Source organism: Nesoenas mayeri (assembly GCF_963082525.1).
Source record: "Nesoenas mayeri genome assembly, chromosome: 3".
NCBI lineage: Eukaryota > Metazoa > Chordata > Aves > Columbiformes > Columbidae > Nesoenas > Nesoenas mayeri.
In genome coordinates, this window is record NC_137544.1 from 22339986 (window position 1) to 22484164 (window position 144179).

The 144179-nt window shown below is 38.5% G+C and overlaps 1 protein-coding gene across 1 annotated transcript; it reads left to right on the forward strand.

Annotated features, from left to right (window-relative positions):
* Positions 1–43791: 43791 nt before the first annotated feature.
* Positions 43792–117837, forward strand: MYOM2 (myomesin 2; the record flags this gene model as incomplete). The annotated part of the gene is made up of 37 exons (XM_080342966.1): positions 43792–43898; positions 44914–45033; positions 46572–46710; positions 46883–47040; positions 47926–48018; positions 57457–57545; positions 57626–57676; positions 57957–58121; positions 62294–62455; positions 64345–64486; positions 66052–66251; positions 67433–67486; positions 70084–70211; positions 73225–73408; positions 76603–76777; positions 78208–78329; positions 79128–79148; positions 80327–80518; positions 83026–83148; positions 87418–87596; positions 87766–87880; positions 88467–88623; positions 88727–88833; positions 90870–90914; positions 91375–91511; positions 96044–96188; positions 96295–96354; positions 99210–99277; positions 103051–103164; positions 104502–104589; positions 107453–107491; positions 108195–108300; positions 112121–112284; positions 112608–112644; positions 112760–112782; positions 113639–113694; positions 117502–117837. The coding sequence occupies 37 exons, from the start codon at positions 43792–43794 to the stop codon at positions 117835–117837; spliced, it is 4401 nt and encodes a 1466-aa protein (XP_080199092.1).
* Between the last annotated feature and the right edge of the window lie 26342 nt (positions 117838–144179).

Consider the following 144179-nt stretch of genomic DNA (forward strand, 5'->3'; position numbering starts at 1 on the left):
GAGCAGTTGGCACCTACCCAGCTACTGCCTGAACTCCTTTGAAACTAGATGATGTGATACCCAGAAGCCACTGGTGTAATATGTTTTTATGGTACAAACTAAAGGGCCAGGTCGCTGTCAGATTGTGTTTGCATATGTTTTGCTTTTAAAACAGAGCTATTTTATCTAATAGCCTGAAGGCTACCGCATTTGCATGAGAACATGAAGATATGTGTTCACTTTCTTAGCCTGCAAGGATTCAATCCACATCTCTCACCACCTGATTAGCAGTGGATTGAAGGACATCTTGGAGCTAATCTCTGATCTCTAAGTATTTATTCATTTTGTATTATATACTAATTGGCTAAAAATCTCAGAAGTTATCCAGGTAGGTAAATTCAAACCCTCATAGTCACTGAGTGATCTGAAGCTAGCTGGAGAGACATAGACCTTGCTGCTGTTTTTCTTCTCCATGATTCACAGTTCTCTTCTCCCACTTTTCATAGAATATGCAGGAGATGATAATTTTTGTGCTTCCTTCTCTGTAAAGTACTCCCATTTTCAGGGTCATCTGCTGGATGACATAGGCTTGAATTCCCTTAAGCTGAGGAAGGACTCCCATTTCATGTGTATGTTTCTTCTCAAATCTAGGTGATTATTTAGGAGAAGAGTATCGGGACCACCACTTACAGCTCTTTTTCTGGGATGAACCTCATGCAGATCCTCGGAAAACGCACACAGGCTCCTGCACACTGAGTTCTGGGTAGATTCCAGCCTCCAGCTCCTGGATAAGTAATTCAGGACACATTTAGTACATGTTGGTGCACCTGGGCGAGTTTTCTTCTGTGGAAAGCTTTTCCAGACAGGCTCTGTATTTGGGGTTGCCAGTCTGAGGTGAGGGACTCCACGTGCTGTACTGGGAGGCCAAGCACAGAATTTGGATTCTCAGGGCGATGCCTTGGTGAAGAGGCATTGCAGTGCCTAACATGGAAATGCCTAAAGCCTTCATTGCATCTAAAACTAAACCCTTGCTTGAATAAAGAAACAAGCCTTCTTAGCAAAAACTAATAACAGATGTAAATTTGCTATTTCCATCTATTGACTGGTTCTGTAAAAAGAAATCTTAATTGCAGCAAAGGCATTTGTACAAATTCTGTTTACACTTGGAAACTGAATCAAAGGAAAATTTGGCAAAAGAAATAACCCTGTTTGATCAAAACAGGCACTGTTAAGCAACATGGGAAGGATGCTAATCACCCCCTATTAATGAATAAAATCGTGCATAGCTGATGTAAATTCTGTCCACCAAAAAAAGTGTAAATAAAACCTGCTAAAATTTAAAGTGGTGAAAGAATAAATGATTCACATGAAAACTGTAACTCTCCTGTGCTGATTGATTGGTTCTCAGAGTGTTGTATCCTGAATATCGTTATTCATGAGTGGCCTGTTGCTTTTCCTGCTTTGCGGTATCCATTCCATTGACCGCTCCATAGATGTGTTACCCTTCATTATCACAAAGCTTAACAGTGGTACTGGGGTGATTTGCTTTGTGTCTGGACTGACATGTAGTGCTTTCTACTTGAACAAGCTCAGAAGATTTAGACAGAATAGTATCCCAGTGGCACTGCTTCTGGGAAACTTCAGAAAGCACATGAAGGGGAAATGGTAGTACCATTCAGCAGTTGTAGGAACAAGCATTTCATTAATTTCTTTTTTTGTCTGCCATTATTGTATGCACCAGATTCGCACTGGATTTAAGAGAACATCTTTGTGTAGCTGTTACCAGTATGAGCCTGAGTACTATTGTAGCAAAGTATATTTTTATTTAAGTATATTGACTGCCTCAGCTCCTACTCTGAGGTAATTTAAGTTTATAATAGATCCACACATTTAGTAGATTACTGGAACTATTCCGACTTTAGCGTTACTGCTACTAATAGCAGAGATCGATGCACAAGGTCAGTAAAATTGTACGCTCAGAATCTGGAATCACACACTTTTCCTTCTTTTTGACCTACTGAATGCTGTAGTAAGATGTGCTGGAATGAACCCATCGCTGTTAGGAATCAGCCGGCTGTTCTGGAGCCTCTCTGACTTTTAGAAATTACTCCATGGGAAGAAATGGGAATGTGGGGCAGAGGGATAGAAGAGAGGAGTTAGAAGTCAAAAATACCTACTTAGTATCCAGTTGAAACAAAAAAATAGTGGGGAAGGGAAACCAGAGTTGGTACTTGAGCCAGTGATAGCTACAGGACCAATTTTTTTCAAACATTTCTCAAGCAGCCCGAGTTTTTACCAGTTATGTTGTTAGTCTTATCATTTTGTACCTGCAATGCATCTCAAACAACCACGGTGTTTAATAAGCTACTTTTTGGATGGATCTTGTGCTTTGCTTTTAAGTCTTAGTGGATAAACCTTGGACAAATTTGTGAAATCATGAAATAACAATGTCGATGCCGTCACTTACAACAGATTAACTAATGCCAATGCTTTAGACACTGTTCACAATTCAGGTGAATTATATGTGTAACTGATGTATTAACAGTTTCATTTTTGAAGTATATATAAGTAAAGCTTTTTATGTACTCCAATTTATGCTGTATTGAAATAAATACATACAAAAAGCTTATGTTCCCCCTTAGTGATCTCTGGCTAATTGGTGTTTTTTCTTTGTCATCCATCTAACCAGTAAACAGTATTACGTTTGTTCTTATCATAAAGCAAAGACAGAATTATATGGATTATCACCAAGGGAAAATGTTTCTAAGCCTAAGCAAAAGGGGATATTTTCATTTCACAGTGCCCTGGGTATTTGGAACATGAAATATTCTGCAGTGAAAGCACTTTCCTAAATGCAGATTAGCATATGATCCCGGTCAGTTAATTTTTATTTCTTTTTTGTTTTTTTTTTCTTGTCAGTATGTTAGTGTACATTATTTATTGCTGGTGATACCAAACTGGGAGGTGCTGTTGATGTTCTTTGAGAGACAAATGGCCTTGCAGAGGGATCTAGACAGATGGGAGCATTGAGCTGTGATTAATGGGATGAAATTGAACAAATCCAAATTGCTGGATTCTGCACCTGGGATGGAGTAATGCTGGGCACCAGCAGAAACAGGCAGAGGAGTGACTGGAGAACAGCCTTGCAGAAAGGGATCTGGGGATGCTGGCTGACAGCAGCTCAATGTGAGTCAGCAGCGTGTCCCGGCAGCCAACAGGGCAAACCCCATGCTGGGGTGCATCAAACCCAGCATCACCAGCTGGTGAGAAGAGGCGATTGTCCTGCTGTATTCAGCATAGGTGAGGCCTTGCCTCGAGGTTGCTGTGATAGCACTTATCTACGTTATCATACACCTCAACTGTGCGCAGTTCTGGGCCCCATGATTTAAGAAGGATGTGAAGGTCCTTGAGTGCATCCAGAGGAAGGTAACAAAGCTGGTGGAAGGGCTGGATAGAATGTCCTATGAGGAGCAGCTGAGGACTTTGGGCTTGTCTAGTTCAGAGAAGAGGAGGCTGAGGGGCCACTTGCTCTTTCCAGCTTCCTGAGGAGGGAACATGGAGCGGGAGGTGCTGAGCTCTCCTCCCTGGTATCCAGTGACAGGACACATGGGAATGGTTCAAAGCTGCACCAGGGGAGGTTCAGACTGCACATGAGGAAGCATTTCTTTACTGAGAGGGTGGTCAAACAGTGGAACAGGCTTCCTAGAGAGGTGGTCAATGCCCCAAGCCTGTCAATGCTTAAGAGGCATTTGGAGAATGTCCTTAACAACATGCTTTAACTTCTGGTCAGCCCTGAATTGTTCAGGGTGGTCAGGCAATTGGACTAGATGATCATTGTATGTACCTTGCAGCTGAAAATTCTATTCTATTCTATTCTATTCTATTCTATTCTATTCTATTCTATTCTAGGTTTTCCCAGGATACTCTCCTGTCTTACGTCACACATGCCAGATTTTTTGCTGGAGTAGATTTACAGCAGTGTAAGTAGAAGCAGAATCAAACACAGCTTGAATTTTGTACTTTGTCTCCTACTTATTTTCTCATCAGATAGTTTGATTGAAATAAAGTCATATAACCTGTTTGAAAAATCCAGAGTTCATAGAGAGAATAGGTGGAGTCGGACTTGATGTCGTTTCCATTATTTCATTAGCTGCCCCAATGTGCAAGCTCTACCTTTTTTTAGCTTTCTTATGTTTTCTTCAGAACGGCTGAATTCTGCTGCTGGTTAAACCAGGGAAAATCTGTGTCATGGTTTAACCCGAGCTAGCAATACAACCACAATAGCCGCTCACTCACCCCACTTCCCACCCCCACAAATAGGGAAGAGAGTCGAAAGGGAAGGGAGAAACCTGGATTGAGATAAACACAGTTTAATGAAACAACAGGATACTAATACACTACTAGTAAATATATATATATATATATGTAAATATAATATAAACCAAAAGATGCTCAAGGCAATTCCTCACAAACTCCATCCACACTGAGCAGCCAGTCCCAGGAAGCAGCACGTGGTCCCAACAGCTGATCCCGTTAGAGAGAAAAAAGGAAAAAGGCAGAAAGGCCCAGAGGCCTCTGCAAAATTGCAGGATAGCAAAAGGCCAAATTAAACGTCCCAAACAGAACTTCCCTGAATAGGTCTCCCAAAGTGAAGAGAACCCAAGAGATCAACCAGAAGATCCCAACTCTCCTTAAATATGAAGCATGACGCTAATGGGATGGAATACCCTTATTGATCAGTCAAGCTCTGCCCCATCCATGCCCACCTTCCTCGATGCCTCACACCTGTGGACAGAGCACTCAGAATGTCCTTGGCTCTCAGACCAGAGCAGCTAAAAACATTAACTCGGTTCTAGGGTATTATCTCTTGTTCTCAAACTAAGTCCAAATAATGACCGTGCTAGCTATGAAAAAGAAACTAACTGCATGAAGAAAATTAACTCATTTTCAGTCAAACCAGCACAATCTGGAATTGCTCAGCCAAACCTCTTAGTTTGCCAGAAAACTTGTTCCCTTCAGTCCCAGAGTCTTGAGTCTGTTGTGATTTAATAGGCACCTTCATTGGAAAAGAGAAAGAAAAGCTCTCGTAGAGTAAGACTCAGGCAATCACTGACTTGAATTACTATTTTTTTAACTTCATTAGAACTGAAATTCCTTGTCTCTGCTGTTTTTCTCTGTGCTGTGAACTAGCCATCAGGAAGTTTAGTGCCAATGAAATTTATCTCAAATATATACATCTGGCTGGTTCATTGAACATTATGCACCTACACCTCTCAGGATGCCAAGGCCACAGGCTCAAGCTTCAGGTGTATCCACAGTATGGTAAATGATGCAACTTGCTCCAATAACTTGTGTCATGTGTTAAGATTAATTTTCCAGTTCTGAAACACTGAAGCCACTAGTGGTAGCGCAAAAGATTCAGGTCTTAAAGTCTTCTTGATCTGGGTGTGGCAGATCCTCTGTTATCATCATGTATTGGATTTCAGAAATCACAAAGGATTTCATATGAGAACATCTAGGGGCAGGTGGTGTTCACTTGTGTTCCCCTGAAGGCAGAGAAGTCTTATCTGGAAACACAAATCTGCTTCAGTTCCTAAACTGCGCAGGCAGGGAAGTCACGTACACCTGGCAGCTCCCATGACCTAAAGAGTAATTTTCAAGTGTATAAAACAACAGTGTCATTGAGCATAAGCTTACAGCCTATGGACACATGTATCTGTTGTGAGTGGTGATAAAGGCAGCTCAAATCACTAACTATTAATACTGGGACCATGCCTAGAAACAAACCTCAGTCCTGGCTCGGGATTGTGTTGTCAGGGCACTTGTAACCAGAAGAGAAAGAATTCATAGTCTTAGTAATACATGGCTAAAAGTAGGCCAGGGGAGCAGTAAGCATTTATTACTGGGATATGGCAGCACCTGCAGACTTCATTTCAAAATGTCTGTGAAGAGAATCTGCATCTCATGAATACCACCAGGAGCAACTACTAGTGAACAAGTTCAGCTGTGGAGTGAAGGGAGCATGGCCTGACCAAAAGGACACCTGCTTGGCAGGTCACTCCAGCAGCAAGTAATGACAGAAAGGAGCTGAATGAGGATCCTCTGAGCAACAGCTGTTGTGATGTGAAGTCCTTGGGAAGGAGAGAAAAAACAATGTGCATGGTGGTCTTACCCCTGTGCTGGCAGTGCCCGTTCTTGGTGAATTCCCCAGGGAGCAAGTGAGGAGCTTATGCACGGAGAGTTTTGAAGGTGATGTCTTTTTCTTCTCTCTCCCTTTTGTCTTTTTCTTCTCCCTCCCCTTTTTTCCCCTTTGTCCTTTTCTTTCTTTTTCCTTTTCTCTTTTTTTTTTTTCCTCTCATGTCATCTTCTCTTTTTCCCCTCTATTTTTCCCCCTCTATTTTCCTTCTCTTCTCTTGTTTTTGTTCTTTGTAGCTACTATGTATTTCTCTCTCTGCCTGAATATTCCAATAGGTCCTGTAGGGCATCTGTGAATATTGCAAAAATTACCTGTTGGAAACCAATTAAACTCTCTTTCCTTCTCTCAGGAGGCAGACTACCCTTCCCTAGACTGCTATTTTTTTTTCCCTTAATAGAACCCTAATTTTCTAGATGAGATGGGGAGGACTTAATCCATCTGCTGCTTGGCAGAATGGTACAATAAACCATGAGCTGTTTGCTTCCTAAGGATATAAAGGAAGTCGTGAGCAATTAAATTGGTCATAATGCAGAGTTAAGGCAAGAGTTATGCACCTGTTGTTAAGCTCACCTGTACTTTCAGTCACCACAGACTGCGGCTACAAGAAAAAGTAACTGCAGTGTCAAAGTATTGAACAGGCAGAAGGTCTCTGAGGAAGAAAGAACACAAACTGCTGCACGATTAAGTTAATTCTGACACCATTTAGAAACCTTTATCTCAGTGGCCAGGGCCTATTTTGCTGACAGCTTGTTAGTGCATTACAGATGAAAGTGGTGTGGTTGGTTTGTTTTCCCTCTACTGCTTTGCAGTTCTTTGCACATGTGAAAAATCATTGCAGAGTGCGTGAGTAGAAAACTTGTAGCAACTTTCACACAGTCTGCATGGGTGAATGAATCTGTCATTCACAATGATGGATTATACATCTCTCACATATTTTTCTAATTAAAGAAAATGCCAAATCTTGATTAGAATCAAAGAAATAAAGGCTGAGAGAGATTAATAATAACTTCAGGAAATGCAAATAAGACAATCAATTTTTGCCATAATTTCCAGTTTCTTTTTAGATCACAATGAAATTCTAGGCAGGCAGAAAGCCTTCTTAAAAATGTTTTTTAAACCATTAAGAAAACACAAAATCATACAGGTCCATGAGAGGTCTCCTGCACTGGGAGCAGTGCTGTGTGGGAACTTCCATTGACTAATTAAGAGAAGTGGAACCTCTTTTGTTTGTGTTCTTACTCTAGCTCTGTGCTCCTGTGTATCTTCTGAAAGCAAATACTGATTCCAACTGTGTGATTTGATAACAAACCTTGGAGGTGCAGTACTCTATTAGCCTATCCTAAAACAAAATGAAGTGTCAAAATACTAATGGAAAAAAATCAAAAGAAACCCTGTAATTCATCAGCAACTTCTTTCATACCTCCTTGTTAAGCACTACTTCAATTAATCTAGTATTATTTAAATGTAGGTTCTGGCTGTATCCAACTCTGGTTTGCCTTTGACAGAGTTGGAGTCATAAAGGTGTGACAACAGTGTGTATGGATATATGTAATATTTGTTTGAAAAGCCCAGTCCATACAAGCGAATTATGCCTCTTCTTCAGCTGACTGATGCGCTAATGGCAAGGAGCACAACTTGCCATTTAACACACTTGCTGTCATTGCTACGTTAAACTTCTCAAGCAGGCTCTCAGTGTATAGGCGTATATCAGTATACATGTTTTATATGCCTATAACTTCCTTTTATCCCAATCCAGAAAGGGGCTTTGTGCCTCCAGCCATGAAGAGGAAGGAGAGGAGGCTGCTCACCTGATAGTCCCTGTTGTAAGCAAGGACTGGAAGGCCACAGGGAGCATAAGTCATTCTGGCTCCTGCTGCTTTCCTGCCCAGACGGCCTGGCTGGGTGCCCGTGGAGAGTAGCAAAGCCATACATTCCCTCTCCCGAGAACCAGAGAGGTCCAGCGGCTCAGTTGTTACTTCTTTGTAGGTCTTCAGGGAGAGCGCAGTTCCAGGCTTCCTCTTACTCAAATTACAAGGTTGCCCTTCATTCCCAAGAGCCAGGAAAATGGCTCAGCTTACATGTGGTAAAAGAGAACTTGTAAAATAAGTTATTTTTGAAGGGGCACTGAAAAAAAAAAAAAAAATCAGTGTTTGCATTGGCTATTTTTGATGTTGCTACTGTACTTGAAGCAGCTGGAACATACTGTAGGTTTCCTCAGCAGTCCCAGGGCTTCCTCATGCGCAGTTCAAATGCAATGGGATCCAGGCAACAGGTTCACTTTTTATGAGCTTGCCCTGCTCTCCAAGGGCACTAAAAACGGGCAAATTTGCCCAGCCAGCTGGGTGACTGCAGCAGTGCATCTTCCACAGAGCTACACGGGGACTCTTGACACAGCTGTGCCATGGCCAGTGGCAGCACATGGGGGACAGTGCAGGGAATGAAGGGAGGCTTGAGCCAAGTGTTCTCAGCAAGAAGAAATTGTAGCTGCAGATTACCTGGGAAACAGTTCCCAGCAAAAGTTTTTCTGACTCCTACATATGCTGGAACACGTTCAGTCTAGAAGAAGAAATTGCATGAGCAATTGCTGAACAATGGTATTACAGTTAGCTTCTGCTGCACTTGCAGTAGGAAATACAGGCACTAGGAAGACCTAGTTTTATTTCTGGTTCTGCCATAAACTTATATTTATTCCTGAGGAAAAGCTGTTTACGTGTCAGATTTCTCTGAAAAGTGGGGACAAAGGGGGAGAGAAAGATAATTCATCCCATCAGGTATTGGAAGTAAATTCATTTTTTGCATCAATAAAGCACTAAAGGAATATTGGCTCACACTGCAGAATGCATTTTTTTACTGTTTCATTTTTTTTACTGCATTTGCTCCATGTCAACAGAATATTTTTCTTCCTGTGGAGCTGAACAGAATTAAAAAATGGGAGTGAAACTGTTCCTACTTTGTTTGCTATTTGTGGCCTTTTGCAGCACCCTTTGCCCCTGAAGCCAGGATGCTCCTGGACTCTGAAAAGGCAGTGGGACATCTGCCTTTCTGTTGAAGCACAGATGTCTGTGGCAGGGGAACCAGGGGGGTTTATACATGGACATACGCACTTCAGGAATGGTGTAATAATACTGCTGCTGTGGCTATTCCTCTACCTTCGCCTCCTGTCCATTTATTTTATACTTATAGAAGGAAAAACAGTCTGGAGAGAAGTGGGATGAAAAAGTAGACATGTTCCTCTCAGTGTCTTCTCTGCTTACCTTGTCTGAAATGAAGCTAAGTACTTCACACTCATCATGTAATTAAGGTTACAAATGTTCAAATTTTAGCTTCTTTTAACTTTTAAGATTTTGAGGCTGATTATGTCTTTGTCTTAACTCTGACAGTCAAAAGCACTGAAAATGTCATTGGAGCCCTTTGTGTGAATTTAAGCAGGTGAGACCTCAATTTCTTTTCTTTTCCAGATGAAGTCCTGGAATGGTAAAATCTTGTTATAGTGTTGAAGTGTTTCTTTTTTGTAGACTGCAGAGCATTTAGGATTCTATAAGGTTTGGGTTTTTTTTTGGTGTGTGTGTGTGTTTTTGTTTTTTAAAGAAAAAAAAAAGAAAATAAATGTAATCAAGCTAATCCCTAGTATTTGGAAAAAAGAAAAAAACAAATGTATTCCCTTGAAAGGGCTGCATTTTTATTAGATTTCATAGGTTTTGTCAAAGGCTGCAAACTTGGATACATGAAGTCAACAGAACACTGATTTGTGGTTCCTGAAGATCTGCTTGCTGGGTCCCTTTTGCCAGTGCATGTGCAGATGTAAGGATCTGACGTTGTAAGGGTATCTAAAATGCACTACCCATCCCTGGGTCAAAGGATGGCCTTTTGAATGCTTTTGGTGGTGTAGTTCACTGAACAGTCAGTTCTTGCTTCTGCCAGCCAGCTGGTGATTGCCCCAGCATCTCTGGTTTAAAATTTCCAAATAAAGTATGGGGCAACCCTCACCGGTTCCCCTCAGCAGTGCAGCAAGTCCATCTTTATCAAGACTAGTGAGCAAGGGTGCTTTGCTCCAGGTCAAGAGCACAGCCTGCTTACCAAAGCAGCTGCTTCCTGCAGTCTTTCTGCATATAGCTTCCCCTTCCTTTCAAAACCAGAAACTTGGAGGTCCCTAACCTGGAAATCCTCCACAGATACGGGGTTTTTTTAGCAAACAGGGCCCATTGTTACTTGTGGGTGCTCAAGCATTCTGTGTAGCCTCTTGCGTTCACCACTGCAAGCTGTCTGGGAGGAGAGACAACCCACAAAGAGGTGTTATAGAAAGAATATTTCTTATCAGTTTCCTCTTATGTCCACTTGCCAGTTTTCTCCTGGGCTACTGGCCTACATCTAAATTAAAGTCAAATACATCCGAGCTCATCTGTGTTCTTTTGATAGTAAAGAAGGCATTTTCCTGCAGGCAGGATGGGGCTGCTGGAGCATGGCCTGTTGATCCAAGGCAGCATTTGTGGATGTTATTTACTTTAGACTGATTATGGTTTCAGCAGAAACCCCACTTAGGAAACCACACAGCATGCAGGTAATTGGAAACAGAACCTGGCACAAGCATCTTCGAAAGTTTAGCACTGGGTTTTGAATTTGTAAATAGAAAAGGCCTGTGGCTCTGCAGTAAAACGGCGGTTCTCCCAGTAAAGTTCATGAAGTAAACAGAGACCTTATTGTTTTCTCTCTCCCCATAGTTTTCTTTTCCTTTGTTTCTCTCTTTGATCTAAGAAAACTCCAGGACAGCTCCTTTAATTAAGGGGCAGTAGACAAAGATTTGTCTGCAGGGCAATGTTTGTGTTGACACACAAAGCTAAGCCTGCAGGATCTGTTTTTCTCCACCTTTTTATTCTATTTGGAAAAGCAAGACACTTTTCATATGACCCTTTTTAAGGTTATTATATCCCTTGCGTTAAAGGAGAACTTTTTTTTCTTTTTCCCTTCAAGTGTTTGTGTCTAGGCAGACTATACACACAAGACACTTTTATTTATGTTTTATTCATTGGTGTTTTTATGGGCGCAGCACCAATGGCAATAACTTACATAATTATATACAAGAAGCATAGATTTCACTTCTGTGTCTGTTGTTAAGTAACTTGGATTTCAGTAATTTCCTTAGCCTCTGTGTTGCTTCTCCCTCTTACATTGTTCTTCTCTTTTCTGTTTCTACCAGCTCCTTTTACTACTATTTTTAAAGTGCCAGATGTCAGCACAGTTGTAAGCAACTACATTTTCAGGAGAAATTATTTCTAATGTTTTATTTTACAATAGTCACATGGGCAGCTTGCCAGCTAAAGAAAGGATCAGTTGATTCACCCTGCAAAATATGACTTTTCAAAATTATCTGTGGCTAAACTCCTACTCACTCAGCATCTCCTAGGTGACAGAGACTGCATGTACTCCAAGACATTTTAAAATAAAATATCCCATAGTTACAATCGCTGGTTGAATTATGATGATAGTGGGGTTTAGTATGCAACCCAGAGAGCTCCCAGAGGTGGCTGGGATTGTGTGTACTGTGCTTGCTAACCCAGCTCCAAGAGGAGATCCATGAGAGACAGAATTTAAAGCACTGGTGACAATATTTTAAGTTAGGTTGTCTATCTGCCCATTGCAAGCATCAGTGGAACTGGATTGGAGACAGGAAAAAGAGTGGAAAAATCAGCCCAAAATATCCCAGGATAAAGAAACAGCATTTTGAGTCTTTTGATGAACGTTCCCCCAACTGTTAAAAAATCAAGTTCTTCCAGAACTAAATTACTTGTTATGGAGGAAAACAAACTTTTGCCTTACTGCTAGTAGGTGGCATATAAATCTAAATGAAGCAAGCAACAGTAAAGCAAAAAGCAGCTGAAATGTGCACAAACATGTAAACCTGTGGGTTGTCTGACAGCTAATGGAGTGATGCTGGTAGTGCAGCAGTGCTGGAACGGACAGGGGGATAATGATCTCTTGTGGGAGAGGAGACATGACATAAGCATTGAGAGAAGATAAAGATGTTCAGACAGAAGGTCTGTTCCCACACCCAGCCTTCAATTTCCCTCACCAGTACTGCTAACTGCTACTCTAATAATTCCTTGCATAAATAAAGCAGCAGCTCAAGAGTGATGAATGAGGGGATCATAGCCTGAGTGTTTGGGAGTTCTGCTCAGTTCCTGCTCGAATGCCTCCTCTGCATCACGTGTTTGGTTTGCTGTTACCTACTGTGCTTCCTTGAAATCAGTTGTTGCATCAAGAGAAGACACACCATTTGTATTTTGTGGTTTCAGATCATGGTGTGGAGGAAAGACTGAAATGCTTGCAAAAATGTAAATGGTTTGTTTTCCACCGTTTTTAAGATTTGAAAGTGTTTGTCATTTTGGATACCTGGGCAAAACAGCATTGAATGTTATGTATTTCAGGTTTAATCTAAAGTTAAAAACACTGGTGGTATAACTTGCAGTCAGTTAGAAGCTGTGCAGGAGGAGCGTCAGACCTGTCCTGTCTACCTTCTGTCTATCCAGAGTGCTTAAATCCAGAGCTGAAGTGTGTTACCAGAGACCCTTGCTGCCACCAAGGCCATCTCTCCAGCAGCCTACGATTAGCAGGGAATGGGGCTGGAAGCTGTGTCTGCTCCTACTCCCTCATGTTCCTCATGGCTTCATTTAACTACCCAGAGTGCTGCTCCTATCAGCTCTGCGGCAGCAGCGGGCAGGGGAGGCTGAGGGGAGCAGGCAGGGAGAAGAGCAGGTTGTAGTAGTGGTAGAGACATTGGCTGTGAGGCCTTCTTGTGTTGGACGGTACAACAGGGACTCGTGAGCCTTTTTACAGCTCTGCATCCTGTTTACAGGATGGAGGAAACCTCTGATGCCAAGACTACCGACTCTTTGTGCTGTTTCCACTCTCTGGGCTGTATCTGAAGCACATGAGCTTTTGTAGTCATGCCAAGAGTACCCCATTCTGTAGAAGGCGCTCATTCTCTGCTAAGTAGGCAGCACCTGACACCCTGAACCCCTTCCAGCCACCTCAATCTCTCCCATTTTTCTCCATGGCAAAGTCAGAGACCCTTATTAAGCACACACTAGATGGTGGTGTCCTTCCTAGGAGAACTCTGATGGTACGCATCTATATGGCTCAGGGGCACACAGGTTGTGTTTTAGCTTGACTGAACTCGTGGTTCTTGTAGAGGCAATGTGGATGTGGTGTGGGGGTCTCTGAAGCACTGTCGTCTTCGTTTGTAAGACAGCTGATTGCAGGAATGTCCTGGTGAATGGAGTGAATTAAACTGGCAGAAGGTGTTTCTGCCTGTATGATTAGTTCTGGACCAGGAAAAGGTGCAATGCTATAATTAAAACCATGTTTTCTGTGAGGGTTGGCTGCATTTCATTTAAGGAGGCCTCATGGTAGAGATAACTAGGAAAGTAAAACTAGGTATGGATGAAACCTCAGAGCTAAACTAATGAAAAGGCTTGGATACATGAACAGTTCAGATTATTTTTGAAAAGTTCTGGAAAGATTGACTGAACAGCTGACAGGAATGAATGCCCCTTCTCTCCCAGTGGCTACTCTCCAAACTAGGCTATAGTGTTATTTCCCTGTTACAGTCCATGAGCTATTTCATTATTCAGTGCCATATGTAGCAGTTTTTGGAGAAAAGACTGGCAAAGGCATCTAGAAAACCTTCTAGAGTGGTGGTTGTATCACGGAGTTGTGGTGGTAAGAGTTCACGTTTCCCTGGGCCGAGAAAAAGGATGAAACTGTTTTTCCCTCTTTTACATTCATGTTCTGACAATTTACCACTGATACACAGGATTAATCTCTTTCCTCGCATTTTGTGCAGATCCTGACCCAAAGAGGAGGTTCTGAGATGTCTGGTTTAATGAATCTTGGTGTGATAGCTCTAGTGCATGGACTTGGATGTCATGTGGAGGTAATGTAAATGTGGAGCTGTATGATAGTGCTGTACTTTTTCAGTTGTGCTCAAGGGAGCATTTAGGTTCTTAGGGAACTTAGACTCAATTTACAGTGTGGTGACAATACGTGGTTTGAGTCTGTCTGGAGGAAAGCCTGATGCTGATGAATTAGTTTCATAGAATCATTTAGGTTGGAAAAGACCCTTAAGATCATCACAGTGATTGGTACACCTGCAGGAGTGGCAGTGAATGAAAAAGTAGGGTTTGTTTCAAATCTTGTCTTTCTGTGGAACAGAAGCACTCTAGCTCCCTGGGATTCTAAGTACACATTCATCCCTTCTTTAGCTGCTCAAAAGGACTATTTTCCATGAGAGAATGCCTCCATTCCTTTAAAATTGGTGGTAATTTTGTTGTCATACCCTTTCTTAATAGTGTTGTCACTAAGACCTCTCCTAGTGCCTTTGATACTTTAAGAAATTTTAAACCACATTGTCCTAGACCCTCCAGGCTGAAGGTAATCTCATCCCCTCTTGTCACAGGGCATGAGAGATGTGACACAAGAAGGTGTTGGACACTGCAGCTTGCTGCAGACAGGTTCAGAATCTGGTCCCTGTTCTCAGTGTTGTTCAGTTGTTTATGCAGCAGAGTTCTAATGCAAAAGGCTCTAGGATCAGGGGTAAAACCGAACACAGTTGGCCCTTGCTCAGCTTTGGGTCACCATCACTGCAGGCAGTGATATCTTTTGTGGTCTTTCCGATCTCCCACAGCTTGCATTCCTCTCAGCAGAGAAGGCCATTTGCCTCTGTGTATCTGTCTTGCCTAACAAGTGAGGTCAAAATGCAGCAGCAGGATTAGACTTACATTTAACTTTACTATGCTAGTCTTACTTCAGCTTTGATTCACCCCAACTTCTCCACTGGCTACCGTGGAGTTCCTCTGGCATCCCGTATCAGTTCAGCAGCATGGCGAATCGAGCTCATTGTTGGAAACGTGGTGCAATGATTAAAGTACTAGCCGTATTTATTGTTTGCTCACACAGGCAGTTCTCAGACTCTCCTCTGCTTTGTCTCTTCACAGCAGCTTCTCTTGCTGTGTTGGGTTTGCAGTAGGCAATATCGCTAATCTCCCAGGCCGGGCCTCTGATTGCAGGATGCTTCCTCCTTGCTAACAACTTGCCTGGAAGGGATTTTGTGCTGCAGACCTTGGAAAAAAAATCCAAAAAACCTGAAGAGATAAGTGTTCTCCTTCTGCCTTTGTCTGCATGTGAAAGTGAGCGTGTGGGATTCTGCCTCTGCCACTGCACAAAAGGGCCTTTCTCTCTGCCCGTCCACAGGCTCGTTTCCTCACTGTTACCACTGTTCTTCCCTCTGGATGCCATTCAAGGGACAAATTGAGGTAAATAAGTGTCCTCTGCTGTTCAAATGGGTCGTCGCAGCTTACATAAAATACACCGTCTCTTTGAAATTGTAACCAGTTCAGCAAAGTGATCGTTATTCTGTGTCAAATTGGTATTTTCTTCTGCATTTTAATAGCTTTAGCAACATTTAAAGTATCATATACCACCATACACATGCATTGCTTTTCTTCCTAAATATATGTAATACATCCTCAAACTTTAACTAGAATAACCTCTGTATTTGCAAACTGTTATGCTTAGCCTTAGCTTAACTGTTTGTGCTAATATAGTCTTATTGGTGAAATACTGTACCCAAGTGAGTCAATGGAGTCTTTTTATTTTTTTTTTATTTTTTTTTTACCATAGTGGGATTGAATTTCACCCGTGGGGTTCAGTGGGATTATTTTATGTGGAAACTAAGCATATGTCAATGTCACATTGGTGCCATGTTTGCAAACAAGTACAGAAAGATAAATATGTCAGGGAGAAAATCTCATTTAATGACTAGTAGAGATGTTAAAATGTGTCTTTTCTGGTCGACTTTGCTGTAACTTCGAAGACTTTGTGTTAGGGGTTGACCTGCTGGAAAGAAGCTCTGCAGAGAAGGACCTGCAATGTGCCCTTGTGGCCAAGAAGGCCAATGGTGTCCTGGGGTGCATTAGGAAGAGTGTGACCATCAGGTCTAGGGAGTTTATCCTTCCCCTCTGCTCTGCCCTGGTGAGGCCACAACTGGAGTACTGTGTCCAGCTCTGGGCTCCCCACATCAAGAAAGACAAGGAACTACTGGAGTGAGACCAGTGGAGGACTACACAGGTTATTGGCGGCTGGAGCATCTTTCTTAGAAGGAAAGGCTGAGAGCTGCATCTGTTTAGCCTGGAGAAGACTGAGAGTGGATCTTATCAATGTTTATAAATGTCTCAAGGGTGTGTGTCAAGAGGATGGGACCAGACTCTTTTCAGTGGTGCCCAATGACAGGATGAGTGGTAACGGGCATGGACTGGAGCACAGAAGGTTCCACCTGAATATGAGGAGAAACTTCTTTACTTTGAGGGTGCCAGAGCACTGGAACAGGCTGCCCAGAGAGGTTGTGGAGTCTCTTTCTCTGGATATATTCAAAACCCGCTTGGACATGATCCTGCACAACCTGCTCTAGGTGAATCTGCTTTAGCAGGTGTGTTGGACTAGATGATCTCCAGAGGTCTCTTCCAATCCCAGCCATTCTGTGATTCAGTAACAGCTTAGGACTGAATGAAAAGCCTTGTCTTTACCTTTTTTCACTTTCAGAACAGTTTTGAGAACGTGTAGGAAATTGCAAGATAGATTTGGACAAGCTGACTGCAATGCTGTCAGGAGGAGGTAGCACAAAGGTAATAAAGAGTAAATGTAGAATAACCAGAATATTCACCAACATGAGGACATAAAGTGTCTTAAACAGAGAGCCTAGTATGTTCAAAACTGTACCTAATAACGTTAACATTTTGGTAGATGCAGAGCTTGCTTTTGCTACCTCAAGTTGTGACTACAGTGATGCAGTTTTCAGGGAGACGCAGCTGAGACTGTCTTGCCTTGTACATGACATTCCAGGCGGGCAGCAAGTAACTCATGTGCCCCATGATTATTTGCTTTTGCAGATGCCCAAAATGAGCTCAGGCTGTTGATCTGAACACGCTATTCCTCTGAAAGCCTTTGAATTTTGAGTTTTCTTCCCTGAGATCACCAGAACAATATTGTTAATCTCCTGGACATAATGAAAGTCCATTTTTCTTCCATCCCATTCCCAGACTCTTTAGGCAAAGTAATACTTGAAGTAAGATTTATTTTTTATTTTTTTAATAGAATATAATCTGTTTCATGTTAACTTCTTGGACAAGAACCTGGACACCTTATATATGCCTACTTTAATTTTTTGATCTGTCTCATGTTTATCTGTGTCTTGTAGTAGCAAGTGTTCCATTTTTCTCCTGTTTCCTTTTCAGATTTTACCTTCTGTGTCACCCACACAGAGGCTGAGTGTTTATTTTTTTTCCCATATGCTATGGCTGGCAATAAAAATTAACTTTATGACAGCAAAGAGGAGTTTGCTCTTCAGAACTATTCTATCATAGAAGGTATAATGGCATATATCTTCTTCTGGGAATGGAGTCATGCAGTGAATTAATATTGCAAAAAGCAAGGGGCCTGAATTACAGCATGAAAACTGCAGGCTATTCCTAAGTGGATTGAAAAGCAGGGTGCTTCCCTCACACCTTAAGAAAAAGTAATGAATGGCACAGATGCTGCTCTTGTGGATGAGAAACTAAATGTGAAATGGAGGTAGGGAGCAGCTGGCCAAGTGGCAGAATCCCACCAAGTCCCTTGGGTGATACTGGAAAGCAAAGGATATTGGTTTACAGTGTGTTTCTGTTATGTACCAAAGAGAAATTCACCATTTAGGAAAAAATTCTAAACAGCAGCATTATTTGTAAAATGGGGATTAATTACATTTCTCCTCTTGGCAGGGGTGAGATTGGCTGAAATACTGCACCTACTTTCAGGCATTGTCCTTGACTAGAAATGTGGATTCACTGGAGAGAATTCAGAGAGTAACAAAAGGAACATGAGGTTTAGGAAATGAAGAAAGTTTCAGAGCACTGGCTACATTTAATCTAGGAAATGAAACTCTGAGTGAGGAAAATGAGAAGTCTTTCATTATGTAAAAGGATACTATTAAAGATAATGATCAGTTGTTCTCTTTGTTCATTTAGAAAGTGCAAGAAGAAATCAGATTAATTTTTGTTTACTCTGCAGTTAAAAGGATTCAGGCTGGATACCGTGTAAATTTTGTTAAGATAATAATATTCCTATTAGTCTACTGAAGGGTGCACAGCATCCTCATTTCTTTATTAGTTTATTACTAAAAATCTCAGTGTCTGAAATGTGCGCTAGGTACGCTTAGTCTGTATTTTGTAAGTTGTTGAAGTGTGTTCAGGCTGCTCAGACTTCTGAGTAATTTCTGGATAAATTGAACGAAGATGCCATGTTTCTAACTTCTTATGCTTCCAGTTATCTTGAGAGCTCTGTCTGATAGCTTATGAGCTCACTTATTCACATTTCATTCTCATGCTGAGCTTTGGAGAGAGCTAAGCATGCTACAGTCTAATAAAGCACAAGAGAAAAGTAACTTGGAAAATCAAAACAAACATGGAAAATGATTGATTGATTAAATGCTTGATAAAAAATATCTGAAGATGCTGTAGGGAGAAGGAAGAGTTGCAGGAGTGTGAGAAAGTGACCATGGCAAAGTAAGGCACACAGGGGATGAAGGAATATCTTCCTGACACAGAGCTGTAAAAGAGTCGTGTGAAAGTGGGAGAGTGGGCAGATTAAAGCAGTGGCAGATGAAGCGTAGGAGGCAGCAAAGAAAAGCTGCAACATACATGTGGATGAAGTAATAGATCTCCTTCCCCCTTCCTTAAATTACTGGATGGGAGGTGGGGCTGGTTTGAGAGAGCTGTATAGGAGAGAGAAAGCACTTGTCAGTCTGGACCTGCCCTGCACAGCTCCTGGGGAAGACTTGGTGTCATCAGAAACCTCTGGCTCTCCCCATGCTTGCCTGGACAGAAGCACTTTCCTACTTTGGACACCACAAATACTCAGTGGTATCTGAAACTCGTGTTCCTTCTCCTGTGGCAGCCTGTCTGGACATAGAAAAAAGTTTTGTCTGTTTTGCTTTCTTTGCTCTGGTTGAATCCTGAATTTGTATGTTAAGGATTCCATTCCTTTGTTTCAATTTTGTCAATTCTGTCACGGCATGTCCTTCTCACCTGCTCCAGTTACAGGTTTTCAGGATTGGTGGTGACCTTCCATTAATTTGCACAAGCTGCTTCACCTCCCTGATACGCCTGTGGTGCAGACGTCTTGCCTTGATCTCATTTCAACTGCCAATATTGCTTAGAGTTTTTCACAAGTGCTCCTTTTTTACATCTGCCTGGTTTGGGGTTTACCAGCTATATATATGTACTAATAAAATGAACAGGGTCATGGCTGTCCTGGCTGATCCCTAAAACTGCTGGCATGGCCATGTCTCTGCTATAAAGTTCTCTTAGCTAGCAAAACAGTATGATCACATCCAAACCTTCATGGGCAATGATGCCTTGCTCCGGCTGAATCCTGCCTGTACTCAGGAATTATTTGGGAAGGGATCACGTGTACTAATTCAAAACCATGTCAAGGAACACTTTGACGTTGTAACAATATTGATGACTGAATTACTATGCCTGCAAATCTCCTGTTCAGTTCATGACTTGCCACTGGGTCCTTCCTCCAGAAGTTGCTCTTGAAGAAGGCTGGCGCTCTGGGGTCTGATCCAGCCAGACATAAACAGATTAACAATTCAGCCAGCCTTGGCTTGGCTGCTGAGCATTCTGGCTTGAGCAAGTCTAAGATGTCTGGCCTGTCCCAGTTTTTTTCACCCAGCACAACTGATGCCCCTCATTACACTTGCTGCTGTTGTACTGCTGGTATGGAAAATTGATTTCCCTGCAAACTGGTAAACAACAGAGGCCTGATTTTTCACAGGAACAGAAACAGACCAGAGAGTTGACAAAAGTTTGTGTGGGGAGGTTTATGGCATTGTCTAACCATAACTTGACTTACCTTTCCTGGAATAATTAATCTGTATGGTCAACATTTATGTTTCTCTCTCCTACGTGAAATTTACCATGTTATTAACTTCTCACCCTACATTTTCCAAACTTTCAAACAAATTTTCTAAGCTTTTGTCATTTACACTTTCTGGCTTATCTTTGTAACCCTAAGTTCATAAATTTAAGTTAAAAGATGAAAATTTGCTGAACACAAAGCTAAGAAAACGTGTCTCTTCTGAGAAGTAAATGCAGGGGCCATTTTTCTCACCATTAAGACCTCTGCAGCTTTGACATCCAAATCTGAACTACGTATCCTAGGGGGAACCAATTTGAGACATTTACGTTTGAGTGGGATGAATTGCATTTGTGAAGTGGCGTTCTCCACTGGCAGTAAAGGTAGCCCATGGTAATGAGTTCTGGTACAAACGTGGGGATAAGCTAAGTAATAATGGCAGTCTACATTCATATTGTAGGACAATTTTTCTACAAGATGGTAAATCGTCAGCAGAGGATCAGCGTTGAACAGATTAAATGAAGAACAGTTGTAGATCAAAGTGAATCCAAATCAGAATCATGTCCTAGTTGTAGCTTTGGCTGTGAGGTGCAGACTTTTTTTGTTTCTTGAACATTTCTCTAATTTTATATGTCAAGATGAACAGTTTCTGTAGGCATGGATCTATGAAGCAGAAACGGGGCAGGAAAGCTGATACATTTCTGTCAGAGGCTGGATGCCTAGCAGACCAAGCCATAGCTGAAAGTTCTCCAAGGACTATTTCTTGTTGGAAACATGTTTTCTTGAGGGATGCCGGCATTGCTGTTGCCTGGACTAACAGGGAGGAAATACATGGTAATGTTTGTATCACATAATTTTGTCAATGTCTTCCCCTGTAGGTAGGTGAAGTCACGGTTCTATGTAGTCACAAACAGATATGTAAAAATATTCTGAATTTTATTGGTAAAATACAGGGACTTTTTAAAAAACAAAAACAAAAACACAATTGGGTTTTAAGGTTTAGATAGCCAAGAATTTTTGGGTTAGAGGGTCTATGCTTTCCTTGTGGTGTAGGTGCTAGTATAATTCAAATCCCCTTCTGAAGTAAATTCCAAATTCAGGTCGAGCTCTTTAATTTCTTTGTGATTCTGATATTTCAAATCACTTTTTGCCCTTAAATTTCTTCTCTGGAAATGCAGCTTCTCAGGGTGGACCTGGCTGTGTTGGCTGGGAACTTCTTGCCTTGGGACCCCATCTAGTGGGCAGAAGCTTGCACTGAGCAGCACAAACAGCAATTTTATTTGTGCTGCCTTGAGAAACAGAAAGCAGTAAAAGGACCCGATATGGAGATTCCCTACAGAGGTTACTAATCACAAATGAAACCACTATGTCTTCATTCTTCTCCTGCTGGCATTTTTCATCTGTGTTTGTCTATATAGACAATGTTACTTTGCATTATGTGCAGAAGCATTTTCATAACATAGCAGAAGCATATCCCAAGCCTATAAAAAGAAAAAAAAAGAGAGAGAGAAGAGAAGGAGAAAGAGAAGAAGAAAAGAAAAGAAAAGAAAAGAAAAGAAAAGAAAAGAAAAGAAAAGAAAAGAAAGAAGAAAAGAGAAGAAAAGAAAAAAGAGGAGAAAAGGGAAAAGAAAAGAGAAAGGAAAGGGACAAAAGAAGATAAAAGAGGAAAAGAAAAGAGAAATGAAAACGGGGAAAGTCCTTTCCTTCTGTACACCCATCTTTCTTGTACTGTTTTAAGGGAATGGCTGCATTATTTCACTGAGAACTCTGCACTCGTTGGTAAATGATTCAAGACATCAGTATTACTCTATGAAGCTATCCATAAGTTAAGAGGCTTGTTAGGTAACCTTGAAAATAGGAAACATTCCAGCAACACTAGGAGGTCTGTCAGAGCTAAACATTTAAAAATCTGTGTTTTGTCCTGACACAACTGCTTATATGCTAGATTGCTAAAATTATAACCATGCTCAGACATGAACTGGTTGTTCTACATACGTATTAGGAAAATAAAAGAAAGCGGCCTGAGAAATGGCGAAAGGTTTTATGGTTATATCCTAGTTACTTTTGCAAATGGCATCTTTCTAGTCTATCTGGCAGATTGGTTTAGCAAGCCAAATTTGGATTTCAATTGCACTTAAGTCATTCAGTGCAGCCCAAGGAAATAAGATGGATAACTAGGCAGAACATATGGCCCTAGCTGTCTAAAAATTTGCCTTTTTAAAATAAAAAAGAAAATAAATAAGGAAATAGCTAAACTATCTGGTAAGGATAAAGTTGTTTTCTCTGGCAAATGTGTTTTCAAGAACTAGCTATGTTCAAGAAAGCATCAGTAACTGTACATAGCTCAGTCTCTCAATTTAAAATAAACTCCAATGAAAGCACTTTCGTAAGAGTTTCTGTGCTATCTCTATTTTCAGAGAAGATCATAAGGGATGGAGACTGAGTGCTCCTGATTTTGTGTAAAACAGGGTTATTTTGCAAAAAGTTATTTCGTAAAGGATAAGCTGATTATTTTTATTAAACTGCATAGACAGGTTATTTAAAAACACCGCAAGTAGCTCCCAAGGTAGAGATACTGGAAGACAAATGAGGGTCTGACTAACATAAAAAGAGCATTGTTGGGAAAGAAACCTTTTCTAACTTTGGCTGTTGAACCATCATCCTGTGCTGCACTTAACCTTCTATTTTTTTTTTTTTTTCTTAAATTTAATAAGGGAAAAATGATTGAGTGTCTGGAAGGCTTTTCATGTCTCGAAAATGTGAAACTTCAATTTATTGTTTGTGAAAGAGGTAGAGTTTTAAAGGAGGAAAGGAGTGTGTGTGTATGAAAGAGTGACTGACAAGTGATTTATCCTTTTATTCTTGGTAGTATTTTTCTATTGGTTTTCAGCCTTTCTTATTTTGTTCTTTGGCTTCTACAACTGACATGGCTTTTGCAGCACATTTACAGCTCTGTTTTACACTGTCACAGGACTGATGTAGAGAGAGGGCCAGATCTTTAGCTGAGCAGATCCTGGAGAAGCTCTGAATTCTCTCCTGGCACGGGGAAGATCCGATTTAAAAAAAATAATTTCTTTATTTATTGATCTATTTATCTGGTTTGTTTGTTTGTTTGTTTTTTCTTTCTTTTCTTTTCTTTTTTTCCCACTGTGTTTCTCAGTCTGCAGGAGCTAAAATAGTTTCCAAAATAAATGATCCTGGAAAAAATGACTTTCAGAATAAATGAACTGAAGCACAGTGCTGGAGTTATAGCAGCTGGAATGGTCCCATAAGACCCATTACACTGACCAGCAATTGTCCTACCTCAGCTCCCAAGGAAAGGCGTGAAGGACTGACAGAGGTGAACACTGGTAATGTTTTTAGGAAATAGATCTTCTTATTTGCAAGAAAACCTTTATATCACAGCTATATTCAACTCTATATTAGACAGAAAACGTGTTTTTCACTATGATTTCTGAGTTCCAGAAAAAGTTCTTGAACTGAAGCAGTACTCAAAATAAATGGAAGCCCTTCTCTTGACCGTATTGAGGTGCAAGTCTCTGGCTTGGGTGCCAGTATGTTCCACTAGTTAAGCTGTTTCTGATATTTGACTATTCACATTTTAGAGAGACTGGACTCAGTGTCAAAAACAGTCATTCAGAGAGGGAAGATTTTATCCCTTTTTAGTTAACACTGAAGAGGAGGAGCTGCATAGGAGGAGCAGGGGTGTTCCCAAGCAGGCAGGGGCTGGGAGGAGGGGATGGACAGATGTTGGACAGAGTGCTCAGCCGCGTGCTGCATGGCCGAGGGCTGTGGCTGCCTCCTCTCACAGCTCAGAACGCAGCCTGTCTCTGAGGGTACCTTCTCAAGATGTTCTCATGCTTCCTTCATGCTGAGGAAGGTCTTCTGACCCTGGGCTCAGGTTCAGTGAGCCAGTAGCAGGTTCAAGGCTGGTGGGAGCAGCCTCATATCCAGCTGTTTACCTGGTATGAGCCTGGCCTCTCATCTCTCCTCAAACTGCATGGTACCTGTGAAGCCCTGCACCCAGGGCTAGTCTGCTGACCTGGGCTTTCCCAGTGTGAAAGGGAAGGCAGAAGCATAGCCTAAGAATTCACAAAAAATGTAAATACATCTTCAATATGGCCTGAAACTCCTCCTTGAACCTGAGAAGCCTTTCCTAGAAATTCCATATCCACAGATATACTTACATGGATTTAAAGGTAAGTCGCTTTGGTACAGCTTTTTTTTTTTTACTCCAAGAAACAAAATTTTATATATATAAAAAATCCTAAACAGATCTATTCAGTTCCCTAAAACACAACTTACATCAAAATATTTTCACACTGAACATGGCTGATGGATCGTGCTTTAGAAGCATGTAAACTGGCACTGAGCTGAGCTGTGGTGTCCACATGGTAGCATCCTTCTTTATGGGAGTGTAGCTATGTTACTCTGTGTTCAGGAGAAAACTAATACCTCTTCCTGTCTTATTAACTTGGGTTTAGCTCCATGTTGATATGGCTAATAGGTATTTGAGTCCTAAAGAGGTTCTACTGGTGCTATCCAGAGTTTTCTAAATTATTCATCAGTCCCTGATGTAGATACATCCTGATGGTCTGCTGGCATTGGCTTACATTTCTTACACAGGAAAAATGTTAGGTCCCTTTCTGTTGAATGCAAGCTAATATTCATATACTATAAATATGTTATTTAATATGAACTTTGACATCTATCAAGTATATTTCAGCATGAAGTTTGAATAATTGGCAATACTGAAATAATAGCTCATTGAAACTGGAACTTATGAGTCATAATATATTGCAGAAGTGAAATGAAGCTTTAAAATAAAATTGACCAGTTTAATGGGCCAATTGTCTACGTGCAAATATGCTAATGTAGAAATTCTGCTCTGTTATTTTGGATTCCTTACAAAATGCTGTATTATGTGTTATAAGTAAGACAATAGACATTCCTGATCGATGCAGTTTCACTGATGGCCAGCACTATGCAGTGTGTTTGAAGAGAAGTCAGAGACATGAAGGAGGTTTTTACCAACTTTCCTTCCCAAAATGTAATTTTGGAATAAATAAGGGCCTCCCTCTACCCTATCCATGGCCCAATTTCAATCCTCGAGGGCCATCAGTCCCTTCCCCTGTGGTGCTGCAGCAGTGCTGGTCTCCAGCTCACTACAGCCCTGGGCACCACTGAAGAGAGGCTGACTCTGTCTTCTTTACTCCCTCGCTTCAGGTATTTATGCACATTCATATGATCCCCTGAAGTTTCTCTTCTCGAGGCTGAACAGTCAAGTTCTCTTATCCTCTCCTGGCATGTCAGTTGCTCTAATCCCTTAATCATCAGCATGGCATTTCCATGGAAATGCTTATGTATGCAAATGTTAATAACGTACATAACAATTAATTCAAGAATGGTAAAAGAAATGCTAGTTGGTAGTCTTGTAAGTGGTGGCCAAAATGATCAAGTAATGAAAATATTTTGATTGTTTAAAGAAACCTGAGGTGATTCTGAATATTATTAAATTTAAACACCTTGTACAGACAGTCCCATATTTGGACAGCTACTATTTAAATTATTTCCTGGAGGGAGTTGCTGGTCTTTGGTGTTGATCTTTATCTGTACTGTATCTACCTAGAAAGACGTTGTACATGAATTGTCTTCTGATCTCTTTTATACACACTCTGATTTATCTTACCTCCTTACTTGGTTGCTGTTCCTTAGTCTTTTCTTCCAGCAGATTACATTCAGCAAGCAAATGTTCATTAGCTTCTGGAATGCAAATCAGTTCTTTGACCTTTTCAGGATTCCTGGTGCATATTTTATAAGTGTTGTCTTAACATAAGAATGACTTTATTAGACCAGGTTAGAGGTACATTTAGTGTCTTCTTCCTGTCTATGGCAAATATCAGGTCCCTAGGAAGGATTTAAAGAACACAGCAAATGTATGTGTCGTGCTGCGCCCCAGAGCAGTTTCCATCCTTTTACCAAATTTCAGGTCAAGGGCTCTATGAGAGGAATATAGTATCTCTGCAGCTGTGAATTCAGAAGGGCTGGATGTAGAGAGCTGCTTTCAGGACCAGCAACAGCCCACCATGTCCCAGGTGCTTCTGAGGTCCATCAGCAGGAATTGCAACAGCCTGTAGAGAGGCCCATCAGAAGACTGATGGATGGTGTGACTGGTTCTGCTGGTGAGTATCCCTGCTTGTTCTGTGGCTCTATGAGTGGTGAGAGACGGTGGCATTGTCTTCCTGGTCCTCCTCTCATCCCCTGGGCTTACACTAGTAGTGGGATGTCTGGATATCTCCCTTTTCTTCTTGAGAATTAATAGAGGAGAGGGCTGTGGGAGGGGGTAGTTGAGTGGGAGGAGGAGTAGTAGCAAAAAGTAATAATGAACAAGGCATACAGCAAATCAGAAGTCCAAATATTGAGACAGCTGCACTATATTACTTGACACTGGAGCTTTAATAGACTATTTCCACGTGGTTCTCATGAGGCACAATTGTATCCCAGGGCACATGACCCACTAGGAAATTGCTGGCATACTTCTGTCAAGAAGGGAGTGACACTGCACATGTGTGTCCTTTCTGCTAGTAAGGAGGTACATGTGTAATGGTCTGTTTTCGGTGACTTTTTTTTTTTTTTTTTAAACTGGAAATGGAGACAGTATTTCTGTTCCAGATGTACCGTGCATGAGTTTAAAATGTGTGATTGATCAGAGATCCACAGAAAACCAGCCACCCTTTTCTGTTGCCCACCTAAACTCACCGAGACCAGAAGAGAGCGCTTGCTTTCCCTTCCTCATGCCTCTGTTTGGTGCCTCCTTTCACAATTCCTGTGAAGACATGACCTTCCAAGCTGTCAGGCAGCCTCTCAACCAGCAGCTATCACAATCAGTGTTACACTTTTTACACATTTATACTAATTCTATCTAGGATTAAACAGGAAAAAACATCTGAAAAGTATAGTGTACTGTCTTTCTGTATGCACACAGCTGAAGTTCAAGTTGAAGCTTTTATATTACAGGGAAGGAATGCAATGTGGGTTGCTCAGTTAGTATTTCCCAGAAAGCTTCTGAAAAGATCATAATCCTAAGGTGTCCTTTTGACAAGGTTCCTCTTTTTACAAGATTCCTCTTCCTAGAAGATTCATTTTTTGTAATGTACCACTGCAAACTATTTTTCCCATTGCTTAATGTTTATCATGACCTATGTGTATCTCTCATCTCTGATTTTCCAAAGGTCAACACATAATGCCAAATTCCTTGCTACTTCATTGCCTGCTTCTAGTGTTTTCTAAGCAATCACTATTTTTTCCCGTATATGTAAAATGTACAACTATAAACATGCCAAAATCAAACTTGTTTTGATTCTTTGGTCTTTCCTGCCTTATTGTTCATAGAATTCCTGACTGCTCTGTGCTAGCAGGCTGCACTAGCATCATATGGTCAGAAACAGATATTCTGTCTAGCAACTACAGTGGGAAGGTGAAGTGGGAGGGTTAGTGTGTAGGCACCTTTGGGGTGTTTATCTATCTATCTATCTAATTATAAATCTGAGAAGCCAGCAAGAACTACTGGATGGAAGGTGATTCTAGGCAAATTTCAACTCAAGAAAGAAAGGCACACTTTTTTTACACTTATGATTAAGAGTTGGAGGAAAGTACAAACAATAGGGAATAATTAATCCGTATATATGTCCACATTACCACATTCTTCCTTTTATAGAACAAGTACTTCATCCAGCTGATGTTTTGACCACACATTTTCTCAATTGCATAGTGTCACTGCACGAAAGTAGCAAACGTAACTGAATAGACTCTGAGGTATAAATAAGATGATCATGATGATTCTTCTGGCTTCAAACTTTATCTCTCCATTCAAGGGTTCCCATGCGTTGGAAACTCCGAGCAGCTGATTTCAGTTCACTTGTCAGGGACGAAGCAACGATCTGTCACTCCCTGTGGTATCCTAAGCTATCCCAATGGTTACTGTGATGTTATGTTGTTGTTGTCTGGTCGTAAATGCCCAGACATCTTGACGACCACACTCAGCTCAAGATTTTTTCCTCCCCTGCAATGCTGTAGTATTTGTTTCACTTGGGGAACACTGCCAGTGGATGGGATTGCCTACAACTAGACAGGCCACCGAGGCAGGGAGGGAAGACAGCTGTCCTCAGCATTCAAAGCTTTACATTCTGTGCTGCTCTGATGTGACCTGGGCCTCAAAGTATTTATTAAGCTGGAAGAACGCCTTGTTTGGTCTTGCAGCTCTCTGAATCTGCCTACCTGTTCTTTAGGATATGTTACAGTAGAATCCAGAGCAGTATCTAATGCTTCCTTATTGCAATACAAATTCTGCTCATGGAGAAAAAAATCTTCTGCCATCTCTAGCTATCTTTGTATATGGAACCCATAACTTCCTCAGATTAAAATTAAGAATAATGGGAATAGTGTTTGATTTGGATAACAGTGAAGTAGGAATAAAAATATATATACTTCTATATATCTAACATATAAAATCTGTAAAATGTTATAGCCATTTAAATATTATCTTGTGATAAAAATATAGTTGCAGAGGAACACTCAGCATGCCCAGGAAGACACAGGCTAGATGACATATGAAGAAAAATAAAAAGAACAAAATATTAATAACTTGTCTAATCTGTGTTTAAATGTGAAGAGTGTTTGTGTAGGGAGTACTAAAGTCTTTGCTTGGGTAAAAGCACCCTTTGAAATCATATGAGTCTTTAACCTGAGGATCAAGGATGCTAGTGCATGACTGATTTAGTGACAACTGAATGCCAAAGAGTGAGAAGAGTAAATAATCAGATAAGTGGACTAGGCAAAGAATTGAGCGAAACCTGCCTGTCAGGAACACCGCAGCTGTACAGTAACTGAGGAGCAGTAGTGGTAATGGTGAGAACTGGTGACCTCCAAATGTAGCTTCATCTGAAGCACCGCAGTATGAACCATGGAGAGAAACACTAATTAGAGGCTGAGATAGAATAATCAAGTATGGCTTTTCAGTCTGTTTTCTGTAATGAAATTTTGCTTTGTTTTTTATGCTACAGCATTGCCCTGGAAGACCTGGAGAAGAAGCTATAGAGCAGTTGGAGAAGCATCAGTGTGACTCATTGTCGCTTCTGCAAAACAGTGTTTTCTTCCTTTATTGTTACTAAAAATGTCAAATGCTATCTGTTAAAACAGTGTAAATTTGGGGCCTGCCTGGGACCAACAGTCTTAGCACATTCCTCATTGTGCCTTCCTGTGCTGAACTCAATCCTTTTCATTATAACAACCAAAGAATCAAAGACACTCTGCAGTAGTGAGGAACAGGAATTAGGGGGTTCATCTGCTATCATTCCTAAAGAAAGCCACACCTCGGCTGCATTTCCATCAGTTTTGGATTATATCTCCACTGTGTCATTCCTCCAAGCTGTTGTAATTTAGCTCTGAAATGAAACAGTATCATTTTTTCTAATGGGAGTTACCTCTTTCCAGGAATATATCAAAGGTTCATTACTCCAGAGTACATTCATGTTCATATATAAGTCAGACAGTATATCATGCGTGGCACAGGCCATACCTAGCATAGCTACATGCTTCAGTGACATGAACTGATGGATATGTCACACAAAGCTCAATAATCTTGAGTAGTGGGATATGCCTGAACTTGACACTCTTGGATGTTTTCACATCAACTCTCATGTTGAACTCACCATGCAACCCACCTGCCATGTGATCTGTTATGTGCTCCTTTCCTTCTTCTTTTCCCCTGTGAAACAGAAGCAGATAATTTCCATGTTATCTGTATGAGGATATGAGAAATGTGAGGATTTTATTTATTTGTTTGTTTGTTTGTTTGTTTCTGTAAGATTACTTGATGAAGCACCTTGTCAAATGGGATGATCAGGAAAAGGGGAGAGCCAAACATAGATATAAAAAGCCTGATCAAGTAGTGGTAACAATGTCAATAACCAGAAGCATACCTGGTTAGTGATACTAATTGATAAGGAGCGTGGAGTGTCAGAATGTTTGTTCCAGCAAGATGATCTGGTAGATGAGCACTTAAAGTCAAATTTATATAAAAAAAGGTGAAGGCAACAAACACAGACCTGACAAACAACGATGGAGACTATGAGAAGAAATAAACCTCGTTAGTCACACAAACTGATGAGCTATTCCAGGGAAACTAATCTGAACATTGCAACTGATAAGACTGGAAAGTAGAAGGGTTGGGATAAGTTGGGTGGAGATGAGAGGAGTAGGAATTGGTAGAACCCTGCAAAGACATGAAGAAATATCTGAGGGAAGGGAATTAGGGAGGAACAAAGAGAGGAACAGACAGAAAGGAGTATAAAAGGGGCTGGTTGTGTGTAAAACAGGGCCAGTTGTCTGGCTGAAGCCCGCACCCAGTCACCAGAGCCTGTCCTGTCTTCAAATCCTTTCTTAACTCTCTCTCTGTAATCTCACTTTCCATCCTGTGTGAGGGTCGCATTGACTGAGCGTCAGCTACTGGTCAGGCTGGTATGAGTGGACTAGGTGACAGCTATTGGAGTGGCTGCACTAGTGACCTTCAGATCCTGCCATCCCAAGCAGAGGAGGGGACCAGATCGGGGATGTTAGACACAGACTGAAACACAGGAGGTTCTGAACATCAGGAACCCCTTTTTTTTACAGTGAGAGTGACCAAGCACTGGCACAGGTTGCCCAGAGGTGTTGTGCAGGGTCTATCCTTGGAGATATTCAAAACCATCCGGAGATGGTCCTGGTCAGCTGGCTCTGGGTGGCCCTGCTTGAGCAGGTGGGCTGGACAAGGTGGCCTTCAAGTGTTCCTTCCAAACTCAACCGTTCTGTGATTCTGTGCTTGGGCTGTCTGTGCTTATCTCTGGTGTAAGTCCTGTGTGTAGGTGCTGTTAACATAGCTCTATACCCCATAGCTGGCAGCTTCTAAAGCCTGAAGGCATTAAAATAGACTGCATGGTGATATCCAGTGGTGGATTTGGGACTGTAACTGTCTCACCTTCACTCTCCTAGGTGGTGAAGCCTCTGGACCACATGACTGCCGTGTAACTTGTTCGTATCTCTGCCCTCTTACAACCTGTGGCTGTGTCTAGATTTCATCTGTTGCTGACATTGAGATTAGCTGATAGAAATAACTGTTGCTACAGTCGATATATGCAGAGCGTATTGTGTGACACGTGGCTAATTATACCAGCGTAAGATGAAAATCATTACGGTCCATATCTGTGCACTTTGTTGAAAAATAGATCTCATTATAATGGTAAATGAGGAGGTGCCACTGAGCTTATACGCTTTTAGTGGGGTCTCCTACAGTATGTTTTGTCTAACTACAGTTAGTAAATTGTACTAAATGCTGTTTTCATTAAGCTTTATCAGAAACACTTCCAAAATATCTGATTATATTGAAAAGAACAACAGCATTTGAAACCTAAGCTGTAACTTCACGTCCCTGATGAGAGACTGTAATTTGCTTGGCTAACCCTAAAATTTAGCAAAACATATTTAGCTAAACAATCCCATTGGCTGAAGTTCCAGTTAAGCCTGTTACCAGCTCTAGAGTATTTTATGCTGTCCAAAGCAGTAGCAAATATACTCTTGTTGCCACTTGCAATAACTCACAAAATAAGTAGCTGAAACATTCTGCTGCACCAGGCAACCCTATATTTTCTGTTTGTGGCTGAGCTAACCCTCCGTCAACTTTTTAAAGAGGCATTAAATCAAGAAGCATATGAATCAGAGCTTCCCTGAGTCAGTAAAACCTTACCGCTGACTCTGATGGGCTCCAGAGTGGGTCCTGGAACAGGAGGGTGACACATCACTGTTTAAATATCTTAGAAATGATTGACTCACTATACTAAGTGGTGTGTTTGTCTTCTTAGATATAAATGAGGAGACTTACTAAGAGACTCACTTTATTTTATGTTGCAGGGAAACAAACTCCAGCATTTTGTATACTGAGGTATTTTAGCATTTGTTCAAAGGCTGGTATTAGAAGTTTGTGATGTTCTGGCTGCAGTTCAGTCTAGCTCTACTGAATAGCTGCTTAACAGTCCCCATCTGGTTGTTTAAAACAGCTTCTAGCATGTATGGGGTTTTTTGCAGCTGCCATTGTCCTCTTTCCCAGGAGCTGTGCAGTCTCTTGGGACATCTTGGTTGCACTTTTTTCCTCCTCCAAATGTCTTGGCTCTCTCATGGTGTCATCTCCACATAGCCCATGTACAGCTGCATGTAGCCAGTCTTAAAATACTTCCACATTGGGCACTGAAAAAGAAAATAAAAAGTTCTAGTAGAGGAAAAGAAAATACATCAAGAATAATGAAAATAAGAAGAAAGCAGGAGGTGGAGAGAGTAGTATTTAAGTATCTTAGGAGCTGGGCTGGAGTTGTGCTGTCCCCACATGGAAGAGATGAACATGTTTTCCCTCTGAGATCTGTGCTCAGCTGTGTGAACACCTTTACAGTGTGGTTAGCAGTCAGGTGTGTGTCTGTTGCTGCGCTCTTGTTAGCTAATCTGCAGGTGCACTGCCTCAAAAGATTTTTTAATTAAGTCTTTCAGGTGGTGGTATTCTCTTTTGAATAAGACAAATTCTACTTCGTTCATCTATGGACCTGATCATCTTGAGCTTCTAACCAAAAACAGCAACTGAGGAAAGGGCATGATTTTTTTCCCCGTATCCTTGAATTTGCACACGTTATTTTGTCTTTCATTTGTAATACCAAAGGAGATGCTAGGACCAGGAAAGCTGTGAAGGAAATCCAATAGACTGCTCTATGATCTCCAGTGCACAGTATCCGTTGTTCTAGCCTGGCTTTAGAAAGCTTACAATTTATATGAAACTATAAATATCCTACAACCATTTGAAGAAATTGAGACTTACAATATTAATAAAGCAGGACTTCAGAAGCTGCCATACAAAGATGCATTAAGTTTTCTTGGAACTGGAGAAAGCTAAAAGCACAAGGCCACTATTAAGGCACTCTTACAGGCTAAAAGCATACCTCTTCTAACACCATTACATTTCATTTCATTACAGTTTTGATGTTTCCTCCAGTAGCTAAAATGATAATGCATCTTCTTCTGAGCTCCATTTCAGGTCTTTGTCTTCCTCTTTATGGGAGCAGTTGAGCCATTACTTAAGCCTGTAGCAATTAAACAACCCACATCAAGGGATTGGTATAAGGCAAAGATGTAATTCTGAAATACCATATTCATGAAAGGATTTTAGCACATGCTCAGTTTTAAGTGCTTGGGTAATCCTTTTGATACCCTGCTAAATCTCTGCTTTAAGAAAACCATCTCTTAGGGAAGAACTTCTGTTTGGGAAGTGGAGGGATCAGGGGAAGACGCCTTCAGTGTCAGGGAGAAAGTGTGTTTGAGAGTGTAATGTAAATTATTTAAAGATTAAAATGCTGGAGAATTTTTGGATGATAGGTTTTCTGCCTAATTTCAGCACCAGCGAATAACACAATATTGCAGTTTTCCCTTCCCTCCCATTTTGTGAATATCTATGAAGAGAAGGAGAATTGATTTATTGACTTACCTGGACACAACCTGGGACTGGCCCTATTGCATGTCTAGTTCTTGCCCATGGTATGCTCCCCAGAGGCCTCAGGATGCCCTTTCACATTTCTGGCATCCAACCACATCCTGAAGAAAGATCTTAAAATAGAAGAGAGCTCAAATGTAAAGTCAGATAGAGCAGGCTGTATGTTCCTCCATTTCTTTAAAGATAATAAATATAGAACAAGAAATTAAAAGTAGAGAGTGTGATGAGTACTTTCAAGTTTTCCTGAAAACCGACCTTTTACCTCCCACAGGAAAATGCAATAGGGGAGAAGAAGCTGTGTAAGTAAAGTGGGTTTGCTCTGGATTATTACATGATAATTACTTTGACAGCTGCTTCTGAAGCAACATCTATGCTCAGTGCATATGCACTCATTCCACTGTGTCTGTCTCTGTAGATCTAATTCTGTCAGACTGAGTTATAATTTAAGATCAGTGGGAGGGAGAAGCCTGTGTCAGGCAAATGATAGTCCTAGACAGTAAGAAAGTGGGAAAGAACCTTAGCAGAGCTATTTAGGAAAATTGGATGAACACTGGGGATAGGATTAGAAGCAATTGGTTAAAGGTTTCTCCACGTCTTGCTCTGCTTCCTGTTTGCATAAGAACAAAGCGTTACTTAGAAGTACATTGTTCATGTACCGGATTTTCTTACACTGAGCACCGAAAGATCTTATTACTTAGGGACTTTGGTATTGATCCCATTCCTGTATAAGTAAAATGAAAATAGATCTTTTTATTTTTAAATACTTTAAATATCAATGAATGCCTTACTTATGGTCTGAGCTACAAGGTGTGATTAAATCTGCCATACGATCAGTTTTTCTCAGACATGTTGTCCTTATTTCCAGGCAGAATTAAGAGGAAGGTGATTATTTCTTTGCGCTCATCACAAAGACTTGTCAGAGTTCCTGCCCTTCCTTCTCTTCCCTCACATCGGTTCACATCACAGGTCAAATCTCTGCGGGGTTGCACACCACCAGAATGGGGTAGAGTGACTGAGCCCATGCTCACCATCACATCTGGACATGTCAGAGCCACCACAGTGGCGCTTTGGACTTTCTGGATAGAAATCTAGGAGCACTACAGGCACCAAACTCTTCCATTTTAATTGGTAGTAATCAGGGACCATCAGGGTCTCACAGAATTGAGTGCTTTGGGTGTGGTTTTCCTCTGCCTCTATATGCCTCTATGTGTATTAATTCTTCCTGCTTTCCCTACAAGACACAAAGAAATTTCTATCAAGTTGGCCGGTAACATTATGGAGATGGAAATATAGTGACTAGAAACAGGACTTTCTTTATGTTCATGTTAATAGGTGTTTTAAATAATTACTATGCCTTCAGGTATTGCCGCCATATTCTCAAATCCAGGGAGCTCTTAAGAAGGCAATGAGGAGGCTCATTTTACAGCGTGAGGCACCAAGGGGATCTCATGTCTCTACTAATAAGATTCTGGACTTTACGTCTCCTCACTCGCCTTCTAAGTTACTGATTATTTTAAAACTTCAATAATTCCTAAATAAAAAGTTCAAACTCTTTTCTGACATTAATCTGTTTCCCATGTGCTTGGTGTTACTGGGAAAAGAAACCCCACTTTTAACATAAACAACTAGTTTTTTTTTTTTAGGAAAGAAATCTATATTTTATTAAAATACAGTAAAAAACTGCATATGGGGCAGGGATTTTCTTCTGCCTTTATATCATACCCTTATTGCCTATTAGGCTGCCCTCAGTTTTGGGAGAATAACTTGGTTGGTTCTAAATATAGCATTGTATCTGCCCTTAAATGGGAGTGAAGGGGCAGTAGCCTTTAGAGAGGGGAATTATTTTTGTTTTCCTCAGCCAGAGTTTACTAAGCTGGGAAAGGCTGGTCTTCCTCTCTGCTTTGCAATTTTTCTATATACCTTGGTAAGTCCATTTTTCACCTAGGTTTTTCTTCTTCATAACAAATGGGACTGATTGTGGGAGGGTGTTGGGTGCTTTTCTGTAAAAAATAAATTACCTTCCTCAGGGAAAACAAGCAATAAGCAGGACACAGATTGATTTATGAAAATGCAAACAAAAAAGTAAAGTAGAATTGTTTTATTCTGTGCACAGTCAGCTTGATTTTATTGTGTATTACATTTCCTCTGTTTCTTTCTGCATATGAGGAACTACATCATACCAATCCACAGCTCTGTTGGAATATGTGCTTTTCCAATTGCACATATATTGGCAATACAACTTTCTTGTGTGCCTATGTTGTATAAGGAGACAAAACACGTTTTATATGAAGTATGTGTATAAATAATTAAGCATAAAATCCTACAGTAGTTGGCAAAACTATTTGGCATGCTGAAGAATAGGATGTAGCTAGGATGAAAAATTCTATTTTTACTTTTTGTACGTTCAAATACATGTCTTCAGAAGACACATTTCTGGTGTCCGTATTACTCTAGGCTACATGATGTGTTCTGTGCCATGTGAAAATTCCAGTTAAATACCACTGATAGAATCCTGGGAAAGCATGTTAATGCTCTTGAAACTACACCTGTGTGTTGATGATACCTGTGAGCCAAAGAAAGTATTGTAATGAGGGATAATGAAGGCTGGAATGATAGGAGTGACTGTTTCACTGTCCTATATTCCTTGTTGTCTAGTTGAAGGGATGTAGTACACTCCCATAGTGAAGGGAAATCTTAAAGCTTTATGATAACATTTTGTGACTCTTTGTGCATTTGGAGTGTTAAGATGGCAAGGTTTCAAGTCGATGCACCAAACTCAGCCTAATTTAATTCCCAGTCAAATAAGATCATGAGTTAGTAAGAAAGTGTCTACAGAAGTACTCTCTCTTGTCTATAGAGTTTAGCTTATAACAAGGATGTGGCAAGAGAAATCAAACTGGGGGCTTCCACTTACTGCTACCATAAGAGTCACAGGAAAGCCAAAATTACATTTTTTAGGCTCACAACAGTGCAGGAACTGGTGCTTCCCTCCACAACAATGACCTCACTTGAGGGAAGGGTACCTGAGGCTTTGCCTCATACCAATATGCTGCAAAGCATAGCTGGTGATTAACTCCATCAAGGGTTGTGGCTGCAACCATGACCATGAGCACCCATGGCATATTCCAAATTGCCTTCTTACTAACTGTTATGGCTAGAGGATGAAGAAAACCATTTAGGGACTATTACAAGGTCAAGGTGTGAATTCTGACTTAAAATACATGTGCTATGGCCAAATGATTGCACTAACTGCTTAATCTACCTTTCTGTCTTTGTAAGCAGAAACACTTGATGTAATGAGATGTTAAAAGTCTACTCATTCAAAACATATGAAATTATTGATAAAGAATATACCCATCTGTGATTGCCAGCATTATCAGCTGCTTGAAAATGTTGCTTTGCTGGACATTCAAGTGACTAGAAATTGATGAGAAAACTCCATTTTTAGGTTTAACGAGAAGAGTAAAGCATGTACTTCTGTGAACAATTTGAACCAGACTTAACCTGTTGTCCACAAGATTTCTGTTTAAAATCAGTTTGTGAAACTAGAATAATGCTATTTCCCTACAAAGGAGGTATGATCAGTAATATGTAAGACCAACTATGATGCAGCTAAAGACATCAGAAAAGAAAAGGAATCTCAAAGTTTGCCAAGTAATGTCTGGAATTCCATATACTTCAAACAAATGGGAATTTCATATACTTCTTTTGTTTTCAGAAGCATTTGTATTCTGTCATCAAAAGTTAAAATGTAACTCTTCAATGGGAAATACAGAAGCATCTCAAATGATGGTAGATTGTGTGTTTTTTTAAGTTCATATTTTTTTTATGCAGAAACGTAATTTTCTGTGTGAGATCTAAATACACACATGCACAGAGAGCTAAAAGATTGAAGAAACATAGTAGCATGTAAAAGGTTTGTTACTAAAACTGAGAAGATGCTACCAGACCCTCTACAGCCCATTCTGGTTTAGACTGCAGTTTCTATAAGCTGAATAATGATTCATACTGGTTTTACAAGATTTCTACCGTGATTTCTACAGGGCTGATATAACTGTCTGGAAAGGTTCACATGTTTTCTGAGGCAATACGGTAATTCTTTAAACTGATCATTGGAAGCAACTGATGACTGCAAATTTGTTTGTTTTGTTTTGTTTTTTTCCTTGTATCTTTCATTGTGGTATACGGGTGGTATGGAATGAAATATATTTTATCAGCTAAATATCATGGGCTTTAATATACCATGGAAATATAAACTGTCAAAAAAGGGCTTCCTGAAAACACAAGTTTGACCAATGTGGAGAACAACAATCAGAACTATAGACAGGTGGAGTAGACAATGACTATGTCATGGGAAAACAAGGACAAATCCTCAGGTCACTACAAATGGTCAAAGATATTTAAGAAAGATGAGACAGAGAGAAAGATCAAGAATGAGGATTGCATGTAAGAACAGACTGTACTGATCTTTCAGCCAGAATGAGGAGGATAGGCTACATGAGGGCAGGCAAGAACCTGCAAACTGTTTTTGGCACTTCTGCAGATGGAAAAGGACAGAGATGAGCAAAGAAGGTGCATGTTGCATGGTATAGCATTGACAGGTCAGGCAGAGAAAGTACATGCTGTATAGTGCATCGCTTATGACAAGAACCTCCTGAGTCCAGGAATGCAAGCTGTCTATCTATGGTGAACACAACCTTGTTCTCCTTCCCATGGCATTTGTCAACCCTGTCCATCAATTTATTTGGTTGTGTGCCTGCTCTCCAAGGCTATGTGAATGATCATGCTAGAATTTACTGCCTGTCCTTTAAATCTTAAATTAACTCTACTTATCAAACCAACAACGCCTGTATCAGACCCTTGGCTTCTATGCTCAAGAATGTGTTCCCTTGTCACATGGTCCTAGATTATTGCTTTCTATTCAGATCAGTATTACTATGGCATGAAACTATGCATATCCTGGCTTGGGAACTCCGCCTTTTACTAATGACCAAGTATAAATTGTTATATACATGCTACTAAGCCTGTGAACATGTCTATTTGTGTAAACTGATTCTAACAGTCTATTTCATACGTGTTTTATATCATTAATCCTTAAGGACATTTTGACTGACTTAATATTTTTGTTTGGGTTTGATAGGCTTTTCAGTGGTTCATACAGAATACAGATTAGTGCAGATTAGGTACTGCTGATGTCCCCAGCATTTACAGTCATAGAAATAAACAGGAATAATAATGATGTTAATAATTATCAATAATAATAAATTAGGAATACAATGGTGATGTGTTCCACCAAAAATTAAAGGTCAGATGAGAGACTGAGTGTTTTACATCTATCTTGTCCTGTATCTCCAGGGCTTTTTTTAAATCCAGGGAAGTTAATGGGATCTGCATGCATGAAGTTGAAGGGTTGTTTTTGATGCACAGCACATAGGTTTCAGCAAGATTTCTGTAACACTTGCAGTCACATATCAGCAGAACTTGCTGAATAAAACTTGAGATTTACTTTTGAATTTGTTGTATTTAGCCAGAGAAGTAATTTATCTTTTCTTGGCCTATTTGTTGCCTTTTTTTTTTTTTTTTTTTTTTTTTTTTGATGTGTTGTTTTATTTCCCATTGGGAAAACGTTCTTTTTTTTCCTCAATGCATTTGCCAGACCACTGCCTGCTTCTTGCTGTTGGGTCAGTTCCACCGATTGACATGCCAGTATAATAAGGTCTTCAGGCACTGCCAGTAATAAAATCTTGGTTTGCCTAAATCAATAACTTCAGTGGGACTAAGCTGTCATCTGCATATCATGTTATCTAGTCTGCTAGTAGTAGGTTGACTAAATATTAGTACATATTTCAAACATCTCACATAAATGCGTATCAGTGAAAAACTGTGTAAACAATCAATACGTTGTTCCTAGGAAGACAATAGAAACTTATCTTACTATGAACTCAAGAGACCCTGCGTGCTCTGTAGATTGCTGAAGCTGATTTTACAGTGGGGCTGTGATTTTGCTTTTCAGACACACATCTTTGCAGCACTATTAAGTATTAAATACATACTCTGCGAGCATCATTGTAATTAACGGATGATGATTATTACATTTGGAATTGTTGCCAGGCAGCTCCCCTCTGTGTTAACAGAAGGCAAAATGAGTCTGGGTGCTAACAAGCTTAGTTAATTGCTTGTATGGAAGCTGTGACTGGATGGCTATACTTTTTTCTATTCTAATGGTATTTAGATAAACGTAAAAATGCCTGAACTCAAATTTTGATAAACTCTGGGTGTTGATTAATAGAACAATATATACCAATTAAAATGTAAGTTTTGCATTTAGTGGAAAAGGCAGAACTGTAAATGGCAAAGACTTTTTCTTCTATATCATAAATGAAAATAACCCAAACTGTGGTCCATCCAGACACATGGGCATTACTCTGCAACCTTCATACATGAGGTCTCTGTGGGAGTTATACACATGGCAACACATAAATTGCATGTTGATAAATTCACAGAATTATTTAACTGGGCCACATATAAACCTGAGTAGTACTTAACAGCTGAGTCAGCTTTATCTAGGGGTTTGCCCTTTACACCTTCATTTAAGTGAAAGGGCTAATTAAAAATAGAAAAGAGGGAACATTATACCATTAACTGTGCAGTTAATGTACAAACTACAGGAGAAGCCAAATGTCTTACACAATAGTCACAAAGACAGCATGAAGTAAAACAGTATTTGATGTCTGCAGGTATAGCATAATGTAATGTACTGATACCAAAAATAGGAGAAGCCAAGTCTGCTCATGGATCTGTGTAACTGTATTCTTCTAACTAAGATAATGTGTCGTATGATGAGTTAATAGGTCCATGTCAGCTCAGCATCACATGAGGGCACCTAAGATAGCATCTCTGCAATGTCCTGCACCACGCTATACTAACTTGAGTCATGGTAGCTTTCTTATTTCTCTTGAAATGTGATAATATATTTCTTTAATGTTCCATAGTAATGTTGTAAACTTGTTTTATTTTTGTCTTGCAGTGTCTGGTATTTTGCCTAAAGCTGTCGTTCTTGAACGTGTGACTTGTCATTCTCATATCTCTTGAAAAAGGATTGAAAAGGTAACTATAGGTTATGCAGAAGATGCAGCTATCAGATGATAAATTGTAAAAACTCACGTCTTCAGATCTCACTACTTTTTTTAGTAAGATGTATCTGCTGTTAAATATACCAACTGTATTCTCCTGCAGAGACCCTTTTCTTGGGAAAGTAAAACTAGCTGATGTGAGAATGTCATGACTTGGGGCATCTGACTCAGCTTTTGAATATGTGAAACTAACAATCAGACACGTTACTTAATCCATAACTAGCATTTCCTTTTGTTGGTAAATACTATATGCTGGAAATATGGTATTTACAGGTATTTTACCATGTTTCAAGGTTTGATTTTTTAGCCTATAATAAATATTTTTAAAACTAATTTGGCTTTAATTTTATAAAATTCAGGCAAAATTACAAAAAAACCCACATAAGATGAAGTGACATGTTAAAATTAGAATTGCAGTCATCATCTTTCTAAAAATATAAAGCATTGTATAAGAAACCTAGATCTTGTTTTCCCAAGATAAATTGCTGCAATGGAAAGTAGAAAATTATTTCTTCTGCATATACAATCTGGCTAGTAATATGATTAGAAAAAAGCCATAGACATGTAACACTAAAAAAAGGTGCAAAAATATCGATATATCTGTAATTTTCCCACAATTTTATCATTGCTTCTCATTCCAAATGGAGATTTTGCAAAATGATTTTTCAAAACATGAGATAGTAAGCAAAATTCCATTATGTGACAGAAAACATAATTGCTTTCAGAATAAGTAATAAACATTTAAAAACCTATTTTTGGCAATATTTTATTGAAGTACATTGACTGAATGTACTTTTCACACAGTAAAAAGATTAATGAAACAAAAAAAATTTCCATGGAATTTCAAAGTTGACAATGATGTCATGACTGAATGTCTTAAATTTTGGACTAGGTCACATTTTGCCAGAAACGACTTTTTTCCTGAAAAAGTTATTAATTGGATTTTAATGTAGGTTTTTGTCCCCAAAGCACATATTTCCAGGTGTTTGATAAGAAACACAACACAGACTAAACCTGGCCAGTACCAGTGCCTTTGTAATTAAGAGGAACTCATGTTGTATATAAATGAGTTTATAATTTATATTCAAATCCCTCTAAGCTTTCATTTTATATGCCTACTGATGGGACTTTTTGTGACAAATGCAGACAGGACTTTTGGCATAGGTCTGAGGATTTTCATCACAGGCAGGTTCTCCTTGGCATGACCATGTCTGGGCAGGGCCAGGCTGTGGGGAGCTGGAGACCGGCCCTGCTGCAGCATTGCTGGGGAAGGGCTGATAGCCCTGAGGGGCTGAAATGGGGTCCTGGGCCATGGGCAGGGTGGGGGAACACTGGAGGAGGCTGGGCAGGGACAGCCAGGTCCATTGCTGCCACCAGGACCTGACACCCTCTTGCCATGGCCCCTGGATGAGCTAATGTTGTTTCACTTCGCATGGGTAGCCCTGAGGTGGGTCCCAGGCCATGCCTCTGCCTGTGCCTCAGCTTCTGGAGCAGAGCTGACAAGCTGCACCCTGCATGGGAGCATAACAACGGGGGCACTCCTCTTACCTTTCAGGAGGAAATTAGATGTTATTGCAGGAATTTGCCTGACAAAAAACTTCTGGATTTGGCCCAAGCTACTTCATAGTTGCTGTCTACAACTACCTGAAAGGAGGTTGTAGCATGATGGAGGGTGTTGGTCTCTTCTCCCAAGTAGCAAGTGATAAGACAAGAGGAAATGGTCTCAAGTTGCACCAGGGGAGGTTTAGATTGGATATGAGGAAGAATCTTCATGGCAAAGGTTGTCAGGCATTGGAACAGGCTGTCCAGGGAAGTGGTGGAGTCACCATCCCTGAAGGTGTTTAAAAGGCTTTTAGATTAAGTTCTTAGGGACATGGTTTAGCGCTAGAGTCAGGTTATGGTTGGACTCCATGATTCTGAGAGTGTATTCCAACCAAAATTATTCTATGTTTCTATATTGGGAAATTGCTTCTGTTGTCACTGAAGTGCAGCCACCTCATGGGGAAGGTGTTGGCTGTTTAGTTGTCCTTTGCAATCCCTCACCACTGTTTAGGCCAGGTGGCCCAGCAGTGAAGAGCCCCACATCCAACTGAGACTGTAATTGGGATGTATTCCGCAGATTGCAGTTACACAACCTGGCACCTACTCAGGACATGGCTGGTAACATTACCCTCTTCTGCAATAATTTGTCATCATATTTCTAATGAGCACAGAGGGATGTGGGCAACCCTGGGTTCTTTTAACATCATGTTTGGGAATTTGCTTAACTCCAACTCAGTGGGAAACATGATCTTCCCACCCACACCTCTTCAGGAGCCCCCTGAATGTTTCTGAGAACCTTTTATCCAAATACTCATCAAACTACATCATGGTTTGAAGAAAGTCCCCAGGAGGGCAACCAGAATTATTTGAGATCTGGAAAAAAACGACTTGTGAGGAAAGTTTGGATGAGCCAGCTTTGTTTAATTTAAACAAGAGAGCTAAAAGGAGATGCAAACAAATTCTTCAACAGGCTGCAGCAAAAGTTGGTGAATACAGTCTGGTTTTTGTTGTCATGGTGATTTGGACAAGAAACAGTGAGCATAAATCGCAAAAAGGGACAAAGTGAAATGTTTGAAGAGCAGAGAGCTGAAACACCTAAATATGCCCAAAACTTAAATTTTTCATGCCTTGAAATTTCTATGTAGGTGTTAAATGACATATGCAAAGAAGGGGAAAAGTGACCAAACAAATTATCTTCTTTCTCTGTCATCTATGATTCCATATCTCACACTGTGTGGGTGATAAGGTACAGCCTGAGGTACCTGTGTATATAACTGATGCCTCTATTTGACATGAACTGATGGAATTCTGTTCATTTGTACATGTACACACACATGTTTACATGTCAAAAAAAAAATCAAGCCTAGTCTGAAATATATGGCTAAAGGTTATTTCACCCTCTGCAGGAATTACTGATTGCAACAAACGGAAGCATGTCATCAGTAGCGGTGCCATTTTACCAGAGGAGGCATAAGCATTTTGATCAGTCCTATCGCAACATTCAGACAAGATATGTACTTGAGGAATACGCAGCAAGAAAGTAAGTGCCACACATTTCACATGTGGAGCATTGAGAGGTTTTTATTTTGGATAATCAGTTTTTCAAAACAAGATCTTTAGCTTCCCCTTCCTTCCCCCGAGAGAGTAATTTATTCAGAATGGTGGTTTTCCATTTCCATTGGGATGCTCCTTGTCTATAGCCTCCCACCAGCATAACTAGACTTTTAAGCTATGTTGCTAGTCACCTAGAGCTCAGGATCTGTCCTGTTTACTACCTCCATGTTGGAGGTTTTAGGCTCCAATTGAAACTTTGACTTAAGAAAAATTGCCATGAAATCTATTTTAAATCACAGCAACCTTTTTTACCTGTTCTTCCATATGACATGAGGATATTCTTTCTCCTGATTCTGACTATTCCTAATTATAGTTTTTGTTATTCAATTTCCTTTTTTAAAACTAAATAAAGGTTTGACTCCTCTCATCTGAAATCTGAATTTTAACCACAAGATGCATGTTCTTTGTATCTCAAGGTCTGGAGCTTTGAATTTTGCTTGCTTAAAAATCATCATCCTCTCTCCTCAGTAACTGAGAGGACTAGCCAGCCTAGTTAGCAGTTTAGCTTGTCCAGCTTCCCTCATGAAAGAGAAGAGCTTCTGCAGAAGGTTATGTGAAGTGTAGAAAGGCAAGAAAGTTTAGAAACAGACAGTGTTACAGGGATTGTGTGCGAGATTTCTATGTTAGGCTGGTACCCTCGTGGTTCACTGACGTACTATCACAGCACTTGAATGACTGGAGACTGAGATAACGATAAATTTAATAGAACTGAATGAAATAAAATGCTTAATGATCCCCAATGACAGATGATGGGCATTAAGCCCTTGAAGGACAAGTGAGATTCAACACGCTTGTGCAGTTAGTGAGGAATATAAAGTAGGTTTCTCAGTGAACAGTGCTCACTCATGGTATTCAGCTCATTTAAAGTAATTTCTTTGACTTTTGTGAGTTCATGTTTTGCCAGAATTGCTGGGTTATAACAACGTCTTTCATATTTGAAGGGCTGCTTCCAGACAGGCTGCTTATTATGAATCATCTGGCTTGGGAAAAACGACATGTAGACTCTGTGCCAGGAGGGCACGCACCTTGGCTCATGAAGCAATACAAGAATCCAGGAAAAGGTAAATCTCTGCTGGTCCCGTCTGACCTTTGTGGTGGCTCTGGTCCCATTTAGTATTGCTCTTTTGCCAGGGCTCTTTTCAGAGCTGACAAGACTGGAGGCTTCTCTGTCACTGTTCTTCACTAATCTATTTTGGCTGGAATACTAAATGACTGAGTGTCACTTTCAATCTCGTATTTCAGCCCAGAGTTGTTCCCTTAATCCCCATTCTGACCCTTGAAAACAGATTTAAAACCAAAATAAATTAGAATCTACCTGGGATCCAAAACTCATTTTTAAACCAATCTGCTCCACTATTCCCGAATTTCTGGTTTGAATCAGCTTAAACACTTCAAGTCCTTTCTTTAACACCAAGATGTCTTACTGGCATATCTCAGTAACAGCCTTCATACAAAGTCCTACAGTAAATGTGCTGACAGCAACATTCCTGTTAGTGAATTTGGCTGTTTCTGCTCTGCCATGGTCTACAGTGACTGCACCAAAGACATAGAGAATTTACACTAAAATAATTAATTCTGCCTTGTTTGTAGAAAATGTGTTGCGAAAATCATATACATCCACATGGTTCTGGTAGTTTGACTGTTTTTGAAATATATATCCTAGAAACAGAATGTTCTAGGAAAATAAAATTTGTATACTCTAGTTTATTTTTTAAAAAAGTCTTAAATTCTATCAATATAAAAATACATGGCAAATCAAGGCTGATATTTAAAGTACATTGAAACAGTACAAAGAAATATATTTAAAATAGCAGACAAATAATGTCTTGATCTACTGTTCACTGAATTTAAAGCAAGTTTTCTCATTTGCTTCATGGAAATGAAGCTTGGGTTATGCTTTAAGAATATTTCCATATTCTATAATGCCAGTCATGTTAGAAATTTCTGATATTCAGCTCCCTTATTTTTTCCTGTTGCCAAGGTAGAGAGTAGCTTAGGATGCTTACTGAATCAGTATGAATGAAGGAATTGGAGCTAGCTCCTCTGAAAAACACTTATGAAATTTTGTTTTGTTTGTTTGTTTGTTTGTTTTTTTAGGAATTCTGAAAAATCTACAGAGTTAGTTTTTCAGGGAACATCCCACAAGTTTCTCAAAATGTTGTCTTTTCCTGATAGTTTCTATAATACTTCCTGCTCACCCCTGTCCAAGGACAGCTTTTTTGCATGTATTGAGTCATCAAATCCTTGCAAACTCCTTGGTGTGTATCTTTCAGGTGAGGTAAGGTGATACAACCCATGAAGATACTAGAGCATCCCAGGTGCTAGAGGCAAGGGCACACCATAAGGAAGGCCCAACTCTTATCAGAGTGTGAACAAGCACCACATATACAAGAGGAGAGAAAAGGAAAAAAAGAAGGAAAATTCATATTCATTTCACCACTCATTAGGATGAGTGGATAGACTCTAAGAATAATTCCTAAACTAGGTTTTGCATCTTGCTGATATGGTTTCAGAGCTCTCGGTTGCCCAATGTGTATGAGTGACAATCTTAAAGCTTCATATCGGTTACTCTTACTTGATACTTTTTCTTATCCTACAGGACTCATGAACAAAAGACTCATGCAAGTGATGAGAAAAGAATCCGTTTTGCCAGTGAGTTATCTGCTTTGGAAAAAGAGATTCACACAGCCAGGCACCACGCCAGAGAACATCTGGATAGACTTGCTATACAAAGGATGGTACAGTGCTGAACCTTTTTATTCTTATCCAAGCATAATTATAAGATATACTGAAATTTAGGCCTGTGTTTCAAATACCAATAGTGATTTAGCATATTTTAATTTTGTGGATTTAAGATTAAGTCTTCTATCCCATTTCAGTTTGTTGCTTTCCTTTTCCTGTGTTTAATAGGTAGAAGAAAATATGGCTCTGGAAAGACACGCTGTTGAGGAAAGTATAAGTCGAGCTCCCGAAATTCTAGTACGTCTGAGGTCTCACACAGTCTGGGAAAAGATGTCCGTGAGCCTTTGCTTCACTGTGCAAGGATTTCCTACCCCTGCAGTACAATGGTAAGAGATTGGCCTTTCCTAGTCCTCTAAAAATGTTGTTAAGCTTTTTTCATTTGGAAGTTATGACATAACTGGTGTCACATACATAATGGCTATGTTAACCCCCCTTTATAATCCTCATAGATGTGCTGGATTGTAGCAGTTGATACTGCAGTAGAAGGAGTGGCAGGACAGCTTGCTGAATGGCCCTGTGCAGTGCGAGAAGCAAACCCAAGTGTTTCAGAAGGCAGACTGTGGAAGGCATTCCAGTCTCTCTGGCCATTGAGTTCCCTGATGATGAAGTAGCAAATGGCAAAATGCACAGAGCTCACAGGCTACTTGCAAAGTCTGGGTAAACATGCACAACACCATTGTTGTCATGGGCTGTACCCGTGTCCACTTTGTGTCAGCCTCTGTGGAGGCGAACATGAAAGTCAGATCCCTGAAGCTTCCCTCCCTTCCAAACAAATGCTGTCCTGTATGTATGAGAGCCCCAGGCTGGACCCTGAAGATCTAACCCGAGGCACAATTCTGTTGTTGCTTCCCCGGTTTGTGCTGAAGTGCTTTACTGCTGTGATCCAAGACAAAGTTTGCTTTTCATCTTGTGTCAGGGCTAGTGGGCTGAAGTTCAAGTCACATACCACCTTCTCTCTACTGCACTGCCTGCTCTTCTGATTTGGGCGCACGTCTTCTCTTTCTGCTTTCTTACTGCAATGATGGTCCCCCTTTGCCTTCAGAACCCAATGTGTAGCTGTTCATACATACTGGAAAATACTCTATACAGGTAGAGGAGATTTATAGAGAGAGCTCAGATGATAGTAAATGATATCTGGATGTAAAAATCTGCTAAATTAATGCAATGGATAGTATCTATATTAATGAACTAATATTTTTCTCTATTGTCAGGTACAAAAATGAAGAATTGATTACCCCCGCAAGTGATCCAACGAAGTACAGAATTGAAAGCAAATATGGAGTCCATGTGTTGCATATAAACAGGTATATTATTCTGGGGAATACAACAGTTTTTAATACTCTACACAAAATATTTTATATTAAATACAATTAAAAATTCACACAAAGGCTGCAAGAGAGTTGTTAAATTCAGCAGATTTCTCTGTTGGTACTCACATTTAAGGTACAGAAGATTTACTAAGTAGCTGAATATTAGATCATGAAAATGAAATGAAAAATTAGATATTTCTATTATTTAACTCCAGCAATCTACAAGGAGATAGAAAAGCGGAGGTAAGTACCTGAAAGAATAGTAGTTTCTTCTTTATTAGAATTATATCTTTTCAGTTATTCAAAGTGGAAAACTGTCTGTGTATTTTATATACTTTCCATGATGTATCTCTTTAAAGTAAGCAAAAATTTAGCTGGTCAGGGCAAGGATAACCTGTCATCAGTATTTGTTTTATCATATGTTAGGAACTGTTTACTTTTTGATCTCTATTTTTTTTTTGTTCTCCCAAAAGAAGGAAGTGTCATTTTTTAAAAGGTTTTAATTTAATTGATTTTATTTGTCTATATGATGTTAAACTTCTGGTCTAGAAAATGCCTGGGTAGAACATCTTTGCATTCCTAAAGAACTGAAATATTGCATGTTGCATGTGACTTGATACAAGCGTGTTTTGGTTTTTGCTTTTTTTTTTTTTTTTTTTTTTAAAATATAAAAGCCCCAAGAAATGTGAGGACAGGACTGTGGTATTTAAAAATGAAATTAATATCTAGAGCAGAGACACAAACACCCGTTTTAATTTCTCCAGAACATGAGCATCAGCTGTACTGGAGCAGCTGGAATATTTGTGACTAACACTTGGCTAACCAAACATTTCATCTTCCACCCTATCTCCATCTGTCAGCAGTGGAAGCAGCCCTGAGCACAGCCTTGTGGCATTAGTACAGAAAATAAGTGCTTCGTTCCTTCTGCTTTTGGGAAGGACTACTTGCCTTTGCCATCCTGCAACAAAGTCCAGCCCAACTCTCCACTTTTCTATAGCTCAGGATGGGAGAAACATGTCCCTGTACAGAAGCTATCAGCAAGAACCACTATGTTGTTGCTTTTTAAGAGATGCTTCTGAGGGAGTAGCAGTACTTATCAACACTTCTAAGATGCTCATAGTTTTATACCCCCAGTCTATGAGTAACTTGCTGACATCTCTCTGTATCCATGAAATATCTCAACACAACTGATTCTTCCCACCAACATTACTTTTGGAGATGAGAGCAGGAGGTTAACACAAGTTGTCCTCCCGCAATCCTCTCCCTTCCAGCAGGGAAAATGGAAAATGCTTTCCTTTAGCTGGATGTGTGTGAATGAAAATCAGGAGATGAAACTTTGGTGACTTCCTGCCAGGAAATGGCTGTGGCTCTGTTTATTTCCCTTAGTTAGTGTCCATGAGCAGCTGCTTCACAAGTCCAAATGCTGCATATGCAGTACATAGGTTCCTTTTGTGGCATTTTGGGAGTAAATGGCTAGTGGAAGAAATGAGAATCAGTACTGACACTGCTTTCTGAGTATCTGTAACCACCAGGCTGAAGGGTACTAGTGGCTGACATCCCCTTGGTGCTCTTTTTTCTCTTTCCTCTGCTGTTTGTCAGACATGTAGACAACATCCACAATCAGCTTTGGGAGTGTTCAGACCCAGCCATGTCTATTCGTAGATACCATAGAGTCGTTTATTGGCACCCACTCAGGTGCCCTCACCCAACTCATCATCATCCACTGTTTACTAGTCCCAGACCTGTATGTATCTGTGCTGGCTCCCTCGTGTTCAACCAAGCTGCCATCTGCAGAGGCTGTTGCTCTATTTCTCTTTTGTTCTGTCTGGCAGTGTGGTGTCTTTGCCACCTACAGATATCTGGCTGCTCTCCCACAGGTATCTCTTATCTACTTCAAAGAATACTGTGAGGTTGTGTGATTTATTTACCATACATTTACACAGTTTATGAAATAAAAAAATCTAACCTGAAATGTATTTCTTTATTACTAATCTGTTTTATTTCAAAACTTGACCATCAGCCATATTTTCTGTTCCAAAAGGCAGAAAATTGACATGCAAGAAATGGAAGAACATTTTGATAGTGCAGTACTAATACTAGGTGTTTCTTATATGGAAAACAATGGATGTATATACACAGTGGTTAAAATACATACTAATGTGCTTATATAAACATGTATCAAGTAACTCTGGATCTTCCGTACATATTTTTGTGCACGTATATTTGGAGTATTAGTTTATTTTTTTTTTTTTCCAGGAAGTAGAAGAGTTGGGATTTTCTATCTACCCACTTCTGTGCTATTCTCAGCTGTTCACACCAAAGTGCTGAGCTGCATGTCATCTGATCCACAGCCGCTCAGAACGGCCTTGGAATTTCTTGGCTACCTTTCTAGTGCTTCAGTGAAGCTCAGGCAGTGAACTTCTCATTCTGATGCAAGTGTGATATTTATTCCTATGAGTATTCCTTGATCCCAGTGGAAAAATTCTTGAGGCACCAAAACCCAAACGTCACCTTGTCATCTTAACGTAGTAACTGGACACAATTTCATGCCCCCTGTTCGCTGTCTTCCAGGGCCCATAAGCCTATACAGTAACCAGATCATTTTAATTTCTCTGTCTCATATTTTTATGATGGTCTGTGCTCAATTGACCACATTTTGTGCATGCATTCAGCACTATCATTATGATACAGCACTGCTTTCCTGCTCTTTTTAGGCTTCTTCAATTGGAGCTTGAGCTCAAGGTCTCCCTTGAGCAGTAAAGAAAAGGGGTTTGAAGTTTCATTATATTTTTCACACATCTCCTAATTACAGGAGAAGAGATATTGCCAGCCTTCACTGGGCTAGTGGTTCTTCTCATCTTTCATCTCACTTCTGATAGGTGATTCAGAGGGGACCATGAAGAATCCTCTGAGGGAAAGCTACTGGTGTTTGAAGTGATTGATACATGTCTGAGAATGTCAGGGTTTATTTAAAATGCATTTCTTTATCCCACCTAATTTAACTATGTGTTGGCACATAATACAAGAAAAGATTTCTGTATCACAGGTAGTCAAAAGGAGGGTGTGTCGTTGCTTTATAGCACAGCTGCAAAATATTTTCTGCCTTTGTGTATATATTTATAATTAGAAATCATAATATTGTGAATTTCTTAGTTGTTGCTACTTGTTTAGCAACAGGTTTTGGATTTTTGTTTGTTTGCTTACTGTGATGCCTCCTTAAATGAATCACTTAGCTTTATGCAACTGTGAATAGCTGTATTACATTTCCTGCTGTGTTGGCTGGGGCAGAGGGGGGACAGCAGTCGGCTTCTGACTAGGGGGGGTTTACCACCCCCACTCCTCAGCGAGACAGGAACAGGGAAGAAGGTTTGGTTTTCCAGAGCTCTGTCGGTGTGATGTGTCTGCACAGTCCTACCTATACAAGGCTCGAATTTAGGCAGTATTTTATCTTTTATTAGGGCCCTCTTCCTTTCCTGCTTCACTAAGTCGTCGCTTTAGAAGTGCTTGTAATTGCGGCAAAGGTTCGTGGTTGCATCAGCAAGAATGTGTGGCAGACCAGCAGAGTGCAGTGTGATACCTGCTGCCAGCAGGCAGAGCTGGCCCTCTCATCACGCCCCTCAGCACTGCCAGCACTGCTCCAAAATAAAAAGCGTAAAAAATTGATTGAGTCTTCCCTTCTTACTATTCTCATCTAACAAATGACACTGTGCAGTCGGTACAGCGCTATTTTAGTTTGATTAGGCGCAAAAGGCTCGAGGTCATTTAATGTAGAGAGACAGAGAGTGAGGGCTGCCCTTTCTCCCGCTGTTGGCGGAAGCAGGGCAGAGCAGAGACACTGTGGCAAGGGCAGCCCTCTGGCCTAGCAAGGCAGAGCCTTTGAGCTGTACAGGGTTGATGGGCTGATAAACTGCAGTTCTCAGGGTTTCGCAGGTATGCAGTACCAGTGAGTGTATAGGCTGCAGGTGTGGTGTGCTTCTGCTCTTCTTTCCTCCTTGAAATGCAAACAAGAGCCCTCAAATGAAATGGTCTGTGGTCTTCTGACCTGTCACTGTCCCCTATAAGTTGCAATAGTTGGGAGCCTGAGGAAGTGGCCACCTGGTAACAGAGCTCCCCTCTTCAGTAATGACAAAAGCCAGCCAAACAAAAAGAATCAGTCAGATCCAGCCTGACTGGAGAATCAGAACGTGAGATGGTAATCCTGTTGAGTATTTCCACATTTTTATGTCATATAGCCATAGCACTGAAAATTTTGTCATTTGCATTCAAATGAGGCAATTTTAACTCTGTGTAATTTACTACGTTCTGCTTCCTGTTCTTGACATGCACTGAATTTTGTTCCAATTCAGGCAAAAATGTTATTTCGCTCTTAACTCCTGTGTTTAAATCTACACTAAGCAGATGGATGAATATATGCATTTTAAACAGATGTATCTGCCTGGGGAATATTCCCTGCACAAACATTAGCACTTCCAAACCTCATGTGGATTCAGGGCAATTTAATTTTCAGAAAAAGTATTAGTACCTTGGGACAGATACAGCTCTGCGCTCACACTTTATGCTATCTAAATGTACTCTATGCATATTTTATCTGACCTTTGTAAAGGTTGGAAAACATATTCTCCATCATGATGCAAGAATAACTGTTGGAAAGACCACACCTTGACTCCTGGGTACTTCAAATATCGTTTCTTACAGGTCTTGACTCAGTGCACTTTACAGTGCAATTTAGGAAGTCTAGGGATTTTTAGCATACAGGGAAGTAGATAGCTTCCAGAATAATCCTCCGTCTGAGTATTACTTGGCAAAAAAAGAGAGTCAGGACCTTACGTGACTTTGCCATCCTGACCACCTTCTTCAAAGTGTATATTAAACAAATGGGCTTTGTAGTTCTTACCCACTAACCCTGTACACTTCCAATACCAGATTCGAAAGCAGCCCTTACTTACACTAAGATGGTTTGATTTATATCCTGGAGAGTCAGGTTAGAGATTATAGTTAGGACTTGTAAAATACTTTCAAAGCAGTGACTTCCAGAAAATGGGTAGAGTTGTTAGAACCTCTTAAACATCAGAAAGTGCCTGTACTGGGGAACTGTTACCTGTATGTTCATAATGACTGTAAAAACCTTATTTCTCTCCTTATAACCAAAGAATGTTGTAAGAGTGTGGTCAATCATTTGACCAGTAACTTCTTTCTTCTGTTATCCCTGAGAAAATTAATTCTCACTCCATCATTAACTTCTGTCAAATAGCTGCTTTCAGACATTCAATTTTTTGGGGCTAAAGAAACAACACTTTTGTGAATCTCCTGTCTTTTCTAGAGACTTTTAGGATCATATTGTGTTTTGTCTACCTTGGAGACCCTCACAAACAGGAAAATCTTGTCAAGAGATGTATTTTGCTGTTCCTTATGAGAGAATAAGGCTGTGTGGAGGGCACTGAGATAAGCACAGATATATTTTCATTTGGAAAGTTAATCAGGTATCTGCCATTCTGCTTCTTCATTTTAGGGTGACAACTTTGCAGTTCTTACACCCCTAAATTTCTGATGCTTTGAATGGTCAAGCACAGATCGGGGCCTTGCTTTTGTGCAGAATGCACGTTTCTAGAATTTCTGGATTATTTTTATGCCACCTTGTGGTTAATGATATATCACTCTTTATATTCTGAATCCTGTGAAATTCTTACAGAAATGAATTCCTATTGACTGTTTTATCTATTGTTTTGATGGAAAATGAAGCCAACACTGAGAGCAGATAATGACTGTTTTGAAGTGATAGTTAATCAGCATTACCCTCAGTTTATTTTACCCCTGTTGTCAACACTCTGTAAAAACAACAAAATGTTAAAGAACAGCTAAGTTGGATTTGACAGAAGCAAAGCAGCCTGAAGTAACGCTTTGCTTGTGTGAGGGAACACAGCAATGGTGGAGTAGTGTTCATCACTCAGTTTTGATAAGGATGCAGTAAGGTGCATGTACAGCCATAGATGGATCAGCACCTCATCAGCAACTGCAGCGTGGCTCCCCCACCACATGCCCTGTCAGATGTGAGAGTGCACCATCCTCCTGGAGTGTCTGGCATATACCTGCCACTAGTGCCTAGGAATTGCACGTCTGAAATCTGCTTGCCATAGATTAAACACATCCTGTGCCACAGTGGCCTGCTGGCATGGGATGGACTAATTCTCTTGTCGTTCAGAGCAGGGCAGCTACATTCAAGCTGTTTTTTGGGAATGGACCCTTGCTATCTCCTGACATGTGTCCAGGAGTCCTTTTGGCGAGCTGGCACACACCATGGCGTGCCAAGCCCTGTTCTAACACGTCAGCACCAGGGTGATCAAGATCCAGTTTCTGGGGATGCTATCTAACACTATTTAATTTGCTAACACATAATATATGTTACTAAATATAACGTACTATTTACTGTATACTCTCTATATCTCTTTAAAGTAGGTATGTAGTGCAGAGTGAGGGGAACACCTTACTGTTCCAGTACAGTAAGTTCTGCAATGGCCCTTCTTGTAAGAAAAATGAGATGTCTCATTTGTTGTTACCTTGTTTCATTACTGCAAGATACTGTATCGGGCTGTGAGAAATGTACGAAATACATACATTTCAGTATAGAGACATCATAACATGACTTAGGAAAGAAATCTTCAGTTTACTGCAGTTTTGCCTTGCTTTTAGTGCTTTATCACTCAAATGTTGAATAGTGTGAAACTGTGATAGAAAAAAAAGTCACTCCTGTTTTTAAGGAGTTAGTGCAAAGAAATGTTGCCAAGTGCAACAGCCTTCAAGCAATTCCAGAATCAGTTAAGCTTTATATGGATCTGCAAATAGGTATTGGCATTTTCTAAAATCCTTTCTGAAAACAACAACAAAAAACCTGTTGAACCTATTGAGCCTAATATTTCAATTATTTTAAATTGTTTTTTGGACTTACTTTGCCTGTCCAGACTGTAGTAGCATGCTCAAGGGCTTCATACCCATCTGAAGGCTTTTCAGTTAAGTGGCCTAATCTTTGGACTTACCCCTCTGACTTTGATAGTTAATTGTATGATAAACTTTGTATTTTACTTCTTTATTTTGTGAAATGCATGGCTCAAGATTAGCCTCCAGGAGGAGCTGTTAGTCCTGTACGTTTATAGAGATAAATCTCAATTTAATAGAGTTTTCATCAAGTTATGTTTTAGACATCACAGTGCAGATAGGATCATTCTTGATATGACACTGGCCAGAATATATGCAGGAGCTGAAAAATAGGTGTCTGATGTGCCTGTCACAGGTGCTACATACCTCAGAATTGGCATCCTGTTTTGCAATTTACATCAAACACTTTTACATATTCTTCCTTCTCTCACACCTGGGATATGTGTCTGAGAAGACAAGTGCAATCAGAATTTCATCCCTTTCATCTGGCAGTTGCCAAGAAGATACAAATTTGTTCTTCTGAGAGGAAACTAAGTGCATGTGTGCCTAACATTGTTTCTCATCACTGGAAATTTCAGAGTGGCCTCCATTAAAGGCACTACTAAATGAACTACACAGGGGCAGGATTTAATTGTGTTTCAGACAACACTCTACTTAGCTGACAGCCCAACCTAATAGAAATTCCAAAATGTTGTATTTCATATTAGAGTATTTAGTATGTATGTTTCTAAAAACAAAACAAAAGTAAATGCTGAAATGTTTTTAATTAAAATATTCATTCTGAAATGTAAAAATGAAATATTCTACCTTTTCCAAAACTCTTTCTTCAGCTAGACTAAGTTATTTCAGCAAAATTAAGGAAAACTCATTCAACCCAAATCTACGTTTTACCAAAAACTAGTCCAAAATATTTTAAACTTTTTCTAGTAGTCACTTAGATTTATATTTATTAGAAACACAGAAAATAAGTATACTTCAACTGTAAATTTGAGTTATTGCACAAAAAAAAAAAAAAATTGCATATAGTTTAGTTTCCTTTAATTTACTTCAATTTTATGTCAAGAGTTCTTCTCCTGACTGAACCCCTTTTAAATAAGAAAACTGGGACATCAAAGTTTGTACCTGTATCTTAATATTGGGCTATATATCTGCTAATGTAACTTCTTCTTCAAGGAAGGATATAGTAAGTGAGACAATCCATCACTGGGTCTTACTTTACATGAAGTAAGAATTTTTTTAAAAATTATTTTTACAGAATCACAGAACCACAGAATGTTAGGGATTGGAAGGGTTCTCGAAAGATCATCTAGTCCAATCCCCCTGCCAGAGCAGGAACACCTAGATGGGGTTACACAGGAAGGCATCCAGGCGGGTTTTGAATGTCTCCGGAGTAGGAGACTCCACAACCTCCCTGGGCAGCCTGTTCCAGTGCTCTGTTACCTTCACTGTGAAGAAGTTTCTTCTCAAACTTAAGTGGAACCTCTTGTGTTCCAGTTTGAACCCATTACCCCTTGTCCTATCATTGGTTGTCACCGAGAAGAGCCTGGCTCCATCCTCATGACATTCACCCTTTATATATTTGTAAACATTAATGAAGTCACCCCTCAGTCTCCTCTTCTCCAAGCTAAAGAGCCCCAGCTCCTTCAGCCTTTCCTCATAAGGGAGATGCTCCACTCCCTTAATCATCTTTGTTGCCCTGTGCTGGACTCTCTCCAGCAGTTCCCTGTCCTTCTTGAACTGAGAGGCCCAGAACTGGACACAATATTCCAGGTGTGGTCTCACCAGGGCAGAGTGGAGGGGAAGGAGAACTTCTTTTGACCTACCAACCACCCACTTCTAATACATCCCAGGTACCATTGGCCTTCCTGGCCACAAGGGCACAGTGCTGGCTCATGGTCATCCTGCTGTCCACCAGGACCCCCATTTTTAATTATATTGTCCTCACATAATAAATGTATTTTTTCACTAAAAAAATGTATCAGGCCAAAACATTTATGCCCATAAACAAATCTGGTTAATTTCTCTGGTTTTGTATAATTTCTTCTCAACTGCCTAAGAGATATTAGAGAGGCAAAAAATGCCAGTATCTACCTACTGGGAACAGCCATAGAAGGAGGAAGTTCTGCAAGCTTCACATGCACTTTTCTTCTATGTCCTTTTCTTAAAATACATGACAAAAGGGCAAGATGGATTAAGGAAGAAGTTTACATACAGAAAGGGAATAGCCAGGCTGACATCCTCCAGCTATCTTCTTTTGATTATTCTCTAAAGGTCATTTCCAGTTTGCTCAAGTTAATGCAGCCTGCACACAAAGCTGTGATAAAACTGCAGTACAAAAACAGTACCAGCTTTCTGATTGTCTTTCATCAACCTCTTGCACTGCGTAACACCAGCAAAGAACTTTCTGCACTTTCCTTGGGGTTGGCATACCTTGGTTTGTAATATCAATCATTAGAAGAATCTGTGTAAAGAGTAATCTCTTTTCCTCCTTCCTCTTTTCAGAGCTGATTTTGATGATTCTGCTACCTATTCAGCAGTTGCAACAAATGTTCATGGACAAGCATCAACCAATTGTGCTGTGGTTGTACGAAGTAAGTCCTACTTCATGATTAAAATAAGAAATTAATATAATGCTCATGTCATTTACTGTTTTTTGTATGTTTATTTATAGGGTTCAGAGAAGGTGAAGAGCCTCACCCAGCTGGGATAATGCCCTTCCACTGTAAGACTTTTTTTTTTCTTCTTACATATTTTATATACTCTTATCAAACTAATGTTTTACAGATGAGAAAATTTGATACAACTTGCTGCTTCTGGCTTTGCTTTCTAAGCATTCAGTTACAATAGGAGCTGTCCAGATGCTTTTGCTTTGCCAGTTGCATTTCTAGATGAGCACACAGTATAACAGAGAGCTCCATCTCTTTTTCAGATCAGGCACTAATCTGTTTGTGCCGAGTACAGTTTACTAATACTGAAGAATGTTTTCATTTTCTCATGTATAGTGCCCCTGTCGTATGAGGTTTGCTTCACCCACATTGATGTCCAGTTTCTGGAGAAGTTTGGAGTCACCTTTGCAACTGAAGGTGAAACACTGACCCTGAAGTGTTCCATGTTGATCACCCCAGACCTGAAGAGACTACGGCCTCGTGCTGAGTGGTACAGAGATGGTAAGTTAGTACATTGCATAGAAACTACCTGGAAAATGCTGGAGTAAGCACTGAGGACACAGATCAGGCTTTGAGCATGAGATTCTCAGAACTAAATCTGGAGTAGAGCAAACAAATATCTCATTAGGATTTATAGACCTGCGCTCTCTTTCAGTTAAGTGACTTGGCCAACCTTTTCTTGAGCTCACATTTACAGCAACTGGAGGTAATCTCATATTATCTAATAACATGATAGAACATTTACTGACTGGTTGGAGATCCAAACTCACTTCCTAAATTTGACCATGATTTATAGTTGAATGCTGTGACCAGTTAGCTCAAAGGTACTCCCAGAGCAGTAAATTAAATTTTGAAGCACTTACTCCAGTATTTATTGTGAATTTCATATTAATTTAATCTATAGTTCAGAAATACTGGGCCTGAAACACGTGTTTGCTCTGCAAAGTGCCATGTTGGTAGGTAGCTTTCCTCAGCTCCTTTGTCAGTGAAAAACCATGCTATGCCAAGTGAAGCGGTCTTAACTGGAACTACGAGAAATAACATCACTGAAGCATACTGTATACTCTGGTGGATGGTACAAAAACCTTGCATGACCAATGTTCATCCCACAAAAAGGATGTCTTGAAACATAACAGCTAACTATTGAAGTTTAACAGATGGCAGGCTGTTGTAGATACTTAATTCACCACTTTTCACCATCTACTAGCTCTGTATAGACTTCTAAAGTAAATATTCTGCCTGAGGATTTAAAGAAAAGCCTTGGATACTTGTGAATAGTGAGACCTTTCCCCAGGGGACCATGTCTGAATAAAGGCAGACTTCCAGACTGATGTTTGGACTGGTCTTAGACAAGCTGGTAGAAATTTCCATAGTTGGCAAAACGTGGTGCATAAACTAAGAAGTGGCAGTAATATTAATAAATCAGTCAAGTTGCTGCTAGTTATGACTTTTATTTTATGTACATCACAGTTTTACATAGATTTGCATCTGATTCTTCAGGGAATGGACTGCTACTTACTCTTTAACTCCTATTTGTCTGTCAGTGTGGATACTTCATCGTGATGAGACTATTAGATGTTACTAAAGCAAAAATAGCTTTTTTTATTTGGTCTATAACCTAAGATCTAAGGCTTATTCTTGAACACAGATTCTGTTCACACTGAAGTGTACAGCGATTTGTAATCACTATAAATAATTCCTCATGTCACTCTGAGGTGAGACAGCTGTTTCAACGGTACCTTTACTTTGTCTCCTACTAGGCCCAGTTTCTTGAGATGCCAAACTTCTGAAATTGTGGGTTTGGGACTACAGCCATAAGGAACTGTTAATTTTCAAGGACTACCCCATATCATTCCACATTTAATCCAACATGAATTGTTCCTGTGCTATGAATAGGTTAACAAAAGCTTATGGTCATTTCAGTTTAGCTATTCATGATGCCAAGATATTTCTGTCTTCATATGTAACTATATTATGATCTTTGTTTTCTGCCTTATTTAAGTTTACCTTCCCTGTGAAAACCCAAGATGAAAATTCGGTCTCTTTGAAACCAATAAGTTTTTAGTAGTGAGTCGGATAGGCCTTCGGTCCATCAAGCTACTTATGTTACAGCAAATAAGGTGATACAAACAAGCTTAGATCTGTCCTTCATTGCATATAACACGGATCAAAATATTTCCAGGATGTGTAGAGCTGCCTCAACTGGCACAGCTTGTACCCAAAACAGCAGGTATTCATACACTATGAACCTTTGCTCTGAGTTGGAGGCAATGCACAAATGTAAACAATAAAAAGATTAATAATTTATACAACATCATGTGCCTTTTTTTTTTTTTTTAGTGAGTACTTAATTCTACTCTTGCACTACGACAAACTGTATTTTTCCTAAATTTTTTCAATTTGTGTTAATCAAATAATAACAAATGAAGCCTTGAGATGGATACATATGATTTACTTCAAATAATTATACACAAGAGAAATGTGTTTATCCAGCATTAATAAGCTTCACGTGAATGAACCTTATTGGGGATGTCTATTAGACTCCTAGGGGTGTATAAGTCAACTGAATCAAATCGTCTAAAGTAGTTTAGGATTTGACAAACATGAATATGATGTCTATAATTCATGGCCCACTTACAACAATTTAAGATACTGAAAGAACTAAATCAAAATAATACTTCCAGGAATACGTATCTAATCTGGGTATGAGTTCAGCTGGTAACAGGAGATTTCTGTTATTGATCTCTAATGTAATAAAATATCATAAAGCTATATGTACCAGTATTCTGCAGCCATTTATACTGTTATCTAGAATAAAATAATTGAATTGAGAGGGAAAAATAACAGAGTGCAGAATTTAGCTGAAATTTCTGCAACCAAAATACATGATGAAAAAACAGCTTCAGTATACAGTACTTGCCCACTATGTACATGACATTTCAGCAGAGTAATATTTGAGGAAATACATCTCATGTGCTGAAAACAGTATGTGAGGCTTGAGTCACACTGTCTCTGAGGGTTAGTCTCCTGCAGGTTTGTTCCTTGTTAATTTCTGGAAGGAGTGACCTAGCACAACTGGTGAACAGACTGGCAATTTGAGTGCAGTAATGATACCCTGTAACTGCAGTATTATTTTGATGACAGGTACATGAATACCTGCTCTACTAGAGCTTCTGAGTATGTTTGTGGCCTCCAAAGTTTACTCTTCTTCTTGGCTTGTTTAGGAAGTCATTAATCCAGACTGCGTTAAAAAAGAGTGCTCTTGCTTTCATAGAGGATCTGGTGGGCCTTGTGTGAAGGACAGTTCTGCTCTTACCAAACACAACTCCCTTCACAGTTTCTGGTCTCAGGTACACATAAAAGGTGGAAATGGATGGTTCTGACCTTAATAGACAATACAGGCTTGCTTACAGTTTCTGTATATTCAAACTAGAGTGTTTACGATTCTGCCCAGCGTTGGAGTCTGAAGAAGTGACCTGTTTTTCAGAGGTGCTAGTCACTCAATTTCATTTTTTTCTTCAGGATTTTCCACAGAACTCATGCATGGCTTAAAGTTTCTAAGTTATGATGTTTTCTGATTTCATTTAAAGTACTTCATGTCTCTCTACACAAATTCTCAGTACTATTGTGACATGCATGACAGAAAGGGGACATGCAGATTTTCTAGGTAAGGTTCTCATGATTAAGGATCTCATGGGAAGGAATGTGACTGAATTTACTTTGCATGCTTCTCAGAAAACAGCTGTATGCTTAGGAGATTATGTAATTTACTGCTGTAAGTTTCAGTAGTGTGTGTCTTTCAGATGCTTTATTATCTGAACATGTATAATTTTTTATACCTTCTTATGCAATTCAGCTAGTAGGTGGGAAAACATTCCATTGCAATTGTCTGTCTGCTCCAAAGTGTATTTTAGCAATAAAATAATAAACATGTATAGATATTCGGTTCCTTTAAATACAGTTCTGCTGCATTGATTACCATAAATTAGTATGCGACATGTCTTAGGGAGTTAAAAATCAAAAATAATCCAATCAATTATTAAAAAGGGTGATATGAGAAAGTCCCTTGGCTAGCATAAAATATCCTGCTCATTCTTTTGCTGTGGTTTCCCTAGGCAATCAGATTAATTTGCATTAATCATGGGTCATCACCTCTCACCTGTGAGAAATTCAAATATAATTTTATTCACTTCTCAATAGGCATGCCTTGAAGATTTGAATTTAGTGTACATTTATAGCAGTCTTCAGATTAAACTGAAATCTGGTCTTAAACTTGTAGGAGGATATCAAGCAATCTGACTTTTGACCTGAATAGGTAGCAAAACTTATTAAAAATGAAACAAAGTTCCACCCTGCATTCATTACAGGGTATGGCAGGTTTTCATGTCATTGTTGCAATGTGGATAATATTTTTCTCTGCCAACATATTAAAAATTACGATGACGGAAATTCTGTTGTTGGCACTGCATATGGTAGTCTGAGACCTCATATCCTCCAAAGTTCACTGATGAAATAAGTTTAGAGAGATGCAGCTCTCTATAGCATCAAAGCACCATCACTTTGAATAACACTGGGATAAAGGTTTCTTTGTGCCCCTGATTAACACAGAGCTGCACTAGGATGTAGTTATTCTGACCAGCATAGTAACATGTCTGATGGATCTTCTCTTCCAGATGTGCTGATAAAGGAGTCCAAGTGGACGAAGCTGTATTTTGGAGAAGGCCAGGCCGCTCTGTCCTTTACCCATCTGAACAAAGATGATGAAGGTTTATACACTCTGCGCATGGTTACAAAAGGTGGTGTGAGTGAATACAGTGCATACCTGTTTGTCAGAGGTAAACTTTTCATCTGTTTCTTGGGGAGAAATTAAAAAGAACAGTAGGAAGATTAGTTTTATTAAACAATTCTATGTAATAACTTAAGTACAAAAGGAATCCAGCCTTATGGTATTTCATAGTAATTTGTTTTATTTATGTAGTAGTCTGTGCTAGAAAAAACCAGTCAATTCACATGAATGGGGAACTTCAAGAGGAGCATACTCCTAAGGAAGTTTTCTTTTCTGAAGAACCAGATAAATCATTCTTGTGAAGAAACAGCTTGTTTCTTTCTTGTTTCTTGTCTCCTTTCCCAGTAGGAAATAAATGTCTTTGCATACTGCCAGTCCTCACTGTGATGGTTTTAGCTCTAGAGACTGCCAACTGGGAATGAGCCTTTTTGGACATTCTCATATCTTGTGCCTGACCTTAGGAGGAGACACAGGAGAAAGCAAAAGAAATATTCCCACTACTATAGCAGTCATAGTCATCTCAATAATCAGAGAAACGAAGTAAGAAATTAGCTCACTGAAGAAATACAGTTTTCACAAGGGACATAGATAAAAGGAGGAAAAAGTATTAAAATAGAATGAAGGTCAGAATTTTTCCTCACATTTGCATGCACATCTCTCAGTGAAGTGAGAATAAGCTTCCACATGCACCTGTGAGCTGAACTTAGTTTTCACTTTTTTATTATTTCATTGAAAGATGAAAATGTGTCTGGCTCACTTAAATACATTGGATAACATCCTTCATGGTGGCAAACTGGAGCAACCTCACTGAAGGCATCGGAGCTGTATTGATTTTAAACCTTGTTCTTGGAAATGCATTGGGACACATGTGTCTTGCAGAAATGTCATCCAGACAGTTTGTGTGGGGTGGAGGGACAAGAATGTTTTTTTAAGGAGTTGAGATCCATCTTCATCACTGGACTAGTGCAAGGGCTTCATCAGCTTTGCAATATGTCCTGAACAAGCCACTCTGCCAACCTGATCTAATTGGAAACAATTTGCTAAAGTTTTCTATTTCGCAGTTACCTCCTAAGAAAGAAAGCACCCAGGTGAAAGAGTTTTTGTTGTAGTGGTGGGTCAATTTTAGGTACCTCTATTGTTCATTTTATTCTATGTCTGATCCCTTTGCATGTAGAGGACTCTGGACTTCAGCTATGCCATCTGTTGGCCTTTCTTTTTTCCTTTTTTTCATGTAGACTGTGATCTGATACTGAGCACCAGCCGTCTCACAACTGATTGTGATTAGACTCTATAAATATAGACTCTATTCATGTTTTAGACTCTATTCTATGTTTTTGTGTCATAGAAACCTTTTTTAAAGGGAGGGAACTTTACCTGATAGGAAACTTCATTAGGAGTTTGAGTCCACATCAGCCAAAACCTCTCTCAAAATGAAGCCACAGAAGAATGTCTTAAGGGTGGAACATTGATTACTTCTGCCTGTTGGTATTGTAAGACTTTAAATAAAAAGTAGCCTTAGAAATGTACTGGGAGTTTGCAAATTGTTTGTTCCTTGAGAGGTTTATTTTCCTCAGCTGCATGTTCTTTACTGAGTACCTTGGTCTGGTCAACAACACACTGAGCCACAGGTTTCAGTATGACAGAGTATCAAAAGCACATGGGGTAGTTGGGCTTTTAATTCTCATGAAAAGTAATAGATATTTCATGCCTAAATTGCTTTTCTGTCCTCAAAAATGTCCCTGAACATTTTTATCTATGTTGAGATATGGACATTATGGGCCTGATTCATTATTGCAGTGAATTAGCATATAATTAAATCTTTGGGCTCCCATTCATATAAACAAATAGCACAGTGAGCTGGAAATCTTCCTTTTTGTCTTTGTAGTGGATTTCAGAGGAGTCAGGATCAAAACTGATTTATTTTTATTTGTGGTCCAGATGCTGATGCATTGATTGCGGGAGCACCAGGGGCACCGATGGATGTTAAATGTCATGATGCTAACAGAGACTATGTAATCGTTACCTGGAAGCCACCAAACACAACCAATGTGAACCCAGTCATTGGATATTTTGTTGACAAGTATGTAAACATTATGATCTATTTAATTTTGTTAATTTCAAAAACATGTATACACTGAAGAAAAAATATTATCATTATATCCTTCAATGCATGGGTTCTTTGGATATATTTTTACAGATCCTAAACAGTGGAATTCAGTGTCCTACTGTTAAATTACTAGATTGTTCCTTGACAAACTTTTAGCCCCGATGATCTAGTACCTTCCCTGGCAATTCTGGGCACAATCTGGGAGTTCGTAACGGCTTGGGGCATTTCCCAGTAATCATTTGCAGGCAGCCACACTTTATCAGACACTAAAAATGTTCAATAGTGTGGATGTGGCCAAATCAGAGAGTGAGCCTTGGTAATATTTAATTTATAGACACCAAAATCTGTGAGCATCTTGAATTAGATTTAGTCTCTTTAATCTGTATACTGCAATAGCTGAAATCTAGGAGTTATTACATTATCTTTTTATTCCTGCCTTTAACTATGGTACACCAGGAGCTCAAGGCATGGGCTCCCAGGAGGTGGTAGTTTAAATCAGACTGGCAGACCTCTCTCCTTCAGTGTCCTTTGCACTTTGCTGTAGTTTCAGCTGAGTGTAGGCAGCCAGGGATCCAGATGCTGTTTTGCATGTCTTTCCCACTGAAGTGCATGCTTGCCCCTTGTAGCCAGAGCAGAACATCTGATCCTTAGTGTCTGAAACTGTCAGTCAGCAAAAACATTACTGAAATGATTTAATAATGTATACTGCTCTACACTTAAAATCATTTGCAGCTCATTGCTATTTGCTGCCCCGTAATTTGGTCTAGTTCAGTGACAACTGTCTGGGAATTGCTGGAAAATGTTTGCTTATGAATGGCAGTCAGTATGAGGAAATTAACTTAAGCCCTGGGGACTCTACCACTTACAGCCAATTTGTATAGTGCATAGATCATGGGAATATTTCACCTATTTTGTGCCTTTTGACATTTTGCTTGGATTAGTGCAGTGACAAGGAGCCCTTGATCATGACACCATTTTTCCTGGTACTGTCAGGGCAAAAGACATTCTTCTCCACAGAGGTGTATAGCAGTAGGACACAAACCAGGTATGTACACACAAAGGAGCCAGTGTGAGGACATCACTGTGCTTCTTGATGACTCCTACACTCTGTGGCCCAACGATTGCTGGAGGGAAAAGCACAAAAATTAAAATACGGCAAGAAAGAGATGGAAAAGATTAAGTGTTTTGCATGTTCTGTGGAGATGCATGTTTGTTAAAAATAAAAGTGAATAACTTATTCTTTACATGACAAGGAAGAAAACCAAATGGAAGGGAAGCAGAGAGAGTTGAAAAGGCCAAAAGCCACGCAAGAAAAATGACCTTTGCAATTATATTATGAATAAATATGAGCAAGGTAGGAATTGGCTGTCTGATTAGAGGAAAGTGCGTATAAAGTGCATGACTTTCATTAATGAGGTGTAGGGTTTAGTTCCTCAGCTTAGTGAGGATGACTTCTGTGATTCTGACTCGGTGTGTGTAGGATGATATATATTTGTTGTGTGATGATACTGACAAATGCTGTCCTCTTTTACTCCAAGGTGTGAAGTAGGTTTGGAAAACTGGGTCCAGTGCAATGATGCTCCTGTAAAAATCTGCAAGTATCCTGTGACTGGTCTTTACGAGGGACGGTCTTACATATTCCGTGTGAGAGCAGTGAACAGTGCTGGCATCAGCAGGCCTTCGCGAGCCTCTGAACCAGTTGCAGCTCTTGACCCTGTTGACCTGGAGAGAACACAAAGTACGTTATGCAGGGCTGAAACAGATGTTGAATATATATACATTTTTAAGATTCTGTTTGCTAGTTAGCTGAAGGAGCAGAGTTGATTTCTTCCTTTGATTAAATATCTCACTAATATCAGGGCAGGGGATGTAGTTGGAATGGCAAGGTCCATACAGGCAATTTGGCAGGACCTGGGGACTCCATCTCAATTATAGTTTTACTTATCTTTAAATAAAGACTCTTATTATCACAAGGAGCAACGTTTTCAAAAGAGCTGATATGCCCTGGAAGTTTATATCATTTGCACTGGGAGATGGGCCCTCAAATCTCTTAAACTTCTAAGTTTGCTGGTAGTAACTTTTGAAAAAGCTATTGAATACGTCTGTTCTAGTTGAAGAAAAAAAGAAAAATTGTCATCTGAATTTACTGGCCCACAGACTGTTGTTTTATCCACTTTTTTTTTTTTTTTTTTTTTTTTTCCCCCTAAATAAACCACCAGTACTGGCACAAAGCCCCCCGTGATACAGGTTTTGGTGTCTCTGATATTGTGACTTTTCTGACATATTGAAAAATTCAATCTAATGAACAAGCTCTTTCTGAAAGCTGGTCTTGTGCTCAAGGCCACTGCAGTCTGCAAAGGAGCCTTATGAGAACATCTGCAGGAATAGAGTAAGCTGGCTTGCTCTGGGGAGTAATTTTATTGATTTAGCCTTGTCCTAAACCCCTGTGCAGGTTCCATATATTATGTTCTTGCACATCTTCTGTTTTGTGTGCTCCTTTTACTCAAAGGGGAATTAACCTCATTATGAAAACTGCAGAACACTGCCTCAATATTGCTTGTAAAATCTGATTTGAATATGCTGTGTTTCCATTAGCTTTATGCTTAATTCCTATAACAAAAATCCAATTCATTATACAATTGTTTACTAATCTGCCACATAATTGAATCTATCTACTGTGACTATGATTCTTGGTTTTTAGCACATCTTTAAATAGCACTGTTTTACCATGCTGTTTTCCTATCAAAATGAATGAACCTGTGTATGCCTTTGAATTGACTCCATCTGGAGAAAGATTTAATAACAGGGTTATAGAAATAAAGGCGTATGGGTTTTCAAGCAGGTGATGAGCAATAATTTGCAAAATTTGTAAATATATTGAACTGTTTCAATAAACTAATTGAATATTTTGATCAACAGCTATTCATGTGGATGAAGGACGAAAGATTGTGATCAGTAAGGATGATCTTGAAGGTATGTAGAATTTCTATGATTTCAGTATATCTGTTTATATTCCAGAAATTTATCATTATAATTAGAAAAGCATAGCGTGAAAAGAGATCCACCTACTGAGCAAACTCTATAATATAAATAAAGACAGATATTCTGGCTTGCAAGGCTGAGAGAATACAAGTAAAGGGTGAGGTCTAAAAGAACAGAGAACACCACACTCTTAACAGCACTACTTCAATTATGTGCAAACAGTATCTCCTTACCTTTTCACTTTGGCTAGTACTAAGCTGAGTTAAACAGCTAAACACTGCATGTGATTGCACACATGTCCCTTCTTCCTATCCTTCTGGGAGTTAAATATACCCTTTTTAGTCTGAATTTGATGACCTGAGCAAGTTATTTCCATTTTCATAAAAATTTATGCAGTCCATCTTGATTCTTTAATTAATATATCTATCTGAATAGAGAGGTTGTTCTTAAGGTTAAGGTTATATACTAAATTTTGTTTTTCCTCAGGAGAACTGGAGAGATCACTGCCAATTTTTGAGATAAAGCTGAATTTCTTCTGCCTTTGGTTGTTTCTATATGTAGTAGGCTTGGGGTTTTTTGGCTTGGATAATGACCTTTTCACTTAAACTGTCAAAAATATTAACTCTACGGGCTCAGTAGTAAAAAAAGAAAGTCTGTCCACTTCCTTTCACAAATGTCATAAACCTGTAATGCCAATAATAATATAGTAAAAGAGAAACCACTGGATAACAGGTGTAATTTGAAGAAAAATCAGACATTAAATGGTTTCACCGGTGCACAGGCAGGACATGTGAAGTTCCTCTGTTTTTACAGTGGTACCCTAAATGAATTGATATGGGTATTCTAGGATCAGAATCACATTATAGGATCAGAATACATTTATCTTACTTGTTTGGCTTCACAGAACATACTCCTGCTCTCAGGATTGCCTGAGAATGATCAGAGGCATTAAATAGCCACTCTGGCACAAGCATGAATAATGATATTTGGATTTCTGTTACATGAATGTGCATACTTAATAAAAGAGTATGAATATCCAAATACCATTGCTTTTATAGATCATTACTTTCATCTGCAAGATTGGAGACCACTTCTGAAAAAATGATCTCATAGGTCACAAATGTGCTGGATAACCTTCCATTCTGGGAGAGCAGGCTGTACCATCCTGTTATATCATTACCAATTATGTCAGCTTTGGGGTTTTCAGGGATGTAAGAAAACATGTTGAGATTTACTTATGTGGAACCGATTGGAAACCTTTTTACTTTATGCATTATGCTGTGAAGGATTATCGTAATTTTCTTGGCTTTGTAGGCATTTTTGTCTTAAACTGAGGTGATTCATGGGTCTTTCTTAAAGAAAAAGTGTATTTGTAGGAAATCAAACATAGAAAGCATTGAGAGAAAATAATTTTTCTTTGGATATATCAGTTTGCTTTAAAAAAATGGGCTTTTATTTGGGAAATGGGTATGATGAAATAGCTGCAGTCTACATTTTGAGCCTGGTTGGTTCTACAGATGTTTATAAACTGTTAAAACATCACATCCCTGATTTAGAGATTATTACTGAAACATTTTTCTCTTTTTTTTATGACAAATCCTGAGCATTGAGAGGAAATACGCTCCTTGCTAGCCTGAGAAGTGGCAAAATGTACCTTAAAAGAACAAAAATTTTTTCTTTCTCTATTGCAAGCCTTAAAAAAAAAAAAAAAAAAAGTATCTGCTGAATTACACTTTCTGACCTATTAACAAGAGGTATCTTCTTCAGGGCTGTGTAGCTGTTCCTCAAGTGGTCTCTCATAGGTAGGACCCACTGCCCTCCAGTGTTGTTTTACACCATTGAAATTCCTCAGGTAGTGAAAATGGCTTCCTCTTACGCTGTGGTAGGTGACTGACCACAAAGGGCCACAATGAATTCCTCCAGCCTGCACAGGCCTCGAGTTCCTGCCAACCCTGCAGGTGGGACTGTAGGGAAAGGGCTTTGATCAGGACACTCCAACAGATGGAGTCACCAGTGGGCTGGTGACATAATTTTTGTCTTTGTTCCACAGTCTCTAGAAGTTCTTTAGACTATATGGCTGGTGATACCATCACCTTACAGGGTACATTGCTAATAGGTTCTGCTTTTTTTTTTCTGCTTTTTGCTTTGTTTCAAGCTGGTTTTCTCCTTACTGTACTTCCCTTCCAGATATCTTCTTCCAGTCTATTTTCTCATAATAACTCTTTAGACTTCAGTCTTCTATCAAAAAATATCTCCTTTGCACGTAGTGAGTAGGTTTTTTCCAAGGTAGTCTGCCCAGCAGATAGAAGTAATTCAAATGCTATCAAAGAAAATGACAAATGCACAGATTTTGTGGGGGCGTATTTAACTTCTACTGAAAAAAAGTAAAAAACTAGCTTTTAATACTGATGCTTTATTTCTCAAAAATTAGTTGAAGTGATCAACTGAACTCGGCAGATGATATCGCAGCCCCTAATAGCTGAGCACTGCATTGCAGGGTGGGAGATGAGAAAGATGAGCTGTAGCATGAGTGCTGACCCAGGGGTTAATCTGCTGTTTAACACTTGCTACATCTATCGCTCTTCCAGGTGATATTCAGATTCCGGGCCCTCCCACCAATGTACATGCTTCAGAAATCAGCAAAACCTATGTTGTACTCAGCTGGGATCCACCTGTTCCCCGTGGCAGGGAGCCAGTGACGTATTTCATTGAGAAGGTACCGTACTGTACAGTGGCACTTGACTATAAGGTGTTTCATTGCTGTGTCTAACTCATTTTTAGAACTACAGAATAAACAATAAAACACTTTCTGAGGTCTTGCAGGATTTGGTAATGGAATGTTAGAGAAGCACAGACAATTGAATGTCTTATTACATGATTTAATGAGCATTGGAATTCAAGGTCTGGGGAAAAGGATGCCCCTGTGCTGTTTGCTTACTGCTGTCTAAACTGAGGGAAAACTACATACTTAAGGTAGTGGTTGACTGGAAAAGAAACATCTTAAGATTTTGCAGTCTTACAGGCAAGAGTGGAAGTTTGCAGTCTGACTATATTAAGGAAAAGTTTCTGGTAGTCCTGTGGTACAGCAAGGAATAAATGGTGACTCATAATTTGATCCTTACTTTCCTTTTTGCATGCTTATGGCACCCTCTGCTACACCCTGACATTTCCAATCTATTCCCTGCAAGGTCAGCGGAGAGGCAGATGCCTGTCTCAGGTTCACTGCTCCCTAGTAGTCTTCATGGCTGCTTTGCTCCCCTGACTTGACAGGGGACTTCAGTGATCACAGTAGGAGAGGTTTGTTCTTCTCCCATCTAAGCTACTAAGATTTAGATACATCTGTCCCTGAGCCAGGTTTCTAAATTAAGTATGTTGGATTACAGCCAGAGGTCACAATCTTTCCTTCTTGCTGTAAAGTTGCCCCAGTAAGTTGGGCCTCATACCTGACCTCTAAAACTCTTACATACCAAACTAAACTTAGTTTTTATGAATTATGCCTGTAGCATATGCCACCTCTTAATGATCCACAAGCACTAAAACTGCCCTTAAAACTGCCACATGTTCAATTTGCATCTTGAATATTGTAACAGCCTTTTCTCAAGCCCTTACCACACATTTTTTTCTCTTCTCACATCTGTTCAGCACATTCCTCCAAAGTTCATTTCCCAGCCAGTCATTCAGCTCACATCACTCCTCTTTTTGCAGCCCTCATCTTGCCTCTTTCTTTTCAGTCACATCAAAATCTACACTTCAAAAGACCTTTGTAGCCTATCTCCACATTCTTCATCATCCATTAACTGCTGGATGTAGAACAAATAGGTGTAAAGTGAAGTCCAGTCACTAGTTAAATTTTCCAGCAAGCATGTCCATGATTTCTCCCACTCTGCATTTCACATTCGAAAGAAGTAAAGAAAATTATTATAGAAATAAGTATCTATTTTAATTCTGTGCGATAAAATAGCATGTCTTCCTTATACTTATTCCTAGCTGCATACCTCTGCTATTATCTATAAATTTCAAGCATACGCGTTTAAGGATTTTGAACCAGATCTTGGTGTGCAAATACCTCGTTGTTTCTAGAATATGCAGAAATAGCCAAGATAAAAAGCTAAGATGTAGATTTTCATTCAGTGAACACCTACACTTGGTTAGCTGAATTTAATTCTAAATGTATGAATTGGAAAATATATATATATGCTTGTTTTACAGAAATCGCTTTTTATAGTTCCAGAAACAGTATAGAGCAATGACAAAGACAAACAAACAAGTCTTAATTAAATGCCAAACTTACTGAGGGAAAGTGAGAATGAGCACTAAAAGGCTGTTATTAGAAAAAAAGTTCATCATACTAATTAATACTTGAATCTAAAATATTTTTTAATATAAATAACATATATATGAATAGCTCAGTCAGTTCATAAAGGAATGTTTGTTTTTTTTGCTTTTCATAGTCATCTGTTAATTTAGAAAAGCACAATTTCTAATTAATTTATTTCAAATAAAGAAGACTCAGTCCTGAAGAATAACAATTAATTTCTAAAGGCTTCAAGAAACACAAAATGGAAATGAGTTTTCTATGCTGTAAAGCAATGTTCCCTTAAAATCATTATTTAACTGATAAATCAAAGCAAACTGCAGACTAAAATGTCATGTTGATTCTTTCCTCTGTCAAAATGAAATGCAAAAATTAACATTTTTCATTCCAGAAAATAAAATATATGACAAAATCATGTTTATTTCATATTTTCTCACTTTTTATTATGAAGAGAATGGATGTTATATTTCTTTTTTTTTCCTATTGATAACAGCGGGTTCAATATCTATGAAAAAGATATTGGTATATGGGCTCCAGCTGTTTACATTTTTATTATTTATCTATGGTAGGCCTTATTATATATAGAGTAGTTTCCAAGCACCCATGAAACACTTTTCCTCCTCTAAGAGGTTCACAGTCTATTGAGCTTTGTTCCCAGACTCTCTGTTCCAAAATTTTATGAACATTTGATTTGTATGCACCTTTCTGTGCTCGAAGGAAATTTTATTTAGGCTATTTACTGGGCACTTGGGTTTTACTAAATTTGCTCAAAGATTCCATGACTAATTTTTGTTTTGGGTCAACAGTTTATCTGGGGAACCTGATGGACAGCAGACTTCCCTCAGAGTGCTGGTGTGCTGGCTCTCTTCCATGTGCAGTTGTGATGATGATTAGCTCAGCTGCTGCATTGAGAATATTCAAAAGTAATTATTTCATTTGATGAATGCCTTTAGGGACATGACCTTACTCAACAGAATACATAAAGATAAAGCAGTAACTGAAGGAACATCCCCCACCCTACCTTTCTGCAGAATTTGGATTACGATTTGCTGGCTTTATACCAAACCTTTGAGTGTTCAAGTGAGTTTTGCAGGACATGAGAGTAATTCTTTTGGGACCAATCAAATTGACGGTCATGGCTCTAACTGAAGACTAGCTGTATGTACAAGTGTACATATATTGAAGCCTAGACAGGCAGGGAGACAGTGAGGTATTCAGACTTTTTTGTAGAGTAATGGTATGCTTGAGCTATGAGAATTTGCATATGTTAAAGTGAGGCGTTTGAGAGTGATCCTTCTCTTATAGGTCTTAAATAAATTAATGACAGGATGCAATGCAGCAATATGTTCATTTTTTGACAGTTCACAGAAGTGAGTCACAGCTTTTTTTTTTTTTCTTTTTTCTTTTCTTCTAGTCCATGGTTGGCAGTGGAAGCTGGCAAAGAGTCAATGCACAAGTTGCAGTAAAATCTCCTCGCTATGCAGTGTTTGACCTTGCAGAAGGAAAATCATATGTTTTCCGAGTCTTGTCAGCAAATAAACATGGCATCAGTGATCCATCTGAAATCACAGAACCTATTCAACCACAAGATACTGTTGGTAAGACATCAATTATAAAGCATTAATATTAAATATAATTGATACTTTGCAAAATGGAAATAGGCAACACTCATTCTAATGAGATTAGTATAATGATAATATTAATCAAATAGATTTGTGTTCAATACTATGAACCAAGATGCTAAATTTTAGAAACATTCAAAAACTTTCCTAATGATCACAAGACTCCTTGTTGAGACCAAGAATTGTTTAAAAAAGTAAATGAATTTTAGTTACTCATTCTTCAGAGAGCTCTACTAATGTGACTTGTTAAAAATAGGGTAATACAGGTTAATCGCTAACTTAGGTAATTATATTGTCTGGCTCAGGTAATTATATACTACCTAATTCTCTACAGTTTAAGCTTCCTAAGGTAGCCTTTTGTTTCTTTCTAAGTTGCAAATTACTGCAGGTGCAGCATTCCTGTGGCTTGCAGATGAGTAGATTTCAGAGACAGGAGAAAATTTGTCCAGATATTCAGTGGTAACATTCCAAATGGAAGTGAAGTATTTATCTTGGGGCACATTAAAAAACACAAGTGAAAATTTAGGGAGTGATAATTCATCTTGTTGCTCAAACATTTGGTTTACTTTTGCAGTTTTGCAAAGGTCATATATAACAGCACTATGTATTGACAGCTGTCACCATAGCAGCACACCATAATTTAAAAAAATATAATGTTACCTTTAACTTAATCTGTAACTATACAGGATGAAATAAAAACATCTTTTGCTTTTATGTATTCTTGTTTTGATGTCTCATTAATGCATATAAATAATTTAAACCATTCAACATTCCCTAAAGTAAGGAAGAAAAAGACTGTATTTATTTCACTTAGTACAGAAAATAGGCTATCCCTTAGGGGTTAATGCAAGATGTTCTGAATAAATCATAGCTATAGCTGAAAGCAGAATGCAGAAGATGCTATTTTAAAGAGAAACTGCAGGTCTATTTTCAGAGATAGAGTTTACCACCTGAGCTAAAATACATCAGACACACATGGCTCCTCTTAGTTGTCTGCACATGGAGACATTTGACTTTCCTGAGGGTAGCTGAGACAACTTAATGGGCATGGCAATTATTGCACAGGAATTATGAGTAGCTTTCTCTCTTGAGTAGAAACTAGAGGATGGATGTAGTATCCTAGGACATACAAAATGATACTAAATATTGTGCAACTGAATTGAGCATTGAGTTTGAGATTAACATCTAAGTTTAGGTATTTCCATGTAGGCATCTACAGATGGCCTAGATGCCTCTGCTCTCACTGTGGCAACTGGAGCCTGGAGGACAGAGTGGTTGATGTTGCCATAAGTTGCCCTATGGCACCTAGCTAGGGAGTGTCTACATTGGGGTGAGATGAATCATTTTCAGGACTCTACCAACCACTGATCAGAGGCTTAGTTTAAATGGCCAAACAGATATCTAATACCTTTTCAAATGCTTTCACTTTGCCATTTCAGAGGTATTTAGTATCTCCTGAGTCCTACCTGGCAACTTCAAAAAGAAGTCTCAAATGCTCTAAAATGTCCCTAAATGATATTTTGGGGGTAACTGAATTAAGTCCTCTTTGACTATAGTAGTAGCTTAAGAACATGTACTTGTAGACACTTAAACATAAACCCCTAAATGTAGGTACCTTTCTGTCACTTGATCTTACGAATTTACCACATAAAGTACAATAGTGTGTAAGTATTATTTTTCATTTTGAGATTGAAAGACTAAATGAAAAAAATGTTGTCTTTCTTTTGTTTCATGCTGCAATATATTAATCTGAGGAAACTAAAATGTCTTCAGTAGGCAAGTGCTGAATGCCTCTCTTATCCTATCATTAAAAGCTCAGACACTGCCTTAGTTCCTTATATTATGAAAGCTCAGACAGATATTTTATAGTGTACAGACTGTGTGTTGGCCCTTACTAAGATTTTTTTTCCATTTAGATCTTGATGTTTCTGGTCCTATTTACGCACATTCAGGGTGTTTAGATCAGTATAAATGAACTGTGAACTTCCATTGTATATAAACTGAACTGCGTACTATGCTACCCTGGGAGAACTGTAGTCAACAGATTCAAGGAAAAATTATCCACTTCTGTTGGTGCTGCTGAGTTTGATCTTGGAGTATTGGTTCCACATCTAGCTCTCTTAGTCTAGAGGGATGGATGCAGAGGAACTGGAGAGGTCCACTGAATGGCAACCAAAATGACCAGGGGCCTAGAGGTTCTGATGTGTGAGGAGAGGTAGAAGTAGCTGCGCTTGCTGTCTGGTGATGTATGAAGTGATGGTGCCAAACTGTTCTCAGCAATGCCAGATGACCAAAAAAAAAAAAAAAAAAAAAAAAAGGCAACAGCCACAAATTGTAGGTTAGTAAATTCAGGTTGGACTTACTCTCATAGTGAAAAAGGTGTAAGAGTATAAGGCTGGAAAAGGTTGTGCAGGGAAGCTGTGAAATCTCCATTGTCAGAAGTTTTCAAGAATTGGACAAATCCATGACTGACAATTCAGTTTAGTGTTGGGGATAATCCCACTCTCAGTGATAGGTTGGACCAGATGATCCCCAGAGATCCCTTCCAGGAAATGTTCTTGCGCTTCTGTGAAATTCATCTGGCTAAGTTAGGATAAACACTCAGCATTCAAACCTATGCTTCAAGTTGTCCTGAAAAGCTGACCTTTTCTCAACTGGGGTTGTCATTAGCTGAGTGGAAGGCTGCATTTCTCAGTACTTATGATATCACACCTCTACAGTTTATGTGCGTTTCTTACTGATGCAGTAGTGCTACAGAAACATAAACTGTACATAAACCTCTTATTTGAGAGAGAACATTTGAGAGAGATCTTTTTAGAGAGAACATTTTCATATCTGTATGCCACACTGATATGTGAAAATATTTTCTCCTACAACTCACTCCTCAGAAAACCTATATAAAATGAGACAAGGAGCACCATAGCTTAAAGTAAGTTTACTTTAAGTAAACAAATAGAAAAATAAATATATATGCACACACACATCTAGAAGGATTCAGACTTACAGTGAGATAAATGTGCTGAAGTATATATCATATAGCAACATTAATACAGTAGAAGTCAATGATGTAGTGATTAAATAGGTTAAAAGTATATGGTGTTGCATCTACCTCAGCTTACTTTTATTTTTATGTATTTCATAACAGTATATGTTTTCTCTCTTTTTCTTAGTTGTCCCATCTGCACCTGGTCGGGTAGTGGCCACAAGGAATACAAAAACATCAGTGGTAGTTCAATGGGATAAACCGAAACATGAAGAGAATTTATATGGCTACTACATTGACTATTCTGTGGTGGGATCAAATCACTGGGAACCTAGCAACCATAAACCTATTAAATATAACAGGTATTGAGAATATTTCTGTATCTTGGGGAGGTTTGAAAAGTCTAGGATATTTTTAAGCCAAGTTACGTGCTGAGCAACAGAGCAACAGTGTTATCATGGAAGGTGAATGTTGAAGGAGTGTGAAGAAACCCAGTCTGGAGATTCTAAAAGCTAAGTTTCTAAGTTTTTCAGATTGCAGGACAGACTTTCTGCCTCCCCTCACTTTTTTTTTTCTTTTTTTCTTTTCTTTTTTTTTTTTTAATTCCAAAGAGAAGTGGTTTTTGTCTATTCCATGATGCTGAGTTATAAGAGCAGGTTCTAGAGACATGATTCTGTATGTCTTGGACAAGAGTAAGGACAAAAAAATGCCTTTTTTAAAGTCTGGATCATGTTATGGGGCAAACAGATCTGATGCACATGAGGAAGAATACGAGAGGGGAGGGAAGTCAGAAGCTTTCCCGTGGTTCATGGACACCTGAGCAAAAGGGCGGGCCATGTCTGCCATAAACATGGTGGGGAAAGTGCTTCAGCTGCTGACACTGCTGTGCTGGAAATCCAAGTGTCCTATCCTAGAAACATCAGGGCCCCCTGATCTGCTACATCTATGGGTAAAGGACAGTAGCCCATCTTTCTAGTTCCTTTGTCATGACACCATCCTGTCTGTATTGCTGATGATTTCTTAGTCCCTTTTGAGAATATCACACTTCATTATGTGAGTCTTCAATTAATTTCCTTTGAGACAACCATACTTACTTTTATTGGAATCAGTCATCAAATATAAAGTTTAGATGTGTAATTTATACTTTCTTATGAGTATATAATGAGCATATTTTGTTGTTTAGTGATTTGTCAGTTATTAATTAATTTTGGAAGGAGTTTGTGTTTTGCTGAATCCTTTGATTGAGTAGTCAAGGAATTCGATCAGAGAAAAAGCAGAGACTAATTCTTGGTCAGAGGGACTGAGATGGAACAAAAATACAAAAAATATTCATTTGGTCATATGTGACCATATCCTACAATAAGACAGTTCTGACTATCTGCTACACTAATTACCTAGAAACTCAGATCAAACCTGAAAGCTATTTTTGATAGTGACTACGAAAATGCAGTGAAAAATATAGTCCCTTCCCAGAATAGATTAGAATTTAACAGGCCAAAGTTCAGAGGGAATATATTATGGTTTGTTCAGAGGGAATGTGTTATAGTTTATGTGACTTGGTAGCTCAGCACTAACAATTTAACAAGCCCTGTGACTTTTGTTCCAGTGTCCCATCCAATTATGTTGTACTACATCATGTCATTGTATTACGGTTTCTCTCTCAGAAATATTTTCCTTTGTTAAGCATTCATGAAGTTGAGCTTTCTGACTGTTGCCAAGATTTCATGTTACAGCACAGAGTGGTTCCTATAAAATAGATACTAATACATGATGCTATTTCTTTTTAATGCAGGTTTGTTGTTCATGGTTTGGAAACCGGAGAGCAGTATGTCTTCCGTGTGAAAGCTGTGAATCCTGTAGGATTCAGTGAAAACTCACAGGAATCAGAAGCTATAACAGTACAGGCAGCCCTTAGTAAGTACGACTCTGTGCAACTCAGCTTCTTGTTTCTAGAATGAGTTACATATTTTCAGCAATGAACTCCTTTGGTCTCATTTATTATAACAGTACATTTTGCAGCTATCTAGCATGTCCCTTTAGCAACATTTATAGCATGTGGCTGTTGGAGAGAAAAGACATTGTTAAAAAAAAAAAAAAGTTATTCATAATGCCTGTTAGAAACACTGGGTTAGATTTACCATAATGACCAGGTTGCCTTCCGTTCCTCAGCTGTGACAAAGAAACTGTAAATCTTGATTAAGTTAGACAAGCAGCTTCTAGGTGATTTGGAGTGGTGCAAACCAGATTAGCATGGAATCTGCTCTGTTTAGAAGGGTTTCAGGAAACTTTATTACTGTGTGGCTGAACCAAGCAGAAAATCCCCTTTGGTTGCCACAGGTTAGATCACAATCTAACTTTTCTGGTACCCTGCAAACAAAATTTCAGTATAAGAACAATCAGTTATGCAACATTCAGTGGGAAGGATGCATGCTGAGTGAAAGGCTGGATACTTATTTAGATAGTTATTTAGAACAAAAAAGTAGATCTGGGCTACCATGGACCCATTTTCCTTTCTGCAGAGTTTCATACTGAAAAATTCAAAATAGAACACCTTTTCCCCGCATGGATAGCCCCTGTCTTTTGGAGAAGAAGACTAATAGGCACACTTGTCAGAACAAAATCGTCTAAAAGATTTATCATTCAAAATGACTATTAGAAGATAAATTTGTATGAGATAGTACTGACAAACTTAACTCTATTTGATTTTTTTAGGACAAAGTGTGTCTCATATGGGTAGGTGGTGCATGGACACTTGTACAACTATCACCCCTATGTTGTAAATGCACTTGCACCTTTTTTTTTTTTTTTGTCACTGTGTGTTTTGAAGATGAGGATTGCATGCATTATGTCACCAAACACAGAGCACGTGGACCTTTCACACACTTAGAGGACGTGGATGGCTTTTACCCATTTCAGTAGTCTTAACAGGAATTTTACAGGACTATTTATAAGTGGCTTACCTTAGTGTGGCCAGAATCTTTCTGTGAGGGCATTTTTAGGAGTTTGGTCAATATCAGGGACTGTATTAAGGGCCTCTGATAACGTATTATCTTCTGAATGAGGTAAGTCACATTCTTTCAGGTTATACAGGTAATTCAACTGAAAATATCAGATGAGCTTTAGAGGCAGGTGTTTAGCCTGTACTGGCTGCAGTAAAACAGGGTCAAGAAAGCGATATCTTCAAGCAAACTTTCATGCACGGATGGCAAATATGAAACAGTGATTGCTAGAAAAGGAAACAGTTTTCTTCATCTCTAGGAAGATGCCTGGGTATCATTTCTGCTTTTGCTACAGATGGGTGTAAAGTAATGCAGGGAAAGTCATGAAGGAAATGTCTTTTCTGCTTCAGCATTGGTTAAGCTAGTAAAACTCTAAATATTAAGAAAGTACTCTCAGTCTGAAGTAGACATATAATATGGGGATAGGATGGAAAAAACATGAAGGCCATAGATCAGATAGTCATATGACTTCATTTCATTCAAGTTCATAGCCTTTTTTTTTTTTTTTTTTCTTCTTATTGGGTGATTCTTACTGTATTCCATAATTACTTGAGCAGTTGGTTCCTGGTTCTTAGCAGAAAAAGATCTTCTGGTCCATTTCAATCTTCAAGCATAATATTCAGTCTGGAATAATTTTTGCTGGCATTGCCATTTCCATACCAAAGATCATCTATTCCTTCTTGCTCTCTGCTGAGAGGGCAGCACATTTGGCAGATGCTTCAAAAGCATCCACATGTATGTTTAGAGATAAAATTAATGTTGATTGGCAGCTTTACACCTACTTTATTACTGATACGCAACTGATAGCAGTACCCTGCAGGAAACAAAAGCAATACAAAAAACACCAAACAACTTCAACATTGCAGTGCTTTAGACTCTGTCCTAACTCTCAGGATGCTTATTTTCTTATAGCTTGTCCATCATATCCTCATGGTATCACACTTCTGAACTGTGATGGTCACTCAATGACCCTTGGCTGGAAAGCACCGAGGTACAGTGGAGGTTCACCAATCCTTGGTTATTATATGGATAAACGGGAAGCTAACCATCAAAACTGGCATGAAGTCAATTCTTCCCTTATTACCCAGACAATTTATACGGTGGGTACTTTTTAATCCTTGTCTTTCTGGAAATGATTTGTACTATCTTTTTGCTTTCAGCAGAGTTCTACTTTCTTGCAGAAAAATTCTTTAAATACTTACTACGAGAAAAACAGGTGCTTCCATTGCGTATTTTGCAGTGCAACAAGCCTAAAACCTGTGGTAGAGCATCAGTGCCATTCTCTGCTATGAAATTTTAAGACCAATAAGGCCATTCAGATGAGGAAACTTTTGAGGAAAGAGTTGTGAAGCACATTTTTCATAAAGAACAAGATGAGTCATAAAATGCTTCATAAACTATATTCATTAATGAGCACTATAAGTGTCATCACTGTAATAACATGCAGAGAAAGGATGGAAGCATTTTGCAGGACAGATGACCATGCTGTCTGTAGAACTGGAGGCTTGTAAATGAAATAGAGGTGTGCTGAGAACAAATGTAACTGTCCCTGTTCTTAGTCTCAAAATCTGCCTTCAGCCGGAAAGGGAACTATATTAATAAAACTAGCATTATGCCTCATTGCCTCCTTTCCAGAATACCAGAGTGATGATTTTAGTTTTGAAATGAATTACTTCTGGTTGTGCTTGCAATGTATTCAACGTTTCTTAAAAGAGGAAAATTTTGATGTGAACTTCCATGAGGAAAGCATAAGGAAGATAGGATGTAGCAAGTAATTAATCAGTCTGACACTTGTTAAATTAACTTAAACAATCAGATTCTATTCCCAAATACTTAATTTTATTTCCACAAGTCAGCAACTTTCTTACAAACCTCAGGGTAAATGTAACTCTTCAGCAGATATTTGGCACTAAGGTAGAAAATAATGCTGCAGATGAGCTCAGGAAAAATGTATTATGCACAGAAAGCAGGCAGCAGCACTCAAGTGTATGTATGCTTGTGAGTGAGTTTGTAACTGACATCGCTGGCATAGCAGATGAAGCGTGGATGTTGAGAAGTAAAAAAGGGCGGGTAGGATAGACATGAAAGGGCAATACTAAGCAATGATTTCCAGATATTTTCATTTTTAATGCATTTGTAAACAAATTATTAATGTAAATTAAGGAAAACCATTCAGAGTTTAATTAATTTGATATTTAAGTCTCAGTCCTGCCAGTAGCTCTACTTGTGCCTGAAGGTGCATCTTCACACATTAGTTTGAATGACTGGAATCTGAAATACTGATGGGAAATAAAAGCCAAGCATCTTTTAGTAGCACAGAATATTTTATGACATACTGCAAGCAGAGAAGGTCCTGAGATATACAGTGCAGCACTGGGAAATCACTAAAGGTTTAACCCTCCTTGATTAATAATTCTATAGGAACCCCACAAATATCCTTTCCCTTAATAACCTGGGATTTCAAAACCAATTTTACAGGTCGAATTGTTATTTTGTCTTGTGAATCACACTATACAGCTCTTTATCTTCAGGAAATTCTGCCCAAATTGTATTAGTGCCTCACTTTTCCTAGTTTATGTTGTTTGCTTTGGTCTTGTATTTGATGCTATCCCATAATAGGTTTGTCAGCATCCCATCATATGTTCATTACCATCATGCCAAAATCCTTTTTTTGTGTCACATTTTCCCAGATAATATAGTAATAGTTTATTTATTTGTGAAAATCTAAAACTGTTCAGTATCTCTACTAGAAGTATTGCCCTCAGCTGACTCTTCCTCTTGACACATAGAATTAAGTATAACTTCAGGAAAATTATGCAGAGGGCTGAGGTGTAGAAGATTTGTTTGTTGTATTTAGGTGTCCTGGAAGAGGAAGGGTGGAAAATGGTTTCTCCCATGAGGTACTCAGGGTGTCAACAAGCTCTTGCCTTACGGCTTGTCTTCCTTGACCTCAAAATCTGAGATGGTGATATGGTGATGGACTCATTAAATAAGTCAGTGTTCATTTTACCAGGTATAGCATGGATTCTGGCCATCTCATTTCCAGTGTTTGCTTCCTCACTTTGTAATAGTAGATAATATTAAGAGAAAGACGCATACAAGCCAGAAGAAATTGCTGAGAAAATATTTCTCAGAGTTATATCAGCAAACTGTGGAACTAATTGGATTTGCTTTTCCTTTAGTTTCCTGTTGTTTTCCTTTCTTCCCTGATTAGTCCATTATGACGCCTTTAGACCAAAATGCCATTCAAACTCTTGCTTAAGTGAATGGCTATGAATAGACATTCATAAGCAATTCAAGAAAGTATTTCATGTTAGAACACTCAGCCATAAGTATGTACTGGTGGACTCCCTGGACCTTTTACAGCCTCTCATGATGATATATTTGGAGCTGTTATTCCAAAGCAGATGCGGCTGAAATATGGAAGTACAATGTAGATCTCTGCAGCATGTTTGGTTTAAGAGTAAAATCTTCAAATTAGATCTTTCCAGTACTCCAGCATAGCAGTAAGACCTGACAATTAACCAATGCTTATTTTAAAGTATTTTATTTATTTAAAGAATAGAAATCATAGCTTTTGATATATTGAATTGTTTCCTCAAAAAAGGTAGAGGATTTGATAGAAGATGCCTTCTATGAATTCAAAGTTGCTGCTGCAAATATGGTTGGAATAGGTCAACCTTCAGATCCCAGTGAACATTTTAAGTGTAAAGCCTGGACTATGCCAGAACCTGGTAAGTATATTAGTTTCACATTAATTAAGTTCAATATAAACTCCTTAAAACTCAGCATTAAAACCCAGCCAAACCCTGCTGTGTGTCTTTTGGGTAATTTCTGCCATATTACGTGTTGAGATTGCCATCGCTTTTGAGATCTCCTGTTAAAAGCTACCTCCACATCCCCACTCGTGACACGGAATGTCCTTGCAAGTGGGTGACCTTTACTTAGCTTGCTTAGTGTCTCCTTCTTTCACTGCCCACATCAGCTCAGAGCAGAAAGTCTTCAGTCTTTAGTGTATGTTTTTATCTCTAGCAGCTCTTCACCCCCAGCCCTACAAGTCCACTTCGCACTCACCACCTGTACAATATATAGGCATCTCTGCACCATAATTGCAGTCTATTAAGAATATTCCTGGCATTTCTGACTCCAAACCCATGTTTTTCGGTCATGAGACAGAGCAGGGGCCTGTTTCTTGACACAGAGGCAAGCAGCACAGTATAGACTACACTTTACATCTAAATTCTCGCAGTCTCAACTAGTGTGCCTTTAATTATGTGTTTCCTCTGACTGTACTTAGGTGTTACCTGAGAAATTATTATTAGCCAGATGTTAGAAAAATTGTGCTAACAAACACACATAGCAATGACTGTATGCTAGTACTGAAACCCGTGTTTAGGCTGTCTGTAGTTCACCAGTGTAGAGGTAGCTGAAGACTGTTAATTGCAATGCCAACTGTAAAAAGTGTTAATTAAGAAGTATTGTGAATTCAGGCCCCCCAGCAAAAGAAAGTCAAGCTTCAATCTACCTCATGTGAGCATGTAAATCTGTGCCTATATGTTAGACAGCTGGGGAATTGGTTCTCCTCAGTAATGCTCTAGTTCTGTAAATAAACTGTGAAAGGGTTTTTAAATGCCCATTCTGCTTATTTTATAACACCTTCGCTCATACTGGGCAACACTTTTGCTGAAGCTATTTCTGATGTCTGGTACTGATTTACCTGAACAAAACATGTCACAGTACAGTCCATAATGAAAATACAGGCACCTGCCACCTTCTTTTCCCCAAAATGCTGTAAAATACTGCTGTGTTGTTAAGTAGAATCCTATTTATGACACTGAGCTTTGGTATGCAATTAAGGATCCATTCTAATACTTGTTTATATTACAGGAGCTGTCTAACACCTACATACATCTGTTTCTTGCCTAAATGTTCATGCAGTTATTTTCTCAGCACAGAATAAAAAAATCCAACTCCTAAGTCTGGTTTTGTAAAAGTATTGCTATATGTAAAAAGTAATTCTTGCCTGGAAGAAGGAACAATCCACTAAGATAATGGAATCTTTTGCTAGGAAAGACTCTCAAATATCATGTAATTCAGCTGCTTGCCCACATGTAGGATCCGCTATACCTATCTCATTATCAGTTGCTTGTCTAATCTACCCTTAAAGATATCTACTCGTGAGAAGGTCCAGGGTCTTTGGACAGGGTCTATTCCTAATCTTACTATGCTTACCATTTAAAAGCTTTTCTAATATTCCTGAATCTCTCTGCCTCCAATCTAAGCCTGTTTGCTTCTTCTCCTGTCCACCAAGTACACAGAGGAGATTATTATTTTCTTCTATGCAACAGCTTTACTAATGTGTTTAAAGGCCTTATCAGACCCCTAGCTTTCCCCTTAAGTTGACCCAGTCTATTTCATGCAATATTCACCATAGATCTTGTATTTCCTATCTCTAAATAAACATTTTTTTTTGTTATTCTTTGTACTTGAAGTTCCAGTTGAACTTGAACTTCTAGTTGGTTCATGTCTTTCTTGAATGGCAGTGCACAAATTGCAGATGTTATTTCAAATAAATATTTTTCAATGCTGAACAAAGGTAACACCACACCTCCTGCAATAATTTGCCTACTTACAAATCCCCTTCTACTTGTATTTAAAAAAAACCATTACACTGTTATACTAAGTTCCAACTTTACTTCTTTTAATGCAAAATTCTTTTCTGCAAAACTGCTTGTTAGAGAGTTGTTCATGTTTCCTAGTTAAATTCTCCTGTGTTCATAAATCTTACTATATGGATTTAATGACATGGCAAAGCTGTCAACAACAAATGTTTAATCTCCTGACCTTAACTCTCCCTGTGTTAATTACATTTTACTATAATTTTGTAATATTTAGTATAAATGCATCATCAGTAGAACAATTATTTTCCTTAAAGAAAGCATCTGTGATTTATACTCTCTACAGTGTCTTGAAAACATCAATGAAATTATTTAGTATAATAAACAAGTGAAGATTATCCTTCATTTTAAATGATATATAAAGAAATAAAATAAAAGGCACTCTCAGGAAATGAAGAGAGTGAAATTTCCATTTTCATAATTAACAATCTGACCTTTCTACTCCTTGGCTGATTACATTGTTCTCATTATGAAACTATTTTAATGGAGAGAATTGCATTTTCACTACTTAAAAAACTCACCATAACTAACCAACCTCTTTTTTAGAATATGTTTTTAAACAATGACTTAGCAATAATGAAAATAAATAATTGAGATTTAAGACTAGAAGAAAGAAGCTGACTCTTCCCTGACTTACTAAAGATACTGAAGACTAATGCAATGTGACTGCAATATAGTCCCAGTGTAAATGAAATATTCTTCCACATTTGATATGGAAGGGAGGTTTCCTTAGAAAGGCCAGACCCCCTTGCAGAATTGCCAGCATGAGTGATGGATTCCTTGCCCAGAGCCTATAATTATTTCATCCTTTTGCAGAACTCTAGTCTTAGGTATTTCTCTGAGCCTCTGTGAGTTAGCAGTGATAGCTAATGAATTATTTTACATTACTTAAAAAAAAAAAAAGAAAAAGAAACATCTGTGGTCTCAGAATCCTCAGAATTGAACATACTTCATTACACATTTTCTTCTACTGTCTAGATTTCTAGCAGATGTGGCTGCCAGCGGAATTTTAATTATCTGTGGCTATGTAGACATTTAGGTTGGGATTTTTAAAGAGCCCTCTGACAAGGCTTTAGGCTCCTTGAAAATTGCAGTCTTTCCATGAGAAATCTAGTATTTATTCTCATAAGGTCTGCAACAGGTACTCATGCATTTTTTATTTTTTTTTTTTTTTTCTGAAATGTATTTATCCACTCTGGAGAAACAATATTATATATTTTTTTCATATTTCCTGAATATTGTCCTTTACAAATTTAATATTCATTAATTACTGGTTAATACCATGTAGGCTTCCATGACAATCAATCAAGCTTATTTGTAAAGCTTTTCACTTTTTAAAAAATTTTAAATTGTGAGGTGTATTATAGGATAAATTAATGTCTTGAATTAGGCCAAACTGACAACACTGTGAAAATCCCTATATCTTGGGTACTTTCAGGTTTCCTTACTTTAAATTTAAACCACAAGAATCAGGCTTCCAGCTATATTATTTGGTTGAATATCAGTTTTCTGTCATGAGTGTATTCACCATGGTAGGAAACTGATACGATTATGCTTTTATAGTCTACTGGTATAAATAAATATTAAGAGTATAGTAGAAAATTAGTGCTACAAGTTAAACTGAATATCACTAGAACACTTAAGTAAAGAAGGAAAGTATAGTAGGGAGAACATAACCTGATAGCTGCCAAGGTATGAACTCTCACTTATTCATAGAGCATCAGGGTGGTTTTGGTGTAAATAGCTCTCCTAATAGATATTTTCTTGAGAAGTTCTTCTTGGTTATCGTTATCCACCTCACAATGGAAAATTCTCTGTCAGGGAACGAGAAAGCTGATCCAAACTTCACCTGTTTCAGTGGGTTTTGGATTACTCTGAAGGATCCTGGTTCCTGTATACCAACAAAAAAATAAAACCCCTGCTGCTAAATTATAAACCTGAGTCAGGCTCTGTGAAGCTACTCTGATGTGGGGCTGGTGAATTAAATATTAGACAAAACCCCTCTGTTACTTGTTGGAAAATTTTGAACTGCATGGGTTTTTCCACATGAATAACTTTCCCTTAAAATGGAGTTACTGAGATCTAGCTGAGACTGTATGCTTCAGAATACTAATGTAATGCACTGCATGAAGCAGGTATTGCTGTACACAACTGTGAGGGGAAAATAACCTGAATACCACATATACCAGGTTTATTGTAAAGGATGAGATTTTTGAAAGCAAACACAGTCAAAAGAAAACTTAAGTGGTGCATTATGGCCTATACAGGGCAGTTTGCAAAACTTTATTGTATTGAAATGAACATCCAACATCTGAAATATTTTAGGTCCTGCCTATGGTCTCACGGTTTGTGAAGTCAGAAATACATCACTGGTTCTTCTGTGGAAAGCTCCTGTGTATGAAGGCAAAAGCCCTATTACTGGGTATTTAGTGGACTATAAGGAAGTAGACACAGAAGACTGGATCACTGCTAATGAAAAACCTACTTCAAAGCGCTATTTTAAGGTAACACTCTCATTGGTTAGTATTAATTAAAAACTGAGTTCTAAAAGCATCTGCTTGAGGACAACAACGATTTGTACTTGAACTTAGGCTTCTGCTAACATCTTCATATAAGTAAACAACAGAGTTTAGATTGTTTTTTAAACTGGCTTTGCTCTTTATCTTGTTCAAGGTCACTGATTTACATGAGGGTCATACCTATGTTTTCAAAGTTCGTGCAGTGAATGATGCTGGGGTAGGCAAGTCATCTGAGATATCTGAACCAGTGCTTGTCGAGGCACGTCCAGGTAATGAACTATTTTATCTCCTCTGCTTCTAAACTTCTGAAATACTTAGAAGTGGATTTAGTCAATCTGATTTGATATTGTGGAACAGGTAAGTATATCGTGTTAAGAAGCCCTTGGCCTTAAAATTTAAAGAAATCATGTGGATACAGAGGTACTGTCAACACTTTTTGTTTTATTTACTGCAGGAAATGTTTGATAATCAGTTAATTTAGTTTTTATTCTCATAAACAGAAGTGCTACTTCCTGTGAGCAAAAAGTATGACGATACATTTATTAAAGCTTGAAGAGTAGTAATAACATTAATTTACTTCAATTGTTAATATCTTCTCATATTCAGCTGCATTTTATAGATTTGTTTCTCAATAAGCATTTATAATTTTTATTATTCCTTTTTTGTGTGTTTGGAATGAGAATCTTGCTAGTATGAGATACTGAGTCAGTACATGACAAAAACACGCTTTGAGATCTGCAAGATAAATATCTGTTAGTGAAGATGGACAAAATTTGCACAGGCTTTAGTAATTCCTGAATTGCAGCTCAAAAGAAAAATACAGCCTTGACATTTGAGTTTATTCCTATTTTGCAGGAACACAAGAAATCTTTTCAGGTGTGGACGAGGAGGGTAATATTTACTTGGCTTTTGAGTGCAAAGAAGCCACAGATGCATCTGATTTTCTGTGGGGTAAATCATATGAAGAGATTGATGATTTTGATAAGTTTAAGATTGAAACAGAAGGAAATCAGTAAGTCATACCAGTCTACCATATATTAGAAGTTTGTCTTGTTAAAAACCTCAATATCATGAGAAACCCTGCTAATTATATGCTTCTTTATTGATGATTTTAGTTCTAAGCTGTACTTCAAAAATCCTGATAAATCAGACTTGGGAACTTATTCCATCTCAGTTACTGACACAGATGGGGCTTCATCCAGCTTTGTTATGGATGAGGAAGGTAAGTTCCTTACCATCTCAAGTCTTTCTTAATTTCATCACCTCAACTGCACTAAAAATTATCCAAGGGAAAATAAAAAATGAACACCACAACTCTCCCAATTTGTCCTGTGCATTAAGGAAAAACGAAAAAGACGACACAATGTGCTTTGCATGATTACTTCTTTTTCTGATTATCACAATAATCAAAGTTGGGATAACTTCAGGCAATTTTTATTAAAAAAAACCAAAACAAACCACAATATGTCCAATTAGAACTGTTTTCTTTATGCTGAGACTATAATGCTGTTTGCAAATAACTGTTACATTTCCAGTTAAATGTCTGAAAATGTTGCTTTATGCACTGTTTTGTGAATTTCTTTCTCTAGTGGGTCACTTTTTCTGTGCTTTCACTTTATAGCCTTTCACATCTTATAATAATTGGTCCTCTGTTAGCTGTAAAGCTACCACCAGATCTCTGCTAACCAAGGAGCCTAATATAGAGATAGACCCTGAGGATCTAAATATCATTTCATATAACTGAGATTAAGAGAATTAGTGAGAAGAATATGAACAGGAGGATGTTGCTTCAACAAGATCTGAATACATTGAGTTAAATTTTTCTTTGCCTTAAATTTATATTAGTTTTGCTTTAATTCATTGTGGCTATTTTGTTTCATTGGAGCTGCAATGAATTTGCTAAAATCTGACTTTGTATTACTATTGAGAGCTGCTGAGGTGAAAGGCAAAGGGACGGACTTTTCTGTTTTGAAATATCACAAAAATTAATTTGCTGCTTTCCCAGTCCATAGGCTGTAATTGCTGTGGCCAGTTCCTTAAGCATGAAAATCCCTCTACTTCATTCTTTCTAAGTCATTTAAGGAGAGGAGATGAGATTGTGTGAGTCTGTTAGTAGGCTGAACTTTTATCACAGTGTGAACCATATGAAACCTTCCTTTCAAAGTAGATGTTGAGAAGAAATCCATATACAGCCACAAAAAATATGATTCTCCAGGACACGGACCATTTGTGTGGGCTATTAGTCTTTACCAATATCTACTTCTTGTGGTAAAGCTAAACTTGCAAAATTTTTATTTTTCCAATAAATACTGTAGGAAAAGACAGACATGCATTTGGTCATGAGAACTTCCCTTTGGCTAAGTTTTGAAGCATCACTCTGAAACCTGTCTGTAGGTCTTGTCACCATCAGCCCTACCTTTGAAGATTTCTTTTTTTTTAAAAAGAGCGCTGAAGGTGTTTATCATCCTACACATATCTCATGTCTTCTCTGGTAATATCTGTTACTTAAATTTACATTGTTTGTACTGGATCCCTGCACAAGTGTCAGATTTTGTATTCTATCACTGAAAACCATTATTTCACTACCCACTTCCTCAAATACTATAAATTCTTTAATTTTCTTAAATCCTTGACAATGTCATAAATCCTTGCTAATTTTCTCTGGTCTTTACATTATCTTTAATTTTGGAATTGGCAGTAATGTTCATCTTCCAAATCTTTATTAGTAATGAATATGATAAAAAGGGTTAGTATGTAAATCTAACCAAGTGATTTCTAGACACTTGCACGGCCTTCATGAAGATTTAATGCATTAAATAGAATTTTCTGTACCTTTTTCAGACTTACCTGCACTCAATTTTGTTTCCTGCCACAGTAAAACAAGCATTTCAGGTAGTGTTAGAAAGAAAGTCAGCAGATAAAGGAACCTCATTCACTGCTTAGAAGCTATTTTCTCTCATCTTTCATTTAAATCCCATAGACATTTAAAAATATTTCTTTCCCTTGTTTAGATTGATTCACATAAGACAGTGTGCATGAAAATGCATGAAGTAGGAACACTTGTCAAATCCATGTCTCAGATCTCAAAGTTTATGAAATCTAATTTTTCAGTCATCATTTTCTGAAGAGAATTGGGTATTTCACATATAAGACTTAAGGGGATTATCTGCTGATTCTGATATGTACCTTGATTGACACTTGTTTTGTCACCATATTTTTCGGAATAGATTAAAACATGAGTATTTTTCTTAATTTCAGAGTTGGAACGTTTGATGGCACTAAGCTATGAAATAAAGAATCCAAGTAAGTTGAAGACCTGAATATATTTGATACTTCTAGAAGAAATATAATTACATACTAATGACTGGAGTTCCAAAAATGTTCTTCCTGAGACAAAAGCAGTTTCATTTTTCATGGAACAATGTGCTTCCTTATCATTCAATTCATTTAGAAGAATATTAGTTTGCATTGAATAAAATCATCCTTGCCCAAAGTCTTCTGAAGTTTAACTTTGACAACAGACTACAGGTTGCTACTAGCCAATTCCTTAAACAATGTGCAAACTATAAGCTATAAATTCTTTTCTCTCTTTGAGAAATTAATTTAAAACTCAGCCAAAGACTGCATTAAACTTTGTTGCCCTGCATAAAATTTATGCTATGTTCAGCATTCCATAAATAATAGGGAGATGTGTTACAATAGTGCTTTTTCTCACAAGGATTCATGCATTATTGACTTTTGATTGCTTTTTTTTTCCCTGCAGCAATACCTCTGAAATCAGAATTAGCTTATGAAGTTCTTGAGAAAGGAGAAGTCCGTTTCTGGATTCAGGCTGAAAGCTTATCACCAAATTCTACCTTCAGATTTGTTATTAATGATAAAGAAGTTGAAAACAGTGACGTAAGTACATATTGAGTACTATATATATACATGTGATTTTGTTTAATAAAACTTTATGCATTAACAAGTATTCCATTTTTATAGTTGCTTAAAATCATACTACTCAGGTCTGATAGGAATGCCATTTTTTTATCTTAAACATTATTTTTTTTTTTCTTTATGGAATTCCTGTTGCAGAGTGATTCTATTAATACGGAAAAAAAGAGAGCAATGTTTAATCCTCAGAAGTTCATATTCACTTTGGGTAGCTGGCTGACCAACAGCCAAAGAGGAGGAGAATAGACACAGATCAATTTTAAACACATCTGACTTAAAGTAGTTTACAAGTATTTTGGGAAATTGGCTCAAGACAAAAAAGTGCTTCAAGTACAGTTTTGGACTCCAAACCAGCCTGATGTGTTTTTCCCAGAGACCCTCTGAGGCTTCTGTTGCTAGTTTTACATATAATGTGGGAGACACTTGACAATGCAACAACGATCATAGATATAAATCTTTTAGATGATGTCAATTTCCTTTTTTTTTTTTTTTTTTCATTTTGGCCTAGACACTAAATGGGTATTGAGTAGCTACATGGGGATGTAAGGGCAGGCCATCATCTTCCTACATTTTTATAGCTCTAGGAAGACCTTTCATAGAAAGGGACAGAAAAAAGTGGTCACATTAGGCTGAGAAGAAAGCAAGGTCATACCTTGGCAGGGTGGGAGTATGGTTCACCTACTGGGCATAAAGTACAGCACTGTAAATATGCTTTCCTGTGAGGAATCCACTTCCAGTGCAGCTGTTTGAAAGGTTCAGTTTATTCCTGAGGATGCAAAGCCTGGTTTTGGCGAGAGAAGCTTGTCAACATTTTTATGCCATAGAAGCAAAGAGCATTTACTTTAATTACGTATTGACAAGTGGAAGAAGACATGTTTCTGAGTAAAATACTTGTGTTTTTCTTACTCTAAGCAGTAATAAACTATAGCACTGAAAACCTGAATATTAGTGACTAGGATGTATTGAAATGACAATATTCTGTCTTGGCAATGTTAGTGGAACAGAACAAGCTATTTTTAGTTTACATATGTTTTGGAAGTGTTGACATTAGAGAGAGTCTTGAAGTGGAACTGCATTATTTCACCTCTTTAATTAGTAACCCACAGGTGACATTTACATTTGGAGACTGATGATATTTTTGTGGAAAGTCACATAAAAGCCCAGTATTTATGGTGCCCATAAAATCATTGAACTTCATCTTGCTGCATAATGGCAATAGTTAGAAGCCTAATTACACTCTAAAACCTGCCTGGAGACTGGGCCACAGTCACTGAACATGTTCAATAGACCGTTATGCTGGTGAATTGTAGTCTGATTCTTGACATTGGCTGAAGTGATAAATTTTCCCTTCTAGGTCCTAACAGGGAATGGGTTCAGTAAAATTTCAAAATAATCTGAGAGTGGAATGAACTAGGCCCCATTTAATCAGCTGTCATTTAAATATTTTAATATTTTTTTTTCCTGCACCCAAAGCAAGAAATAAAAAGAATTATATAAGTGTGATAAAAGATCAGATTAAAACATACATCTTGCTCTTCATTTTCTGCTTTTGGCAAATTTCAATTTAACATTCTCCCTGAGAACTCATGAAATGAATACAAGTGTTGTCCCTGACCTCTGTGGGCAAGAGACTGTAAGTGAGAATTTGAATTTGCACTTTTTGATAGTTTGAAGTTTATAACTTCTCTTTTTAACCTACCTGGCTGGTCTCCTCAGCTTTTACAGTGAAACTCTTACAAGTAATTCTTCTACTTAACTTCCTGACTAATTAGGCATTGTCTTATTCTTTGACATTATATCTTTCTTTGAACTATATATGGGAAAGTGCATATCTGAATTATATGAGCATTTTCCCTTGTTATTTTATATAAATGTTATACCTCAGTCCCTTCCCACTAAGTTATTTATTTAACAAATTGTTATCTTAATCAATCTGTTGAGTAATGTTTTGTTATTTCAATTATCTTTTATATTTCCTCATTCTTCAGTTGCCCCATTAAGATTTAAACTAGTATTCTTTGTACATCTGAAAGTACCACTAGTGAAAGCTAAACATCTTGACTATGTCTACACTATTCTTCCAGGCTTCTTGTCCACACAACAGTGAATCTGTTCTTGAGGTTGGTCAGGAGGTGTCCCTCAAAGCTGAAGTAGATATGTCAGTGGGGTCATTTGTAATAATTTTGGATCAGTACTTAGAGGTCCGTCCTTCCTTCCTTCCTTCCTTCCTTCCTTCCTTCCTTCCTTCCTTCCTTCCTTCTTTCCTTCATTCCTTCCTTCCTTCCTTCCCTCCTTCCTTCCCTCCTTCCTTCCCTCCCTCCTTCCTTCCCTCCTTCCTTCCCTCCTTCCCTCCTTCCTTCCCTCCTTCCTTCCTTCCCTCCCTCCCTCCCTTCCTCCCTGCCTCCCTTCCTTCCTCTCTTTCCCTTCCTCCCTCCCTCCCTCCCTCCCTCCCTTCCTCCCTTCCCTCCCTTCCTTCCCTTCCTTCCCTCCCTTTCCTCCCTTTCCTCCTTCCCTTTCTTCCCTCCCCCCATCACTTCCTCCCTCTCCTTTCCTACATTTTATCTAAATGTGGCTTTACGTATATTCTTCTAGTTTTGGCAATCAATAAGAATGTTAACCAAACCATTCTGTTTATACAACATCATATCTCCTTTTAACAGTAACAGGTGTATAATAATTTACTGCATAGAACTCCTTCTAGGTGGTGACATTTTCACCTTGAATACTAAATTAATTTTTGGGTTTGTAACTACAAGAAAGACGTTAAAGTGCTAGAGTGTGTCCAAAGAAAGGAAATGAATCTCACGAAGGGTCTGGAGCACATGTCTTATGAGGAGCAGTTGAGGGAACTGAGGCTGTATAGTCTGGAGAAAACGGAGGCTGTAGCATGGAGGGTGTTGGTCTCTTCTCCCAAGTAGCAAGTGATAAGACAAGAGGAAATGGTCTCAAGTTGCACCACGGGAGGTTTAGATTGGATATCAGGAAAAATTTCTTCACAGAAAGGGTTGTCAGGCATTGGAATAGGATGCCCAGGGAAGTGATGGAGTCACCATCCCTGGAAGTATTTTAAAGACCTGTAGATGAGGACCCTAGGGACATGGTCTGGAGGTGGACTTGGCAGTGCTAGGTTAATGGTTGGATTCAATGTTCTTAAAGGTCTTTTCCAACCAAAACTGTTCCATGATTCTGCAATTTGCTTTCCTGTACCATCATGAATGGAACAGTTAGTGCAGGGGTGTCAAACTAATTTTGACCAATGGCCACTGTTTTATACAGTCCTAAAATTACATTTGGGCCTTTGAAGGCAACCACAAGGCTGATGTGGGCCCCAGTGAAAATGAGTTTGACACCCCTGAGTTAGTGTATAATATACTTGACCACACTGGTTACCTAGAAGTGTTCATCAAGTAACTTTGGATTATTTACACTTTGCTTTAGAACTTTGTTAGTTGAGATTCAAACAATATCACTGTTAGTGGGACACACAGTCCTTACAGTTGTTACTCACTGAACGAAAGATGATATTACTTAGTAAAAGGTGGTTGTATCTAAAATAGTACCTCAAAATTCAAAACACATATTTTGCAAATATTGTCCAATATTTGCTTGCAATCTTCTGTTTCCTTGACAATGCCTGGCAATAATTTATCTTTCTGGAATATTTAACACAAAGCAAACAGAGAAAGGACACAAACAGACAAAGGACAAAAACAGTGAAAAGCATATTTAACTTTGAATTCAAGTCAATATTTGGTGTTTTGGGTATTCTGCAAGCACTTTAGTAGATAACTAGATGTTTTGACAGGATTGCAATTCCCGTTTGATGGACTTGGTTGTTCTTTTTAGTTCTCAGAAGCTTTGTTGGTTTTGCATAAGTTACTGTTCTCATGGTCTTGCACTTTGGTGTTCTTTGAAAAGAATATCTGGAGTTAGATAAGGAAATCATTGTAACCTTCCTAAAGAAACTTCTTTAGTGAGAAAATAGGATCCAGTATTGAGCTGCCACATGAATCTCAGAGATATTTAGTAGTGATGACTTTTTTTTTTTTTTTTTTTGTGATGCATTATTTTGTGATGGATTTACTTGGAGATCCACAGTTGTGTTTAGAAACTTAATACCTCCAGCTATTTCTGGACCTTGGTAGGAGTATTGCTTCAGCCTAGCAAGACCTCTGGTTGAACTGGAAGCTGCTGTGCAGCTAAAGGCTGGCTATGTAGGTTCATCTTCAAACATGCATAGTGCCATAAACTATCATTTTTAAATCCAAACCAGCTGTGTTATGACTCAAGGATTACATATGCAGCTGCACACAGAGGTTTCTATCATCACTGGGATCTTGCACAAGAGTAAATATAAGCAGAGCCCTGTTTCCATATTTTACAATTAAAAGGGTGTGAAAAAGATTGATTGTGGAGATATAAAACATGATTAATTTGATAGAAATCATAAGTAATTTACACTATACCAAAATAAAATTATTACTTATTTATTTCAGAGACATAAAATACATTGTGACCATTCAAATGGCATTATAGAAATGGTGATGGACCGATTTACAATTGACAATGAAGGCACCTACACAGTACAGATTCAAGATGGAAAGGCTAAGAACCAGTCGTCTTTAGTTCTTATTGGAGATGGTATGTTCACTGAAACACTGAAACTTTGATGAAGAAATGAACTTCAATCATTCTTTGAATAATTTTGTGACTAACTCATTTTTCATTCACCTCTTCTGAAATCTAGCATTCAAGGCAGTATTGGCTGAGTCTGAGCTCCAGCGGAAGGAATTTCTCAGGAAGCAAGGTAAGACTGGTGACTTTAGGCCCAGTTTGCAGCTAATGCTGCATCCGTGTTGAATACAAAATGCTTCTGATTTCCATTGATTTCATTAGAAGATGAGTATATTGCCCAGTTTGAGGACACACTGAATGCTTGGTGGATCTTATTTTCCAGCATTGTCATATGATCCATGCATGTTATGACAGAACTTTCATTAAATAGAGAAGTAAAGTGGGAGCTCTTATAAGAGGTTATCTTTGCTCAATATTTGTGAGAAGTGTGCCTGCTGTAGGCTCTGGTCCAACAACATATTTCAGCACCTTTGATTTTAAGTACACAAACTGTCCCTTCAATATACTTCACAGAAGAGCAGACAGCATAGTGTCAGACTAGGAAGATTAAAAACCTGATCCTGTGTTTTCTGTCCAGGCAAAACTCCAGGAAGCAAATGTATGCTTGTTGCATAGTTGCTATACAGTTACAGAGTTTGTTACATAAGTGTTACCAATACTGCTTGCAGCTGTAATTAAGAATTAATATTGGATACCTCATTCAGAATTCTAACACTGTGAAATCCATAAAAGGTTGAGTTTGTGCTCTAGTTCGTAATTTTCACTTGGTAAGCACATGGCCTTTAGGATAAAAGTAACAATAATAATTAAAAATATTGTAAGTAGCTTAGGTAAGATTCTCTATACAAGCAATGCAATTCTATTATTTTTTCTGGTTTTGGGGGAGGGATTTTTTTTAATAGATTTAGGAAAGAAATTATACCACTTACAGCATAAATTCACAACATCTTTCAGTTCTCAGTGTTTCAAGTGGAAGTCTGGGACTTTGCTACCTGCTATGTCTGTGTACTGCAACTATGGTCCCTGATCCTGCTGACACTAAAACAACTTACAAATTTACAGACATGAGTAACCAGAATAACTTTAGAAAGGCTGTGCATATTAGTAAATTTACTTAAGGATATATATATTTGCAAGATTGGATCCTCAGTGGGGAAAAGGAATATTTCCTGTTCGGCATGCAATGTTTAATACATTTTAAAACTTTATATTATTTGGAAAAATAATGTTACAGAATCAGAGAATGTTTGGGGTTGAAAGGGACCTCTAGACATCACCTAGTCCAACCCACTTGCTAAAGCACGTTCACCTAGAGCAGATCGCACAGGATCACATCCAGGTGGATTTTTAATATCTCCAGAGAAGGAGACTCCACAACCTCTCTGGGCAGCCTGTTCCAGTGCACTGGCGCCCTCAAAGTAAAGAAGTTTCTCCTCATATTCAGGTGGAACCTTCTGTGCTCCAGTCCATGCCCGTTACCACTCATCCTGTCATTGGGCACCACTGAAAAGAGTCTGGTCCCATCCTCTTGACATCTGTCCTTAAGATATTCATAAACATTGATAAGATACCCTCTCAGCCTTCTCTTCTGCAGGTTGAACAGACACAGTTTTTCTCAGCCTTTCCTCATAAGAAATTTGTTCCAGTCCCCTAATCATCTTGGTAGCCCTCCACTGGACTCCCTCCAATAATTCCTTGTCTTTCTTGAACTGAGGAGCCCAGAGTTGGGCAAAGTACACCAGATGTAGCCTCACTAGAGTGGAGTAGAGGGGGAGGATAACCTCCCTCATCCTTCTGGCCACATTCTTCCCTGGGATACTATTGGCCTTCTTGGCTACAAGGGCACATGGCTGGCTCATAGTCAACCTGTTATCCACCAGGACTCCCAGGTCCTTCTTCACATAGCTGCTTTCCAGCAGGTCTACCCCTAACTTGTACTGGTGCCTGGGGTTATTCCTCCCTAGAAGCAGGACCCTACACTTGCCTTTGCTGAACTTCAACAGGTTTTTCTCCACCCAGCTCTCCAGCCTGTCCAGGTCTTGCTGAATGGCAACACATCCTTCTGGTGTACCAGCCATTCCTCCAAGCTTTGTGTCATCAGCAAACTTGCTGAGAGTGCACTCTGTCCCTTCATCCAGGTCATTGATGAGCAGGTTGAACAAGACTGGACCTAACACTGACCCCCGTGTAACAGCACTAGCTACAGGCCTCCAACTAGACTCCATGCAGCTGATCAGAACCCTCTGAGCTCTGCCATTCAGCCAGTTCTCAATCCATCTCACTGCCCGTCGTCTAACCCACAACACCTGAGCTTATCTATGAGGATGTTCTGGGATACAGTGCCAAAATCCCTGCTTAAGTCAAGGTAGACAACAACCACTGCTCTCCCCTCATCTACCCAGGCAGCCATACCATTGTAGAAGGCTATCAGATTGGTCAAGCATGATTTCCCTCTGGCTAATCCATGTTGACTACTCCTGATAACCTTCTGTTCCTCCACATGCTCCAGAAAGAGTTTTTCCATCACCTTTCCAGGGGTAGAGGTTAGGATTGCTGGCCTGTATTTTCCTGAGTCCTCCTTGTCTGACATGAGACTTTTTTTGGTTTGAACATCAAATTAAGTGTTTGGATACATTTGTTTATTCTCCAGTTTCCTTTGCATTAAATACATTTTTTGTAAACTTGTTTGTAGCTACTGTATTTCTTTCTCATGCTTACTTGGCAATTAGGCATAAACATATTTAGTAAAATAATTTATCTCACCATTTTATTTTGGGATACTACATGACTTGTACAAACAGAGATGAGCCTTAGGTTTCTAAGCTGTACTGTAGACACCTGGGTCAACATGATAAAACCTTACTATGAGTTTTTACTTCTAGAGCATGGGTAGTTCAGGAGTTCCTTCTCATCATTTTGGCATAAGGATGTTATAATATAATTGTCATTCTTTTCCTTTTTTTTTCACTGGATCTCTGATATTCTTTTATTCTACAACATATACTTTAAGATAATTTTGTTTCTTAGGTCCTCACTTCTCAGTGTTTTTGTATTGGGAAGTTACAGACGAATGTGAAGTTTTACTTGCTTGTAAGGTGAGGAAATATACTTTAAATAATTTGTTAGAATGTGTTGATTCAAAATTGAGGCAGGAAAATGTGAGGAAAGATTTTGATATTTTTAACATTAAAAGTTTCACATGAAAGCTTTATTTTTGTTACTTAGAAATATCTAAAATCAAAATTTCTGACTTAGTTCAGCACTAGCCTTTGTTAAAATAAAGAAATACAGGACATTCCCAAATGTGTTAGGTGATCTAATTATTTATAATAATTTTGAGCCATAAAATCAGTTAAACAAAATATTAATTTCTTAATGGTCCTTCTTCCTTCCTCAAAAAATAGCCACAGAAAGCACGAGTTCAAACTCTTTCCTCACTATTTTCTGATCTGGAGGTTCCTCTACCAAAGCATCTACTATTTAATCAACTGTAGCCAAACATGCAACGAAGGCTTCTAGAATTAAAGTTATAAAACACAATTTTTATTGTATTTGGCTAATGACTTTTGAACCTTAACTAGTGCTAATGTGCATGGAATTCAGAGTAACTTCTGCTATTAACATCTTTATATGCCATCTAAAGTGATACATTTTCATTTTTGTTGCTCTTCTAGATTGACTAATTAGAGGTCTGAATAACTAAGTTCATTGAATTCAACAGGCATGAAACTCTTCTTCATTGCCTTTTCCTGTAATATGGACTCTTTTCTATTAATTTTCTTCACTTCTTTTCAATAAGTTTTCCACTTTTAATTAGACTAACTTGAATCATTCATTATGAGCAATTTACATGCACATTTTTGGGATTTTTTTCTTTCTTTATTTTTGTTCTGCTCACTAATTAGGAAACCTTTAACCTCAACTTATCCCCAGCAGAACTGACCTGGGTGGTGAAGCCGCCGTTCTGTGTGCCCCCATTTTAGGGCTCAGCACTCATTAGCTAACATGGTACCTTTGCTGGTACTGAGCTGCATAGCTGGAATATTTTATAATCTCAGCATGCATTTGCCTTAGGCTGGAACCCTGCTTGTCCTTTCATTCACATGCGGAATTAAATGCTGCTGAACCAGTTATACTAGTGTTAATTCTCTACAAATTAATCTGAAATTATCCTTCTTTTCATTGGCTGCTGAGCCTGTTTATACTACTGAAACTGTCAAAGGCTGGGTGTCTGATTATGTGCTTTTCACCAGTGTACTTTTTGTTCATAAGGTCGGGACATTTTATGTGAACGCAATCATGGATGTGGGCTGTTTGAACATTTGTCATTTTAACTGTGCCATTGACCTTATAATGTTTGTTACTGTTAGTGTGTGACTGATCATTAGGTTCACATGGTACTGTTGTTTATGCCTGTTTAACTGATATTTGTACATAGTAAGAGTCTGAACAATAAAGCTTGGTGTTTTCCTATGAACTTTAGATGCCTGACATTCAGGTTAGAAGTGTGGCTGCCTTGGGCTATTTTTGTGGTAATAAAAACATCCAAGGAACAATCTCTGCCTCCCCAGACCATATCATAGCACTTGGTCCAGATCTCTTTTAGGCTCTGTTCAGTGCAAAAATAGTTGTCATAGCTGTTTTTACCTCTTGAAAGAGCCTGTGATAATGTGAAAAAGGTATCTGTCAGACAGTACTTTTTGCCATGACTTTCTCAAAGGCCATGGCATGAAATAGGGGAGTTAGGAAATGAGGTCAACTGGATGGTTGCGTAAGGCAGAAGACTGACTGTATGATCCAGGTCCATAACGGTAATAATGAACAAATATGGATTGTGTTATAAGAGAGTATATAAAAATAATACCTTACCTCATGTGCCACTTATTTTCTATGTGATTAGACCTGATTGACTTTTGATTGACTTAGTATTTAAATGTAAATAGCTGGTATTGATGACCTTGTTCTTGGTATGGTAGTCCCTGCATGTGAGAGTAACATTTTTGTCCATCTGAATGATAATTTGATGCTGTTTACTTTTTATTGTGTTTATTTTTCTTCATATACCAGCATCTACTATCATTTTTCTCACACTAAATTTCAGAAAGTTCAGAAGCTACCTGCTTTTGCATATCTTTGACCCTTATTTGTACTGTGTCTGTTAAAAACAAGAATTTTGGTGTGTGGCTAAACAGCGAAAAAGGTAACTTTTCATAGTAAATGTCAACATGAAATAACTTCAGCACTGAGAGTTGCATATATCTGAAACTCAGTCTATTTATTTTCAGATTGAGTGCATGGATGAAAAAATTGTTGAAAAGCATTAAAGATTTGTTCCTTCAGGCTTTGTTCAAATAAAATTACTACTCATGTCATATGACTGCAGGAATAGCCACTTTGTAGTTGCTAGTAAATGTAAAATGCTGCTCACTTTTCTCAAGCAAGGCATTGCTTTGGGCCAGGCTGTGATCTCGAATACTCTGTCAGAGATCCATAGCAACCACTCTGGTTATTAAGCAGCAATATATGTGATTAATTTGGGCAGGTTTTATAGAGATGTCCAGGAATAAGTATAGGAGGCGCTTCTATTTGTCTAGTCACATCTATAGAGAGCTTTCATAGAGCTCTTTATCTACGGAATGACTTCTATAATGTGAAAGGGTAAGAAATTGGTGCATGTTTTTTCCTCCAAGCAAACCACTTGAAAACTATTGCAGATCTGTATTAATTTCTGGGTTGCCTTCTATCCATTTGTTCAGTTCTTTTTTAGGGAAGCTGTTTAAAGCAACTGCCTGGGGACTGAGAAATTTCCTACCAGCTCTATTGTTCCACTAAAGCCATGCTGACTGGAAATTCAGGCTACATGTAGAAATACCATTGCATTTTTGTGAATTTTAGAAGGGTCTGAGGATAGTGAAGTCAAATAAACCATAGTGTTTCTAAAAGGGGAAAAATATTATATTTTTATATATATATATATGTAAGGTTTCTAAAAAGAGCTATGCTCTTAGCTCTTTTGAATTCATGGTTTGAGGTCATTCATCCAGTGATATTTTAAGTGTCTCCAATACACAATTTATATTTCAAAATTATAGCAGTACTTGAGGCATAGCTGTAGTCTATTTATGTATTACTTAGATAAGTTGCTGCTACTACAGCAAAATTCTGGCTTTCAAGCAACTTCTTTGCATTTGCACTACATTGTTCAGCCCCTTTGTGTTGGAAAAGACTGCAATTTGTAGGATTCCTCAAGTCTTTGTACTTCCCATAGGACACAATGTAGTAGAAAAAAAAAGGGTTTCTGGTTCGGCTCACAATTTTGAAGTCTCAAATGCTTTCAGAATACTAATTTCAGTTACTCTCTGCAGTTTAGCCCTGAGAGATATTACTTAGGTAGCTGGGATAAATCTGTGAATTGGCTGAATTCTCTCTAAGATATGGCCTAAATTCTCTGTTACAGCTCTCTGGAGACACATGGCAAACACAAAAAGATAAAGGAGAGTTCAGCAGCTCTAATTTCAAAAATATTTCTCACAGATATCTCTAGACAAAATATAGACAAAATACAACCGCATAGCAAGGGTATAAAAAACCTTTAAGGGAAGAGGTTGACGGGACTGCCTTTAAGGATTTGTCAGGGTTTGAAACTGTAAGATGTATACTTCTGACCAGTTCTGTGCTGCAGATAAATACCGTTGGACTAAGATTTTCTTAGTAGGACTTGGTATAAGTTATATTTTTACCTAGCTTTATTTGACATGTGTTACACAAAAATTGGTTTCTTATGTCGAAAGTACTTGTGTGACTAACCTACAGTGTGATACCTTTCTTCAGGACTTAGCCAGGCTTACGCTCATTTTCTGTTGTACAGGTCGCAAACACAAAGAAGGAGACTGTTTTCAAGTGGTATAAAGATGGTTCTGGGATTGACGTTGATGAGGTGCCTGATCTGCAGAAGGGGGAATGTCACCTCAGTATTCCCAAGGTACAGTATCACCTACTGATTAGCAATGACAGCTTCTGCTTGACACACTACAGGTTTGCCAGGCAGAGCACTAAACCACCTACCATGATGTCTGTGAACCGTTTTAAGAAAAGGCATATTTGCTACCCTTCAATTAGCTGCTGAGTAACGAATGCTTGTAAAATATTATCTATTTTTCCTATTAGCTCAGAGAGTTCATGCATAAGTTACTTTAGTGTCCTTAGGTGAACTCTATCTCATTCTTTCTTATTGCTCCTTAATTTTTCAATTTGTTCAAGTACCTCATTTCTGACAGTGTCTCAGTTTTATTGCCTGAAATGAATAGGGTTGAGGTATGTGGCTTCTTAAGATTTATCTTTGTGTAGACAGGATAACCTGACTCGTGTCTGAAGCCTTAGCTTGCATAGTTGTTATCTTCATCAAGTGCAAAACCCACCCTGAATCAAGTTTTTCTTCTTTCAGCATAAATGTGCATTCCATTTAATGGACTTCTTTATTTTATTTATTTGCTTTGTATTCTTCTAATTTATATCCTACATTTCACTTGCAAGAAGATACTGGATTTCCAGTGGCTTCATTATTCACATGTGGAATTTTTTGGAGGAGGGTGGTTTCTACTTGTCTTCAATTTCTCTTGTTACTCGTCATTCAATTATATGATGCTTTTACTGTTATTTACTTGCTTGTGGACTTGATCTAAGATTCCATAAAATAACCTTGAATCTCTATGTAATTATTTGTGTATTTTCCTTCAGGTTTTAAAAAAAAATAATTAAAATAAAACCACCCAAACCAAAAACCCCTACTGCCTTTAATGCAGCACCACTGTGTTAGATTTTAGAATGTAATCTCTCCAAAAATAATGAATTCATTATTTACTTAGCATAGATATGATTTGAGTACAGTTCTTTTATACAACTGCTTAAATAGAAGCCACTGAGCTCGTATTTGGACAGGTAAAGGACAGAGATCTGTTGTTATGTTTTATACAGAAAAAAATACATTTCTAAAGCTTGTTAGGGTCGAAGCTACCCTCTGTTACATTTTATTATGCTACTTGGATTTTCTACTGACCAAGATCAATCCTGTTGTTCTTTTCGGAACAAGAGGAAAAACGTGGTTTCTCAAAGCAATTGAACTGAAATCAGAATATATTTTAGCCTTAAGGACTAACTATAAAAAAGCATGCACAAGCCATTTTATCTCATCTCTGGTAAGTTTATTTAACTAGAGTGCAGTACAGTGTATGTTGTTTGATTTAGGAAATCATTCAGGGGTTGAGCAAATGTTGTAGTATTATCAAGTTTGTCAGTAAACATCTTGTGCTTTCCTTGTAGCTGTCGCGCAAAGATGAGGGAGTTTATAAGGCGACACTATCAGATGATAGAGGTCATGATGTATCTACGCTTGAACTATCAGGAAAAGGTAACATTCAGTTTACTATATTGAAATAACCATCTCCACATGTCCTCAATAGGTGTCGAAGCTCTATCTTCTCAAATGGCAAGTTAGCAGACATTTTTTGGTGTCCTTTTCTCTCCTTATGTTTTAGAGGCCTAAACTGCAGATCACCAGTTTAGGGAGGGTGACACTGGGCATTGTCATGATTAACCTCTAGCACCCTGACAGGCAAGAAATAAATTAAGTTTCTGATCAGACAGACACCCCTATTATGTGAGATGTTTTGTAGAAAGTTCTCTCTCTCAAATTTGTTAAGCTTTAATGTCTACTAAAAACCCTAAAGCACTAAAATGTTCAAAGTGCTGCATATGTTGAGGTGGGACTCTCAGTGTGGACTGAGAGTTATTTTGATCATAAAATCGTAAAGCTGTTTCGTGAGTTAGCCCCAGTAGGCAGTTCAGTCCCACACCGCTGCTTGCTCACTCCCCCTCAGTGAGACTGGGGAAAGAACTGGAAGGGGAAAAGTGAGAAAACTCATGGGTTACAATAAAGACAGTTTAATAGGTAAAGCAAAAATTGTGCATGCAGGCAAAGAAAAAATAAAGAATTCATTCACTGCTTCCCATCAGCAGACAGATGTTCAGCCATCTCCAGGAAAGCAGAACTCCATCATGTGTAAAGGTGACTTGGGAAGACAAATGCCATAACTCCAAATGTTCCTTCCTTCTTCCCCCAGCTTTTGTTGCATCATATGGTGTGGAGCAGTCTGAGGAACAGAAATAAAAGACCTTCACACTGTGCAAGCACTGATCAGCAATAGCTAAAACATTGCTGTGTTATCAATACTTTTTCAGTCACAAATTCAAACCATAGCAGCATACAAGCTGCTGTGAAGAAAATTATCTCTATCCTAGTCAAAACCAGTACAATCTCCACACCTTATTCTATACCTTTTTCATTATGCTTGGATCCCACACTACCCAGTAGATACTGATTAGCCACCTCCTCCCTTCCTGTCCTTTGATATGTACACAGATATAATTCTCTTAGTCTATGGATTTTCAAATAAGGAGTATCCTGGCCCCTGGAATGAACAAAAGGTATTGCAGTTCTCAGTCTTAAAGTCAGGGGTCCTTCCAGAGGCTATACTTCAGGTATGGCAAGACTGTGCTGTGCTGGAAAGGTACACAGTGAAATGCATATTTTGACAATACAGTGTCTAATTCTGTTGATCCAGGAGGCCTTGAAAATGTCAACCAGCAAAACCACAATAATTGCAATGTTAAGCCAAACAGTGGGTCTCCTGAACGGTGGATTTAGCCTTGGAACATAACTAGAGAAATTTAGCGTAAGCGAGGCCCTGAAAGACTGTGTATTGTATGGGGCAGGCTAGTTCAAACCAAATGTTCATTGGCATTGAAATTAAGATAAATGCAAATAAGGGTAAAAGAATCTAGTCTAAAATGGACTGATGATAAGCATTTAAATAACTTTTCATATGTTATTGGATATCACAGTGAGCTACTGTAATTTTATGTATATTTAAATTTGTTCAGTAAAAAATGTTTTTTTACTTCTGAGTCTATAGCAAAGACTGATCTATTGCCAGCATAATGAATTTTATGCAGCTTTGGTAGACAGAGCTGCCCTGGGATTTTATGCTTAGGTTCCACCAAACCTAAAGGTTTAAAGTCTAAACCAAAGTCGACATGGATTCATCCCACCTGCATACAGTCATTTGACTCAGATAATGAATATGTTCTGCAGGGCCTTAATAGAGGGAGAAAGACATATTAAAAGATTAATACAATTCACCAAAGATCTTAACATTTTTTTTTTTCAGCAGGTTGAGGAATTACCTGAAGTAAGAGGCAGAGGTGAATATTAGATTGTGTTCTTAAGCTGAGGTCTACATCAGAAGGCTGTATCATCACCTGATAGTGTCTCAGGCATTTTTCCTCTGTGTAAACTCTGCTTACTATTCTTTCAAAAAACCTTCTCATTTAGACACTATAGGCAATATAACCCCATTTCCCTAGTTGTCTGTAATGTAATCTAATGTATATATAGTATGTAATTAATGCCTTCTTGTCAAGATGCTAGTGGAAGCATACTGGAGTCTGCAGAGTGTTATGGAGTAGAATAATGATTTATTTTAGCAAGTTTCAAAAATGTGCAGATACAGATCAATACAGACCACATACAGAAGCAGTATTTTCTGAACTTCATGCATTTCACTGCCTTCCCTATTCATAAAATTCTCCAACCTTGAATATGCATTCTTCAGTCTAGAATGTGCATTCTTCAGGTTACGGTGCTTCTTTCTTTCTCTCTTTGCATCGTACACAGTGACACTGAATAGGATTCTTCTGCTACAAAAGGGTTCCCCACTCTTCCGCCTCTGTCTCCAGGGTTCTCCCCTTCTGCAAGACAATCAGCTCTGTGGTATTTCAAAAGCTTGATATGATACCTCATTTCTTTCACTTGCTGTTGAAGGGGTTTATGTTTGTCAAATGCCAACGTATAGGTAGCAGGAGAACTGTTTTCACCTAGAATGTGATAATTTCTCTTTCCCCCGCACTCTCCTCTGAATCTGAACTATCTAGTTTTAATGACCTTTCATTGTTTCTGGCTTGAGGGATAGAAAGACAAGGATTTGACAGGAGATAGCTGACTCCACACACAGTGGAGATATTCAGTGGCACAGCACAGAATTCGTATGCCATACACAGTCTCTAATTTTTCCCATACACCTGTTGCAATTTTAATGGTTTTCTTTGCCTAAGGATGTGAAGATTTCCCATATCACTTTAGTTAAACTGAACAGAATAAAGCTATATTCTGATTGAATTTTGATGGTACATTTTTTTTTTCTTTTTCTCTTCAGTGTATGATGATATAATTCTGGCATTGAGTGGAGTCAGTGGTAAGTAAATGCTGTCTTGGATTTTCATGTAGTTTTTTTTTTTTTTTTTTTGTGTGTGTGTGTGTGTGTGTGCTAAAGTCATCTGTGCCTAAGGCAGACAATTTTTATTGTAAGTGGGAAATTTCTGAAAGTCATGATGGTCTTATCATTACAGACATGTTATTAAGTTTCTGAATAGGCAGTTGACCTTGCTAATTGACACTATTAAAAGGGAAAAAGAGTATTATTCCACCTGGCTTGTTTGGTTTAGATACTGTGACAATGTTGTAGCAATCATTTTATTCCTGTTTCCCATTAGTAAGTGAGCCTTAATAACAAAGAGACCAAGACTCTGATCCTGCTCCCAATAAGATGTTGGGAGTCATTCCACTGAAAGAACAAGGCATGTACAAGAATAAAATTTTCTTTCAATTAGAATTGTGACACTACTGTTTCATGGCATGACAAGCTTATTACTTCACAATGGATCTTGCTGGTCATAATGCTTGTATATGACAATAAAACCATGAACTTATGCTGAACTTTCATCTGACATAAATCAGCAGATCTCCTTTGAGAGGCATGAACTATTTTCTCTTTGAGGTAGTTGAGAATCATGCCCAGATCTTGAATTTTTTTCATCCTGACAGTACAAGTAGTCCATTTGATTGTTTTCTGTTCATTCCACTATCTCTTTGATCTGCATATATTCTATTTTACATAGGTAAGTCAGCCTCTCCACTGAAGATCCTTTGCACTGAGGAAGGAATAAGGCTCCAATGTTTCTTGAAGTACTACAATGAAGAAATGAAAGTCAGCTGGTCTCACAGGTAGATGAGAATATTTGTTCAAGGTGGCCTATACATTATCTGAGAAAAAAAAAAACAAACAACTATCTTAATGATTTACTATTTACTATTTTGTGGCATTCATTTAGTAACTGGACCACATTAATGAATTTCTCTTTCCAGCACTTCATATTCTCTTTTCACATAGGTAACACACACACAGTAAAATAAATTTTAACAGAATTTTCCAACACCTATCAGGAGGGCTCTAACAGCCAGGAAAAAAGAATCTACAGTATTTCAATCTCTTATTCAACACAGGACTGCTTGTCTTCCACTACATTATCTGCATGGTTCAAAGACAGAAAAATATCTGAGCATAGTTCTCTCTTCAGGGCTGTCCTGGTCTTTAAATGAAGTTCTCCTCCAGTACTAGGTCAGTACCAAGGATCTGCTCTCACAGTTTAATAAAAGCCTGTGTTAAGAACTTTTTTTTTTTTTCCAAACTGATAACATATTAAGTACCCCAAAATATTTTAATTCTGTTCCTCTTCTTTTAAAAAATATTTGATGGGGCACAGTATACTTTGAGAATAGTCCTTAGAGATGAGAACGTGACCAGAGATGAGCTTTACAGTTCCCAATAGTTTTCCACCATCATGTTACATTAGTCTTTGACTTTAGAGGCACTTGTTATTCATCTGTGTACTTCCAGTTAAATGTGTGTTCAAATGCATTTCTATGTCAGTCACTCATTTTTCGGAAACCACAAGTAGGGTTTGGAAGGATTTTAAAACTCTTCAAGCGATTTCAACTTTCTCATTCCTTAATAGCCCACAAAGGTGACACACAGTGAGCTGGTCTGTCTTGGACAGGAAGAGGCTGGTTTACCAGCATGTTGTCCTAGTTTTGCAATGCTGCCCAGCCTTTGATCTCTATGAAGACAGGAACACAAGAAAAGTGCCAGTGATCATCAGGCCCAGGGAGCTCAAGCAGACTTCTGCAATGGTGTGCAGCTGTACTCATAACTCAAGCTTTGTATTCAGCAAGTTCTGTTCCTTCTTTCAGTAAATGTGATATTAATATGATAGAAAGGAAAATAAAAATATTTGTTGCCTGTGCCTGAGTTTTAAAGGTAACTTAGACCATTCCACCCTCCAGTTCACATAATTATAAACCAGAGAATGCTACATAGCTAATATGGAAATACCAGTGTGTATATTTATATTTATATTTATATTTATATTTATATTTATATTTATATTTATATTTATATTTATATTTATATTTATATTTATATTTACATACAAGCAGCTGCCCTGCTCCTAGTATTTCAGATTTTATAAACAAACAAACCAACCAGCCTCCCCCAGCCTCACCAAAACTCCCAGCTCTATTAAATGGAGTTTTAGCAATATTATTCCTGGAAAAAATGAAAGGCTAGAAAATCCAGGTTTTTTTTTTTTTTCTACTGATGTCTGCACATCATGAAACATGCCATGCTAATTTCTAGCTAGCTTTGAATTATCCACTGTACTGCACAGCAGGAACATAATACAAGTCCTAAAGTCAGCATGCATCATCCACTCATGGCACAGTGGGGAATATTACGTGTAGTATTTTCTAATATATAGTAGTTTCTATCCAGGTACCTAACTTGGTATGCTGAACTCAATGTAGTCCTTTTACAGAAAGGGAAACAGTAAAAATTCCTTTTCCCCATCAAAGTAACTCTCCAGCTATGAAGCGAAATCAGCCTTGTCTGGGCAAATAAATTAACTGATCAAAGATAAGTGAAAGCCGACTTCATTTTTGAAGAATTCCAGCTAAAGATTCTTGGGTAGGAAGGACGGCAAGAAAGATTTCTTTCACTAATGAGTGAAAGTCAGAACTTGTCTGCAAACCATTGAAAGTGGTCTGGTTTGCATGCTTTCCCTAAAGAGCTTTTTCTATTTCTACTCTTCAGGACAGATTATGGACCAGAAGAACCACCGATCTGAATCAGTAGGGTATTTCTTATATTTTTAGCTTAGGAAGAGATGATAGACCAATAGAACAGAACCATAATGGAATCATAGAATAGTTTGGGTTGGAAGAGACCTTTAAAGGTCATCCAGTTTAACCCCTCTGCCATGCACAAGGGCATCTTCAACTAGATCAGGTTGCTCAGAGCCCCATTCAGCCTGGCCTTGAATGTTTCCAGGGATGGGCATCTACCACCTCTCTGGGAATCCTGTCCCAGTATTTTACCATGCTCATTGTAAAAATTTTTCTCCTCGTGTCTAGCCTGAATCTCCCCTCCTATAGTTTAAAATCATTACCCATTGTATCGTAACACACCCTGCTAAAAAATCTGTCCCCATCTTTCTTGTAGGCTCCTTTTAAGTACTGAAAGGTTGCCATGAGGTCTACTCAGAGCCTTCTCTTCTCCGGGCTGAACAACCCCAACTCTCTCAGCTTGTCCTCATAGGATAAGTGTTCCAGCCCTTTGATCATCTTAGCGGTCCTTCTCTGCACCCTCTCCAACAGGTCCATGTCTTTCCTGTACTGAGGGCTCCAGAGCTGGATGCAGTACTCCAGGCTGGTTCTCACAAGAGTGGAGTAGAGGGGCAGAATCACCTCCCTTGGCCTCCTGGCCATGCTCCTTTTGATGCAGCCCAAGATACGATTGGCCTCCTGGGCTGCAAGTGCACATTGCCAGGTCATGGCCAGTTTTTCATCCACCAGTACCCCCAAGTCCTTCTCAGCAGGGCTGCTCTTAATCACTTCATCCCCCAGGGATACCAGGGGTTGCCACAACCCAGGTGCAAGACCTTGTACTTGGCCTTGCTGAACCTCATGAGGTTCACATGGGCCCATTTCTTCAGCTTGTCCAGGTCCTTCTGGATGGCATCCCATCCCCCAGGCATTTCAACTGCACCATTCAGCTTGATGTCATCCACAAACTTGCTGAAGGTGCATTCGATCCCACTGTCTATGTCATCGATGAAGATAATCAACAGTCCCAGTACGGATCCTTGAGGGACACCGCTCATTACTGGTGTCCATCCAGACATTGTGCCATTGGCCGCTACTGTCTGGGTGTGAGCATCCATCTGGATCCTCATCCACCAAAAAGTACACCCATCAAATCCATACCTCTCCAATTTAGAGAAAAGGATGTTGTGGGGGACCATGCCTAAGGCTTTACAGAAGTCCAGACAGATGACATCCCTAGCCCTTCCTTTGTCCACTGATGTAGTTAATGGTACTGTTTTTTTAAAGACTTGTTGATTAATTTTATGTAGTTAGAAAATTTTCTTCATATCTTGTTCTAAAAACAAAGGTGTATTTTGTCTTGATGCAAGATTAATAAATTCAATGCAAATCTTTTATTGTTTTATTAACAAATTGTTGAAGTTAATGAAGTTAAAGATTTTATTCCTGATCAGAAAAGGTTATTTGCCTCTACTTTAGCATTCTGGTGCATTCCGTGGTAGTGTGTATGAAGTGTACAGTATGAAATGTACAGAACTCTGAAGTCATGGAACATTTTCACATACAGACACGTATGTGCATATAGATATAAATACAAATGATTGTGTATGTGGAGAGAAAGAGAATGAGAGGAAGGTGAACAAATTAATCTTTGGAATGAAAGCTCAAGCTAATGGTTCCAAAGCAAGAACCACTAGCAAGCAAAGAATCTCCTGGGAAATTGCTCCTATTAGTTTTAATTCTTCTGTAGTTTAGGAGTGTGTTGTCCTTTGTAACTTTTTATAGATTACCTCCTATTTAGAATATGGAAGAAAAGAATGTTCAAACTCATTTATATTCTTTTTTTTTTTTTTTTTTTTTTTTTTTTTTTTTTTTTTTTTTCCAGGGAATCTAAGATTTCTTCTGGTGAAAAGATGAAGATTGGAGGTGGAGAAGATATTGCCTGGCTGCAGATAAGTGAACCCACTGAGAAGGATAAGGGGAACTACACTTTTGAAATCTTTGGTGACAAGGAATCCTACAAACGCACACTTGATCTGTCTGGGCAAGGTATATTTTATACTTATATGGCAACTTTTCATAGATTAAGCAGAATTAATAGGCAATTATCAGAGGAATGACAGTAAAAACATACAGCCTTTGGTCCGAAGCAGTTGCAGTTCAGTGCATAACTGTTGTGATCTTTTTAGTCTTATATCTGTTTTCACCACCAGTGGCAATGGGTTTCAGGGGGCTGGTTTCCCATTTTGGTACTGTCTAACCCTGTATGGGTTTTAAAAGAGTTCTAACATGGGTTTCTCTAAATGTTTATACTGATCCCCAAGTGCAAATTATGCTTATGGAAAACAACTCTCTCAACCATTTCATTACAGCTTTTGATGACGCATATGCAGAATTCCAGCGACTCAAGTAAGCACTACATTTTTTGCATTTTAATGATGTAATGAGAGTGTCTTAACAGAAAAAAAAAAAATTAATAATTTCATTAATAACATTATCTATTTCTCTTCCTCAACAATTTTAGGGCAGCTGCTTTTGCTGAGAAGAGTAAGTTTGTTTTACATTTTATCGAAAGCGTTCTACAATGGAGTCTAGTATTCTCTTTAAGACATCCATCATGATATGCTGGCATAGCTTTCAGAGTTCTGTGGCTGCAGAAATACCCTGTTAGCACATAATATTGAAACAATAAAAGTAATTTGCGGATTTATTTGGTTTTAATTCCAGTGGAAACCCACTAAAAGTTTTCAATATTTTGCAAGCCTCCACTGTATCTGCTTACGTCTACAGAGGTTTTGTGACATTATACAAGGAGGCGTTGACTCTGAAAGCTGCTGCTGATAATGAATATTGAGATCTATCTATTAAGTAAAAAATTGCCTTCTAATGCCTATTGGCCAGTGCTTGATGAGACACAGACAGTAGGGAAGCTTGTTCCTGTCAGGGACTTTAGGAATTCTGGTGCTTTGATATCAGTTCCCCTGGTAATGACTAGATGCTTCTGCCTGCAGAGAGAGTGGCAGAACAAATTTTCCTTAGATCTTAGATACCACCAAGATGCTAAAAACATTCTCCTTGCTTTGCTCTGTGCCCAAAGCACAAGCTGTCAAATGCAGCAGTAGCTTCAATGTTTTTATGCGTATCGGTTTAGAATGCTATAGCACAATCTCTGATAAGAAATCTGAGGGGACAATAAAATGCATCAAAAATAAATAACCCAAAATATCACAAAATTTGTATCATTTTACTTTTAATTAACCACGGGCTACAGGTTTTTTAAAGACAAGTCCAAACAACAGTTGTGACTAATGTGGCATCAAGTTATAAAATTATTAAGAAATTAATAAGTTTGAGGTCTAAGACTAAACTTCACATGGTCCATATATTTTTCTTTGACTCCTAGATCGTGGTAAAGTTGTCGGGGGTTTGCCTGATGTCGTTACTATAATGGATGGGAAGGTAAGGACTGTTTTTTGTCTACAGGTCTTGCTGACTGGTGAGAATTTTGCTTTGACAGCAAAAGGGAAGGGAATGCAGATGATTTTATAGAAGCTGCAAGCAGAAGGAGGATAATTCAAACCACCTAATGGTAGTTATTTAATTGAGACACATGCAAAGTCTGAGTGAGCATGGGTAACATATGCTGACTGTACAATCAGAGGAGACACAGCCCGATTCAGATCTCAGGCAAGGAAGGTCAGCCACAGGAGGCACTGGTCTTGTGCTGATTATGTAGACACTCTGAGTTAAATGCATCCTCAAATCTGGGCTGGCCTTCAGCTCTGTGTGCTGAGCAGAGCAGTTCAAGAGGAGAGTCCACTCCTACCCTGTAGAAGAAACTGAAGAGGCAGGAGGAAGCAGGCACTTTGGGGGCCAGTAAAACAGAAACAAAAATTGATTACCATTCTCCAGCATGTCAGACGTAGATAAGTGAATGCCCAGATACCTTCACAAAGTTTTTTCCTAGGTAAGCTTGACTGGTGGAGATGAAATTCCATTATGCTTACTGACTGGTGTCTCTCACTGGGATTTTTGTCATGTTGGAGTGGGATCTCATGCAACCTCAATCCAGACTCTCTGGATACTAAAACAGAAGGAGAAGACTATTAGTCTGAGCTGATATTAGTCCTTACAGGTGCAAGGAGAGTCTTCCAGAGTCCAAACACCCAAGCCTTCAGTCCAGGAAAGATTCTTTTCATCCTTCCCACATAGACAGCAAGTTCTTGTCTCTTTCTCCTGAAGCAAATCTTCTTCTATCAGGTGCACTGTCCTTCCTCATGAGGAGAAACTAGGTCTTCAGTCTGGCACTGAATGATAACAGGGTAAAAAAAAAAGAAGAAGAAATCTTCAGCATTGTGCATGGTGTAGAGGAGGTACTTGGAAATGATTATCCAGCACTTCTCGCAGAACAAGAACTAGGGAGTGCCTAATTACATGGTCATTACAGGCTTTAAAGAATCAAAAGGAAGTATTTTTTTCAAGTGGTTTGTAATTAATTTGTGCCTTAGTACCTTAGGGAAAAATAAATTTGGGTCCAAAAAAGAAAATAGGCATTACCATTAAAAGAAGTCCAGCAGGGACCATTGAATATAGTGTTCTCAGTAAAACTTGTGCTTGTAACCAGTTTAAAAGCAACCAAATTGTGGAAAGCAGGAAGGAATACTGGGAATAGGATCACACTATTTATGCTCTGTATTTTTTTACACTTTCTGAAGCAGTTGCTTTTGACCTCTAAAAGAGCTAGATGGACTTTTGTTCTGACTGACTATAGCAGATCAGCTCACGAGCCAATGTGACTCTTACCATCTGCTGTCTTAAGGGTATGTTGATCAGGCTGTTTATGTCTCTTCTGTGAAGTGCATTTTCAGAGACTACAGCTGAGGTGCCCTGTGCGGGAACTAACTTTCTTATCACTGGAGTAAGAGTTTGCACATAAGTCTCCCAACTTTGCATGTACTTGGCCATTTTCTGGATACCCAGGAGTAGTCTCTCTAGAAAGATGGATGAACACATGGCCCTTGCAGTGGATGCCGAAAGCTGCACGACTCTGGACCAGACAGAGATATTTTCCTCTTGGCCCATTCTTTCCTTTATCTCTAACGGGTGTTCACATGAGGTATCTTCTTATTGTGGTAGAGAGTGTCACCTCATAGCAAGAAAGTTAGTCTTTTAGGAGGTTAGGTATAAGCCACTATACGACCAACATCTTAAAACAATCTAACTCTAAGAAAATAGCTTGGTGAAGTCACCTCTGACTGCACGGACAGACTAGCTGCAGTTTTCCCATACAATCATGCCCTAAAAGGTACAACCTTAAATTAAAAAAATACTATGTAGTGTGTTTCCAGAAGTAAAAGGCTTCAAAGGACATCTAATTGTGTGAGGATTAAATAACTGAATGCATGAAGAGGAAAGCTCTGATTCCTGAAATCAGGCAAAACACCATGAATCACAAGGAAGAGAAATTTTAAAATCACCTCTAAATTAAATGTGCACAGGTAATGTGCAAGAGTTGTGTAAGTACAAGTGTGAGAAGTTAACTGTACAAAAAAGACAAGAGTGAACAGTTTTCCTCATTCAATGGAATGGTATAACCACACAAACACATGCACATAAGACAAAGATTTACCAGTGCTTCTTAAGAGAGTATAAATGATTTCAGGTCACATCTATAATTTAATAAAGTAGAACAGGCCCAAATGATCTAAAATGACTGTGGAATATATCTGTTCTCTGGTAAGTTTTTAGTATTAACTTATTAAGACTTGATTAATTATTATGAATTAATTATTAATTCCTCTTAAATGAGGTCACTTTGGAGGACAATAATCATGAAATGTTGCCCAAGTTATGGAAAGGACAGTAAGACTCATGCTACTAGACATTACTTTGATTTACCAACATTTTAGTTTTGTGTTTCCATCACACACTAAATATTTTATAGGAAGGCTAGTTCCTATAGGCTATTAGTTAACTGTACATCCTATAGGAAACTCACACATGAGGTTGTCACTAGGCATGTAAATCTTCAACATTCCCCTTCAGAAGCATGTACTATGCAAGATTGCTTCTGTTTGTGAACATATGGCACTTTTGATCACTTAAACCTTCCTCCTGTTTTATATTTTTCTCTGAGTTATATCACAACTATTCTGTCATCATAATTCAAGAAAAACACCACACAAAAACATGCATGGGTGCACACAGGCAGACTTTCTCTGCTCCCTTTGGGTCAGGATTTGGCAAAACCTGAAGGGAAATATGGATGGGAGGGAATATAAGGAAGCGTTCTGGTAGAAGCTATCAGCTGTGGTTTTTTCATTTTTTTGTTTGCTTGTTTGTTTGTTTGTTTGTTTTTCTCTAATACAATGGTGTATATATGATATTCTTAATGTGACTTTTAGCCATTTAGGGCAGGATTTTGGACAGAATGAGTTTCAAGAAAAGGTGGACAAAGTAGGCACTAATCAATGTGACTTCTCAAATGATTATTTAATTTATTATTTCAACACTGTACTTAAATACATAAAGTTTACATATACTTATAGTAGTCAAAATGGGGTTCAGTAGTAACTACATAAAAATTTGGAAGAATGATCATGAAAATTTTATGGGCTTCTTCAGTCTCAGTTCAGACCTTGGGAAATACATGAGCTGCCACTATGGCCCACAAGGTCATTTCAGCTGTTCTCTCTATATGCTACACATGCATGTAACACTTTTACAACATTTATGTATTATTTATTCTTCATGAAATATTTCCATTTTACTAGTCAGCAGCACCTGGAATCAATGTGCAATGATTCCTGTTATGTACTCTATTTTTAAGTGATTTTTTTCTTGTAATCATCTCAAGCAATAACCTCATGAGGCCTTGGTCAGAAAAGATTTGCTCAGTTCTCCTCCCTGCTGTGTACAGGGAAACTTCAAGGATGTTTTAAAACCTATCATTGCCTGAGCCTCATGTCAGACTAATGGATTGTCAGGAGTCTCCTGCAGGTAGGACTGCAATGACAGTCCAACTTACCATCTTCAGACATTGTTACCCTGAGGCTATTACTGCATCACAGTCACTGGTAAGATGGTGAAAAGATTAAATAATAATAATAAAAAATATTAGGATCTCTACTTTTTAGTCCACAGGAACATGGTATCTATCTTACCTTAATTAACTAGGAATAAGAAGTGCCTGAAAACAATACTGAGAACATTCTGGTTAAACAAATATGACTAATCCTCAAAATTACTTCTTTTTTCCTCCCTCAGACACTGAATCTGACCTGTACTGTATTTGGAAATCCTGACCCCGAAGTAGTTTGGTTCAAGAATGACAAGGCCTTTGAAGCTAACGAGCACTATGCATTTTCACTGGAACAAGGGAAATATGCCAGTTTAACAATCAAGGGAGTGACCTCAGAAGACTCAGGCAAATATAGCATCCACGTCAAGAACAAATATGGTGGGGAAACAGTGGATGTTACTGTAAGTGTTTATAGACATGGTGAAAAAATGCCTGAAATTAAACCTGGCCAGCTTGCTAAGCCCAGGCCAATACCACCATCAGAAGAAGTCCTCAAACCTGAGGCAACATCCAGTAAGTAAAGCTTGACACTACATTTGACAAACAAAATCATAGAATACATGAGTTAAAGTACTCCCACACCTAGCTAATTGGTAATGTCCAAAGAGAAACAGAGCTTTTGGGAGTTTGCTTTAGGGAGGTAGCTGTGCTATGGTGCTGTGCACATTTGCAACAATCTCAGTTTGAATACATGTAATAGGGTGGGACTTGAAATCGCAAAAAGCCAAATGCCTGCCAGAGGTTCCCATATGCAATGGCAACTGCACAAACTGCAGACTGTAAACCTTCAGTTCCACCCTCCCTAACCCTCTGCAAAAACCCAAAACAACCCAACAACCCTCTGAGAACAAACATTCTATCAATAAACGTAGTGAATTGCAGTTGCATACGTATTCACAGATGGTTCCTGCTTTGCTACACACACAGATGCTTTGGCTTTGAAGCCTCTGATCCTGTGAGTCTAGTGAGTAGTATCTATTTAGTAGTGATACTGTCATTTTTTAGTGTGACCTTAGTAGACTTTTACAACTGTTTAATGTTTTCTCCTTGCAGCATAGGTCACATGGTTGTATTTCAATTTTCTTGCTTTGTGCTAAATAAAACTTTTAAAGTCACCTTTGTTACTCATTGCTCCAAACCTAACTAGTTGTGTTTACTCTTTCATTGTTTAATTATTGCTTATTGCACAATTTCACAGCTGGTAGCATGTGGACTATCGACTTTCAATAAAGAATGCAAATTATGCTTAATCACAGTCACTGGGTGGCACTTGTGACATTAATTTAACTCTTTACAATACAGGTCAAGATGCAAGCTTAAACTGGTACCAAAAGACATGTATACAATTCAGTCACTTAAGATAATTCTCTCTTTGATTCTACTCTATCCAAAATGAACAACAGGACTCTTCCCAGGGTGATGTTCTGCTAGGCAAAATTTCAACACATGCTTATCATGACACATTTTCAATGGGATTACTTGCATATCTGTCATAAAATACATGACTGTTTGCAGCCCTGTTTTTTTCAGATCAGGTTCCCTATTCAATGAAAGTCCATTTATCTACCTAGATGAACCTTTGTTATTTTCTAACCCGCTTCCAGCAGAATTCTTCTAACGGTAAGTAACACTGGTGACACAAACAGCTGGGATTCAGTCCTTGTCTCTTGTGACTTCTCCCGGTCTGTAGAATGAATGTGGGGAAAAGGAAGCATTGTGGGAGACAGCAGATCTTGGAGGAGGGCTGGACAGAGGAGATGGCACTCTGAAAAATCTTCACTGGAGAAACTGGATAAAACTGTGGGGCACAAGCACTTGGGACTGTAACTTGTGTTTTGGGGTCACAGCTGAAAGACGGTGCTAAATCTCTGACACCCTCTGAGTTAAAGTGTGGAAAATATGGAAATATATTTATTATTTCCAGCAGATAAACTGACACATTCCCCCTCCCCAGAAAATGAACAGTTTCATAGTTTTTTGGTTGTTTGGTTTTTTGTGTGTGTGTTGTTGGTTTTTTTTTTTTTTTTTTTCCACTCATCTAAGTGACATGGACCTTCCATTGTTTTGTCTGGCAAATAAATACTTCACTTGATTCAAAAAAATGTTTTATTTTTGAGACAGATGAAAAGCAGAGGAAATGAGAAGCCAATTTACAAGCTGTCAGATACAGTAGGCTGGAGCACTCATCTGGGAGACAGGAGAGCCACATTCTCCTTCCCCCTCCTATCCATCCATGGGGAATTTAACCTGTATCTCTGGCCACCAAAGCAGTGAACTAATCCCCAGTCTCCCCTGTGCCTGGAAGTGCTGCTTCTATTTATCCTTTTTTACTTTGTCTTACTAGGTAAACAGGCACTGAAAAAGAAACTAGACCTAGGCCTTCTACTTCTCAATTGAGCATGCAAAATGCTAGATTTGAGAGGTTTTCTCCCTTTCTTGTACTTTATCTTAGTTTTCAGTAAGGAAGGAAAGATTGAAAGTATGGTAATGCAGACTATTTAAGAACGTGATGGTTTGAACAGATAATGAGGAGGATGGCTTCATTGTAGTTTCAGATTCCTCAAGTAAGAAAAATTGCAAGCCTCCTTTGCAACTCGTTGATATAGGAGAGTAGTCATGATAAAAGCAACACACCAGCTCTGGAAAGGAAATAGTCCTTAATCACACTGTATTAAAAAGATATTTTGATTTTAAATAAGCAGCTTTTTGAAAGATTTGTGTACTTAGAGACAATGAACAGTGAGTTTATATGTAAGTACAGTGTAAACAGCCAGGAATTGCATTGGACCGTGATTAAAAATTCTTCATTTGGGTGAAAATTTCTTGTGGCTATGGAACCACATTCTGCCTTTGGTCATTGAATGAAAGTGTCTGAGAGGGTAAAAGACTCAAGGAGTCTTGCTGTGAGGTAGTCTAATTAGGAGATTTTAGGATACAAGGCAAAGCAAGGATTTATCCTCCAAATATCTATCAAAGTAAGAAAAATATCTCAAAATTAATCTGTCATCACAAGAACTTCAGCAAATCTCAATAAAATAACTCAAATTTTCTTCTGTTCTATTCTATTTTCTTATTAAAGGCCTTTAAGGTTTTCAAAATCTTACTATGCGGGCTCACAAAACATCAGAGCCAGTCTCCATAGAATACAAAGTGAGTATCAGCAAGAATTTAATATTATTCTTATCTCCTTATACAGTACACAGGTTAATTTTAGCTGAGACTATCGAATTATTGCATGTTATGGCAGCTTTTCATAGGTATCCTTGGGCACAGGAGACAAGGTTAGTCTCATCTCGGTTGTACCTTTAGCTGGCCTCCTTAGTTAAGCAAGCTTCACTTATTTCCTTCCAGGCAAACAGAAATAATTTATTATGACAGTTAATCCTCTGCTGAAGTACAGAAATTATCATTCACAGGAACATTGTATTCAAAAGGCTACGGACTTCATATAAACTGTTTCACATTTTTCAGTGTTCAGTGTACCTTTGATTCTTCTGTACCCATTTAAAAATCTTGTTATCAGTGCTAGCTGGCCAGCTCTGTTTAAAAGGGACTATTTTTTCAGAGTGAATGTGCATTTAGTCGCCTGGAGGGACAATACAATTGGATGGATATTAGAGGGACAAATCGGATGCTCTGATAATCAAGTCAGATGGAATACATGATGAGGCATATTAGCATTTGCACACACCCTTCACAGACTTGGTGTCAGCATTAGCTTAATTAATAAACATTTTGAAGGGGAAGAGAAGAAAATAAGATTTTCTGGAGAAGATCTGATGCCAAATGAGCCTACCCATACTAAGATCAAGGGAGTATGACCCATTTATACTGGGTCTGAATCTAGACTGGTATTTTTACAAATCTAGGGCTCCATTACAGTGAATTAAAAATCTCTGTTATCTTTAAGAAGAAATGCTTCTACTAGAATGATTTTCTGTCATGCTAGTAAGTTTTTTGTTGCCTGAGTTTCATGTTGTGCTCTACTAGGCAGTGCTAGCGTGAAATAGAGCATCATCGACTTGTCACGGGAGGCAGATGTCAGCCAGTTGTGCTGATGGGCCAAAGCTGTGTCTGTGTCTGTCATGTTGGCATTCTGCTACAAGGCTGGCAAGGCTGCCTCTTCTCCAAGCACCTGCTTCCTTTGAATCAGCTTTGATATGTTACTGTTTATGTTCTTGAAAACAAGTTCTATGAAAATTCCTCCTAAGGCCAATTTACAGGTGCTTTTTATGAGGAAAAGATTTTTTTTTTACAACAATATTTGCCTCTAGTGTAAATCTTTCCCCAGCTCATAAGGTTCACTTGCATCCCGCAGCTCGAAAACTTGTGCACACTTCATTAATCTGCTCTTGTATGGAGACAGAGGTTCAGTGATAATAGGACCCTAAGTGATGTTAATGCACAGACAGTTTTTAAAGGAAGCTTTAGAAATATCATAAACCACTTTATTTTCTGTTTCGTAGAATTAAGAATAAAACCTCTAGATGGCACCAGAAGAACAAGATAGAAATGAACAGTTCTTAAAAAATTCTGCCAGCTATAGCATCTCCATCATTTTGATGCAAACACATCACTTAGGGAATGGGAGATTATTAAAAGCATTATACTTATGCCAGTGACAAGGACAGGTCCAGCAAATGACTGTTTCCCGGAAATAGCAGGTGATTTTGCAAGCAATAATGCTGCCTCTTGATCTTTGCATGACGCACATTAAGAGGTTAAGCATGCCTTGTAAAATATTGCAAGACTCATGTTACATCAAGTTTCTCCTTAGAATATGAAAACCACAGCATATCGACTATATTTTCAAAGAGAGATTTGAATTAGAGCTCTAAAGGCGAACATCTCAGGCTTAACAGCTTCCATGGGTTTTCAAAACACTGTTTGTGATTCTGCAAGACCCACGCCCTAGAATTTTTGTTCAGTCTTTACACAGATATGATTCCATTTGAAATTAATGAGAGGTTTGGGAGCAAAGAGTGCAGGATCTGGCTCTCAGCGCTGCCACTGCAAGATTCAGTGATGTCGAGACCTGCAAGAAACTACCAGTAGCCTTCTATATTAATATTTCATTCCTCATTGGAATGTGCAGTAACTCAGTATGAGCTTTGTCCTCGGGTATTAGCTCAAGGTTTATCAGATTGTTATATTTTAAAAATAGCACACTTGACCTCACGTAATTTCCTTTATGAACATTTGAACTTTGTGTGGCTGCATTAAAAGACTGTTACCTCGTAATAAACTTGTCTCCTTTTTTAAGTTGATGTAACTTCATTTTCTGTTATTGTTGCTCCTCTGTTACATTAATATTGCGCAGCCAAGAGTCTGAAAGAAAAAAGATACTTAAGACAACCTACTGCAATTAGAAGTATATGGTTAATAGCTACAGCTAAAACCTTTCCCATGGTAACCTAACCTATCCAGCAGGGTTGTCACATGCAGATTTCATCAGGCACCAGTATCCCCCAAGAGAGAATTTGCCCTCCACCCTGCCGAGGACCTCTGTGGGAAGCCATTATCCATCTGATGAGTTGGTGCACACAGCATGTAGAAGAGAGGTAGACGGAAAGAGCTACAACTTCTGTTAAAGGCAAAGCCAGTGTAGCTTTTTACCATTTTGAATAATGGTGAAAATAATGATCAAAATTTTAGTCTGCTGACTTAGTGACCTCCACTGGACCATTCTGAAGGAAGAAGTGCACTAAAAGCCAAACCCACAATTGTAAATCAACCCAAAAGTCAGCCCTCCTGATTGCAAGATAATATGTGAAAAAGAACCCCACATAGTCGTGTGCCACTTTTGCTGTCTGGGAAAAAATGCCTTCCACATATGAAAATGGCAATCAACCTCCTGCATGGTGCTTAATGGGAGGTAAAACACAAGACGACTCCCTGGCTGGGAGTTATGAGGCCACATGCAGATGTCTCCATCTGAGCTAATCACTGAAACTCCCTTCTTAGAAAATGGAGAGACACAAGTGACTAGTAGGGCACAAGTCATGTCATTCTAAAGCAGGTGTTTCAAATAAGTGAGATGAATGATGTCTATTATTTCCACTGACTGTAAAGAAAGCTTAGTATAACCAGCTTGAATGGGAGACTTCTACATGGCTGATGTTTGAAGCTATATGTGATAAATTCTGAAGCACTTTTCTCTAAATTAATTAGCTCTTTAGTTAAAAGATCTATTTACAGAGATGCTTCATAATAGTTGGAATTTTTGCTATGTTTTTACAGGCTGGCTTCCTCTACTGAACTCTTGTATTTTGTAGTCTTTGCTGCCTTCTCTTCACATCCATGTTATTTTGAAATCTCTGTGCAAGCATTTGCTGACTTCCAGCTGCCAGTTGGTCCCAACTCACAGTTGGCTCTAATGATTTGGCCTTTAACAAGACATTGTGTTAGGCCTTCCATTCTTTTAAACATGTAACTCTTCATCCCAGATTTTTATTTACTATGATGTTTCTGTTAATGTGGGACTTGTTTCTGTCTTTGCTCCTCTCAGTGCCATCACTCCATGGCAACACCTCCATGAATAGATGCTGTAAGCCTTTCATGGTTGGTTAGTGCCCTTTTGCTAAGTCCTTTAGACATGCCTCATGTGCACTTTGTTGTGCTGGCCAGGCACTCCTCCTGGCTGGAGAAGCACAATTCTGTGGTTCTCATATGCTGAAGTTCTTCCAGTGTGCCTAAGGCAGCTCAGTGACTGGCCAAAGCTCTGAATCCTCCTGGTCCTGGGATTGACCTCTCTGCTTTTGCCTTCTGGTTGTCACTGTCTAGTTCCCAGTTATCTTTCTGTTCAACTCTGTTACTCTCTAGACCTCATGGTTTCTTGGTATGATCTGTGTTCCTATGTCATTCAGTCTTCTGTCTTCCTATACTACTTTAATGGCAGAATCTGTATCAGTAAATAAAACAGTGCCGGGCTTGGTTATCTAGTCCTTAGGCCAACATCCTGTACACATTACATTAACCTCTTCCAGCATCCACCTCGAAGTCTGATGTCATCTGAACTGCCCACTGGAGAGAGTATTTACCCACCCTAACTTCAAGTCAGGAGGTGCTTCGGAGCGTGTGAATTGACCTGCACCAAAACTCTGCTAAGGTCAGCCTGAAGAAATAAAAGTGCTAGCTAATAAAGTTCAGTGCTGACGGCTTAGCACTGGTTAGTTTACTAGCAGAGGTTGTAACTAAAATGTCCAAGCATCGGTAGCCATATGAAATGTATATGTGGCAGCATCAAGACTCAGTGTCCTGTTAGTAAGTAAATAATTGAGCCTATGTGGCCTGCTGTTCTCATAACCACCTTCAGCAAGCAAACCTATCCTAATGAAAATAAAATGTTTGGTTCAGCAGCTTATGTGTCCCTGTATTGCTGATAACTGAACCCAGCATTTCTGGATGTTGACCCTTTCCTGTCTGTGATGCTTTTTTTATCATCATCTGCCACTGATGGGTTATGATTAACTGGCACATTAGTACTTGAACTCCTCTGTAATGTATATAGTACTTTACAGGCTTATACCTTAAACTTCCAAATTTTCTTCTTGGCTTTTGGACAGACCTCCTGGTCACGTACAATAAACACCTATGGCAGCTTTTGCTGTTAAAGGTTATGTTCTGACCTTTCAGGAACGGGTCAGGCTCTCGTGAGACCTTTCTCTTTATCTTGGCACATACCCCCTGGTGCTCCAGTCTGTTTGGTATTTAAGCCTGGTCAGTAGGTTTCCTGATTGCGTTGCATGTGTCTCTTTTTTCCAAGCGTGACATCAGACCTGTTTCACTTTGTCATCAGGTCTTAAACGTGCTTTTCTGTTCCCTTTAAACACAATCATGTTTTACATGCACAGCTCTCTTTTTACTGGCTCCAGGCAGCTAAATTCGTATGGATCTTATTCTTTTCAGGCATACTCACCTGAAGTAACTCTGTGTTCTATCTTGTTGTGATTGCCTGAAGTATCCCATCACAAATCAGAGAGTATCTCTTGCAGACCTTTCTGTCTCCTGTATAATCAAGTACCTGTATTGCAGTCCATTTAATTAACCATGATTTCCCTTCTCAGAACCTTATCCTTACCTCATAGTACCGAAGACTCAAATATAATTTCCATCACTTTGAGAGTTCCGCGTGATAATTTCTGATGGTCTCTGGTCAGCCCTTGTGTCTGTCCCAAGCCAAAACGTGAACTGATAGGACTATTCCATTATGAACAACACAGTTAGTAATTCCTCTTCCACCTGAGCGCAGTCCCTTTGGGCCTGACAGGTTTTAATTGAAAATGCCATAGCTCAATGACTTTGCAGTAACCGTGCTCCCAAGTCTCCTCCTGAGGCCTCAGGCTGTAATTATAGACACTCTACAGGCATTTCAGGATTGACAGCTTGCTTATATTCATCTTTATTCTTTCAGGTGATCTTGTATCTTGATGTTTGGGATGCTACATTAGGGTTTCTTATTCTTCATCTTTGCAAACATCTGATATGAAAGTGCAAAATGTAGAAAAACTGCCTTCTGCAGCTGTTCAAAGATGTAGAGGAGTTGGCAAATGCTGACTGTAGGAAGAACATTTGTTCTCAACACTTTCTTGGGATATATTCTAATTTCATAGCTTGAGCCTTCAACATAGTCTATCAAAATTATTTGAGACAGCGAAAACCTTGGCACACGGGCATCCCTTTGTATTTATTCCCTTTAAACAGGAGTTCTTTGGGACCAGATAATGGAAAAAAAATAATAAAATGGATAGAAAGACCACATAGTTTCATTGCCAATTAAAAAAACAAAACCAAAAACCAAATCAAAATACAAAAAACCAAACATGTACTTGTCAGAGGGCTTTGATTGTTATCTCATGCTTGACTTGAAGTCACCTGCATTGAGCTCACACCTAAACTTTGATATTTTTTTTCAAATATTCTCAAACCTCAATTGACTTCCTATTCAATTTATTTATTCTTTCAAGTGTTTTGTCTTTCACACATAGTCAGCCTTTCCTTGACCATCTCCTTCTTTGCTGAATCACAAACATCAGTCTGATAGACATCAGTTATCACAATTGACCTGTTCTTATGCTTGAACAAGTACCTGGAAATCCATGACAAGTGCAGAGAAGCCCATGGATCTGCTAGAGGGTGAAGAAAAGCAGGATGTAACTCAGTTTCCTCACAGATGGTAGGAAGTGGAGCCACTGAATTCAAGGGGGGCATTCGTGGATTTCCAAAGGCTTGAATTAGGCTGTTCATTGTCCCAAGAAGAATGTCAAAAATTAACAGGAAAACAAAATTACTGTACTGATATGGAGCAAAAACTAACTTAATTTTCTATATTTACAGAATATAGCTTAATTCTTTGCCTATACTGGGTCAGTTACGCTATTTAATGCAAATAATTCTTACCCGTCTCCATCCCCCTTTAATGGAGATGGAAAGATGGGATAGCAGAGGGAGTGGGAGCACTCGAGTCCTAAACATCTCTGTGCTATTAACATTCAAGGCAAACTATTGTGAATAAACAGCTGTCAAATAGAAAATTCACATGCAGAATATTCTAATTTAAAATTCTTAATCAAAGAAAGGAAAACTAAGTATAAAACAACACTGAAAAAACTCTGATTCTGTTTATATCAAATATGCCTGAAGTATGTGTTTTGTAATAATGTTTCTGCAAGGACTGCAAAACCTAAGACTACTGGTAGCATTCTCATTCTCTGAACATCCCCAATGCATTCAGGTATTTTGGATCAACAGATAAACAGATCTCTGCAGTGTTTGCAACTCAAATAATGCAAAACTGGCTTTGTGCCAAAGCAACTAGCATTGACTAGAAACACAGTCAGAATAACAATTGGCTGGTCTATATTCATTGCCTGATCTAAGAGGGAAAAATGTAGCAAAAATGACAATTTAATATCTTCTTTCAATTCGCCATGCAGAATAATCTATAGTGTTAGTATAATGTATACACAGGCAATATGTATGTTTTATGAAAAAATAAAAGCAAACCCTTGTGTTATTTTTATTGTTACTAATTCTTTTACTGTGTTTATTTTAAATGTCCTCTTTTTTAAAAAGTATTTTCGTGCAATTCTTAGTTTTTGCCTTCCACTAAATGGGCTCATTTTATTGAGGAGAATAAGATAGAAAACACACATGGAACCACACAAAGACAAAAGCATAGAGTATGTACAGTATTTATGCTAACTGATAGTAGTACCTTCACTCATTGTTTCAATATTGCCATCCTGATCCTACCTGCAATGCAATAAAATTCCCACTAAAAGCCAAGTTTAATGATCTTGAAACTTTTTGAAATTATTTCAAGTCGCAACTTTGTGCAGAGAAAAATTATCTTTCATGGATATGAAAGATAAATAAAATTAATATATTTATTTCTATCTGAAATCTGTATTCCCACTGACTAAAGATGCTACATAAGAAAACTCAACAGATATTCCTTTCTGAAAATCCTATTTGCAGTTGCTTATATGTTTGACTAACTATTACATGTTTTTGCTGAAATACTTTATGGCAGATCTCTGCCTCAGAAGGTTTTTCTTTTTGTTTTATTTCATTTCAGGAGGAAATTAGTGCTTTATTTGAAAACATACCTGCTGCTTCTATGACTGAAGTCAGGAGGAATTCTGTGAAGTACATTACATATATGCACATAGGTCATATATACACTTATGTGCCTATATGTTACATACTATATCAAGTATATCTGAAAAAGGTGTTTATTAACCATTTTATAAAGACTAAAGCCCTTTCAAAACTCTCTCATTTCAATCTCTCTGACATTTGGAACATGGCCTTGAAATTTGTCTTGAGATTGAATAGAGAGGATCAGGAAAGGAGATCTGCAGAAGAACACTGCCTCTTGCCATCTTCTTGAAAACGTATCTAAATTTGGCCGAGTTGGTAAATTGTAGTTTGCACATGAGTTGAGATTTCCTAGAGGTAAAAGTCTCTGATGGTTCTGTGTGCACAGGTCACGCTCCAGCCGGCAGCAGCTTGCCCTTTCCCTGAGATGACTCCTCTGGGAAGCCGGAGGCAGCGTGTGCTCTCCTCCTAACTAGATGCTGCAGTGAAGAGCATCTATTTTCTTCCTTCTGTTGGATTCACGCAGGGTGGGAAGAAGGAGCTGGCTGATGCTGATGCAGAGCAGGTGAGGGGAGATGGTTGTGGGAAGCCTGGGACTGCAGGGATCCCAGGGAGGAGAGTGGAAGGGGGGCTGCAGAGATGCTGGGGGCAGCTGGTAGAGGGAGGGAAGAGAACAGCTTCAGAGAACATCTGATTGTGGGCAAACTGGCTTGGCTGCAAAACAGACAATAGCAGGGAAAGAGGAGAGTTTTGAAACTATAAGAGACAGCATGAGAGAGAGGGGAAGCAGACTGCAGGCTGAGCTGCATACCCAGCTGTGTGTGTGGAACAGGCAATAGTGAAATGTGACACAGATGGATAGGAAGACACAAAAGCAGTAACAGGGCAAAACACGGGCTGGATGACATGCATTTCTCTCCAGTGCCTGAGATCATGCACGCCTCTCTGTATCTTAGGTTAGTACATTTTATGAAGTCTTCTGTTGATTAGCTACAATTACTATTTGTGGCAGCTTTTCAGGGAGTGGAGTATGGCATGTGGGTGGGATAAAAGGGTTGAAATTTGGGAGAATTAAAAGATCTAAGCCATAGGATAGAGTGACAGGATGAGAGACACTAGTGAGAAACTGGAGGAAGGATGCTGCTGTAACTAGAGAAGACCATGTCAGACGACAAGCCAGAATGATATGGAAAGGTACCAACTCGGAGATAGTAAAGCAAGTCTTGGCAATATCAGCAACCAGAGCACAGAGAGAGGAAAGAGGGAAGTTAAACTTTTAACTAAGCTTTCAACCTGAGAAGATCAGTAGTGAGTATAGTCATGGCTATCTGAGGAGATTTAGAGTGGGAGTGACAACATTTCAGTTTGCTGAAAGTGTTACGTGGCAGAAGACACTGGCATCAGAAGCAGAGATGTGTGATTGAGCTGCACAAGAAGGTTCAAGCTAATCAGATATAACAGTTGTTCTTTTAGTTATGACAGATACACCCCTGCAAAGCTCTGACCTTCTACATGTGAAGACTACCAAGCTCACTAAGCAGCTCAGCTATGTGATTCTAAATAAATAAATGAGAGTCTGTGACCAGATCCTCAAGACAAACTTGCAAAATTGTGATCTGAAACTTTCTGGTAGTTAAAGCTCTCCCCTTCTCTCTATACAACACTGGACTTGTTAAGCTTAATACTTAAAATATGTTACTCATGATGAGAAGTGGGACACTTTCTTCTGTCTGAGGTATATTCTTTAGTTTGAGGAGTTTCTTCTCCTTACCACCTGTCCAAATACTAATAACAAAACTACCGAGAAAAGAAAGTTTGTATTTGGGCTACACAATCTGATTAAACGTTCTTTTCTAGTTGACTGGCAGTGGGATGGATCTCAAATAGGGCAGAGCAGGAACTGCACAGATATCAGTAATCTCTCTGCAGTGATTTCATCTGTTGAGATGCACACAGCTTTCTGCTTTGGTTTTGCAAAGCCAAAATCTTTAATAGAAAAAATAATAAGAGATACTGTGGCCTGCCAGTTTCACTGATGTGTCCCTGGTTCTCTGCATCCAGCTCCAGTGGCACATTGTGGCCATAACCTTAATGTTTATGACTCTCTTGTGCTTCTGACATGGTATAAAACAACTCCCAAGGATCTAGCATATATTTTTCTCACCTGTAGCAGTACTTAGTTTTCAAGGTTTTCTTTTGTTTTCACTACCTTGCCATCGTGGTCATGAGCTATTGTGTGAAGAGTAGCAGCACTGCATTTGCACAAAACAGATTTGTATATTTTAAGTGCCATTTTCTGATTTTGAAACCCTGCCCTGTCAGATTTATTTTCCTGAATAATAATTCTAAATGCCTAAATTATGAACCTACACCTAATCTGGAAGAGAAATGGTAAGCAAGTTCACATAGCTCTTATTTTCCATTTTTTAAATTTATTTAGTGGCTAATCGCAGATGAGACACAAGTATCACTTCTTTTTTTTTTTTTTTAATACTAAAATTTGTTTGATTGCATAAACTCTTTTATAGTATGAATCACATTTGAGAAGCTCGATAACAACTGCTGCAATATTCCTATTCAACCCAGAATGACAACATCTTAGCTGTAATTTACTGGAAGTACATTTTATAGGGAAAAGCTTTAACAGACCACTGCTTAAGCTCTTCCCGGAAAACCAGAGTGAAGAGGACGGGATAGCAGAGAAAACGTAGCACACTATAGGCACAAGAAATATAATGAAAGAAACATTACGGGCAAGTGAGACTTTATTGAAAAAATGGAAGTTGTGAGTTGGAGTAAAATTAACAAGTGGGAATGTGGGAAGCTCTGACAACACAACCTGATAAAAATAGATATTTTATATAATAGCTTATCACACCTGTTAAAATTTAAAGAAGAAATTAAATTAAAAAAAGAAAGAAGTTGAGCACTTCTACACAGTAACTGATCCACCATAAAAGCTGAATTTCTCTCTGAGGCATCTCTCCCTAGAGGGATGAGATTTTCATAGGAGCTACAGCATGTACACCTCTAGAAACAATTAGATGATTCTCTGTCTTGTATGATGCAGCATTCATGAAAGCACGTGTCAAAAAGTAATGTATGAAAATGTCAGCAACACTGAAGTTCTGCCCTCATTCTGTTGATTGAAGCATGACTGATAAACATTCAAAACCAGGTATTAGGAACCTCATTGAAGACAGCAGAATTCAAATTGGAAGCAAGTAACTAATTTTCAACAAGAATACATTAACATATGGGGCATAGCTTTCAACAGCAATTGAGACGAAGGGTCTTTCTGAATAGTTACACATTCATTTATTTAATAATTACTGGTCAACTTAGTTTATGGGGATTTCTTTTGTTCAGGCCAGCCAATTTATTTTCTTTCTGCCTTAAAAATAAAGCAGTTCTAGTCCCATTTAATCTTTTGATATTAATTGAAACCTTAATTCTTTCTTCAGCTCATGAATTTATGGACAAGGCCTTGAACAAGAGAATAAGTGACTGTGGCATCACAATACAATAACAATGATAAGTATCCAAAAGGGAAAGTTTAACTAGATGTTTCTTCTCACTTACTGGGGAGGAGAGATGAAGGTTTTCCCAGTGTAAAAGATTTATGACAAGATACAGCTGTGTTTGCATTCAGAGATGGGGTTAATTAATGATACTGATTAGGGTGCAAGTCCTTGTTGAAATTTTGAGTCACAGCCTTGTTGTACTGTTGAAATAAATCAGGTCATACTAAGTGACATGTTCTTGAGCACTTGGAAGGTTTGGTCCACAAGGACTTTACTTGGCCATGTTAATTCTGCTTATCAATCAACTGGTCATTCATATTTAATTCTGGCACAAAAACATTCTTGCAGGAGAATCTTAATTTGTGAGTTCTTCATGTTCTCTTGTGAGTCAAGAAGTTAAGCTAACTTGATACTGCACTCCCTTGATAATGAAAAAGGCTGATGAAAATAAAAGAGAGTTTACAGTACTATGTCTCATTAATTCATTTTGCATTTTAGTAGTAGAATGGTTTATCTTTCAAGTGGTGTTTGTGATACAGGATGGATCAAAAAAAAAGCTGTGGAACAATCCTGCTAAAAATATAACTGTTCATTGTTCATTGATTTCCAGGCACAGCAACAAGCTTACGTGTGCAAGAAGCCTTCTTGATCATATTCACATAATAATCTACTTACTGCAACATACAATAGTGCCATGTATGATTTTAATGACAGAACTGTTATCTTTAGCCAGGAACTCATAAATAAGCTTCTTTATCCAACCAAAAGTGCTGTCCTTTTCATTGTTTCAGCTTTTGCTTGTGCTTGTGTCACACTAAAGCAAATTTCTATATGCTTATTAACATAATTGTCACATAATATCTCTGCTCCTGACAAGAAAAATACAAGCCTTTATTTTTCATATTTTTTGAATAAAATATTCTAGAAGCCATTTTGTAAAAATGAAGATTAGTCTGAATCAAACTCACATTAAGACAGATCTTCAGTATTTACTGTTTAGAGGGGAAAAGTAAGATCTAGGAGATACATAGTTCTGGATGTGCTCATTAAAAAGATGCATAAATCAACCAGTTTCACTCATAGATAAAACAAAACAAAACCCAAAACTTACCAACAACTAAAATGATGATTTACAACTTAATGAACAAATGTTCTTTTAGCTTAAGGCTGAAGACAAAGAAAAGGAAGAAGAGCTGATTTTTTTATAATACTATGAGCAAAAACACTCTCATGATACCAAAGAGACGTGTTAAAAGTTCCCAATAATGGTGAAAAGCAGGTCACGTACATAGGTGCTTAAATATGAGTTAATGAATATTTGACCAAGTGCAGCCTCTGTGCAGTTCTGCAGTGTTCATGAATCAAAGAATGGCAGCATCTTCGCGGAGTGCTGAATCCTGGAAATGTTAATGAGGCGGTACACAGAAGTCATAACTGTTGCCACTGTCAAGTGGCCATGAAAATGTTTATCTGGTAAGATATCAGAGGCAGAGCTGCTATCCCCTAAATTCTTGCGGAACTCATCTGATTTACTAACTTCTCATTGCATCAAGATTTTTAGTTTGTCATGGCAACCTAGGAACAGCTATAGGAGTAGGATGCCATCAGGCAGCAGTCATAATGCAAGCATAAGTTAAAAGACTCTAAAGTTAATGATCCAAATTCTTCACTGCAGCACAGCGTAACGTGGGGAAGGTGCACAGATGCTGTAAATTACTTTGGATGCCATCACCTTAACCCTGGGCCAGCTGTGTATCAGACCAGACCCGTGGCATAAGTTACAATATTCTAACTGCTGCTGTGAGTGGTCCTGAATGGCTGTTGTGGCAGCCATGTAATGCCACTGTCATGCTGAGTCCCTGCCAGGATTTTTTTTGCTTCTCCACCCTTATTCTAGCTGTAGGGTTGAAGGTAACATGGGAACTACTATGTTCTTTTCTTCTCCATTAGAAAATTGCCACACTCTGAATAATCTTTCCATTGCTGCTGGCCCTTTTAATTCAGTAAAATGCTGTAAGTCATCTTGAATTCAAGAGAGAAGATAATGCAATATACTTTCCCTTGATTTTCATTTGTTTCTGTTTTACATTCTATTTTATTGTAATGGCATGGGCACTAATTTTGCTTTAATTGTAAAGCCTAGATTCAAGAAAATGCTTTTAATGGTATAAAAAGACTATTCACCTGGGTAAAAAATGGTCACTGAAAAGCAGTGATATTGACAAAATTATCTGTCAGAGCAACACCATCCTCTCTACAGTTTTCACAGTGTGGTGATATTAATGCACGTTAAAGCTGCCTGCCTGCTCTGCTGCCTGTTCTTTAGTGATAAGTATTATCTATTATATTGCAGGGGCTTTTGGTCAGACCCTTGTATATTTTGCAGTTTCCTGAATATATTTCAAAATCTTCAGGTTTTATCAACTGCAGATTATTGTTACAGACAAACTAACAGAAAGTAATCTAGCGGAGGAACAGGCAGAAACACCTACAGACAGGGACATCAACAAACAGAAGTTCGAAAGTAGGAACTGAACCAGGTGAAACTAGGACAGACCTAGCAGGGAACAGCCACTGTACGTCTGTGCAATAAAATCCACACAGTTTAAGTCACAGTTGTAAAATTAATGGGGTTTTGGTGAGCTACCACTCCCTGGGGATAACAGTCAGCCTACATGTCTAGATTTCTTACGTTTTCCTTTCCTTATCCTGGTAACCTAAGCTGCTGAAGTCCACTATGCACTGCTCTCCCCTCTTTTGTTTTCTTTTTTTCTCTGTGAAATATGGCAGGAACTCCCATGAAGCAGCCACTGTATTTGGAGACAGAAACTCCCAAAGCCTGGGTAAATGTCAGTGCTGTGGAGCAACTTTCACCCCTGAAAGGTCAAAGACTGCAGTTCCAGCACATTGTGGGCCAGTCAGCAAGAAACCAGTCAGGCATATCAGTTCAGCATAATACCACATTATTACATTTATCTGGCCAGCATTAAATGAGCTGCAGTCCCATGCTCTGTTTTCCTTGATTGTATGAATGAGACAGCTTTCATAGTCCATCCTTTAGCTGTTCATTCAAAGATTAGATAAAGGCCATGGCATCTGATGGGGGATTTAGACTGAATGGAAACACATGACTTCAAAACTGTGATCCTCAAACTCTCTCTCAGCTTCTGCCTAATCCTCACCATTTACATTTGCTGAATACCTAGTATAGGACTTCAAAGTCACCCATAGCACCTCACTCGTGATGGGGCCAGGGAGCTCCTGGGGCAAATTTGCACCTGAGTCTGTCTCTTCCTCCCATGTTCTGAGCTATTGTTTGCAGAGAGGTGAGTCTTTGTCTCAGACACTTCATCCTACAGAGCCAGTACCTTGAAAGAATTCCTGCTCTCTTTTTTCTTTTTTTTTTTTTTTTCCTGTGGGTAAGGAGAAAAAAATCTAAGAAGCTTCTAAGTTGCAAATCCCAAACGGAAGGTTGTGATGCCTGGTAGTGCTGAGGCACCAATTCAGTGCAAACCCTCCCTTCAGGCTTTCCCTTTAGGCTGCTCTGTGCTTGGTATACTGTGTTTTGTGGGCCTAACTGTCTTGCATCAGCATGCCTAAAGGTTAGGTACCACACTGCTTTGGATTTTGATTCCTAAATTCTTGTGGGATCTCATATTTTGTTGATTATGACTGGCTGCTGTGCACATGGGGCATATTTTGGGAGTAAAAATTTTCTAATCTGTTTATCAGATTTATCAATTTGTGAACTGGTTGAGTTTGAAAAATATATGCCAGGAACAGGTGCTTAGGTTTCTTGAATTTACATATATACACATACACTTCTTTTTTAACCAAACAACAGCACTAGGAAGACAGTGGTGGTGTATGTACGCTACTAGACCCTTCACATTCTTGTCGATTATGTGTTGCAATACAGTAGAGATTATATATTGATTTCATAACATTTTAAAACTATTAGCTGAATTTTTCACAATCACCATGAACAATTATTTAAAAGACTAATGATAAATCACTCATCTGATGATTACTCACTGCTAATTACTTATTTTCCTTGTGTGATTATTCTGTTGGAGGTTATTGTACCACCTATAAAATTTTCTAAAGCTGTGTTTTGTATGGGTGGGCCAACACTTTGTAGAAAGGCTCTGCGTGTCACAACTTTGCCGTTTGCTCGGGTGGGCTGCTGATTGCTGCCTGCACTTTTCTGAACATTATCAGAACACCTAATTTCTATTCTGCTTTAGGGTCATGCTAAGTTACCAATTTTAAACATTTGCTGTGATATTGACAGTTTTAATTAGTTCCACTTGATACACTAGAAGAACTATTGTCTGCTCAAAGTAGATTTTGTGATTCTGAGACAGTTTCTGTATTTTCTGAACGCAATGCAATTTGTACCCATATTGCGGCTTCAGACATCTCCTTGGGGGCAAGTCTAATTGAAGTTTCTTGATTTCTGTTACTGATCACAGCCTTTTCAAACTGGGCTTCTTTTCATCTCTAAAGCTTTAAGCTTCTGCTGTATTAGCAGACCCACTCAGCTGTAACATTTTCTCTGAATCTGTCTCCTTGACCACAGCCCTCTGGTTTGCTTTAGTCAGTCTCCCAGCTAACATTTAAAAAGTACCTGATGAGATCTGAGACCATCTGATACTTATGAGAATTTATTTATCTTTTCTTAAAATGATTGCATGTAAATTAAGCCATAAATCTAGTCCTGACTCGCCTTTCAGCAAGCTGCACCTAAGCTGGACTCTCAGTAGAGTGGGGCAAGATTCAGCGCAGATGTGAACACTATGATCTGGATCTCTGTCATTCAGTAGTCATGTAAGTGGGTAATATTTCAGCAGTTCCTAAGCAAGTCACTTTACTGGATCACTGTGGAGAACTGTATGTGCATTTTTTCTTGAGAAAAGAAGGATTTGTTGTCAGTTTCAACAGTACACAGGGGGTTATGAAGGGATAAACACGAGCTTATATGCACTTGCATTGGAATTAATAGAATTTGTAAAAGAGAGCATGAGCTTGGAAATTTCCATGGGAGTACATTCTCCATGGTAAAAATGCACAGATGTAACAAGCACTGGTTTAGATTTTAGGAAATGCATGTAATGTATTACTTGAGGGTTTTACTTATATCTTTGATTTTAGCAAGATGGCAAGTGCTTGACATTCATTGATCTCTCATATCTCAAAGCCATAAACAAAACTCTGTTAAGTGTAATTATATCATAATTAATTATCTCATGATCGGGAGATTTTTTTCACCTTAGTGTAGCTTGTGTTTTAAATATCTTTGGTTTATGATGAATTTTTGTTAGATTCACATTGAAGGTATATATGAAAATGACTTTTTTTTTTTTAAATATATAGCTAATAATGCCAAACTTTTTTCACAGCAATACATGAGCTGACTTTTTCCATCTACACACAAGGCTTATCCTCCTTCCATTTCCTCTTTCAACATTTGCTTTCTTTTAAAATTTTCATTTTAAAAGCAAATGTTTGAAGTGGGATGTGCCTTTTGCTGAATAGCTGTCTGGAAGAAAGACCATGAAGGAGGAGAGGCAAGAAAGGCTGAGAGGAGAACTAGGATGTGGGTACCAGTGTCTTCAACTCCCCTTAGCAGGAGTGATCTTCGCAGCTAGGGGAAACCTCTGCCTCTGACTTCTCTTTCCCTCCCCTCAATGCCAGCTCTTTCCCATTAAGGAAAGATACTTAATGAACAACAAAAGCAGGGGGTTTGGGTCACACAGAGAAAGAGGGAGGATGGAGCCTCCAACAGGAGACAGACAGTGTGGCTGGCAGGAGAACTGTTTCTTGAGTTTCAGCATGGTGGTATGTTCTAAGTGCAAAATAATACCAAGGCAAAACAATTTTTACTTGTCACTCTAGATTTTCAGTGCAGTAGATGGAAGATTTATAGATCCTCTCTGTCATGTGACCTCCATATGCCAAAACATTGGCCTGACTACCAAGTATGTGAAGAAGGAGTCAATTGCAAGTTTTCTGTAAAGTGCACAAGGTATGATTTATTATCTTTGATTTGCAGATTGGGAAACAGGACACAGAAAATTAAGTTATTTACTTGTGGGAACAAACATAGCAAAAGTTAGTAACAGTAGCAGAATTAAAGAACTCCCACTGCCCTGCTTTGTCTCTATTGCATTTGTATTTTGTCATGTCACTGTGTACAAAGACTTAAGAATTAATTTGACTTGTGAAAGAAGTTAAGATACTAACTCAGACCTTTACTATGTCAGTATATTTCATAACCTTTACAAATATTTTAGGGTGGCCCAGTAGTAGCTAGATCATTGATTGTGAATTAGCTGATACTCAGATATTGTGAAAACAATCTAGACCCAGAACTAACACAGACCCATACAATTCTATTGAAATCACAATTCCTGAACAAGCTCAGTATTGCAATATTTCCCTAAGTAGTAATATACACTAGATAAAGTATTTCAGAAATTACAGGATGGATATTATGAACAAAACTGCCATGCAAAGAGTCATTATTGTTAATCTTTAATAACATATTATATGCACAAGGGTCCAATTTTACACCATAAATATTTTTTATTTCAAAAGTCTTTTTTAATGTGCAGTATTTTCATCCCATATGTAACACTATAAAAATTTCTAATTAAATAAAATTATGTTTAAGACAAATCTCTTTTTTATACAAAATCTGAACTTATTATTATAAAAATATGCAGATTGATAAAGGCTATTATTTTTGTTGCTTGTAAATATAAAGTTATGTAAGGAAACCTTTTCCCTGCACGGTTGTTGATGTTTGAATGTGTATTCCTCAATAGAAAATCGTCATTTGGGCTAAGGTCCTGAGGATATATTTGGATGCTGGTAAATCTTTGTTGATAAAATTCTGTCCATCATATTGTTACCAAAAATAGTGATGCTCCATTTTGATTTCTAAATTAAATCACTGTGCATTAGAAATGCATGGAACCAGTACAGTTTACTAAATCATGCTATGAAAGATTAGAATTGTTCTGTGTAAGCCTCAGAAGACTTGAGGTAGCCCATGAAGCTTTTGTTAAGCCTTTTCTCTTGAATTTGTCACACCATTAGCTGATAAAATAGATGTGGCAACAGACTTCTAGCTATGTCACAGCTTCCCAAATCTAGCAAGATCTGAGGCACAACTGCTGTATACTTATTTCCTTGATGTAGAAGTTTTCCGAAGGTTCAGCTTTCTCATTTAAATCAACTTCTAGCAAAGAATAATACTTCTATAATGAGTGTTTTATACTTTCAACACATGACAGCTATACTAATCCTGCCAGTAGAATGGACATTGAGAACAGTGTGTATCATCCATCAAATATCAGACACTGGAAGGAGTAGATTTTATTTCTCACATTCAGCAGAACTTAATTAATTGTTTCTAGAAAGGTTCTTTGCCATTAATATAGAGTTTATATATGCTACAGCTGTTTTAAACCACTGAAACTATTAATGATGCATATATTCATTATTGTGTGATAATCAACATGGCGTTACTGGGTCAGCACTCTAAATTGCAATGTGTATTAGTTTGTTTGCTTTTAGAGGGATTGGAATGGAGATTTTATAGTCAGAGATACTAATTATAATATAATTTATTAGAGTTTACATCAGCTGCTGACATTTTAAATCCATAGTTATTAATTGAGCTCAGCAGCAGAGCATCATATTCGGCTTACTGTTGACTCCTACAATTTATTGAAAAATGAGCTTGCTTCACCTTATGTATCAGAATCAGTTTGCAGAGGGCTTTTCCACTGCAAAGGCATTGGTATTAAATTAGTACCACAGATTAAAAGAGAAGGAAACGTTTAAAATGCCATTAAAATTGAGCAGTAAATCTTTCACTTTAAAAAGGAGAGGAGGAGGAGAAGATCTCATTTCTCATCAAAGGTAGGCAACTAATTAGTCTCACTCCAATTAATACTTGGGTTATACAGAAGATGATTGATTCTGTCTAGATTTTTATCCTTTGAACATATGGCAACAAGGAACATGGAAATTTTCATCTTTCATGTTTGTGCTGATACCTTGAAGTGTGAATGTATGGGTTATGCTCAGGCAGTGGTGTATTATTGTGGCTGCAGACATAAGTGGAGTCTATTTAATCACTTTTATTTCTACTGTTTACAGCTGTTAAAGAACAGATCTTGGCCACGCAGAAAGGATGCTGATCACCTATATGGTTTACAGATGTCTTTTGAAAGTGTATCCAGACTGATTATTCCGGTGCAGAGCAAAGAACACAATGATAATAGCAATGTTTAAAATTCAAGCTCAAGGTAAGATGCAGAGTCTGGGCCCAAAATGTCTTTCTAAAAAAAACAACTAGCCAGTCTCAATTTCCTACAACCAGTCCTATAAGGCTGCCCACTCTCCTGCTTGTTCCCCTTGTTTTAAGCATGCTATTTGAATCCCCAGTTCCATGCACAAATATACCCTGACATAGGCTCAGCCAGGGAAGACTTTGGAGCTCCAACCTGCTTCCTCAAATAGAAACACATTCCATGTGCTCTGCAGAAATTGCTTGCCCGCAGGCTGGCATAATACAAGTTTGCCTGGACTTCTATGAAAGCAGACTCAGGGGAAACCTGTTTGAACAAAATATCTTGCTGAAGACGGTATGTGGTATGATGGTGTAGAAAGGTAACGGGTCAAGCTCAGGAGCCTAAGAACATGGGCTTTTGAGCAATCTCTTGGACTGCCCACACCTATGGCTTGGCCTGCCAATGGTAGGAGAGGTGCCAGAGAAACAGTTGTGCAGAAAAGTTGTAGCTTCAATTGCTAGTCCCTCTATTTTGGGGAAAAATTTACTTCCCTTTCCATCTCCCCAGTCCCTCATTTGAGACATGGTTCTTTATAAAAAGTTTGCTAAGCCAAGTGTTAATTTAACTTCGAATAACTTACATATGATTAGCTCAAACAGGTGTATATTTCAAGGTCTGTCATCTTCATTACAGGTTAGGATTTCTCCTGGCTGCAGAGGAGGTTTTGTTGGGAATATAGAGGGCAGATCTCTGATAAGAAGGATGCATAACCAAGTTCCCTATGTAAATGAATGCTGATCTTAGCATACTGCCCTCTCCCATGTTCAGTTGCTTTTTATGAGCTCTCTGCTTTTGCCTTTCTCTGTGCCCTTCAGTGCCCTTTATGCCATTTATTTTTTTTTTCCCCAACAAAACAACAAAGAAAAACAGGGAGATGGGCCTGTTTTCCAAGAAACTGGGTAAAAGAGCAAATCCTTAAACACAGATGTCCTAGAAGGTGAGGGGATGCAGGCAAATGTAAGTTTCTCAATGTCAGCAAACATTGGCCCATGCAGACCGCTACAAGCACCAGGCCACCTGCCTCGGTGGCTTTCTGCAGTTCTGCTGTTTGGAAATGTTTCCTGGCACAGGGCGCAGCAGCACATACTGCAGCTCTTCATTGACTGATGCCATGCTGGCCTGCTACAAAGGGAGAAGAATGCTGAAATGTGGACTTAACCACAGCCAGACTTCTTTCCTGTTCTGCATATTTCCCTGTTCCACATGTAGACAGCATGTGGAGGTAGTAGAGAGGTAGACTGTTACCTAAACATAGCTGCTCTTTGAGCCAGCAAAACTGCTGTTAGGCAATATTCCTGAGTAGTCACCCCCTGCTCAGTGCCATCTTTCCAAAATCTAACCTGTCTCAAAGTCTCCTCTGTAGCATGAATTAGGTCCATGATGCTGAAGAGTGTATAGAAAATGAGGCAAAAGAAATTCACTCATCCTGAAAAATAATAAACAGCATAATTTGAACAGTATATAATTGAACAATGTTACTTCTGTAAGGATTTTCTGGCCTTAGCTTGTAAATTAAATCCATTCCTGATAAAGAAATACGTGGAAATCCGATATGATTACTTTGCTTGTTCATATACCTTGCTAGAGAATTATTTTTCTGGAACAATGCATATTTTCTGCACTGTTGAACTACATCCATCTTAATGGGATCTGTTTCTTTTGGTTTCATACATTTGCTTGAGTGTGTAGTTTGCCTGTTTGAGAAAGGGAGTTTCTTGAATTATGAAAACAAGAAAATCTTGTATCCACAAGCCACTCTCCATATATTTTATGAAATTATGTAAGTGTTAGCAGAAGAGTTATTGATTTTCAAACATAATCATCAGTTCAGAATTTTGCTTCCTCAGTAGTTTACGAACTGGCAGTAATCCTTATAACGCTTTGGTGATTCACCTGAATCTAGGAAGAGAGTATTTCAGTGAACTGGATATGAAACCACTGTCCTTTCTTTTTCTCCGGTGTTTCCAAGTACTTCTGCTTTTGCAAACAGCATCTTGAATGGCACCAACTGTGAGCAGTTTGTTGCTCTGTGATGAGGCACTTTGCTTTCCTGGACTGAAAGGGAGCTTCAGGAGCCAGATCCTCAGCTGGTGTGAATATATGAATAGTGCTGAAGTAAATATACTGCCATTTAGGCTGCCTCCTGGTGTTCCCTTTCATTCCCTTCAAGTGGTGTGTGTCATCCCACTCACACAAACCTAGCATGGTTCACATTATTCAAGATGCTATTTGTAGAGTAGAAGGGCTTTGCTCACTCTAAGAGTAAAGGGGCAGTGATTCTCTATCCAATTGGTTCTCTCCACCACTGAAAACCTGTTCACAGGCTGTTGGCTCAAGCAAATCACCACAACGTATTTACTTCCAAAGCAGAAAGCAATAAACAGTTAATCAAGGGTATACCAGTAAATTGAAGACAACGGAATTATGGTGGTTTACTCTGGTTGAAGGTCTGCCCTAGTTTTTAAGAGTATCTTTTTAATATCTGACCAAGGCTTCATTTTTCATATTTCATATTGTTTCTATTGCAAGTAACTTATTTTCCTGGTGCCCACCAACTCAGTTCAGGCATCATCATGTGCCATATGTAACACTGTGCAACAATTCTGTTACGTTGAAACTAGGGACTGTGGAGCAAAGACAGTATTGCATAACGAGTTGGAGGGAGGAAAAAAAAAACAGAGGGATCATTGAATAATATGCAGAAGAACAATACTGAAAGAAGCCCCAAGGGAGCTCTTCAAGGAAAACAGTAGAGTAGAAGGCAATCAGAAATGGTGAAAGATGAGGAAAGAAAGGACAAGAAGAAAGGTGTTTACACTTGTTTGGCACTAACTGTAGGGAGGAAAACACTGCTTTTTAAACACAGCTTTTTTCTTTCTTTTTATTTTAATCTCTCTCTCTTTTTTTTTTTTTTTTTTTTTTTTAAAGATCAGTGTTACCAACACCTCCAACATGGATGTTTTAATTCTGTCTAGTTTGAGAAAACTTTTGTAGATCTTCTGCATGTGTTCTGTAAAAATATTAGTGATGCTTTTGATTTATAAGTAGTCATACTACGAACATTATTTTATTGCAATGTGCTAATCATAACCTTTTTGCATTGCTCTTAAAGCTATCAAATGGCTTGCATATTAAAAAATGCTGATTTCCTTACTTTTACTATAATGAGTACGTCAAGTGACTATGTTAAGTGTAGATGCCTGAGCTGCAGGCTTCAGATTGAGTGAATTGATCATTACTTCTTTGGAGAAAAAGTGGAAGAAGGTGATTTGTGTTGTGACAGTAGTGTAGATGTCAGTGTCTGAGGCTAGAAGAAAGGAACACCATGTGAGGTCCTCAACTACCTTTGAGCACTTGGGATCTCTTGAATAATATCTCACATCTCCTATAGGTCTTCTGAGTATGAATTTGTTATTTATACATAAGACATGCATATGTAGCAAGAATCAGTGAAGAAACCTGTATGTGAGTTTGGACTGTGCACCGGCACAGGTTGCCTGGAGAGGCTGTGGAGTCTCCCATCTTGGAGAAATGCAAAAGCCACCTGGACATGGTCCTGGGCACTCATCTCCAGGTGACTGTGCTTGCACCTCATAAGGCCCCTTCTGACCTCAAACATTCTCTGTGTGTCTGTAAATAACAGATTCAGTTATCAGGATTAACAAATGTATGACACTATTCTACTGAACTAAACACCACCACCTCAGTATTTTCTTGTTTCTAGGGATGTAGAAATGTTTGAAAAACTGAAGTGACAATAGTCATGACATGCATTCCTATCAACAGTTATGGAAATAAGTATATACAATTAATTACATTTTCCTAGCTGAAGGACAAATTAAAATTATATCCTATATTATAAAAAGGCCTTGGGGTACAGCTAGTGATAGCACATAAATGTGGTAAAAATAAAACTGGCTTTTTCACTTCTTTTTTTCATTTCAGTCTTTGAATCATGTAGCTAATAACATATTCAAAAGGTATTAAAAGTTTAATGGAATTTACTATAAGTTATTTGCAGACATTTTTATTCCTAAAGGAGAATTATAATTACATGCATTCTTTTCTTCATTAAAGATGTTTAAAATGAAGCTAAAGAAATCATGTGAACATTCTTCCAAGGCTCAATTCAGATATGAATACAATATTGCTGACTTGGAAATAATTGTTTAGTGAAACAGAACACTTGCTTTCAAAAAAAAAAAAAAAGCTAATTCCTCCATTCTTTACTGGATTATGCATTTTTGTTGGCTCTACTGATATGGTTAGGGTAATAATTGCTGCAGTTTAATTTTTTAAAATGATTTGGTAGGTATTCTGCATCTCTGCCAATTGCTCAAAAGAGAATACTCCCTGGAACTAATTAGAAGA